At 45.9% G+C, this 142978-nt stretch overlaps 2 protein-coding genes across 5 annotated transcripts; one reads left to right on the forward strand and one right to left on the reverse strand.

The window, feature by feature from the left end:
• Positions 1-7869: 7869 nt before the first annotated feature.
• On the reverse strand, positions 7870-32196 carry GXYLT2 (glucoside xylosyltransferase 2). Its single transcript, XM_075432706.1, has 7 exons — positions 31994-32196; positions 24792-24981; positions 24469-24600; positions 17517-17768; positions 16366-16489; positions 12981-13153; positions 7870-12236 (listed from the first exon to the last, which is right to left on the reverse strand). Exons 1-7 carry the CDS (start codon positions 32179-32181, stop codon positions 12054-12056), a joined length of 1242 nt encoding a protein of 413 aa, XP_075288821.1. The 5' UTR covers positions 32182-32196; the 3' UTR covers positions 7870-12053.
• A 6781-nt stretch (positions 32197-38977) lies between these two features.
• SHQ1 (SHQ1, H/ACA ribonucleoprotein assembly factor) lies at positions 38978-93324 on the forward strand. 4 transcript variants are annotated; one of them, XM_075432620.1, is made up of 13 exons: positions 39118-39221; positions 39425-39488; positions 41927-42109; positions 43145-43209; positions 44084-44206; positions 44990-45138; positions 46724-46836; positions 48884-49011; positions 58194-58348; positions 59982-60035; positions 62585-62708; positions 69514-69634; positions 91704-93324. In XM_075432620.1, exons 3-13 carry the CDS (start codon positions 41967-41969, stop codon positions 92350-92352), a joined length of 1824 nt encoding a protein of 607 aa, XP_075288735.1. In that variant the 5' UTR covers positions 39118-39221; positions 39425-39488; positions 41927-41966; the 3' UTR covers positions 92353-93324. The 4 variants fall into 4 exon arrangements, with proteins under 4 accessions (XP_075288734.1, XP_075288735.1, XP_075288736.1 ...); XM_075432619.1 differs by lacking the exons at positions 39118-39221; positions 39425-39488 and adding an exon at positions 38978-39028; XM_075432621.1 differs by lacking the exon at positions 39425-39488 and having other exon boundaries at positions 39122-39221.
• The last annotated feature ends 49654 nt before the right edge of the window (positions 93325-142978 follow it).

Below are 142978 nucleotides of genomic sequence, written 5' to 3' on the forward strand. Positions count from 1 at the left end.
TTCCTGCGCCCTCAGGCTGAGGGCGACGGCTCTCCACCACCCCCCCCCTCCGCCTCAGATCTGTCGCCTCTCTGCGCACAGCTATGGCAGCCCCGCTTTGTCTCTCGGGGAGGAGCCGCCTTCCCGCTCCTCCGCTCTGCCCATCTCTCCCCCCCCAATCCGCGCCCCCCCAGCCCGGCAGAGGCTCCCCGCGCCCCGGGGACGCCCCGGCCCCTCAGCGCGGCTCTGCCGGGGGCCGGGAGGCCTCTGCGCACCCCCTTCCGGGCAGGGCCCCTGGTGGCTCCGGGAAAGAGAGGGAAGCGCTAATCCAACGCACAAAAAAAGTTGTAAATTAGGTAGCTATGCCGTGAAAAACCGTAACTGAAGACTCAATAGTCGGCAGACTTATGCAGGTATTCTTTATTATGGCGCCGGGCACGCGGGGGATCTCTCCTCCAAACGTGTGCACCGAAAGGACACCCTTACTAGGTAGTTATGCTATGTTAACGTACACATTCATTACATTTGCAAGAAATGCTTATCATAATTTTACCGAGAGCTCATTAGTATATGGTAATGTCCGTCGCGCATGTTTGATTGGCGTCTCTCAGTGATCAGCGGGGTCTTCAGATCATCCCGCAGCCTCCTTATCTCTGCGGTTTGTATACCTGTTCTCCCGAGGCCCAGCCGCCTCAAGGGATTACTCAGGAGTCCCTTATCTTGCAACCATCCGTCCCAGTTATTCACAAAGAACCAAGACTTTCTTGGTTGTACAGTGATTCTGACCACCTGAAGTGAGAACATCCCCTACACGTTACATTCACAGTTATCAGCAGCCAAAGATCAACGCCAAGTGTTACTCCAGGCATCTGCGAGCTGGCGAGTCTGCGGTGGTTTACTGCTACATAAAACCGCATCCGGAGAGTAGCGGTCAATGGCTCAACGTCCAGACGGAGACCGGTGACGAGCGGTGTCCCTCAGGGGTCCATACTGGTACCGGTACTGCTGAACACCTTCACCAAAGACGCAGACGGAGCGCACCCTCAGCACGGCTGCAGATGACACCGCACTGGGCGGCGCGGCCGGCAGGGCTGAGGGACGGGATGCTGGAGAGGTGGGCGCCCATCAGCCTCATGAGGTTCAGCAAGGCCAAGGGCAGGGTCCTGCGCCCGGGTCAGGGCTGCCCCCGTGATTGATGCGGGCTGGTGAGGAGGGGATGGAGAGTAGCCCTGCCGAGAAGGGCTTGGGGGTGCTGGGGGATGAATGGCTGGGCACGAGCCGACTTGGACTGGATAGAAGGAAGAAACGTTTTACACTGAGGGTGGTGAAACCCTGGCACAGGTTGCCCAGAGAGCTGGGAGATGCCCCATCGCTGGAAACATTTGAGGCCACACCTCTTCTATGAACATCAGCAATAGTTCAGAACGGGTACAGATACCTCAGATTTAGTATTTTGGGGCTCTCTCTGACCAAACATGAATAGCTGGAAGCTTGCTTAAGTGCAACTTCAGAGTGCTACTACTTCTGAGTGTTTTACAAGGGAATCATCTGGAGTTTTGGCCACAGATCGAGTCTCAGCTTCTTAACAGGAAGATGGCATTTCCCATGGGACATCCCTTACACGAGAAATCTCAACAGCAACACTTAGGACTTCGCGCTTTTACTATCTTGTACGTGTCTCCTGTGCTACACATTCCCTTGCAGCCAGCCCGCGTCATTAACTCTATTAACCAAATGACCAGAGAGACAAAGGAGATACAACTTGCCCAGACCTCCAGGGGAAAAAAAAACCCAAACCCAAACTCAGCAAACCCCAGTGCACGAGACGGCATTAAAACCGTAGCGAATTTAGCCACCATTTCTCTTCTGACCACTTTGTTCATCGTCAAGACACAGCCACCACTAACAGTTTTCATTACTGGCCATCTTCCCCTCCCATGACTCTCCCTGCCTCGAGCCCTCTGCAGCACACAGACCCTTGTAGCGTTAGAAATCTCTGTTAAGTGAAACAACGCTAGTTTGCTTTTCTAATTAGACAATAATATTCTCTCTACAGCATTAACAATATCCTCCCCCAGAACATCAGTGGGTACTCCACACAGTGAAGACGTGAAAGGTCTCTTCCGGGCGGCAAGAGTCGCGTTGAGAAAAGCATTGGCAGAGGACAGGGGAGGGTTTCAAAGCAAGCGGTGGGCACTGGGCTGCCAGCAGCCGTGCCAAGGCCTGCATGTGGATGCACCAACAGTAAACGCAGGCTACAGGCTACCTTCTGTCCTTTTCCTCGAGGTCCACTTCATTATTTTAAAAGAGGTATCAAAGTCCAGTTAAAGTGACAGAAATACCAGCTTACCTTTGCAACCCTCAGAAGAGCAGAGACCAGACCTTTCCTAGAGCAGAGCTGCCCTTAAGTAACGTCCACGTCCCAGCCAGCTGCGTGTCCCCCAGTACCGGCACAGCGTGCTCCTTGCAAGAATTCCTGGAGCTCCTCACATGCTCTCAATTTTCAGCTCATCCCGAGGAACTGCATTTCCCAGCATGCCTGCTCTTAAAGAATCCCACCAACCAAAACAAGCCTAGAGAGGCGTAAACGCGCATATTAATGTCTAGTAAAGTTACACAACCTACCTACAAAAACAACCTAGGAGAGCAAATTCAATCATCCAAAACAACACCTCATTCCATTTACAGGTGTCACCCAAACCAACAAAATACAGCCCATAATTGTCAATTTGAAAAGCGGTGCTGCTAGCCTGCTCTTTCAAAACAAACACACACACACAGTTGTTCCCAAGATACCTAGAATTACTGTTGAAAACCGGGACAACATAGCATTTCTTCACTAAAAAAGCAAGTCGCAGCCCCGTGAATTTCTGCACCTTGTTTATTCAGAAGCTCTGCATTGCATTGGCACCGCTGGGCAACACGGAGCCGGTTCCCAGGGTGGGTGCGGGCTCCTGCGGCACCGCTCCGGCCTGGCCTCTGAGAGGGAGATACAGGCCACCGGAACCACGTCAGCAGGGTTTAGCTGATAGGGGGAAACGCCTCTGGTTTCATTCCGGTCCCTTTATTTTCTATGTTGAAAACAGTGGAATGAAGTTTTTCAAATAATAGACTTCCAAAAACTTGTTGGTTTCTACAGGAAAGCCATTTCAAATAGGAACAATATTTTGGGGAGGAAAAAAAAAAAGACAAACATTGGACATCAAGAGGTCCTCCACATTCAACGACAGACATGTAGGATTAATGAAAACACTGTATTTTGTTTTGTTTCAGGGAAAATATTTAAAAATATGCAAATAGTATCTACCTGTTTCTGAGGAAACTAACACCGTACCCTCTGTAGCAGGAACAAAATAAAAGCCACAGTTATTTCTATGGAAATAAAGCAAAGAAGGCACACGAATGACTTGGGTCTTTGTGTGGTAACAAAGATTATTTGCAATGGATTTTAGGATGAAGCTCAGCTTTGGGGAGGTTTGCGTGCTTCGAAACCCACGTCCCTGCAACTCACTGAAACATTTCAATTCACAGCAAATCATCTTCTCCTTCCATGTTCAAAGGAGGAACATTTAAATCTAACCCTAGCGTACGAAAAAGCTGGTAGGTAGTTTCATCACTGATTTGTTGTGGGATCTCAAGCAAATAAGTTAAGCAATCATACCTGCACTTCTTCATTAATGAAACAGAAATGCTAATTACTCTTCTTTGTAAGGTATTTGGCACACCTTGTAATAGAAACGTATACACAGAGCGTATGATTTCACTTTGAGTCAGCTCTCAGAGCTGCTTGTGGAGTATGTACTGAGAATCAACAGTGAAAAAAATCACCTTGTTAGGAAAGGAGATGTGGTGGTGTTAAACCTCTGACAAAATAATGATGAGAAATTGTTTTAGATTCCCAATTTTGGTTTTCTTCTTGCACTAAATTTACACAAAGCCTAGTTTAGAATCACATTTTAGATTTCTTTTAAGCTTCTGCAAAACGTATTTTCTGAGAATTTTAAAGAGAGCAGGACCAGGCCCTGCCTATAATATGAGTCCAATTCTGCCTGATGCACTTGGACAAATCTCTGTTTTCTCACTTGATCTTACGCTTGATAAGCTGAGGTCGAGCATTGGGAATATGTTCATATTCATCAGCACTGAAGGAAGATACAGAAGCAACATCCAAGTTTTACATTGTGATTACATACTTTCACATTCTCATCTTTCTGAAACACCACAGAAATCACAACAAACTAGAAACCAAGTGACCGCAATGTAATGATGTCACACTCTTTCCAGACAAAACAAAGAAAAAAGGGCAGAAAATACCATATTGCCGATTCTGATGGATCTTTAAAATAAAGATCCACCCAGAAAGGGCATTCTGGCATTTCCTGTTCCTTCCTTCGTGTTGCTCCAGTTGAAAACTGTTATTTCTCCGAAGCTGGCTCTCACCACCAGCAGCGGCTCTGCACGGCCGGGCCAGCTAACATAGAGAAAAAGCAAAGGAACGAAGGATGCTGGTCTCGGCAGCGGTGGGGGCTCAGCTGGGCCGGTTTATCTCACTGCCCTGGGAGGTCTTTAACTCCACAACACACAACAGAACCTGATTCTTGAGGTTTAGAACTGTAAGACTTCTTGAGAGTTTCCACAGAATTAGAGACTGCCCCAGCCCTGGGCACAGACCAATGGGCCCGATGCTGATGAAAACCATGGAGGGTGCAGGACCAGCAGATACTTTTGCTTTCAGTAATGAAGCGTAGATTAGGTAGCTAGAGATCCCTGACCTGACTTACAGTGATTTCATTCATTGGTGTGTGACAGCAATTTGTGAGGTACTTTGATTCAAATTGATCAGTGTGCTTTGAAAGAATCTGTAGCAATTCAATACAATACCAAGCAAGCGAGATGCAGCAGAGTAAGAATAGCGAGAACAGTAAGAAAATGGGAAGAATCCTGTGTTTTGAGACCCCCTTAGATCTTCAGAAAATACTGTACATCAATGCACATCACAGGGTTTACAAAAGGAGGTTAGGGGTTTTGGTTGGTTGGTCTGAGTTTTGGTTTATAGCTGCAGAAATTTAAGTCTGGTACAATAAAATAACACCAAAAAAACCACACGTATCTCTGAACTATTCAGAATGGAAAAGTTTTTTGTTTTTTCTTTAAAGTACATCTTTAAAGTACACACTTTGAGACAAATTATGTCCCTCCTCCGAGAAAATGACTAAAAATCTTTAGTAGGCTTTTAACAGATCTGGAAGACGGGGGAGCATCAAAAGATCAGAATAGCTCCTGTGTAGTGCCTGAAATCCAGAAAAGGCCAAAAACAGAAAAATGGTATTTCTTGGAGTTGGTTTTTATTTTGAAAGAGAACTCAGAGGTGAGAGCAAAAAAAAACAAAAAAAAGAAGGAACAGTTAGATGTGATAAACATTCTAAGCTTCACCTAGGTTAGCCACTAACCCCCACACTGACACACTTCAAGTCCCCACGTATCTTCCCGTGTTAATCCGAGAGCCCACGGCAAACCAGTGCCAGCCCAGTTGTCTTTCCAAGCTGCTTTCTCACACCTTCCTCCCAGTATATCCCTAGGTCAGAAAGCTGCTCGTAGACTGCTCTGCAAGATACGAGATCCTCCACATTACAGCCAGACTTGTTTTTTCACCTGGAGCCTCAGGTGCGAGGAAGCCAGTACTCAAAAGAAGTTGCCCTTTGGAAGTGCTGAGCAGAAGAGGAAGGAGATCTTTTTTTAAAGGTGTGTACCCTGAGACGGCACCCACTTTGCACAGCTCTAACCCCCGCAGCCAGAAATTAACCCGTTTAAGAAGCATTTTCCCTTTTATGGAAAGACATTTCTGCAGGGACGGGTGAACTGACTACAATTTTTGCTTTAAAAAACAGGCAATGTCATTTCAGCATCATTATTTCAGCATGACCAAAATATTTCCATTCTAAGACGCTGTTACACACTTTTGGACTATACTGCCGTTTTCACACAATAGCATAAGCAATTACGGTACATTTATAGACATGTAAAAGTCAAAACAAAATATTTCACCTCCAAAGAAAACATTAACAAAGTGCTTTGTTAATCTCAAATACTGATTCTCATTTTAGTGTTTTGTCTCAATTTTCATTTTCATTTCAAAGGAAGTGTTGACAGTTTGTTTTTTATTCCGATCCAGAATGAAAGCAGAATTTCCAAACATTGCTATTTCTTTTGAAGCACAAATAGCAATTCCTCCTCTCGTGCCAGCGACGGTTCTTCGCGAGGCTGCAGTCTGCATGGATCGCGGTGTAGATACGTGCTTGCCTCAAGAGCACGGTGGGGGAACGTTCCCAGCCTCTGGAGGGGACAGCCCCTGGCCCTGGGCCATCCCAGCTCTGGATGGGTACTTTGGGTGTATTTATTAGCATCGTATTTGATGGATATGATGGATTGATATGGATTTGATTTTATATCTGCTGGAGAGGAGCAAAATATTCTCTGAAAGTTGGCTCCTTCATGGTTACACGTACCCGATCCTTAAGAGAGGAATCTCTTCTTGAAGCAGTGGGAAGGGAATTATTTGAAATTAAATGGTCAACAGCTTGTGTTAAAGCTGGTAGTGTCAAGATTTATCCCAGCACTAAAGTCTCCTATTCTTTTCGGTTAGTGGTGCTTTATTTCCAGCTCTAAACATCACAGAACATGCTTGGAAGTTATCTCTACTAGGATCACACTTCTGAGGATGAATGTAAGATCGCAGCTGAGCTCCACTTGGACGCAGCGCTCCATGATGTCTCCTGGAGTCACAGCCGTGGTCATCGATGTGCATATGGCAGGGAGGGCAGGCGAGGAAGAGACTCCTCCAGCAGCCGGGTCCCTCAGCCGTACGGAACCATGCTCCAAGGCCTGGCTTCAATGAAGTTTGTTCCAAACAGGAGAGCTGCAGCCAGCGAGATGCAGACTGAGGTAAGGAATCCAGCAGCACAGCAACAGGGATGTGGGAAATGGTGGTTCAGGTCCCTTCCTCGGAATCACCAGCGACGGGCAAACGCCCATCCTGTCAGCTGCCGTGCCCGTGTTCACTTCTGCCTCGCCTGTACCTTGGAAAACCGGTGTGCTCTCCCCACAACGGTGCTGCCGGAAGCCACGCTGGCGAGTGAAAAACCCTTGGATGGGGACACCACCGAGCAGTCTGATTATGGAACGTGTAACCAAACACCACACAGCTACAGACTGCCCAGGCCAGGGATGCAGCAGCGCTGCACAGAGTACTATTGTTTTACAGCTGGCCTCACCTTTTCTCATGAATATCAGTGGGAGTTTTGTTCTCGACATCAAAGAGAGCGTGACTGAGCCCAACATACCATACGGCTGAGCAAGTGAGAAAACAATTTCATCACCAGGCAGACAACTGGTTTGGCTGAATAGACAACTCGCAAACTGCCGTCACACTGAGATGCCGCAGCACAACCTAGGACATCACAGCAGTGACCATACAAGAATGTCAAAAAAATAAAATTAAAGACAAGAAGAAAAGGGAAATGATGCTAAGTGACCAAATCCCCTAAGCAGCAAAAGATAATGGAGAAACTGCAAAAAGTAAAAGGTAAAATTTCAGTTTCCTTTGAGACCAGGTTCTGATCTATGGTCGCCGTATCACAACTGGAGCTGCAGCATGACACATCAGCGCTTTGAGGAAAGTTAAATGTATGTATTTGTCTCTTTCAGTAACATATCCAATCTAATTCTCACTACAGTAAAACTGTAAAAGCAGAACATTTTTTGTGGCTCAATGCAGACATACCCTGTATACGTACAATAGAACGCCACTAATGCGAACTCCAGCCCCACCAGACCCAGTACACACACAGAGAAAAATCTTCTATTTAAAGGAAAACTACCAAAATACAGAGCTTGGTTAAAACTTCGTTTATTTGTACTCTAAGCCAAAGGATCTTAATCAACACAGAAATGCACTGCTAGGCCTCCTTGGGAGCTATAAACAATTGGTGCACTTGTCAAATAAAAATACACAAGCAATTAAATGATAGCGAAAAGGCACAGAATTCTTTACACACACGCTCTTGCTGTGTACACGCACGCACACACAGAGCAGTTTCCAGTTTCCACCAGTGAGCGAAATGACAGCGGAGCTATCCAAGCCCACTTTGTGCTCTGCAGGCAAACAGCCTAGAAAAACTCTCACATTATGTCAACGATGCAACCAAATGCTTCCCTTCCCACTCCGGCAGCTCTTTGTTGTGCAATGCACACTGGTAGCCTGACACCTTCGTAAATGGCTTTGGGCGAGAAGGAGGTGCTCAGCAGCTCTTAACATAAAGCCCCTATTTATCTATCTTCGGCAAGTTCAAGTATAATATAGCAAATTTGAAACCTGAATATTGGACGCTGATACAGCAAGGACTTGGTTACGTGCTTAACTTTACGCGCTGCGTATAAGCCTACTGACTACACAGGCCAAATCCAGAGCATCAAACGTTTGCTCATGCTCAGATAACCCGGGCACCGTTCTCTGGGCTGTACCTCACTGTTTCTTTCTCAGTGTGAAAGGCAATTCTTTTCCTTCGTTATCAATCCATTCCGTGTGCTGGAGTTTCTATTCATATAAAGAGAACTATTTTGGTTTCTCCCCTATGTTATGATGACACTGCTCAAGGTGGTACATTAGCAAAGGTGTTTTGGTTACATTATACCATTGGAAAGAACTAAAATATATGAGAGGAAGGGCAACTGAGGATATTAAGTCTATATAAGTATTTACACTTCCCATTATTAAAATAAATGAAGGCTAATTAACAAGGAATTAGCCACAAGTATGAAACACAAAATGAATTCAAACTGGTTTCTAAATAAGATTAATATTAGAATCAACTACTGTTAAAACCAAAATAGAACACGGTTTTGGAAGCTGTAATAAAATATAAATTAATAATTCTACCAACAACAACAAAAAGTTACATAATTGTTTTAAAACACTTTGGAGAGATCAAATTAGAGCTTCTTTTCTCAGAAAAAGCACAGCAGGGGGGAATGTCCCCTGCTCCTCCTGCAAGCTGATACTACATTAACACAAGTCTTCATGTTAAAGCATATACTTCATATATTTTAACAGCTGTTGAGAACATAATGCAGTTCTTTCGAAACATAACGTAGCACCTCCTGTAAACATAACAAGCACTGTTTTAATCTCTAATCTTTCTAGAAGCAATAATGCCTTTGTTTTGTAATGAATTCCATTCCTTCACTTTAACGTGCCCACAGCTGCAGGGTTCTGCTGAATCACAGCTTACGCAACCACAGCCTCCTGAACTTCAGCGGCTTAGCACCAGAGCTGCAACTGTCTGGGCAACAAGAGTTCTGCTCTGCAACTTTCTGTGGCTTGTAGATACCATAGAAATGAGGAACCCAGAGTGCCCAGCATGCGTCTCATCTATCCTCGTTTGACCTACAGTCAGCTTTACCCCGATACTTGAAAATCAGGACCAAAAAGCAAGCCAGTATTTTTTACAAGTTCTCAGTATTGCTACCTAAAAGGTTATTCTTCTTATAGTAAACTTTATATTTAAGAACATAAAGTTTATTATCTTAAACTTTTTAAAACAGCATGCTGAATTTCTCCTTTCACTGTCTTCTGATTCTGAAGTCTTCAAGGTTCATTTGGGTCACATTTTCAAACTTCTCTCTGTAGCTAGAAATGTACTGTTGTTTTTCAGTGGCAACTAAAACTTCAGTTAAAACAGAAAATACTAGGGCAAGTTGTGAGACAGGAACGTCTACACTTAAGTTTAAACGCCTTTCTGGGTCCCGAGCTTTCAATCAAAACAGACGCAGAGCTGTCTCTGTCTCTGCATGTCGATTTACACTTAGGTGGCAAAGGCTGCAAGATAACGGATCCGAGTCAGAAACACGCACAAGCTGCTGAGCAGAATTTGCCGCACGCAGAGGCGCAAACAACAGACATTTCTGTTTGTCATGCCTGCGAGCACAGACCAGCAGGGAAATTGCTAGGACCATGACCATATGCCCCTTACTCCAAGCCTCTATCTTAACACCTCCGCTACTCAGATGACTCTGTCGTGATGCCGTTTGCCACGCTGTGCCATTCACACAGCACGCTTGCGGAGGTGTCACAGACATTTTCACACGCTGGTGTTTGGAAAAACTTTGCTGGCACCTCCTCCTGTGTACAGGCTGTATATCTGGCAGCCCGAGATGCCAGCAAGGCATCATCCCTCCTCTCACGAGCTGCTGCACAAGGAGAGAGGAATGTGCAAGCTAAAAGGACTTTCCCTTCAAGACTCTTTTCTTATGAAACTGTGCATCAGTCCTGACTGGATAGGTAGAAAGCCCTAAAACAACAATTCTTCAGAAATCCTACTGTTTAACTTAGGAAACACATCCTTTCCCTCATCCACATGCCCCAGATATTCATCTCTAATAAATGTATGCTACATTACAAGATACTCAATCTGTATCAGTTTTACTTTCATTAGAGAAGAGCTTCATGTATCTCACCCTCCTCACTCCTCTCCTGCTTTGCCTGTTAGATAAAGAAGTGAGCAGTTCCAAGCAATGGCAATTTTTTTTTGGCTGAATGGACTTGAAAAGTATGATCATTTTTCCTGCTGTTTTCTTCAAGCACTCACCTACACACACCCCTCGGGGCTCACAGGTAGAAGAAAATGCCTCTGGGAGCCTGCTCTTGTATCACTGCTCTTTAAGAGTGTCCTCACTTTCCGTTCCCCAGTGACTTGTCCCAAGCACCTTTCAGCCACTGCGAGGTTTAATAAGCTCCTGTCTGTCCACATCCCAAAATGATCACAACACTTTCAAAACCTAAACTAAATGAAGTGTTTTAAATAAACATCAAAGCCATCATATATCCTCTTTCACTTTGAGGCTATTCGTCGTGATCCTAGCACAGAACTCTCGACTTCCAGGAACAAAAGTGCCAGGCAGAAATACATTTCTATGCCCCTGGCGAAGCAGGAAAGGGGGTCAGAGGCAGCATTCTCAGCCTCCCAGCACAGGGAGGGCAGAACGGTTCTCAGTGGCATACCATTGTTACTGTGCAGTAAATTGCAATCAAAGAGGATGAATTAAAGAGGAAAACAGATCCACAGTACCTGGTTTTGTACTCTTCATTCGCAATTATTCTTGGACTGTGCCTAATGTAATTAGCATTACCAAATTAGGGAATACATTCTTAAAAATGTAAGAGACTGGAGGGGAAGAACATGACCGCACTCCACGCAAGACAGTATTCTCTTTCTGTTCCCCATCAGCTGTGCAGGTGCCACAGCTTCCACTGCATCCCCTTCCCATTTCTTGTGCACTGTTTTCCTATATATGCTGTAATTATTTTCCTTCTAATTCCTTCATGAGAAGCCCTCACAAAACTACTGAAGAGCAGAGAGGAAAAATGACAATCACTAGACAAAAAGTGCTGTAAAATACAAAGCAAATAGGCACTTCTATTCCCCTAATCTTTTTAAGTAAGGGAAATCTTAGGTCCTACATGTGAAGAATAGCAGGTAATATACCTTCAGACAGAAGTGCAATTTGAAGCAAATACTTTCCCTTTACTATAGTAAATTTTAACTCATCCTATCACAAGAGTAATCTTTTCTGTAATTCAGCATCCTCATTACAGTCGAGAATATTTGCCCTATCATTTTCAGAGTTATAGTCCCTATATGTCACACAGCTCATACCGTAACTTCTGTGTTAAGCCTGAGATCAGTACAAGCTTTTGCACAACTTCCAAAAATGTTACAATGAATAAAACTGTTCTTACACAAATAACCAAACTAAGCTCATCAAATAAAAATGAGAATCATCAACTCTCCCCGTTGCAACCAAGATAAATGTAGGAAGAGAACAAAAGGTCCAAGAAACGACAGTTTAGGTAGACTTCTAGGATTTCTTCTGTTTTTGTAATTTCAGGGGTTATTAGGAAATTCGATAAGGAAAATATTTGAAATCTGAATTTCAGTAAAAGAGGTCATAGTGTTCATTTACATTCTTCATGAGATGGTGATGCGAGAATGAAAACCTGTGTAAAAATATAGCTACATTTAGTATCTGTGGTTGGCCCCCAAATAGACGATGACACGATTTTCATACACCTTCTTCATAGTTTTCTCAATTTGCTTCAAAAATACTTGTGGAATTCTCCCACATAAAGTGTGCACTGTATCCAGAAACTTAGACTGCAGAGGGTAGTACAAAGACTGGAAGAGATTGTCTTCAAATGGAAACTAAAGAAAAGAAAAAAGAGAATTATTAGTTTTCACTAGTTACAAAATGGCATTTCAGAAGTTTCTGTAAGATAAAACCTTATATAGGTAGGCAATGACTTGTCCCTCACCTTCCCAGAGTGCCATCAAAGTCTATCAACTTTAACCACCAGTCGGCTTGAGAGGGCTCGCTTGCAGAAAAGTTTGTCTGGGCATGTTACCCAAAACAGCCAGCTTCCCAGAAACTGTTCTAGAGTCTGTATTTAAAGGAGGTTTACTAACCTAGGGATACTGTAGCGACACAGGTATTTTAGAGAGTGGAGTTATACACACACAATATTCAAAGTGGAAATAAGGACCTGTGTCTGTATGCAAGCTTCTGCCTTCCATGGGCCCAGAGGCACCAGGTGCTCAGGGAGGACAAGTTTTCACTGGCTATTTATGGACCAGAGCTGCAGTACCAGCAGGAAGGACTCCATTCCAACAATTTTTTTTCCCCACCTCCAGTATTACAGAAAAGCAATTTATCAGCCTTTTTGATTAGAAATTTACTATACTATGGAGGATCATTCAAATCACCTCAAACAGATGCATGCAGTAAGGCAGGAGAGGCCAAAGCAATTTTGTTATTTTGTGTCTGATGGGTATACATCAAGCACAGCTATGCTCAGCCTGATCTGCTGGAACAGCCACCCGGGTGACCCCGTTAAAGCAGTAACCTACACTGAAATAAAAGGACTGCCTCTGTCGAGATAGGAGACTTACATCACGTATCACTTCGTAGAGTGCCTTGAACGTAGGCTGTTTGTCATCGTGGTAGACACCTCTATTTCCATGCAGAATGGAGACGCCTTCTTCTTCCGCGCCTTTACAGTTGCTTCCGTACATACAGTGGTCAGGCCGGTAGTTCCACTGACATGGGAACACATAGAGACACTCTGCCAGCGTCGGCCAGGGGAGACGGGGCGAGGGGGAAAAGACACATCAGACGAGTTACAACAAATTAAACCATGTTTCTGTGAAAAAGCTGGGACTGAGGAGCTTTACAAATTTCAGTTACTTCTTTTGCAAATATCCCAAGCAGCAGCTAGACATAGAAGCTTCCTTTCCTCAGGGCATGACTATACATATCTCAGCGCTGTTAGACCTGAACTACCAGAAAGAGAGGGCAACACAAAGACTGGGTGCAAACATAAGCCAAGAGAGCATTTCACAAAGCTAAAAGTGACAAAATCAACCCCGAAGTATGCACCAGGTGGCACTACCCAGGGTCCTCGGCCCTAGCAGGAAGTTTCGGAGTTACAGAAACTATTAGGGAAGCACACACAGCCCTGCGGGTTATACAAAATCCCGAATCCTTCTGGAGACAGCATGGGAAAACTTGCAAAGCATATCCAGTGCTTGCTGCTGAAGCTTTCATTGAGGCTATGACAATTTGTTATAATGAGATACAGCAGAGCATAAGAGGTAGTGTATTTTATCCACAGACCTTCTGACAGTCATTAGTCATTAATTTCACAGGTCTAGGTTATTTAAAGATGAGCCTAATTTCTCAAAACAGCTTATAACTTCCTTTCTCCTACTGATTCTTTCTTTTTTTAAAGCTTTCTCTATCCACCCACAGTATTTGCGATATGCTTATAATAAATCACGCCAGTCCCTGTGACCTTTTTGCTTCAGAAACCGAACACAAAGGATCACTGCATGATGCCAGCAGGTCATGTCTGAAGCACTGAAAACTGAGTTCTTCACTTGGCCTTTCCCAGCTTCCCAGGAAGTCTGCAGCTGGTCCTGTGCGGTTCTTGAAGAAGCAGAAGAAAAAGTTTCTGAAACATTTCTTCCCTTAAGGCCTCTCTAGCAGCAGACTTCTCCAGAAAGCGTAGATTGTAAACAGTTTCCGTTCGGTCCGAGTTATCACACACTCAGAATTGCTCCCCAGTGTTGCTGCAAGGGCAGGCAGAGCAGCAACGCCCGATCCAAACCCCGTTACAGCTAACGGGGATCCTTTCAGTAACCCTGAACAGATGTTTGCACGAACAGCTCATCAGCAGGTCACTCCGGGGAGAGGATGTCATCAGTGCTTACTGCCTTTCGTACGTCACTTGAGTATTCTTGATCTGCTCCTCACTGTGAGGCTTTGGTGCATTTTTTGCTGTCACAGCTGGACTCAAATTCCAGCTGCTCTGCGAGCCTTCAGATCCGCCAAACACCAGAACAGCCTTCGGAGTCGGGAAACAGGGTGCATCTCCTCAGGCCTCAGGTAACACGGTCCCGGGTGTTTTTAAGCCAATGCACTGCACCTATGAAAAGCCACCTGCAGCCGTCTTGACTGGTTCCTTCTCAGGACAGCCTCAACATTCCAGCAGTCTAAAACCTCGGGAAAGTCTAGTTCTCTGTTTTAATTGTATTCGGTTCTTTTGTTTTCTTTTCTTGTGCAGTCTGATGTTACGTAATCCACAAAAAATTATTTACCAGTTACAAGACAGACTATGGTGCAGAAAAGAGTCTCAACATGTGGATTTGATAGAGAATGCTCTCATACAAAATTAAAATATTTTTGCAATCTTTGTTTTTTCCTCCATGCTCAAGTTAGCAACTTGAGTGTGACTTGAGAACTAATCTGGCTTCACCTTTTTCCTCCTCCAGGAGACCCTATTCCCATAACATTAATTTCTTTTTGGAAATTAATTTCTGATTTCATAATGAAGATTTCTTCCACTTTATTTTTTCCCTAGGATTGAGGGCAATACGTGGTGTACCAGGGACACTGATGTTTGACATCTGTCTGCAGTAAACAGATGTTAGCTTATTGCTTTGCTTTTGCTCTCTCCCTTTATTTGCTTGGATTTGGGTATATCCAATTACCTACCCTATGACTCCTTAGAGAAAAAGAAAAGGGAACAGAATAAATAAAGATAAATCCAAACTTATTCTGTTCTTTACATCACTTGAGGGAATACAAGGTCACACAGGAAACAAGGAAAAGCAAATAAGAATGTATACTCAGCATATTCAGGAGCACCAAGTAAGGTTCTCAGCTTCTTTGGGAACCACGTACTATGCAACAGTTTTGAGATCCTTGAACTTCTCAGATGTTATTGGTTTTGGAAGTGCCTGAAGTTGTTTCTGTGTGATCACTGCGAAATACCTAAAAGAGGCTTAATTTCCAGAAGCTGTCTCAGCACTTGTGGAAAAAGCACACCCTTTTAAAATGAAGATGCCTGGACTTGCCAGTTCCTTGGATATACACACTCGCATGAGTACGACTCCAAGAGGAAAAGAAGGACAAACCAAAAAGCGTCACGAGTTGTTGATGGAGGCACTGTGGAAGAGGGACAGGCACGAATCAGACACGCTGTTTTGCTGGGCTGACAAGTACATACTTAGTGGTCACGCTGGTCCACACTAGGACAGGTGGGTTTTGCCATCTGTTCTCAAAGAACAAGGGTTTGCCAGATCTGAAGTCCTCCACAGCTCTCCATAGTCCCAGAGAGAGCAGAATACAGAAGAGTAGAAAATCCACAAATCTAAGCAGCAGAATATAGATGTCACTGTCCTGGTGCCTGCTGAGGCTGGATCATTCAGCTGAGAGGCTGGAAGCATCTTTCTCAAAAAGTAACTTTTAGTGAAGGAGTGAGAGTAGGGAGCACAACAGTTCCAGAGGAGATATTTCAATGGCTGTGTCCTTCTTCTGTTTATATTAGTTTTGTTACTCATTTGCATAAATATCAGAATTCATCTGAATTTCAGAACACCAGAGCATAGCTTTGGAGAAAGCTTGCCAATTTCACATTCAGATAAACATCTGAAACAAAAACATTTGTTGAGCTAGGCTCTGGTCCAGAGACGCTCTTAAGCACACATACAACTTGAACTTCATTCCTGCATTTGATCATTCATGTTACACCTCCTTATTTTCTCAGAATCTCCAGAAAACAAATTTATATATTCAATCGAAACAAGTCCAAGCCCTACCACCTGCACCACTTTTGGAAGTATTTTCATAGGTTGTAAGTCCTAGGTGCATTTACACATTAATTCATGCCAGAGTACACTATGCATATTATAAATAACAAATAGCACTTCAAAAAAAAATGTTCAAGAAAGTTTCTTAACACAGATAATTATGACTCCATGAATCATTACTTACCCGGGTTAAAGTAAAAAATTATATTTAGTAAATCCTGGTCTCCCCATGTAATGTAATTTTTGTACTTTTGGTATAACGGATATAACATTTCCTCCCAAGTCAAACCACTCGGTATCAAGCTGTTCTGCAGGGCAGAAAAACAGACGCAATGGGTTAATACCGTGAACAGTGACGTGAGACACGACTCAGAGTGTGGCACCTGCATGTCTGTAAGCCTGCTACGCCATGTCAGATACCCAGATGGCAAATGAAGAACTGCCAGGAAATGTTAGACCTGGATAGGGTCGGCACAGCAGAGCTGACTCTGCTCTTGTTTATCTAGACAGGAAGGCGGTGTCTCCCGAGTAGCTGTGATGTCCGCTCCTGCGAGTCACCATCCTCCTGTTCCGAACAACAGCAGGGAGAAAAAGTGGCAAGGTGGAAAAAAGCAAAAATGCAGGGACAAGGTGAAAACTGAGTTATAAAAGCGAGGAAAAATACAGACTAAAAATTATCTTCCCTGGGAAACAGGATGTCAAGAGCAAGGGCTTTTTTCACTCAAGCTGCTCCTGTAAGGGTATAGGAAACCCCCGGCCATGACTAAGGAACAGAACTACTCTGGGCAAATAACGTTTTTCAAGAGGTTAGAGAATATGTGCTCAATGAAACAAACTTTTACAAATCAGGCTTTTCACAAAAGAGCGGAGATGTCAAATGTCAGAAAAAATGTTTCCATCTCATTTATATCAAAATTCATGGAGTCACTTGATCTGCAGCAGGACACAAAATTCTGTTTACAGCAGACACAAAAAATTACCAATTTCTCCAGATATTTATATCAAGCTTCCCAATTTTAAAAACAGTACAGTGAGTGCACTGAAGATCCTTGAGTTTATTCTTTCATGTATCTTTCAAGGGAAAATGAGATCTTGAAGAAGCCATTTTTACTACTCCAAACAGACTGCTTCATCTGCAAGTTCTCAGTGCTCCAGCCTCTTGAGGAAGTTTCACTTGTTTTAATAATCATTTTCACTGCAATTGCTTTTAAACTGTATATGCTATATTTTTCAGATTCTTTATTTTACAAATTTTACATCATTTTATACCAAGTTTTACAAGATGTGAAAAACACATAAATCATTAATTTCTGCAACAGCTGTAACTCTTCTCACCTTGAACTGAGTGTTGCGTATCCGTGTTAAATTCATTAGCATCACTCCCGAATTGACTCCAGTTGTCCCATAATAGGGGTGACGGGCGAATCGACTATACCAGCCAATCTTTGGTATTTCGTGTTCTGGGGCCATAGCCGCTAGCTGTGTTGAGTTGAACTCTTTCAGGATGTGCCAGATGTCATCGATGGGCCTCAGGAAGAGAACATCAGTGTCCACATAAAGGAGAGAATCCACATCCTTTAAAATGACCTTTTGGGTTTGCACAGTGAGGAGAGGAAAAGGTGAAAAAGAAACCAAACAGACAACATAAAGGAAGATTAATGGCAAAAGGTACTTTTATTTTAAACTGATAATTTGAAAGATGTTATTGACTTATCAGCTAAATGTAATTACACACAGGAACAACAGTTATCAGATTATTGGCTTGCTGGTTGTTGTTTGTTTTGGGGTTTTTTGTTTGGGTTTTTGTTTTGTTTTGTTTTATTAAAACTGCACAGCAAAACAGCTAGCCGACCACAGAGGTTGGATTCTAACCTTCATATGAAAGTCATCCACTTAGCTCTCAAAAAAACCCTGCAAGGCCTATTTACTATCAGTTCAGAAATTAAATGCATAGAATACATATTTACATAGCTTTCTTAGTTCTTTTAAAGATGTGTCCATGCTATTGTACAAAAAACAATTAGCCATTTGTAGAAAACGCTGTATAGCAACAATTCTGAAAGGATTACTACTGAAAATGATGTACTATATAGTATCTTAGGAATCTGCTACTCTGTGTGAAGAACTTCTTCCCTCTGAGGGTGACGGAGCACTGGAACAGGCTGCCCAGGGAGGTTGTGGAGTCTCCTTCTCTGGAGATATTCAAGACCCGCCTAGACAAGGTCCTGTGCAGCCTGCTGTAGGTGACCCTACTTCGGCAGGGGGGTTGGACTAGATGACCCACAGAGGTCCCTTCCAACCCCTACTATTTTGTGATTCTGTGATTCACAATCTGCCACAAAAGTTAGTTTGGATCCTGATCCTGCAGTTGGATTGGCTAGCACATACCTTGATGAAACATATACCTTCCTCCACAGATAGAAAGGGTAAGCTAGTATAACAGAGAACTTTTCATCTCCATCTGGTATCATGTTTCCTTAGGCCTTTCCAATGACTGTTCCTCCTATTACAACTTTGTGCTCCTAGGAGATTTACATTCAGTATTAATATATACAAATGTTTCACATTAATTAAGAAAACCCTATCAATCGCAAAAATTTACACGCATCCTCCTGAAGAACAAAATTTGCTTGGTAAGTAGAAACGCCGTATTAAAACTGAACAGGTCAGATTCTGATCCCTGTTATCGGACTCTGTATCGGGAATAACCACAGTAAAGTTAGTCGACGGGTGTCAACTGTAAATCAGAGGCAGGATATTGAATCTGTTCTTGTTGACCAAGTTCCCCCTTGTGGCTATCCAAATCCTTACACGCTCATTCACTGACTTCAGTGGGACAAACTACATAGTGCTTCAGCAGTCCAAGAGAACTCCCGCAAGGTTTGCACCAGCTGTTTGTGGGGTTGTTTGTTAGGTAATAAATATCATTAGCTAAAGTTGACCACCGGTTCCAACTGCATTTTTGTTGCTCTTTTTCATTATTTGCTAAAACTGTCCAAAAATTCCTGAAGAACTGAAATTTTCTTACTTTGGTCTCACCCAAAAGCCCTGTTTTTCTCTTCTTCTTTGAAAAGCAAATCCAAAACGCTATTGATTTTCACTGTGCCATGGAACAGAACAATCACTCTATCATCCAATTACAATGATACTAATTACTACTAACTACTAAAGAGACAAACTCTCCTATTTGCAGGTAACTTAAATTGTACTAAAGAAATTGAATTATACAAGTGTATTGGCACTAAAGATTATCTGTGAAAGAGTGAACAACACAAAGATTTTGAACAAGTGGGGAGAAAAACTTACCTTTAAGCATGCTCAACAGGCATCCACTAAGATGCCAAATCTGCGAGTAGGGACTTAAATGAGATTTTCCACCTGACTGAACACTTTTGGATTCAGGCCGACATTTAGCCAAGTTTAACAAATCCCTGACCTGTATTTCTGACACGATAACTACATGTTCTTCTGACACAGCAGGACAAGCAGAAGAGGGCAAGTGTCTCTACATTTTAAACAAAAGTTATGCTTGCAAGAAACTCCATCACAATCCAGATCACTTTGCTGGATGGAATGTTATAGCAATACACGATTTTTCCACAAAAAAATACAGAACAGCACATGAAGATATCAATAAATAAGTGACACAAACAGTTCAATAACACATTAAGAGCTCAGAGGTAAATATTTGCAAACATTAAGTATCCTGGAGTCCAATACTAAAAAAAAAATCAACACAAAATAAGTTAAAAAAAAGAAAGAGCTACTTGAAGAGCAAATCAATAGAAGACAGACAGTTGAAAAGAAATGGGTTTTCAGCTTAAGGGTATCCTGGATATTGTATGTTATTCTGTAGCACCTAGAAACCCTAATTCATAGCAACCTACTATATGAAGTCATCTAAAATTAAAATATTAAAAAAAAAAAATCACCCCAAAGTTTAGTCTGAGATAGGAGACAACACATGAATACAAACAGAGTAGAAGTTATTGGACTTTGCCTGAGGGATCCATAGCACACTGTAAGATTTTTTCTAAGGGTGCCCTGGTAGACAGACAAGTTCAGGCATTTTCCAGCAGTGGGTTAAGGGGGAAGTTTAATGGGTGCATATAGACACTGCTCTCAAGCTTAGGTGACAGCCTGGGCACTGCTTCCTCCAGCAGCAAACTGTTCTTTCAGCAACCTTAAACATACACATAGATTTAATTCTGTGGAAGTCAATGGACTGTAATAACTTTCCCATATACAAATGGATTCAAGCAGGTTTTTCAGTTCTTTGTGAAGCAGGTGCCTACCAGCATTCGACCCCATGCTTCCCACCTTGTATCCCTCCACTCAGGATTCACACGCTCTCCTTTCTCGTTTGTCAAAAGCTTCTTCCCTCTCCTCTGTCTGAGGTGTTGCCGTGCAGTGACACCTAACAGGCTAAAAGAAAAGCTATGGTACTTGCTTTAAGCCCTTCACACTTTTCTCTTTCACGTGTGAAGTGTTCAGAGTTCTTTTAGAACCTACATATATCAGTTTGAATTGACCACTCCCCCTTCTGGCTGTGCATTTAACTTCGCCATGGGTAGGGGAATTTAATTTCAGAAACTGCGGCTGTAAGAGCTCCTTGCATAGCTCCCAGGATTTCAATTGAGTTACGCTAGGGATCAACATTTAAACAACTCCAGCATTCCCAGTGTCCCATAGCTTTCAGGTAGCTCTGTTCGCACACTAAACAGAGTTTTCAAAAAAATATTTTGGGCTTTACACAGCCCTTAAAGCAGTATTTAGCTTTTACTCATGCAAAAGCCTACAATAGGAGCCAGTGTATTTTTGACTCTGCTGATTTTCAGTGTCAAAAGCAGCTGAGCACCACAAGGCACCACGGCAGTACACGAGACCTGGCTCCAGCTTGCTCTGCCTGAACCAGACGCTGGACAGCTTGGGCCTGGAGGGGTAACCAGAGGGACATGAGTGCAGGTGAAAAATGACACGCATCTGACCTGCAGCATGCAACACGAGACCGCGTCTGGCAGTCTGAGTTCACGCTTGCTAGCACAAACCATGTAGACAGACCTGACAGACTGTGATTTCTGAAACGAATGGTCAGGAATATGGCTTGACTGTGCTCGTCTACAGGCACTCACAGCTTAAAAGAAGTGTGATCCTTTTGCAGCTATGTATTCTCAGTAAACCTGTCAAAGTTCTGCACAGAACTGGCTATATTTAGCCTGACACTTAAATACTCAATTATCTGTAATGTGATTTCACAACTTCTGTCTCCATAGACTCTCCCTGCGTTAGCAAGGTTGGCAAGTAATTAACACACTACTGTGTAAACACATATTGGTGTATTGTGGTGCTGTGCTACCTAATGGTTTGCAGTTTATCAGAGCTTTATCCAAAATTAGGGACAAACCACAAATCTTGATGCTAATGTAGCAGTACCACTAAGTTGAGTTACTAAACTTTATTGTGGTAAGCAATTAACTCAAGTTACAACAGAAATGGAGACTTTTTGTCTAGATAAGGTTCTGGCATCTATCCCCAGTGCTGCCACTGATCCACTGGGTTGGATACTTCAGCGTATTCAAGAGGACAGCCATAATACAGGGATACTGCTAATCTACCTTAAAAGCTCTTAAGTAGATTAAGTGTTTTGAGAAGGGTTCTAAATGTTAGTTACTATTAGAACTAAAATCATCCAAAAATCCCTTAAGCATTTGGAAGCTCCAGAACAGCAATACAGAGACAGCTGCCAGCCAGCTCTGTGGTATGCAACATTCGTGAGACCAGGACACAGTTTTTCACCTGGTGTCTTAACATCCATGTTAGTATTACAAAAGAGATTCAGGTGATTGCTGAGAGCATCAACTTCCCAGTTTATTTTTAAAGTTTCATTTTGTGCTCGTGTTAAGATCCACATCTTCCTTATTCTGCCTTTGCAAATCCCATTGATGGTTTTATTGCAGTAGACTGCAGCAAGAGGTTTAGACTTGTGAGATTACACGGACGCTCAGTCCACTTTCCTTGCGTGTAAGTAGCAAATGTGATAAGATGTCACAGAATGCTTCCACAAAATGCAGGATGCTGTATGATCGTCCTTAGTATTTTAGCAACCCGAGTAGATTCAACAAGTTGGGAATGCATACATCAACCTGCTACCCAGGACAAAACAGTTCATTACTACAAGCTGCAGGATCACATTCCAGAGCTCTAGTTTTACCAGTGAGTAAAACCACTGAAAGATTCAATTTTCCCTTAACACATTCCTCACACTCTCCTGTCCACTTTCACATGCCTGCTGCTGCTGCAGAAGAGAGATTTCTTTGGCAGGAGAGGCACTTGTGAATCAAAGACTCGCATTCTACTCGGGCTTAGCATTATCAGAAGCGAGACAATTTGCACAACTGAGAGCTAAACAGCTGATAAACTCAACTACTACTCTCCTGGGGGCCTCCCTAAATCCAATCACATTTTATGTCGCTGCAGGAGAAAATGCTTAGGACAGGGAAGGATAAGAAAAAAGGGATGCTGATATCCTGCTGGTATTTATTTAAAATACAAGTCAAAATAGTTCTCTAAACAGTAACACTAGAAACCCTCCGTTCCTGCTGTGTGCAGACTGGATTTCCACAGTGCTGTCTCATTCACAATGCGCATCAGAACCTAGTTATCAAGCACCGATAAAAATAACGGTGGCTGAAATTACCTAGAAACAGCCCAAGGTTCTGTCAGCCTGCGAACTTGAGTACCAAAAGTCCAGCTGGACGCTTGCCATCGCAGCTATTACAACTTACTGTCTTTACTATTTCCCTATCAACTCAGTGTCAGCTGCAGCTACTCTTGGAGCACCCTTCCTATTCAAACCCATAAACCTCAGCCTGACCACACACAACATTTCACAATTGCCCCAAGAGGAATAAACTTTTACAGTTCAGGCTGCCTCCTAGTCTTGCTAAGACAACACGCTAATATTCCTTACAAGAAGTTACTGGAAAACTTCAGCAACATGAGAGTGACAAAAAAGGAACCAAAAAAGCACTGCCCAGCCTAAAGGAATCAGCATGAATATGCAACCCTCTTCTGTCATCAGAAGGGTGACAACAAATAAAAGTGAAACCATTTCTGCGACAAGAGTCTACCAAAATGACAAAAAATACCACAGAAATAGGAAGAAGAAAGAATTGCATTTACCTAGTGAAAACAGCCCCATCTGAGCACATCCTTACAAACAATCTGGATTGAACAAGCTAACGCTTAGGGATTATTTTAAAGGTGATAGAAATATTTACTCAGGGAAGAGAGGATCCCTGCTGAAGCTGGAGTTACTTTCAGCCCATCTGGCCTTTGTGCATTTGATAGTCTGCCCCGAAATGGCAGATAAACAGAACTGCTGACAGCACATATTTTCTCACGTATGTATTCATAGTCTACGTATCTGGACGTGCAGCTGTCTCCTGATTGTTTCCATCTGAGACAGTAAGGATTTCTTTGTGCCCCCCCCCCCATTTCTCCTAAGACAGCAATGAAGAAATCTGGATCATGTGAACAGCATGTCACTTTACTGGAGTCACGTCAACCAACAGCAACGCACAAGATATTTTTGACTGATGTTCTCAATTCCACAGAAACCACCTTATGCAAAAGTTCTTTCAATTTCTGCTATTTCTGCATATGCAAAATTGTAATCGATGTCTTCTTTCTCTCCAGCAACCTTAAATATTTTCCAAGTTTATGACACTGCAAGTATTATACAGTAAAGAATACAAATTTTCAGCGAACCTGAAGATCCCAGAATACACAGGGCTCTTGCACGAAACCTGACTTTGAGCACACTGGAATTGTTACCCTATGGGCAAATCTGACACTCTTGGAAAAAGACATAAAACTCAAAGAAAAGGGATTGCTGAAAGCGTCAGTCTAAGGGCTAACATATGGAAATGGAGATAGTGGGTAAAAAGAATATGATGACTCCACGCTGAAAAGAATGTTATTTATGGAAGGCATGCAGCATCTACCCTGAAAGCATCTGCCCTGAAAGAGCTCTCGCACCGAGTCTTAAGAGCCTGAGAGGCTAATGGAGCTAGTGACAAATAAGAAACACACATTCTTTGTTAGAAGAAGAAAAAGAGAAGCTGGATTTCTGTTTTGTTTTTTTAAGTGACTAAAGCACGGATTCAAATATCTTTAAGCAGATGTTTCAGCCTGAAAATGGTTTTAATATTACACCAGCAAAGCTTCCTTTCTGTGGAATTGACCTTTTCCTGAAGCGACCTACTCAGAAATCCAGGTGCCTTACCGGAAGAAAAAGGCGCTGGGCAGCACATGGTTTGAATAACTTTTTCCATTCCTGAGCATTTCCTACCGAGAAGGTTATTGGGTAAATGTTGTATTCAAACTTCTTTGTATATGAGGAAGGCCATTCCTTTAACTGAAAGACATGGGGGGAGGAATTAGACCCTACATGTTATGTAGCTTTTTTGAGAAAAAATATGCACGAATAAGGAATTTATAAACCACATACAGTAAAAAAGGGCTACTTGTTGATTTCAACATAATTTTGCTCAGAGATGTACAGCTTATAAGTAACTTATTTATTTACCAAATGACAAAGAAACTCACCTTCTTCTCAAATTCAGGCTTAAGGGAATCCTCAGCAAAAATATGAAAACAGAGCCTCCTGTTACTAAAGAGAACTGCTGATTTCAGCATGATTAGTGTCTCTTCCAGCCGGTCCCCACATGCCACAACTGCCAGATGCATGCATTGCAAAGATGAAAGCTCTTTTGAATGTTTCTGTTCTCCAGGCTTCCTGAAAAATCATAAATAGGCATATAAAAAATATTGAGCTAAACACGAAGAGAACTCCACACTAATAGGTATCAGGGTTTTCCTCTTCCCCTTCCTTATGTAGGGGATCAGGAGGCTTTTTTTCTGATTAGCTATCCACAGAAGATGCAAGTGGCATGCCAATTTTGTCAACAGTACTAATCAAGAGAGTTCAGATCACAACACAGAGAAATATGCTATTTTCAGAAATTTTTTGGTTATTCCTACACTTCTGGATTTGCATAAATCACTGCACTACATACACAGATGAAACTAATCCAATAGCACCTCAAACCAGACAACAACTTGCTCTGTGCAAATGATAGCGCGCTTTTTTTCCCAACTTACAGGTTATGAAGCCAGAATGGACTTATTTCTACTTAGCCAACTTTCTAACACAATGTGGATTACTACTACATCTAATAACTTCATTACCAGGCCCGTAACTTCTGGCTAGACTGGAAGAAGACATCTATTCCTTAAAAAAATCCACTCCATCCATATGTAAATTATTCTAACAGTTAATTAATTTTGCTGTTAAAAATGCATGCCTTAATCCTGGCCTGAAGGTACTGGCATGTTTCAAAGGACTGCTCTCCATTTCCCCCGATGGAATCCCTGAGATTTTAAAAATCGCTATTTTAGCAGAAACACACACATTCACATATCCCAGATGAATCGGACGATATTCCACAAGGAGTCAAGGGCCAAACTATGGGTTTTTCACTTAGCACCCATCTGTGGGGCTTTAAATAAATTTCAGCTAGACTACAGGGGAATCTGCATGTAAATGGCACACTGAAGCTACTCGGGTTCAGGGTTCTTATGAGGAGTTGAAGGCACTTTGAAAATATGGCCTTTAGGTTTTGTGTGTCCCTCCCTCCCCATCAGTATGGAGGTAAAATCACATCCTCCACGGATGCTTCCACCACACTGTATCCACATTCCAACATGGACTGCATTTATACTCCATTAGATGGATGTGTGCTGACAAAGCGTCTAAATCACAGGCATCCTAATCATTATAGGAGAGTTCAAAAGGCTAATCATAGATCACTACCAGTTCTTGACATATCACTGAACAGAGGACATCAATCCCTGCCTCTTCTCAGCACACGCAATTACATGCATACAATTAATGAGTAAAGTTAATACTAGAAACAAAAGTTCTAAATAAAGAGAAAAATGACAGTTAATAAAACTGTCATTATCTTTTCCCAGACATTAAAATGCTGCTTTGTGTAACAGCAGCGCTCTATACTACAGAGTAACCCACTTCTGTGTTAAGGGATACCAGCCAGTGGTACTTCACTGACTATACAAAGCAACATGTTTCATTAAGGGTTTAAAGTCTCGGGCTTTAGTCTTAATTAAACCCCAATTTCATCAGTGTATAAATAATGGAACACTACATCTATGTGAAGTGGTATTTACTTTCCAACCTATTAGTGTAAAAACCACTGAATTATTGAAGTGAATAATTAGCTGCTCACACAGATCCTCTTTTCCCCCCCTTCTCCCTATCTCTTTAATGTTTCCTCTTAATTGAGTCTCTAAATCAAGCCATATGCAGGATGAGAACTGCTTTGATACAGCTTGTGGCAATGGAATTCACTGGGAGAGGGACTAAACTCTCAGCTTTTATTGCCACATTTCAAAACCCAACACCAAAGCACTAAGCTTTTCTTTGCAAATTTTAGCCACAGCGAACTCTCCGTTATGCAGCTATTTTTGCAATGAAAAATCCAGTATATGCAGACAAGCGCTTCCAACGAACAGACTCGGCAGAGGCAACCCTTGATGAAAGCAGAATGTCAGCCTTTGGGAGCTACAGATGAACAAAAGACATCCCGCCTGCCAACCCTCCCCACCCCTGAGAGTGGAGGAGAAAGCTGAGCCTTGGAGAAGAGTAATTAGGAGTCATGAAGGCCTGGGCTGAAGGGGTTCAGGAGACTGCAATGGCCTAAGTAGGAATAAAAATCCCCAAGAAAAGGAGCACAAGGTAGTATTCGAACTACCTCCATAGTAGCCCGGGACACTGAGGGCAACAGCGAGAAAAGTAGCAACGAGGTACAGCAGAGTGTTGGGACACAACATTTCACATCTTTTTTATACGTACTTAAGGAAACCAAGAGAACTGTGAGAACAAAGGTGTGCTGGAAAGGGAGATAAAAGAGGGCCATAGCAGGAGGCATTTAACTGCAGTTTTAGCTTAGCCTTTACAAAATCACGGTTGTTATCCACAAGTCTGAGAAGAGGCAGGCGTAAAGGCAAAGTCAAACTGCTAGGAAGGCAAACAAGCAGATTAAAGCAAAGAACATCACAACTCCCCTTCTCTCCTCTGTTTATAGATGCACATACACACAGCGCCGGGAGGAAGCGAAGGGACAGGGAGAAACAACATCTGGATGAAAGGATCTTCCTTAAAGACCTGCAGGAGACAGCCAACGTCTTCAAACCAAAACGGTTCCAGTTTGACCAACAGCATCTAGGCTGCTTCTGCCTCACACGGAATAAATGGCTACGCCGCCTTATCCGGATCCCCTCTGGAAGACCCGAAGGCCTCCACCATGTACTGTCAGGAGAGAAATTGGAGGTCAGAACTTGGCTAATCCCAGCGGAGCAGCTACTTTGTTTCCACCAGGGTTAGGTCAGGCTGGGCACCGGGAGCCTTCCCATTCCAACAGACTTACTGCTTCGTGAAAGGCCTTCATTAAGCTGCGGTTTCACCAAATCCTGATTCCATACGGTATATCTCCTCCGATGGTTAATGTTTGTTTATCATGCAGTTACCAGTGGCTGACGCAAACACACTGGGAAGCTAAGTGTTTTCTGAAACGCTACCTGCACAGATGTTCCTAGACAATACAACAAATGGAATAGATGAAAGAGACATATTTTGTTTTAAAGGATAAAGTACATTAATACTGCAATAAATTGTACTAAGGATAAAATTTGTTACATAGAATAAAAACAGCTGGCAAGTAAGAAAGTATATATTGCTAGGCTATCAACCTCAGACATTCACAGGCTTCTGACATAGAAAAGTACTCAGGTAGCGGTCGAAGGGTAAGGGAGCACCAGTTTTGGCTCTATTTCACTAAGCCAGCTGCAAAGCTCTGGGCGAGTCATTAATTCGTTATGCGTTAGTTGTCCTACCTGTCAAATGGGAACAGCTGTCACTGTAGTAATAGTTACCCACCTCAAGAGACTTCTGAGCACGTTAAAAAGCAGATAGATCCAGAGTACTACAATTATTATTACAGGCCTGTTCTTCCTAACATTTATATGTGCATTCACTCATTTACAGTCCAACTGATCGGTTATGGATAGAGTCTATAACTGGATTTTATGACCTAAATTCAGTGTTTAAACGCATCTAAAACTATAGAGACCAGGGCCTTAAAGCTTAATGTTTGACAAGAACAAATGAAGAAACTGTATACACAAGGTCTTTGTTGCCTTGATATCTCTCTTCTAATTTCAGTAGATAAATGTAGCTTGTCGATACAGTATAAATCTAACTAATACAACACCATGTCAAGCTCTTTGCTCTGTTCCCCGTTTCACCCATCCGTTCAGAGAAAATTGCTTTCTGCTCTCCCTTTCCTCCTCTTCTCCTATTCTATTATTGTATGGCTTTAAAATGAAGCACCGTTGCCTAAGACTAAGCACTACAGAAAACATCACAAAATACGCACAGAATACCTCCCTAGGAAACAGCTGAAGACTGACTTGATAAGACATAGCACGATAATAGGTTCATACCAAAGGCCTTCCAACAGTACAGACCAACTCCTATCCAGTTGCCCAACGGTATTTTATTTACCGCATGCATTTTTTTCTGACAGGCATGGGTACTGACATCGCAGAAGAAGCCTGAGTGCTCAAGCACAACAGTGTGTATTTCTAGGTCTCAAAGTTTAGATTACATCCAATTTTCTTATTAGTCACAGCTGAAGTGTCTCAAACATAATTAACCCAAAACCTGTCTAAATCAATCCAGATCCATTCAAAATAATGCATTCCCATCTCATTACAGAGTCTGCTAATCTATTCAAGCCTTCAAATTTATTCCTGAGAGACAGATAATGCATGCAGATTCTTACAAAATGCAATATAGTTGTTAGTTTTTGAAACCTTCTTTGCATTATGATCTCATTTACTCTTGCAGCATAAACAAGGTTAGATTTAGGCAATGTATCAAAACTGGTGATTCACTGAACGGGCTCCTTTCCTGACAGTCAACACTGAGTCAATGTCCCAACAGTGGCTCCATTATACAAAACACATTCTCTCACACACTTAAAAATATAAAATAGAAAGGCTCTAAACGTCTGAAATGAAGTTTTCTCACTTTTGTGCAGTCACACGAAACCGACTGTAGCTGCTGACAATCAAAAAATTGTTGATGTTTAAGCCTCCTTCTACTGCTCAGAGAAAGGGGAGAAAAACACTCAAAACCAGAATGGATGTTTATATCTTCTTCTTTTATCAAGTGGGTTCTTTGTTGGCCAAGTATGAGGTATTTGGGCCTTCAGCATGCCATTGTAGGCTACCAAACTCAAGCCAAACTTGCATGTGTGTGCACGCAGGCTGCAAAGAAAGAGAGAGGATCTTGACAGGTTGCCATGTAAGAGATGTTTTGCTTTGGAAAAGTTACTTCCAGGGAACTAAATGTGCTGGCAGAGGTTCACTTCCCAAGCCTTGCCACGCTGGTTTAATAGAAACTGTGGTCACATCTGCCCTTCAAATGTAAAATAACCCTTTTGCTTTTTGATGCTTTGCACACGTTGGTTTGGCACGCTTATAATTCTTCGTATGAAAAAAATCTTACTGAAAGCATAGGACTTGCTACTTCCAAGAGAAAGAATCAGTAAAACCACCACCAAAATCAGTTTTCAAAGCTAACCAGAAACCTAAATGCAATGCTCATCTAGATTCGCCAAAATTATCTAGCGACCAAAGCAGGACACATGAACGTGGTCAGTAACCTTTGCTAGGTACCAGCCAGCTACTGATACGGGACATAGTTAAGCTTTTATCATGTATGACTACGTACTTTAGAAGAAACCTGCAATTCTTAAAACTTAGAAACTAATGTCTTCTATTATTATCATGTGACTACAGAAAGCGGTATTACAAAATCCCAATTAAACTACAATTCACCTTGGAACATGACTGATTCCAACAAAGCGAACGCACATCCTAGGTAATACCTTTGATTATTTCTGAGTTCAGACCAAAACCTGCATTCTTCTGACACAACTACACAAATCAACTTGGCAAAACTGAATTAAAACAGCTTCTTACATTCACACAGGCAAAACTTCACTAAGGTTATTTGAATCAATCACGCAGTCTACATATAAACACAGACACCATGATCAGTTCACAAGACCTCACACAGTCATAATCAGATTTTTTCATTATCCCAAAGGAATCAGTTAGGTCCTATAAGACCTCTCACACCAAATTAAAAAAAAAAATCTTCCTTTGCTCATAAGAAGTAACTGAAATAACAATGATTTATATTCTAGGAATGAATAGGCAGTAATGACCCTGATTCAGCATGTGACATCAGATGCGCTTTACTATAAGCACATGTATAAGCAAAGCCTGTTAAATCAATGGGAATACTCACTCCTGAAGTCAGTAACTAGTTAAAGCATTGTCTGTTTTTTCCACTCCAAATCCAAGCCCCCTGGAAACAGCCTCATACTGCTTTCAGCGAATCTGGGATCAAGCTTAAGCCAAGCAGATCCCTCCACCTGATGCCTTCACTGTGCTAGCGTGGATGTGATCTGCTCCAGAACGGCACGCGTTGGCAGACATTTCCGCCTTTCCGAGAAGGCAGGCATCTCCTCGTCTCGGACCACACTACGTCACCCATCCCCCCAAAAGAATTCTTTTTTATGGGTACCCTCACTTAAATAAATATCATTTTGTAGTAACTAACAGAATACAGACTCTTCCAGCAAGGGGCAGAACTGGACCCACAGAATTGTGCTTCTCAGTTACAGAAGCCCCTGCTCATGCCAGTGGTGCGGGATCATGCCCTGCCAGCAGAGGTGAGGGGGAAAAAACTCAACAACCAACCCCCACCGAAAAACCAAAAACAAACTGAAGGCAAGGTTTAAATAACAGCATTTCTCTCTTTTTTTGTTGTTGTGTTGCAGGCTTTGTAAAAAGTGCTTGCAAAGTCAATAAATAATAGAAGAGTTAGATAATGTCAAACTGTGGAACATGACGAGGCTCACTGAGCAGCTCATTGAAATGGGCCAGTTGTTTACACTCTGTAGCAGTTTCATGCTTTCTGGGCTCCCTCCTCCAGTGTTCTTCTTGATTTCCATGACAATCGCAGAGATATGCCTTAAAGAAAAACGACTTCAGGAGGTACAGTTGCTAGTGGAAATAATCCCGCTTTAATACACGTATTTGAATTCTGCCCGTGCCCCATCCTCAGCCGCAGCGAACACCTCTTGCATTGGGCAGGGTACCAACGCGTGTCAGACACCAACCGCTTTAACAAGTTAAGGAGCAAGAGCTCAAAAACCAGCGACGGCCTTTCCGTGAAACCACGAACCAACGAGACAAAGACATACCAAGCTAATTAGCTATATGAGGGCGAGCTGACCATAACCCAGTCGGAATGCGAAGGGGCAACCCGCCCTCCGCCCGCACTCTGCCCGCAGCGGTGACAGTTTCTTAGCAAACGCTCTGCCCGCCCGGCGCTGAGGGCGGGAACGCCGCACGCCACGGTGTCAAACTCTTCTTGAAAGTTCTGCTAAGTTCATCGACAGATCAAAACCAAGCAGCTCCGCAGCTGAACACCCGCGGAGAGGTCCGGGAGGACCCGGGGAGGGGAAGCGCGCGGAGGACCGGGCGGCGCGGGGCCGCCGGCGAGCGGCCGCAGCAGCGGGGACGCGCGGGGCGGGAGGGCGCCGGCGGTCTCCCCCCCGCGGGCAGGGAGCGGGGCCCGGCGGGGCCGTTACCTGGCGCCGGCGAGCTCGGCGGCGGCGGCGGGGCCCCTCCGCGGCGGGCTGCGGCCGAGGCGCGGCTGGCGGCGGGCGGGCGGCGCGGAGGGCGGCGGGCGCGGGGGGGCGCGGCCCGCCAGCAGATAGAGCAGCAGCAGGCTGCCCAGGCACAGCAGCGCCGCCGCCGCCTTGCACGGCGGCCGCATGGCGCCGAGATCAGGGCGAGCGCCGCGCCGCCCGCCCCAGCGCCGCCATCGCCCGCCGCCCGGCGCGGCCCGGCCCGCTCCGCCGCGGGGACGTGGCCGCCGAGCCCGGCCTCCGGCAGCCGGGGGCGGGGCGCGCCCTACCGTACTCTCTGGAGTAGCCGCCCCCGCTGCGGGGCCCAGCCCGGGGGCCCCCGGCCGCGGGGAGAGGCAGCGGGATGGGAGACGCTTCGCGCAGCTCTGCACCGCCGGGGCTAGGAGCGTCACCGTCCCTGTGAGGCACCGGCAGACGAAGCCACAAAGGAGGAGCGGGCGGTCCTTCGGGCACCGCTGCGTCGAGGAGTGCAGACAGGAGTGCTTGGTGCTGGGCACGGAAGAGCAGCCTTGGCGGTGGACACCACAGCAAGACATGAGAGTAATGCCACAGCCCTGGCAGATGTGGTGGCAGAAGAAGCGAGAAGATAGCAACACCTCAAGGACCGGGCTCCAGAACTGACAAACGCCACCAACGCCAAATCTAGGGGATTCCTGCCGGGTGCATGCAGAAAATGGTATTGAGGCAGTTGGGAGTTATTAACGGATTGGGGTCTCTCTTCTTCCTGACGTGGAAAGGTTGCTCGTCGTCTGTCAAATCGAGCTCTGTCTACCTCTGTGGACATCATACATTTGTTAGCCAAACTTGGGCTGTTTTAAGAACTTCATGAATTACTGCTTTGTAATTGTACTGTGACCATGAATTGTAAATAAACTGAGTCCATTTTCTCTACTGGGCAGGACCCAGACCATGTTCTGGGTCTGGGCTGATGGATGTAGTGGTGCCTCACCGACGGCCAGGACGGCGATGGCATGTGGGGATAACATCAGGCTCGTCATCGTGACGCGTTATGCAACCTGCCAAAGACAATAATTACCAGTCATTACTATCGGCAGATGGGCCACCTTAACTCGGAAAAGGAACGTGTATAACTTATATTTGTTTGATAAATAGTAACGCAGTCAGCAAGTAGCATTTCCTCACTACAGGAAGAAAGGCCGGGCGGGGCTCGGGACCCTCATGCACTCCAAGGCGCCGTTGACCTCCACGCCCCACCAAGCCCCCTGCTCGTGCAGGTGTGTGGTGCCGGCAGAGCGCAAGCGTGCACAGAAACATGAGCAGGGGAAGAAGGTGAGCGAGGAGACCGGTCTTTGCAGCACGTCTCATCTGCCCGTGCTAGCAGGCTAACGGGTGCTGAGCTTCCCTCCGCCCCACGGCCCCCATTTTTCGCCTGCCCGTCCCACCTGCCCCAAAGGCGGGTTGTACCCGGATAAACTGCAATACCTGCAGGAATATAGGCGTTCACTTACTTTTGGGTGGCTTTGAACTTGTCCTCGTGTGACCGATCTTAGCCAGTCTTCTGTGCAACGTCAGCAGAGATTGCAACACTGTGAATTTCACAGAAATAAATCCTCCTTGGGTTCGTAACATGATTTATCACCTTTAAATGCAGAGTAGAACAGAAATACAAGTATTCCTGCTGCCCCACAGAGCTGGAGTACAAGGCACTGACCTTGGAAGGGGAGAGCAGGGAAAGCGGAGCCTCCCACGTCCCTCATGGTGTTAGCACTGGAGGTGAACGCGACTCTGTGGGGCCGGCTCCAGCTCCCAGCACTGCCACACAGGGCAGTGAGCACACGCTGCTGAGCTGCACCGCAGGAGGGCTGCGGGGCTGACGCCCGGTGCAGCTCTCGCCACGTCTCTCACCCCTGCGGAGGTGTGTGCTCCGCATGGCTATCCGATCTGTCCATTTTAAAACACATGCTCAGTGCTACAGCTGCCCTGTGAAGACCACCACCGAAGCCACAGCGCTGCCTGTGCTACGCTTCGGGCAGGTAACGACGCCGGCTGCGAGGACAAAGTCTCTCCGACGTGCAGATCAGGACCTTGCCGAAGTCGGGGATCAGCACGTCACAAAAGATGCATCTCGTGCAAAAGGGTGAACCTCCTGCTGCACAGCCCTACTCTGTAGAGCCAGGTTTACTTCCAGGATAAATCTTCCAAGAGCTGGTCCTTCACTACTCCAGTGGCATTTACTTGGCAGGGAAGCTATGCAGCCTGGCCATTTCATACTGCTGCCACAACAACCCTTCACTAACGGCACCCCAAAATGTACTTTACCCTAGCACCAATGCAAACGCAATGAAAGATTACCGTTTCAGAATTTCATCCAACTCAGATTCTGAGCAGATGTAAAAATACAAATTACTTCATGCTAAGAGAAAATAGCAATGCTAAATGAGAAACTACAGAAAAACCACGATGCATAAACATATGCTTGTTTCTGAGAGTATACATACTACAACAAAACCCTACAAAACTTTATACTTAAGAAAACATGGGTATCAGTAGCAACTCCCTGACATCCTCAACCTCGACAAATGTGTCATTTCATGCTATCAGTAAAATCTCTTTCATATATAGGAGACGTGCTAGCAACATCTGTATAAAAATACCAAGGTAAACATTATGAAATCTGAAACACATTCTAAGGGATGTTTAGAGACTTTTCCCCTTGTTTCTGTGACACGCTGTAGTGTACCACTTTCCTGCCTATTTGCACCATTTTCTTTCAAACTGAGTTGTGCAAATATCAAGTCTTCCATGCCAACAGCATGCATATTCAAATAAGATTGATTCCACTGCTGGACTCAAACAGAATTACGTTGCACAGCTCCATACCAGCGCTGCTGAATCCACTGCACTCTCCAAAGTGTTCAGCTGTGGCAGCAATGGTCTGGCCATGATGTGCAGTCTTGATACGTGACAGTGGCTACTGAGATACTCAGCCAAATTGATGGCTGACAGCTAAAACCATAGTGAGAGCCAGCTTAAGTAAAACCTTACATATTTTCAACTTGAAGAAATTTATTAATACCAAGTGTCTCTGGTACATTTTGTATTGCTGAAACAGTATCATGGCATTGTCATATATATTAAAAGGCAAATCATTCAAAGGCCTGTACTACAAAATAAGATCTTTTATGTAGCTCTGTAAGGAACTAATTTAAAGCACAGTTACATTTTGAGAAAGACTTAAAAATGAAGCTCTCTTAGTCATTTTTTTTGATATTACAACTGCTAGGGTTGTGTAACAGGTGCTATTTTCCACAGCAGCCAAAGATGCAAGCAACTCAATGTGAGCGTGTTACTAGAGCCAGGCTCCCACAAACAGGGCTGGAACAGAACTACACCCTCTACAGATCAGGCATAGAAAGAAGAATGTGCCACACACTATGTAGTGAGTAATAAATTTCAAAAATTCACTGGCCTACATCTAAAATAATCCAGACTAGTAAACAAAGGTGTTTGTATGCTACTTCTGGAATACAAGTTGAACAGCTCCAAGGGCTCTTAATACACAAGAGACCACAACAGATCCATAGGAAGCTGTTTAAAAACCTGAAAGTTGCTTCGGTACAATAACCCCACATGTGCCACAAATACATGCCATACCCCATGTGCCTGCCCCTGCACTACTCCATGGGCCACTGATCCAAGAAGTCGTGTGGCAGTGGCACGTCAGGCCCTCACAGAGGTTCATTAGGGCCTCTGTGTTACAGTTACTAATATTAAAGTTTATGTCCTTCAGTTACTAAGAAGCTAAACCATAACTAGATCTCTCACATGCAAACTTTATATGCACCAACTCCAAAGCAGGTCTGACATCTGTCTAGCAGGTAACACCACAAAATGTAACACCAAGAAACACATTACATATTTACATCCCCAGCTGTTACAATTTCATTCTTGTAAAGACTACTGCGAGCTTGATCCTAAACTTAGGAAAACCACCATCCTGCCTCTGGAGACCCTTGTTGTTATCCTTACCTGAAAAAGCACAGGTGTTTGTGATCCGGGATCCTTCCCTTCTCTGGAGAAATAAAATGAGAAGCTTCATCATCTTTGGATAATGGAAACTGCAAGAGGAAAAGGCAAAATTAAAGCTATGAAGATATCATGGTATTATGAACACAGTACTTCTGTAAGTGAACTTGTTAAGGACTATAAACTCCTGGAAAATAAAATCTATGGGGAAAGGAAACTCAGATTAAAACGCATTAGATTCCGAGGAATGCTTCAGGCCACTTAGACAAAATAAATAAAATTATTTATTTTTCCCTTGTTTTCAAAGTTAAAGGGAAGAATAATATGAATTGTACTTGTGTGCAGTGATATCTTCTATTTCCACCTCAGGAAAAGCCCTCAATTATCATTTACATTGTTCATGTACATTGAATTTTTGCAAAGTGTAAGTCTGATAATTACAGAACTATTTCTTGTTGTTTATAAAAGTTATAGCACTGATAATTTAGATACTGGACATAGTTATGTATTATATTGTATTTCACAGAGAAATATGTTTCTGATTGAAACATATACCGACTTTTTTTCCATTTGTTTCCTGGGTAGCGAAACAGTTTTATTCCTCTTTTTACTTGTTAAACTAAATGTGTATTTTGTATCTGATTACCATGTTTATGTACATGCCAATTATATATCTAGAATAAATTATGTATCGTATCTGCGGGATTATGCCAGATTTACTTGTTATTATTATCCACCTAGAGTCAGTTGTGCTCGTCAATTGCAAAGCTTCATGTTGCTGTTTTTCAAAGGGACATCAAGTTTTACTAATTACTTGCCCAAAACTTTGTAGATAATGCATTTCCATTCTTCATTGCCCCATTAAATATATAGCAGCCAAATTTACTTCTTCATCAGAAAAATGCACCAAAAGATGTAGTCTTTCTACATTTCTAAATAAAACTTTTTCATCATGATTCTAAGAAAATCAATATGCTTTTTAAAGAAGAAAGCAATACAGATTTCTTCGGGATGCTCCTTTGTACCTGGATGGAAAAGCAGAACAGCTGGTGCACCAACTCCTTCACTGAAATCAGCATAGAAATTTTTCTTTTACAAGGAAAGTATTACTAGACAAAAAAAGGCTGGGAGTTCTTAGACTGTAAGAAAAATAATTCTGAGGCAGTCTTGGAAAGCATCAGCTCGACAAGAATAAACTATCTGATGAAACTTATCTTTCCTAGACTTGTCTTCTGCAAATTTGAATTTATCCAGAGAAGATGGTGCCTGCTGGTTCATAATTCAGCTTCCAGTCCAACTTTCTCACCACAGATTACATTGGTAAGGACCAGAAGTTAATTAGGGCTGAAGTTCTCTAGAAATGCATCAAAGGTTTCTGAGGACTTGATTGAGGCTTTGGTCCAAGTCAAATCAGCATCTCAAATTAGATGCCATTAACTTCTTAATATAAAAAAATGCATTTTATATGGCATGTATCTTCAATTTCTGCATGTAAAAAGCTAGGGCACAAGAAAGTTTAGGCCAAAACATTTAAACCATCCATCAATTTTAGATCAATGGGGAGAATTATCTGTTTTGAAGCAAGTATTTTTTTTTTGGTGCAGTATTTAAACGTCTGGTTCAGTTCTGTAGAAGAGTGAAGATGTTTTCTCATGAAGGGATGTCATGTTCAGTGGATTTACAGCAGGAAAAATCAATCTTTATCAGCCTAGAAGGTGGTTTGTCTATTTTTAAAAAACCCACTTCATTAGCAGAAGTTATGTAATGATGCTTTTTTCCCTCTGGAAAAACCTTTGAATACATTTCAGAGGGGGAAGGGAGAGAGTCAGTAGCATTTAAAAATGTAGAGAATTATCTGGAACCAGAATACCTGTCATGGTCTAATGACAGAAAAATCAAATTCTACATTAGGTGCTATATTTAAAGATAAGTAAATTATGGCTTTTAAACCAACTTTTCCGCTCTTAGCAATTTTCCGGGCTTCTTGTTGCATTTTCTCCTTAATGCTGTATTTCTTTCGATTCCTCAAGCTCTGCCTCTGCTCACACTGCCAATCTTGTTCGCATTTATCTGCTGTCTTAGGGCAGACTTACGGAATTGGGAACTCCTGTTCTGGGAGTGCTCATGGGGTCATTCAGTTTACTCTGTTTCTGCAGCCCTCCACTTCTATGTATTTCCATTCTTGAAATAATTTTGTCCGTACAGCCTAAATTTAAATTACATTGTGTCCAAACCTTCCATTCCTATCAATTCTTAACTTCATTCTGCCCAGAGGTACTTGTTCTCACTGCAGGCTTTACTTACACATACAAGCATTTCACATATCCTGAGCCGCGAGATGCACAATTTACTTCCAGCAGCCTATTATGTTTAAGAAACAGTATGTGACCGTGTCAGATGCCTACAGTGTTAGCTACGGCTGCGATTATCGCAAAGGGGGAAGAGCTGAGGTTACGCAGGCAATCTTCGAGCCGCAGCACCCCCTCCTCTGCCCAGCACTGCGATAGAGGTATCGGGGTGACAGCAGTTGGGGGTTAGGATCTTCTCTCATGCTGCTTTCATCTCTTGAAAACTCTTGAACCAGGACATCTGGCCCATCACATCACCACTTTTGTTATAAAATCAGCGGGGAGGAACCTGAGGGCAGGACCCCGTCCGCCGGCGGGGCCCGGGCCGCCCCGACCACCACCGGCCCGTGAGGTACCGTGAGGGAAGGCCGGGCCCGAGGGGTGGCGGAGGCTCGCTTGGCCTTGCCCCGGGCCGCAGACCGCTCGCTTGCCGGCACTGCGCTCCCACGCCTCTCCCGTTCTCACTCCCTGCCGGGGGCGGGCAGCGCGGAGCTGGGCGGGCAGCGCCGAGCGGGGCGGCCCAGGAGGGAGGCGCCCGGGCGGCACCGGTCCCGCTTCCCGCCCCGCCGGCGCCGCCTGCGCATGCGCGCCGTCCCCTCAGCGCCACGCGCGCGCAGTGCGGGCCGGCGGCGCGGCGGCGGTGAGTGGCGGCGCGGGGCCGGGCGGGCGCGGCCTGAGGGGAGCGGCGCGGCAACGGGCTCTCCCTCGCTCCCTCCCTCCTTCTCGGCTGGGCTCTCTCCCCTCGGGGTGGCGGCGGTCGGCGGCCCTCGGCCGCGCTGCGGGTCTGCAGGTGGCAGCCAGGCTCGTCCCTTCGCTTCCCGCGCCGGGCAGGGGTACGGCCGACCGGCGTCGTTCGTTGGGCCCCGCGGTGCGGGCTGGAAGCCGGCCTTTGAGCCGGTTTAACGGGCAGCGGGGGGAAATCCTGTCCTCCTGAAGCGCCTACGAGGGAAGGGAGGCGAAGCGAAGCGTTTGGCCGTTTCCCTGCCTTGCTGCGGCAGAAACGCGTTAATTCTGCTGCCTGTTTATTTTTCTTCAGCTCACCGCTCTCTTTTTACGGAGGAGGCTGAGAAGCTGAGTTCTTTCGGGCTGCCTGATTTTAGGTGGGAGCAAGGGCTGCTGGGGGTGGAGTAGTGCGTTGCTGTGGGCGTGCGGGTCCTGGGCTGGGGTCTGTGGGACACCTGGGGTTGGCGCGGGAGCCGCTGCCTTAGCTTGGGCTCATTGGTTTCCTCAGGGATACCAAAACTGTGGCAGCGCGGAGAAGCTCAGAGGAGCAACAGTAGGGCCTGGCTTTGGGGCTGCTGTTAAACGTTCCAAACCTCTGATTCAGGAAAATCAGAAAGCAGGCTGGCATAGCACAGAATCAGAATCACAGAATGGTCGGGGTTGGCAGGGACCTCTGTGGGTCATCCAGTCCAACCCCCCTGCTGAAGTAGGGTCACCCAGAGCAGGCTGCACAGGACCTTGTCCAGGCGGGTCTTGAATATCTCCAGAGAAGGAGACTCCACAACCTCCCTGGGCAGCCTGTGCCAGGGCTCCGTCACCCTCAGAGGGAAGAAGTTCTTCCTCATGTTCAGCTGGAACTTCCTCTGCTTCAGTTTGTGCCCATTGCCCCTTGTCCTGTCGCTGGGCACCACTGAAAAGAGTCTGACGCCATCCTCCTGACACACGCCCTTAAGATATTTGTAGGCATTTCTAAGGTCCCCTCTCAGCCTTGTCTTCTTCAGGCTGAACAAGCCCAGCTCCCTCAGCCTTTCCTCATAGGAGAGATGCTCCAGTCCCCTCACCATCCTCGTAGCCCTGCGCTGCACTCTCTCCAGTAGCTCCTCATCTTTCTTGAACTGGGGAGCCCAGAACTGAACGCAGCACTCCAGATGGGTCCTCACTAGGGCAGAGCAGCAGGGGAGGAGAACCTCCCTCGACCTGCTGGCCACACTCCTACTGCATCCCAGGATCCCATTGGCCTTCTTGGTAGCCAGGGCACGCTGCTGGCTCATGATCAATATCATCCTTGAAGGGTCTGACTGAGCTAGTGGGCTTTTGTCGTCTCTTATCCCATGTTGTTAGACAGCGTGTCGTGTTTAAACAGGAAAGAAGAAAGGCCACAGAAATGTACCTGGCCTGAAGAACACCTGTAAAACAATGTGTTTCCTATCTAGTTACAACACGATAAGCACACGGCAGCTTCTCAGTCTGCAAAAGGGTGGCAATGTTGCCCTGAAATTAACTGATACGGTGAAATGGGGAGTTGAATTTTTTTCATACCTGTCAAACGAGGTAGATTACCTGTATGAATTACAAAAAAAGTGTAATCTGTTAATTTAACCATGTTTATGTTCAATGTTTGCTCATGAAGGTGTAAGAAGATATGTTTAATAAAGGTAACTGTGAAAGTCAGTGAAAAGTAGCTCTTTCCCAGATAATAGTTCTGGTTTATGTTTTTTAGTAAAAATATTTTTGTCTTAAAAAGTTATTTTTCAGTAGTGTTTGTCCTGTTCCCCCTTGCCCTCCCTCCCCCCCTCCCCGTTAAAACTGGATTCTGAGTTAAACCTGAGGAATTACCTTGCGTTTCAAAGCTACTGAAGAGTCAGCCAAGTTGTGTATCAGGTGAATGGTACTATGTATATCCATTTTTATGCTAAATATATATATGCATGCCCATGTACATACATACATGCGATTGTGATGGATGTTGACCTAAAGCGTCCTCAAAAACATTTGGTAAAGAAGATCCCAGACATCCTCTAGATAATGTAATTCAGTTACAAATACTGTATTATTTATGTCTTCTTTGACTGAATTTTCAGAAAGAATGTGAGGTTTTTAGGATGCTGCTTCAAGATCTGTGAAAACCGTGCAAAGCGATCAAAATAGTAAACACGTTTGCATTGGACATCCCGAGTGTGTTAGCTGCTCATGTTTGAACTGTGCAGACAGCTGTTGTGTCGTGAGCCCACTGCAGAGGCACGTGTTTGACTTGCTGTGCGTGGACTGGCCCAGTGGCTTGTGCCATAAATTTGACCGTATGCGTAGTGTGTATGCTCAGATCATGTTTGGGGTGTACTGAATCTGTTGCTTGTATTGTGGCTAGTATGTGTATGAATGACAAAATACAGCCCTAATTTTTTGGAAGTATTGCTATTTTTCAACATTTTCTAACAGTGATTTGTGATCGGTTCACTAATGAACTGTAGAGATCTAACATCTGCTATGTGCGAAATTATAAACAATTACAAAAAGCTGCCAAAAGCTAGGACTGAATTTAGTGTGTTTTTTATGTGGAATATAATAGGTGCTTTCTTGTGCTCCAAATGTTTACATCCATTTACGTTCAGTTATTGGATTAAGGTGCAGAGGCGGTACCTTCAAATTCTTGATAATGCTTTGGTTTGTTGCTGTCCTCATGAGTGTTTTCCTCTTGAGCATGTGGAAGATAATTTTGTGAGAATCTGAAATGTTCTTACAGAATATTGAAGAGACACTATTTGGTCTCATAAATTGGAAACCACAATAATCTTTTCTTGTTTTCCTGTTTTGATAGGGCTACACAGCCAGCGGTTGCTTTTCCTGCTGGATTCATCATGATAACTCCAGCTTTTGAACTGACCCAGGATCCGGATTTTCTTACAATAATAATCAAAGTACCTTATGCCAGAGCTTCAGAGTTTGACGTGTATTTTGAAGGAGAAGATTTTAAGTTTTATGCTAAGCCATACTTTCTCAGGCAAGTAGTGGAAGGATTTTAAAAAAATTGAACTTGATAGTAAAAGTCAGTAGAGAATGAACTTCATTTTGGTACCCTCAGAACATTCCTCATCTGCAGCTCTTACACTGTAGACTGCAGACAGCGCATTTTGTGCAAAGAATTGTTTTTATGGATCTGGCCTTTTTGTTTCTAGGCATTAAATCATACTAAAGGGAGTTTAAAGAAATACTTTTCTAAATCTACTTTGCAATAGATTTTTAAGTGTAGAATGGCGAGACAATTCTCTGGATGTATGCAGGTTGTGTAGAGTAAGTGTGTGTTTTTCCTGTTGAGAGCCAGATACGGTGTATTTGGTGGAGAATGCCTTTTGATGTCCTCCTAATAACATAGAGGGAGAAAACTAATCTGAGAGAAGGCAGTAGGAAGTGAGGTGCCTGGCTATATCGTTTCTCTCGGTAGCAAGTTCCCCACTATGCCATAGGAAAGGAACAAGAGGCAATCTCAGTGTGAAACCGTTAAGAAAACCTGTGGCATGTAAGAGCTGACGAGCTATTAACCTTTCTCATTTTCTGTTTCCTGTATTCTTGGACGTGCTTCCCCTATATGCATTAGTATACCACAAGGGATTTGAGTGGACTGGTAGAATGTGGTGGGTTGGTTATTCTGAATAAGCAGTACAAGAGCTCTGGGTGAGTTCTCATATCCTGTCACTGTGGGTTAGCTTAGAGGTTTTTAAACTGCAGAATCTTCCGAGTGTTGCATACAGTGCCAAGGACGTCATCTCTGTGGTGGCTGTGACCTCACCCGAGCTGGGAAGGCAGGAGTCACAAATTTTCTCTATCTCAGATGCTGATCTCTTGTACCAATAGTTAGGGAAAAAGATTTTTAAGTACCTGGGGATTTAACTGCATGACTTCCATTAGTATCAACAGGAGTCATGTCGTTAAGTCATTTGTGCTGCTTTTGGAATGTGCCTTACGTTTTTACAGGAGGAGACATTAAATTCCAGAATTAGTCAGGCATTCAATGACGTATCTTATTTTTTGCCTGCAGATTGACACTTCCTGGAAGAATTGTTGAAGATGGCAGAGAAAAAGCATCTTATGATACAGACAAAGGTATTAGTTAATGTTCTTAGTATATGTGTCATTAAAAGTGCTACTAACTCTCCAATAATTTATACCTCGCTGCACTGGGATTGCATAGAACTGTAGTGAAGTAGAAGATACTGTAAATAAATGTAGAGTTTCGCATATGTTATGTAGTATAAAAAAAATCTTGCTCATGATCTGTTGTACTTATTTAGGCCATCCTTAGACACAAAGGATGTGTTCAGAACTGTTCTAATAATGAAAAAATTATGTACAAGTCACCTTCAAGCCCTGTGGGGACTAGGCGTGTCATTGTACCAAGGCCATTAGTCTAGTAAATCTGCAAAGAAGTCAGGTGGTGCTGAGTAGAAATGAGATAATCCTGAGGCAGTCTCTTGGCTACGTCTTGAGAGACCACATTAGCCTTTCTCCACACCTTAAGGTGGAAGGTATTTCTGGAATAAAATGTGTACCGTCTGGAATTAATGTATTAATTTAAAAAAACAGCAATAAAACCTATAATTTGCTGCCTGCAAAGCCTTTATTAAATGCTTGACTTTTTTGCTGAATTGCTGAATGTGGTTTCCTATGATCTGTTGATTGCTTGATTGGTGGAAGGCTTTGAAATAAAATAGACCTCATATTCTGTTGGCTTGTGCTTATACAATGTGAGTCAAGAGACCAGGACTGGATAAATAATCTCTTTCATGCTTTATCACTAACATCAAAGATATTTTGTGAGACTTGTAAGGTTAAAAACACGCACAGAGATTGATGCATAATAAAATCGTACCTGCATGTGTCCCAGTTTCTGTGTGTCTTTTTCGTTAGAGGAGAAATGCACATTTTTGTTTGTCTTGGATATTTTAATGCAATTACTGTATTCTGACTTTCTTTTAAGGAACTTTGACAATTCAGTTACCTAAGGAGATTCCTGGCCAACATTTTGAGGGACTGGACATGCTCACATCTCTTTTAGCACCGAAGAAATCAAGATCAGCGAAATCTTTAGTAGAAGAGATAGGTATGACAAAAAAAAAATATATTTATACTAGTCATGCATGTACATAATGAAATACTTACAGATCTGCATAGTGGTATATGTAGAAAAATACAGTATTTCTATTATTGTCTAGTCCAAGGCACGAGAAGGGTGTGAATGAATCTGAAAGTATGGATGAGTATAAAAATGAATGTTGGAGGTGATGTACATGTCATCTTGTAGGCTTAGTTATGTATGTTTTTCCAAAATGTGCTTAGTGTATGCTAGCCCTCTGTAGATCTTTGTACCCCTCTAGTGGCTGTATAATACACATTTGAGTCTTCTGCTTCCTTCAAGGTAGCACAGCTGGGCTTTTAGCTCAAATGGTAGAAGCTAATGAAAACCACAGGTTCTAGTGGATGATTTGCTTCACATCAGTATTTAACAGGCAAGAAGTTTTGACTACCTGTGTTTAATTTTTCAATACCTACTTTAAATTATTGATAACATCACTTTGCTCCTGTCAGGGTTCTCTTAGCATCAAATCCTGATCTTGTTGAAATCAGTGAAAGGATTAAGTCTTGGAGTGAGTATACTTAAAAACTTTGGTGTTCCTGGTCTTCGTTTTTGGAAGTTGGAGAATTTGGAGCAGGACCTATGGATTACTGATGTACGCATTTGTCTGTATGACCCAGTGTCATATAAGGTTTCTTAAAAGATGTAAAATGAGAAAGGCTTATTGTGTTACCAGTGTTTGCCTTTCTATTAAATCATATATATTTTCCATGTAATAATTTTCTTTCTTTGACCATGTAATGCATGCAGCTGCCTCTGCTGAGCTGTCTGAGGAGGAAGAAGAGTTTGACTGGGAAATAGAACAGACCCTTTATGAAGAAAGTGCAGAAGGCACTTTACCACTACAGTACCATTATGGATTTGGGAATTTGCGGTCAGGGGTGTTCCAGCGGCTGCAGGTATATGAGTTTGTGTCTTCTCCTCTCATAAAAGTTCTGGGTGACTGGTCTTCCTGGCTCATTCCATAGTCAGGAGGGGATCGTTAGCTAACTGTTCTCTGTTAACCCATTCTGTGACTGAGAACATTCTGCTTTTGCATGTAGTAGTACAGACAAATCCTTGTTCCTGCAGCAGTAGGGTGTGGTTGAGACTGAGTTAATTGTATAGCAGAGTCAACAGGCCGATCTGTTTCTTGGTGTTACAGGAAAGGGCTGAACGGGGTCCTTGGTAAAAATGGCCTCTGGAGGTGGGCTGCTGTCCCCAAGATGGTTCAGCTAGCCTGTAAAGGCATGGAGAGGGAGGCCAGCATGAAGTAAGCCACATGCCACGTGAATAGTTCTGGCAAGCTGCAAATAGTCTACAGGCTGTTAACACTTTTGCTTTATATTTGGTATTGTCTTCTATTCTGACTTCAAACATACTTAATATCAATGTACAGTAGATTTCAGATGCCATGACTTTTAATTTATTTTTAAATTAGAAAGAAATTACGCAATTAAGCAAATACAAAATAAAGCGGGCTAATCTATAGGTCTTGTTAGGAGTGTTGCCTTAAGATTTTTGCATTGTGAAATTCATGGTATTTTTCCCTTTGTACTTTTTATTTTAGACGTGATTTTCTCACAAGGCAGTAACTTTTGAAATGTGCACTCTTCGAGGTGTTTGCTCACCTGGTGTCTGTGGAATTTACTAGGGTTATGCTGATGCACTGAAAATTGCTTTTGTGGATTAATTGGTAGGATAGGAGCTTTCAAATGTGGTTACTTCGCTCTTGTACGTTCAGCGGCTTCTTTAATTCATTAATAGATTGAAGCTAATCTATAATCTGTACCATGCTAGGTAGTACAATAATATTCATAGTATACAGAGCTTTTATTAAAATAGTAGATGACAGTTTAATTTTTTGTAGTGTTCTTTAAGCAATTTAAGCTGTTTAAAGCAACTTAATTATGTAACTCTGTAACTCTTTGCATGAATTGTAGTATTTTCACAGTTCGGAGCAGAAGGATTGCTATTTATGGAGAAAGTATTTACATCCTGTTAGGATATAGACACTGGTTTATAACCATGAAATTCATGAAGTACATTTCCCATCAGCATTAATGTACCACTACTTAATGAAGCTTAAAAGGGCACTGCAATTGCTCACTAATTAATGTATGGCCACTTCAGAGTGTGAGAGTAATCTCAAAAGTTGCAAGAACAGTGTCTATGATTTTTATCTTATCTTTGTTGTGGTTGTATGCTTTTGTTAAACGTTGCAAATTTTATCCTAATGCAAAATAACTTGCCTGCCTTATGATAAAACGGCCTGAATAGACTTCATATCATCATGAATTCCGAGGAGCTTCGAATAATTGAATTTCCTTGGAATTTTGATGTTCTATTTGCACAATGGAGCCTGAATTTGGAAGATTTGAAAGGGAGGTTGAAGAGCATCTGGGGATTTCAGTGTAATGCTGAAAAGCATCCTTCCTACTCTTACTAAATAGATCTTGCATATCATACCTGTGGCTTGGTCATATAATTTTTTTCCTTTTTCAGGATGAACTCAGTGATGTAATTGACATTAAGGATCCAGACCAAACTCCTGTAGATGAACGTAGGAGGAAACGCCTGGCAGCTGAGGCTGCCAAGTTTGATCCTGATCATTACTTGTGAGTACTGATCTACTTCAGCTGGTCAAGTAGAAGTGCCTCAGTTAAAGTATATTTGCTTTTTCTTTTCATGAATGATTGGATCACTTTTGGAAATAATAGCTTTACTTTTTGTTTGTCTGTTTCTTTGTCTCATCACAGCAGGCCCTAGAGGGTATTCTTAGGTGTGACACTGACACAAGACCTTGCTTATCTGTTTTGGGGTTACCCTGCTGTTGAATTACTGCTTAAGTCTGCATGAAAGCAGGGGCTGCTGTGAGCTGTTGCAGAACATTGTTGCATGGTTCACCTCTTCAGCAGCTGAGTAGCCATTCCCTGCCAGCATTTTGGTTTGTAGATGTCAGAAGATGTCAGAACTCTTTTTTTTTTTTCTCTTTTTTTTCTTTTTTCACTTTGTGAAACAAGGATTGCTGAACTATCCTGGTTTATGAGGAAGTAAATTTGGAGTTTTGAAGTTACGAAGATTTTGTCTGGGCCACTTTGTTTTTAGCCTTCATCACATGAGGACTTTTTTACAGCAGAATGACGAAAAGTTCCAAACCAAGACTTTGTGTTTCTTTGTGCTTCATCCCATGTGATGATGGTGAAAGTGATTCTTCGTACTTTTCAAATTGGAGTATTTCAGGTCAAGTTAGGTTCAGAAACTTCCAGATAAGTAAAATAAATTGAGGCCATGAGATCTATGAGTACAGTGATTCCTGCAAGATTGATTGGGTGGGAGAAGAGTGTAGTCCCCAGGAGCAAGAATTAGTACTTGCGGTGTGTTTTGGCAGGGAGAGGTGGGCTTAACCCATTTTGAGTTGTTCCCAAAGATATCTTTGCAAACTTGGAATTTTTCCTCAGTCAGGTGTTTCAGGGGCAGCTGCATGTCTTTCTGGAGCACACAGAGATCAGAAAAGCTTTCTTGAAAGATCACTTGGAAGTACATTTCACTGGAACTGAAGTCGTTGCTAACCTATAATGCGATGCAAATTACAGTAATTCCAAGTTTCCATCTTAGACCCTGTGTTCTGGCCTGGTGGATCAGCTACAACCATTTAGTTTAATGGCTGTGTTTTGGTTGCTTCAGAACAGATGATACCAGCCTTTCTTCAACAGAAATTGTTTTGCTCTGTACCCTGATGAGAAGGACAGCTCTGGGAAAAACAGTGGCAAACAAGTGTTGTGTTGCCTTTGAGGAAAATGTACTCTGGCTGATATCTTTAAGTTACTTCATAAAAACACTGAAGAAGGGCAACAAAAAATCTGTCGGTGTGGGAGTAAAGCAAATTGCATTCTGTGTTCAGTAGACTGGGCAGGTTTTCTATGATGATTAAGAAGGTATTAAGAAATTTCCTGCATTTTTTCAGTTCTCAGTATTTATGCTATTGTTTGGCTTGAAGAAAAAACTAAAATGGTAAGAGGAGGCTTAGAACTTGCATCCTTTAGTATAAATCCTCCCAGAATTACTCTATAGAGATTTTTACTACAATGGCTTTGTGCTGAGATGGAGGCAATCTCTTCCAGAATTCATGTACAATTCTTCTTTTTCTACCTTGCACCAGCATGCCCTTGTTTACCTAAAAGTCCGTCCCCATCCCTACTTTCTCTTTGCCCCTCAGCTGCCTACAGTTCCTCCCAAAAGTATAGGCAGTTTTAAAGTGGGAGAGCTTCCCAGAGAAACGAAGTTTGCTGCCAGTGACGTGCTCTGAGAAGTCTTCTCTTTGGAATGTTTTCCTTTAGATTCATCTAGAACAAATCAGGTTTGTTTGCCTTCATGTCGTGCTGCAAGCTCATCAGTTGCCTAGGCTTCTGGGTGGCTCAGGAACGGTGGAGGAAGTGAGGAAGGGGTACTGCAAGAGAAGAGAATATTGTTTATGCTTTTAATAGTGATTATTTTCGGATTTGATGTCAAAGTACAGATACTGATCAGGTTTGTTGTGTTTCGAATGTATGGAAAATAGCCTGGAGCCAAGTCAGGTGTATTCTAGGTATGCATTAAAATATACCCACATACACTATAAACTCAAATAAATAGCATGTGACGTGGTTGTTTTTTTTTTCCTAGAGCTGATTTTTTTGAAGACGAAGCTATTCAGCATGTCTTAAAGTACAAACCATGGTGGGTTGATGCTCATAAAAAAATGATGGCCTTGCAGGGAAAAAGTCATCAGGAACATGACACTCCTACATTTGGTGAGAACATGGGTATACGCACACCTGTTGCTTGAGTGATAATTGCTGTGATGCCATGTTATGTTCTAGGTTCTTAATGGAAAAAGTATGGTTTTACCCTACAATTTTCAGTCTTAACTGTTCTTTTTAGAGGAGTATTCTGTTACTTCTCCTGTCTGCAAAGAAAAATTTTTTTCTCTGGTGGACAGTTACATACTGAAATCTTTGAGACAGTTGTGTGTGGAGCAGTTGACAGTATATTATGAAGTGGTTATTTCCTCTTAAGCATTTACCTGTTAATTATGTAGTGTGGTGCGTGACCTCTTTTTCATTCATAACAAATTTTGGAGTTAGGCTATTCTGGAATTTCAGGTATCTATGAAGAAAAACTTCCCTTTTAAGGATATGCTGTAGTCTTTAAGATTTCAAAGGAGCTGCCAGTGTCAGTAGGTCCTGGCATCTGAAATCAAATCAAACCTGTCCTGGTGTAGTGTTTGTAATAGCTAGAAGATGGGTCCTTAGTTGCTTGTGCTTATCTCCTCTTTTTTTCATATTTTTCAAGTAACTGTTTTCCCTTTCCTATGTATTTTCAGTGGAAAAAATAGTCAAAACTGGTTTTTGTGCCTGCTTCCAAATATGGTGCAGACACTTCACAGCAGGTTTTCCTAGAATCAGCTGTGGAAGATTGTATTAATATCAGCCGGTATCTCTGTTTGATGCACACATCTTCTGTAGGATGTTTTATTTTATTTACACAGTACCACTGAAGTTCACGGCTTTTATTACTCTGTTGCTGTTTCTGTGTGTCTCGGAGACTTTTTTCAAAGGAAAATCCTCGTGTGCTTTTAGAAACTAAAAGGGGTGGTTTCAGGTTTAGTAGATGACCTTGTAACAGTACTATTAACAGATAACTGAGATTACCTTTCTGTACACAGTGATTATAGAGAGCAATACCAGTTACTATTACGCATATTCTTTTGTTGTCCTTTGTTCATTTCCTATGTAGTACGAAAATCTAATATTACTAAAGTAGATAATGATAATCCCTTCACCAGAGGTTCTTAACAAATATTAGTGCACTAATAATACCTGCGCTTTCACATTTGCTGAAGGAGAGCAACAATGGAATTTGGGTAAATGTTGTGTATTTTACTGTGAATGTAATCTGATCTTCATTACTGGTCTTTTTTCAGCCTCTGAAGCCAGAAATTGTTAATTATATAAGCATTTGATTTAAAAAGCACTGGACAAAGGTACAAGAGGCTTGAAAATAGAATAATGAGGGGTTCTTTTGTTTGTGCTTATCCATTCATGCCTTAGTAAATGCAACACTGCTAATGTTTGCCTGTGTTAAGGAATATAATGAAAATGAAGAGCTGCTGGATGATTTTAGTGATAAAGAATATTTTTACTTCAAATTGAGATTCTGAAGAAAAACACATACTTGTGTTGCTGGATTTTAGGGGCAACAGCAACAGGAAAACTACTTGAAAGCCTGGCAAGCCCACTAATGAAAGTTATGCAGAAAATGGGGCTACATAAAGGACTGTCTTTTCTCTAAACTATTTGTTATAGCAGATAGGTATTTAATAAGGATGATAAAAATAACTTCGTTTGACCGTTGTATGGCTGAGTGAAGTGGTGGTGGTGATGTGGATCTTGAGGAAATTTGAGTAACATCAGAGGCCGTCTGGTGTTTGGGTTCTGTCCATGACAACAACCCCCCTTTTCCCTCAGAAAGACCTCAGTTTTGATAACATTGTCACTGCTGTTTGAATGGCAGCGGCGGCTGGGGAAGGCAAGCGGCTGAGTGACGATCTGAGAGTTGGAGGTTCCCAAGCCGGAGTGAGCTGTGGTGAAAGAAACCACCATGAGAGGGAGTACAGGTTCCACTCGAGGGTCGCTTACGAGTGAATGGAAATACAGAAGGGCAGGAGGTGGGTCCAGACTGTCGGACCTGGAATCTGATCATCTGTAGGATGAGTTCCCTGTGGTTTTGAATTGCTTTGATGTTATATCGAATCGAAGGGCTGGTCTGGCTAGTCCCAGTTACAGATTCAGGTTTTCTTACAAGCTCAGTGCAATTTGACTGCGTATCTGCATTAATGTGTGTTCCAGTATGCATGTGCAGTAAGTGGAAGTGACATAGAAAGGGCACGTAAGAGAAACAAGGACTCTGCTAAGTGAAGGGCCTTCTTTACTACTTGAGAAATTTTATGTTATTTCCACTGGAACTGGGGAGAAGTCTGACTGATTAAGCCAAGGTGTGCTGTACAGCTAGAAGGGTAAGGAGGCTGTCGCTGGTGCTGGAGTGGGCTTGTAGGAAGGAGCCTTTGAACACCAGTGCTCAGCTAGAAAAAGCCAGGGGGTCCTCAAGCACAGAAGCTCTAGGGGCACAAATGTTGTATGGATCGCAGTATGTTTTAAGGTGTTTTATGAAGTGGAGTGTGGTGAGCCTTTGAGCTTGCATGTATCTCCCTGTGTGAGGTCAAAGTTTTTTTTTTTTTAATATAAAAATCAGATACAAACATCCTTTGTTTACTTTTGAACCTGATCAGGGGCATAAAGGAAGTCCACTACCCTCCGACATAAAATGGTGACTCTTTTAGGAATGATAATGTTAAAATTGACAGGTGATTACAGTACAGGCTACTACAGTATTACGGTAGTGGCACTAGAATTTGTCACCCGGTATCTTTAGTCTCCCTGTATTTTGTGCACTGTTACAGCTGCTGTTAGGACAGTTCCCGCCTAACACAGTGGCTATGGAATCAGGAATATTATTGGGAACTGACTCCTCAAGTTACTACGTGAAAAAGTGAGTTTAGTGTGCCATAAAAATTAGTAAGTTTTTTAGAAGTATATTTGCTTAGTCAAAAAGCAGTAAACATTTTTGTTTGTTTCTTTCTTCCTTTGCTCATTTATATTGATGTCTTTTTATCTTCATTGGTTTCTTGGAACCAAAGACTTGATTACTTTTGTCTTTATAATGTCTTTGGCTACAAGGAGTAATTAGAAATACAGATCGCTGCCTTTTTTTTTTTTTTTTCATGGCATTACAATTAACTGAAGATTTTGTTTAGTTGATTACTGCTCTTACTTTCATCCCTGGTTATTCTCTTTTGTTTTTACACCATCAGGTTTTTTTTTCATGTCTCGTTACCTGATTTTTTTCTTTTTGGATCAGCTCTTAGCATTTAAATTCTTCAGCTCTCTTCTGTCTTTACCTTGAATCTATTTTTATTTAACCTTTTAACTTTTTCTTCAGATTGTATGTATGGTGTGTGTATTTTGTCTTTTTTTAATTTCTTCTTTTATTGTCCTAAGTGCCTTTTCGTTTGTACTTTTTTACATTTTACTGTGCATTGCAATGATTCTCTTCTTGCCCTTTGTGGGATTTTTGTTTATTTTCCCCCTAGGCTTGTTAGCCACCAGGCAGCTGAGGTTATTGCCTTTGCAGTACGGCTGAGGAACAAGAAGTACTAGAGAGCAGGTTTCACCATGATGTTTGTAGCAAAGTATCATTTTCGGAGTGGACATTTCTAAAGCTGAAAGGCCCAGATTTTGTTCACGCTTACAATGTCTAATGCAAGTCAACTAATACTCAATAAAGCATGACTAATTACACAGCTTTTCCCATGAGGGAATAAAACTTTGGAAAGCTTGCTTTCAGTTGCTGCTGAAGTTTGCATTAGTCTTGCTTCTACAGATTCCAGATGAAAGGTTTTATATTTTGTAACAGTCACATTTAACTTATTAAAAATATAATTTTTATTCTACTTCAAATTGCACAACTTTAAAAACTCCTTTTTAGGTGAAACAATAATCTTCAAAGGCTCAGGCTGACATACATATTTAATATACAGCATTTATATGATCCAGTGTTAACTTTGTGTATGGTAACCTATCAAGCTTACCAGTGACCATTCTCTCTTTCTGATCTCTTTATAGAATAAGAAGCAACTTCTTTTTAAAGATTCACCTTTCAGTAGGGCTCTGCTCAAATATATAGCATTATGGGTAGATTCATAAGTTGACGATTAATCACTTTTTTATCAGATAATTGTTCTGTCTACCTGTTTTACTCTGTCTTCTGGGCCTTTGCAGCGTGTGTACCTTCCTGGTGCTGTTCTGCTGCAGAGCAAAAGTTCTTCGTGTGAGGAAAGATTGCTGTTTATTCATAAAAAATTCTTAACTGATAAATAGTAGGTCTCTGTTGTATAGTATCTCAGTTTTTAAAAGGCAAGTACGGTAAGACATGGAAGAAAGAATGCTGTATGGTTTTGATCCGGTTTATAGGAATTGCAGATTTTTTAAAGAATAATGACAAAAATTAGTATAAAGGAATTTGCAAGATTCAGAACAGACTGTCGGAGTCCAGTGACTTCATGGAGAGTGCCTGGAGGAAGCAGGTCAGAAGGGATATGGAAGTAGTGTGCTGTAAATGTTGAGTTGAGAATTGGAAGGGCAGAAGCTTGACATGGAAGAAAATGTGTTTGTGAAGGAGCTAAAATGTGAATGGAAGAATTGTAAAGAAAGGGGAGTGATGAACAAACCAGACTTGACTGATCATAGCTTAGAGCAAATATAGGTGTGCAGAGGAAGACAGCTTTGTGATTTTAGGACTTTTAGATCACTTCCTGAAGAACTGAGGCTTGTCTGCTTGCAGTCTCCTTGACAGAGCTTTAGGGGATCTCAAGATGGCCACTTCCTAGAAGTTCTGCAAAAATGGCCCTGTGTACAAGGGGAAGAGTGCTTTTGTTGAATCTTCGGTGCCATCTTCTTAGATGTTGTTGAGTCCATACAGGAAAGAGATGTTATCAGCATGTCAGCACTGTGGAAAGTTTCAGTCACCACCTAAGATAGCAACAAATCCAAGCACAAGAGACAAATCAATAGAAAATCAGCTTCATTAGTTCAGTTGCTTGTTTAAGGTTACAGTATTATTATCAAGTATTTTTAAGGCAGTATCCAGCACTGGGGGAAATGCTGGTCCTGAGTGCAGCCTTTGGGCATCTTTCTAGCCATAGCAGTGCTGCCTTTCCTCTGTTCATGTCTTAGGAAGAGCTTAAAAAGAAGAGAGACTTGTTTGCTACCAATTAAAATTGAAGCTAACTTTATTCCTGACAGATTTGCTGTGTACTGAGTAGTCTCCTTTGTCGGGTGTTGCTGGTTCCGTAACTTACAGGGATAGAAGTGTGCAGTTAAGAAACTTCATAGTTTAGCATAATATTTTAGTTAACGTAAAAAAAAAAAAAAAAAAGGATCCATTCTGCTGAGTTCTTTTCCTTCGAGATAGATGTGGAATTCAAGACGTTGCTTGACAGGGCCATAAGCCAGGGCTCTACTTTCACCAGCATAGACCACCTGATTATCAGAGCTGCTCGCTGACCTGTACTTCTCTGTCAGTCTCTTGAGTCTGACCAGCGAGTTGGCTATCTGTCTAGATAGCACATTTTCTCAAAGTACCCCTAACACGCTTAGAACAAGGAGTGTTAACTGTAGTCTCGAGATACAGATCTTACACTGGCGCGATTTAAGTGATGTGATCGGCAGCATAAAATATCAGCAAGACCCTAACAAAACACCCTCTTGCTGTGAGACCTCATCCTCCCCTTTGCAGATTGAACTGTACTTCATTGACAGCTGGGTCCTGAAGAGCAATTTGAAATATGTTTATTTTAACATGAAGAATGGCCAGTTTAAAATAAGTAAAGGAGATGATAGAGAAGTAATGGCAATCTCTGTGGTATCGTCTAACAGTGACTTTGTATGTGAGATAATTTGTCTGATTCCTTTAGACATGCATATATTAATACACGGTTATACTGTGGCTAGAAGCAGCAGCATTTTGGCACAGACAAACGTACAAAGCATTTAAAAATCAAACCTAAGGAAAGCTTGCAAATTTAGTACTTGATAAGTAGCAGCAGGTGCTGTTTTGCATTAGATTAATGTTGTTGTACAGATAAAACATTGGTAACGCAAGTGTACAAAACACAGGCTTAATATAGCAAAAAATGTAATTACAATTTTACTTGTTCTGTTAATCATAAACTATGTACTTGTATTTTTGAATTAGGAAAACAAAGTAGGTGGTGGTTTTGATGTATTAATAATGAGTTTCTGGCCTGCAGAATTTATTATTCAAAAACTTTAAGGAATGGATAGATACTTATTTGTAAAATTGAAGTATTTTCTCCAGAGAGAGAAATTATATTTAGAACATCTGGCACTTTGCAGTGAGTTAATGAACATCTTGTTACATTTTCCTTTGGGAATTGTCTAGCCTAGGTCTTGTTTGCTGTTGTCTGGTACACTTGCATTTTGTGTGTTTGCGGTCCAGTTGTATATGTTGTGATGCTTCAGAGTTTGCCTTTTAGAGGAAGAAAACTTTTATGTCCTGTTTCAGGAAATTCACTGGGAGTTTCTTTGCTTTTTACTTAGAAGGGAAGTATGGTTCATGTTTACGTGTTCCTCTAGAGTGTGGATTTTAGGGAATCCACCGAATACTTGTTAGTAAAACTTTACAAAGTCAGTTTGTTTGCTTTCAGTGTTGGACTGTTTCTTATCCCAGGTAAGTATCTCATCAGTTAATTTTGATCAGCTACGAGACAAAAACAAACTTCAGGTTGTAGTCGCCGATTAAGAAGAGTGGCTTCTCAGTAGAGGATCCACTACTGAATATAATGACTTTTTGAAGGAGAACAGTTGCATTCCTGATCTGTGTGTGCATCTTGACTGCTAACTGTAGCAAGCACACTGAGGTGGGCCTGGAAATAGGAGAGCGCTGGCGTAACTGTTTTGCATCCTTCAGAACAGGTATTCTGTCTGGGATAGATTCTCAGATGCTTTAAAGGAATTATTTGGCTTCTTTATTACTGTAGCCATCAAAAGTGATTTTAAGCTTTATGATTCTGATCTGCTGTTGTAGTCTTTGCTAGCAAGCTTTTGGCTGTTTGCTTTTCAGAATTTCTTATTCTTCTCTAGCTTCAATTTCACCTTTCCTCTGTTGTGCTTCTTTTCAGGGTGAAAGTGCCACTTGCGTATGATTTAATAATAAATTGTTTTGTACTCCAGGAGAGGGTTTTCTGGTGAAAGCTAGCTAAAATTGGAAATGCCTTTTTTTTCTTTCCAATTGGACTTTCTTCTAACTGTAAACACCCTGTTGTGATACCTCGTTAAATCCACCCTACTGTAGCAACTTACAAAGTGGTTTTATGTTGTGTTTTTCAGAAACTAGTTTTTTTTCAAATGTGCTACGACATTGCACATAGGGTTTTATGTATTTTAATAGGACTGATGGAGGTGACTCACAGAAGAATCAATGCAATTTAGGAACTTACAAAGAAATTTGCTCATAGAATATAGATACATCATCTATATTTGTGATTTAAGGAGTAATGCTGAACTGCATTGCATTAACAGAAAAACAGAGTTAGAACTGCCATAGCCTTGCTAAATTGTCACTTTATACTAGATCATAGCAAGTGGAAGAGATTGGCTTTCTGAAGATGATATAAAAGCTGAGATTTCTTTTTGTGGGAGCTTTTACATAAATGGAGACTGGCTTGACTCCAGAGAAATGTTTAGCTCATCAAGAAATTTCCACAGGAATTTAAATCAAGTATTTCATGGTTATGAAGCTGATAGAAACATTAAAAAAGTTCATAAAGAAGAAACATTCAAAAATGTTTTTCTTAATTCGTAATTTTATGCCTCAAGATGAGGTGTGTGCATATGTACGTGCCTTTGGCATCGCAAACATTTGTTGCAAAACATGTCATAAAATTAGAAAGCTTGTAGAAACCTCCTGGGATAAAGACAACCACGTGTCTTATAGATGTATCGTATCTTTGCAAATGTGAATTGTGTAAAATGATGATGAGCAGTGTCTGAGGAGAAACATCTATAAGTATATTTGCAATCATCATCCTTATGGTAGAACTATGGGCAAGGAATGTAAAAAGGACCTTGGTTTACTGGGAGCTGTAACCTTTTCTTTTTGTAACCCATGCTGTAAGCTCCTCCTGAGGAAGTTGGCTGCCTGCGCCCCAAGGGTTCAGGGTCATGGGTTATGCCCAGCTGCGTAACCTTGGCTCATGCAGCTGAGGAAGAACTGTGAGAAAGTCTGCAGAAAAATAAGAACGCTAAAATTGCAGGTGGGGTTGTTGAGACAGGATCATTAGTAGCTCAAGGATTCCAGAGGTAAATACAAACAGGGAAGATACAAAATCCTAAACTGGGAAAACAGGGAATCAAGTTGGCGCCAGAATTGTTGGGTTATCAGGTCAAGTCTTTAGGGCTGATGAAGCTGGTGGAAGATGGCGGCTCAGCAATATTCAAGGATCTGTCTCGGGGAGCCACAAAGGCTGGCCCTTCCTAGGTGCCTGCCTCATCTCGGTGTATTAATCATTAATTGTTTGACACTTTCAAGTTTGTACGTCTTGCCTACAGCTTTTCTCTGCCACTAGTGAAGTATGCCAGAACACGGTGGCTCAAAAAAGGGGTGGTAAAAGAATAGTTGAAGAGACATTTCAATATTACTTGTAAGGTTTTGGTTTTGGTGGTGCATACCATAACCCTTTGGAAGGAAATGCAGCTTTCATCAGTGGGGATAGGATTTTGGTCTTTCTTTGATCTTCCTCACACACTGGACGGGTGTTATCAGGCAGTATAAAGGAAGCTCCTAAATCATGCCTAGGTCGTGAATTAAAATTGATGAGGCATAGGAGTATGGAATTGTACCTTTCCTTTTTTTTTCTTCCCTATTTCTGTAGTTCTTACCCTTTTCTACAATAATAAAATACATTTGGTTTTGTTATCCTGTTTTCTTATTTTTATCCCATACAACGTGGTCATAAGAAACTTCAATTTAGTCGGATCCTGATTGTGCATTTAGCTCTGTGTAAGATACCCAGGTATCCACAAAAATCCTTGGCACTTTCAGAGAGGTTCAAAATTGCCAGTGTGTACATGCAGTACTTTGCAGGTTTGGAACTTGACTTTGAAAGGACTATATTGGAGTTTAATAAAAGTTAAAAATGGAAGTAAGAATGATTAAGGCTTTTTCTTGAGTGATGAGTGACTTGTGATTAGTGGCACGCTACTTTTTAAAGAGGCTGTTGAAGTAGTATTACCACCTATTAAAATGAATGTGCCAGCTTTAAATTCATAACCAATTATGCTTTTGCTTTTTATAGTTGTCTTCTCTGAAGAAGAGAGAGAACAGCTGAGAAAGTTCACAAATAAATCTTATCTTCTGGATAAAAGAAGCCGTCATCATGTATATCTTGGCTTAATCGATATCCTTCTGGCATATTGCTATGAAATCTGTGTCAATGAAGGAGACAAGAATGTAAGTAAAAAAAAAAAATAAAAATTTACTGGTTTAGGAACCTACTGCTGGACCTTGTACTGTCATTTAGGAGTCTTACCTTTTACAGTGAACTTACTTCCAAGCATTAAAAAATATATAATGAAGTTAAAATGAAAGACTTTAGATAGAGCTGTTTTCTGATTTGTTTTGTGGTGTGATATGTCTTGATTTATGTAAATACAAATTTCACAAAATAATTATATGTTTGTCTGTTATAATACCGCTACTGATTCGGATTCTGAAAAAGCATGGGAAATCATTAAGTCTGTAGGGCTAAACTATGTGGTTAGTGTTTGATACAGGCTACCAGTATATGCTCATAACAAAACTGAAGTGTGTGAGGTTTTGTTTGTTTGGTTTTTGTTTAAGCTTGTGCACTGAGTATGGAAGGTGTTTCCTGAGGCATTCTGCAAAGTAGAGTGAGGCATTTAATTTTTTTTTAAATTCACACACATATAAGAAAAAATCCTAATGCAGAGTTTTGTTTTTCTAGTATTCGAACACTGGAGGGAATTAGGAAGGCATGTTTCCATTTTCAGGATTCTGGTGTCTGCCCATCTCTTACACAAGCAGCAGCCAGCTTTATTTTCTATTCTGTATCCTAGGCTTTTTACAGGATGTAGAAAATTAAGAAAATAGCAGAAGTTTAGAATGGATTCCATGCTGTTCTGTAGAAAGCTTGCCTTTTTGAAATGGACTTGCTTCCCAGGTACAGTTTTGGGCCTAGCATCTCCTCTGCTGATATGAACCAACAAGATGTTTTCTTAATGCTTTTAATCAAAGTATTGGAACATATAATCTAAACTATTCTGTCTTAATCAGACTGACTTGCAGGGTATGGATTGTAGAATGGCAGGCAGAATTGTCCAGGCTTGTTTATTCAACAGAATCATACAGGATGGTTGTTGTATTGCGTGTTAGTGTTGCACAAAATTGCAACTATGTGAGAAAAACAAGTGTACAAATCTTTACTGAGCTTTGCGATAGCCATTTGGTATATGTGGAAAACACACTGTGGTGTGTCCCCCGGCCTCCCCCCCTTTTTTTTTTCCTTTTTTAATAGGAAAACCAAGACATTCAGGCCACACAAATCTTTACTAGAGCCAGGATTATAGATCAAGGCTTCCTGGCTTTTTGCCCTAATCATCCCAATAGACCTCACTACTACACAAACACTATGAATCTGTCACATTTTAAGAATAATGACATTTTACGCGTACTGCTGGCTTTAGGACCTTCTCTGAAAGCCAAAAGTCTTGAGCTGTTCTCAGCCTTTTAGCCTGAGCTTTGTTGATTCAAGTTTCTGTTGCTCGGTGAAAAGGGACAGAATTCCACTGAAATACCATTTTTCTGTGATTGCTGTTGTATGTTAAAGGCTTTGTGGATGGGCTAGATATTCCCAATACAGAAACCAATTCAGTTATTTAACATCTGCATAGCAATATAATTTTTAATGCTGTCCTGTGGCCATTTCAATACACATAATGTAATTACTGCTTCATATTCACAAAGGTTCTTAAATTGCTGCCAGAATGTTGTCTTAAATAGTTTGCCAGCAGTATCGAATGTTGAACTGGATAATACTTCTTTTACGGTCTCCCCTTAAAATCAGGTTGAATCATCTTGGAATGTCCGGAAACTGAGTGCAACATTGTGCTGGCTGGAGGTAAGATAAAGTTTTAAGTTTTGTGTTATGTGTTTGCTGTATTATTTGGTTTTGGTATTATATGTTGCTTTTGTGGAAAGTTTAGTCTTTCAGTATTGAGGGTGAATGAAGTGTATGTCATCTTGTTATTAAAGTTACAAGAAATTGATCGTGACTTGTGGGCTCTCAGCTACTACTAGCCTGAAGAGGCTGGAGTATGACCTCTCGTCTGTCTGGGTGCTTGGCCTTCTTCTGGCCCATTCTGGAAAAGCTAAGGATAGGCACTATGAAAAAGCTGCTCGTCTACACACTGTCCCTAGCTGCTGGGCTTGATTCACAAGTCCTGATCTTTATTGAGAAAGCGACTGTAATTACTCCTCACGTATGGCCACAGTATGTGTGTGCAACTCCATGCTTAGGGCCAGAAAATACAGCCTGCTAGCTCCTTGATCAGAAGTTGCAGATATCTTCCAGTTTAACTGGCTAAAGCATGTTAAAATACAAAGGGCATGAAGGGCATAAAAAGCAGGGAATGTGATTTCTGAGTGTTCTTGTGTCTACTAAGTCCTACCTCAGATGTCTGTTTTGATAAGCTTTGAAGATGGCAGGCCTTAATAAAGCAGCTTCTTGTTCACTTCTGGGGGGTTTGACTGCAGAGCCTTTCTTCAGCCTGCCTAGTTCATCGTTCAGCACTTCTAGGTTGCTCTTCTTGGTGGCTTCTGGCCTCTCCTCCATTCCGCTGTGTGGCTTCAGAGTACGTTGGAGAGTGGAACGGGGAAGCCCAGAAGTAAATCTGAACCCAATGATAGGAAAAGCTCTTAAAACTCAGTCAAATGGTTGGAGTTTCTTGGGTTTTCCCCCGACTTGTCATGGAGAAGCTGAATTCCATATTCTAGCAAAAAGACCTCAGTTCTGTAGTTGTAAAACTGTTGTCTCATTAAGGCTTTAATAATTGTATGATTTTTCAGACAAGTGCTGAATACCTGTTTCAGGTTTCTTGCAGAGTTAGTCAGTGGATGTGTGTTGCTTTACGTGACCCCCATAGACAAGAGGAAACAAACTGAATTCTGTTCTTCGCACTTTCAGATTGTTTACTGAAATCACACAGGCTGATGTTATTAAGTTGTTACAGAGCTGGAAGTGGAGGGGACTTAACCTGGCCTGCAGTCCATTATTTCTTACGCTGGTGGCTGGCTAGAAAGAACTGTCCCGGCCTCGCTCCTGAAATTACTGAGCCAAGTCTCGGTTTTCAGGATCAAAAATGAGATTTCTGACAGGATTTTTGGGTTCAGTCCTTCAAATGTTTCTAGCAGTGGCGAGTGTTATATTCAGTAACAACTTGTTCTGTGACAACTGGTTTTATAGATCTGTTAGTTTTGATTTGTTTCCAGTTGAATGTGCTGCGGTAGCAAGTTACAAAGGAGTGCAGTTAAAATGCAGTGATTGCCTTAACTTTTGAATTTTTTCAAATCCATATCATAACATAGTGAAGAAGTTTCCTGCATGTGCTTACCCTATAATATAGCAGCTCTTGGCGCAGCCTGTGCCAACAGTATATTTCACACCCAGAAAATTCAGTCTCCTGGCACCAAGCTGTTAATAACTATATCTGTTATACAAACCATGTAGAGGCGGGTGTTTTCATCATTCTGTAAACAAAAATGCCTCAGCTATGGTTTGTTTGAACTGACTGCCATTTTGCTGTGCGTGACATGTACACACCTTAGACTCTAAATATTAAATAACAGAACATAAATTATTTAAATGCTTACCAGCGATCCATTAAAATGAAAAATGGGTTGAGATAGTCATATAATGCAAAAAAGTGCTGGCTGTCAGCAAAGCGTTTTTATTAATTTTAATAAATTGAGAGTTCAAGATGAAATAGGTATTTGTATTTAAATTCGTAGATGGAATATTTTGTCTTGAAAAGTGAAAGCTGGAAAGGAAATCACTCTCTGAAGAAAGTCTGTAATAACTCATTAATGCCTCTGGCCTGAGTAAATCAGAGGTCTTCCTCACTCGTGAAGGAGGACAATGAACTGCTTTCCCTAGGCAGATATATTTATCCCTGTCTTGCATAGCTATAATTTTCATGAAAGGCAGTCATGTATCATTTTTAAAGATCTTATATGTACACATGTATTTTGTTAATATCATGTGGTTTTAATTTTTCTTTAGTTTTAAAAGGTTTTTTATAGCTTCCCTTTAATATATGTAATAATGTGGGACAGATGTAATTTATTGCTTTAATCTAAAGAATGGCAAAGTCTGGAGTTGGATGTTTTATTCTAATGTTCTCTACATTCTTTTTTTAATTCAAAACCACTAAAATGTATGGGACGTATGTTCTTCATCCATGCAAACTAAATGTACAGTGTCTTGTTTCTAACATGTTGATTTCCTTATCTATTAAAATATGTATTTTTAGATGCATAATATATGATGAAATTGTGCTTTTTTTTTCCTATTCAGCTATGAGTTTTTTCCTTAAAAGAAAACAAACAAATAAAAACTATTTCTTTATATTGAAAAACAGACTAATTCAGATTTTTCACTGATATACACAGAATTTCACTAGCATTCATGACGTCCTGGTAGCTTTTGGAAGAAGAGTGCTATGCTATCCCCTGCACAGGCATTTTGGATTAGTGACACGTGCCTTCAGTGATACAGTCATGATACTGCAACTAGGTAAGTTTTTTAGGGATTGGGAGTGGTGCCTGGATAGCCACATTGTTTGTACATCTGTTTTTTTCAATAACTTCTGAATCCTTTGAGAGTTCCACCCAAACTTGATAAATATTGACATTTCTGGACATGTGGTTTTGTAAAAATGGTGTTGGGGGGAGAACAGAACAAAATTAGTGTCCTTACCAGGAAAAAGCCCCTGAAGCAACTCATTTATTAGCCAGCGGATAATACATACATTTGTGGTGTAAGTTCAGCTGTATTCTTCACACCAGAAAATCCACACAGAGAAATATTATGAATGTCTCGTCTTTAGAAAAATCTTTGATCGGATCTTGTATCTTGATAAATCAGGAGTCTAACGCTGGTTTGTAAAGTTGAGGGAAAAAGGTCTTTGAAGTATTTTTCTCTGTGCTGTATTTGTCCGTGAAGAGATTTTTCTTTTGGAGAAGAATATTTTAATGAAGCTTTTGTTATGGTAGGTTAGATACTATAATTTTTTTAGACCCTATTCTAAAGGTGTGCAAGTGGTGGGTTTTTTTTTTTTTCAAAACAACGCGACTTATTGTTGCAAGTATAGCGGCAGTCCTGTTGTTTTCTGTTCTTTGTGTTCTTTAATTACCTGACTGAAACCCTGTTAAAAAGATTGGAAGGATTTCGTTAAACTTCCATGATTTGTCTCCATCTAAGGGAAGTTTTGAAAGCATCATCATCTTCAGTTGTTCCAGCTGTTCTGTTCGATGAAGTTCTGCTCATCCTGGTTTTGCAGTTGCAAATCTGGACAGCTTCCCTGTGTGATTTACTGTTTAGAAGAACTATTGTCAGTGATGTTAGGATTTTGACAGAAAGGAAGCTGTTGAATGTTGAATTCCTGCTCTCCTTGCCAGTTTCTTTTTCTAGAATCTGTTGTTTTGGTTGTTTGTATTTTTTTTTTTCTTTTTTAAACTGAGCCAGTCCATTAATGACTTTCTTTTTTCCTGTACAAAATAGCTGTATTTAACATCTAGCTGTGTCAATTCCCAAACTGTTCCATTGTGTGTGCCAGTTTAGTACTGCCATACAGAACCACACATTTGAGGGCAAGGGGTATTTTTGTGGTTCAGTGTTACAGTTCTTTGTAGGATTAAGGCAAAATGGTTGAGATGACGCTGTGCTAAGTCCAGTGGTAGTCTGGGAAGAACAGAAATCCTGAATTTGTATCAGCATCAAAACTTGTTTTGCATAGATGTTCTTTATAATTTTATAATTTTCATATATAAGCTTTTCTTTTAATGTTCTGATGGAAGATGATATTAGGAGTGAACATTTAGTGATCCAATAAAATACTTTCAGTAGCTGGGTAAGGGAGGTGGCATCTACAGTAACTGTTTGTCAGGTTTCCTACTCCATCCTCCTACGCTGGACGTGTGGCTGCTGTTGCCTCCTTACCCTCTGCGTCCAAAACACAGTGGCCCCAGTAGTGCTTATCGTCATGGTCTCCCTGTGTCACCCGTGGTGGTCTTGCTCCAACAGCAAAGTCCCCGTCTTCTCTGGAGGAGCAGTTTGGGTGTGCTAACTCTTTCTCTGCTGGGATGGCAGATAGGCTAGCCTTGTTTTTTCTGACCTCAGTGATTTGCATAAAAATTACTGCCATAAGCTTTAAAAGAAATTCAACTTTAGTTGATGGTTAGAATGGTTTAGAAGCAGTGGAGGAAGTTAAGAAATGCAGCAGGTCTGGCGTCACTCCGTGCATGCCTGTGCTGTGCTGGTTGCCTGGGAAACGGTGCAGGATGGGGCGACCGGCTGCCTCCGCAGAGCTGGCCATGGATCTTCCAGATGCTGAAGAGGCACGTGCACGCCTCAAGAAAAGAGAACGCGTGCCCATTTCAACTGGAGTTCTTAACAGTGGAGAAGAGGACGCTATCTGGAGTGTGAGCCATGATAAGCTCCAGGTGCTGCCTGGGAAGCAGACACAAATATATTACTTCTTTCATGTGGACATAAATCTGTTGTGAGTGGCATTAGCAAGTTGGCAGTGTAATGATAAAAATAAGGGTGATCACTGTTAACTTCTGACAGTTCTGGGGTTTTGTGTAGCAAATTAGTATTTACTATTATGGTACATGTATGGTGTCAAAAGCACAAAGATTTTAAAGTAGCCAACTGCCAAAAAACTGGGAAGGGTACAGAATGGATGTATTGCCTGTCTATAATCGGGGGGGTGGGGAGGGAGAGAAGGGGGAAAGTGTGTGCTGATGTATTCTTAAATAGTTTTGTAGATAATGCTTATGCTGCCAAGGCACATTTGTTCAGTCAAGATGTTTTCTCCTTCAGACTTCAGTGGAAGCTGAGCAGTGCTTTTGAGAAATTTCTGGTTTTACAGAATACTTAGCAAACCATGCAGTGTGCGAGGCACAGTAGTTACAGGTAGCATTAAATGCTCTGTTACCCTCTTTGTTTACTGGAAACGATGCCTCACCAGTTTGGCACTGTATTGCAATATATGTGTGATGAACATAGGTAAAAATGACTGTCAAATAACGGATAATGGATTCAATTAAATAGTGCCACGAAGCTGTTCGTTTTCGTGTAGATGCAGGAGGACTGGTATTTAACTTAAAGGAAGAATTGGTTTGAGTTGACCTCATCCTGGCTTGCGGTTTCTTTCAGGATGCTGGTAACGGAAGCTGGGACATAGTATAATACAATGTTTCGATAATGGTAGTAATAATAAAGACAGTAAACTATTTTAAAATAGTGATGAATTCTGATGGGACTGAATTGTTACACCTCAAGTTATGTAACTTGACTTTAAAAATATTCGTGCTGTGTTGGTGGATCACTTCCCAGGTGCAGGATGCCATATTTTTAAGCTATTAAGGATCCTTGTGTGTGGTTGAAACACCAGTTATTTCGAATTAAGACTTCCTGCCAAAGTGTTAATTGTAAGACAAATGCTTTAAGCGGATCAATGTTGAGGTCTTCAGCGGATTTTTTTCTTATGCTGTTTTAGTGATCTGTAACACTTAAAATACTTCAGCAGAATTGTTGAAAATTCAGCATAGTTATCTAGGATTATCTACTGTGTTAATCTATTCTTTGGATAGGATTAAAAAAAGGGAATGAAATGTAGTGGTACATCCAGCTACAATGCTATTTCCAACAAAATGTATATACTGCATTTGACAGTTGAGTAACAAAAATCCATCAAGTGTGTTTTTTATGTAAATATATGGAGCCCTTTTCAGTAGACCTTTAAGAAGTCAATGATGTGGGCTGGTTTTGCCGTTGCATAATACTGATTTGGAACTTATCATTTATGACCCAATAATAAAGAGAAAACTCATTTTTGCTCTTTTCTGTAACATAAAATATGCTTTGCTTCTTTCCATACAGCAGATAACGCTAATAGATTTAGGATTATATAATTATCCATTAAAAACAGATAGTACTGTCGCTTAGCTGGGTAAGTTATTACCAGGACATTTTCATTTAAAACTCTGTAAGAGTTCTCTTTTTGTTTTTAAGAATGCTGCTGTTCTCACTTTTTAATGAGACAGCAAAGTTCAGTTTATCTGTTTAGATGAATGCTTCTTCATGCAGATGTGGAAAAACATATAGAAGTCTGCAGGAAAAATAGCTTAATGTAAAATAGAACAATGGGACTACTAATTTCCTTTGCTACCAAATATTCAATATGAAAGCTGGTAGAATTTCATGATGATATAAAATCAGTAGGGAGTTACATCAAATGGCAGATAGAGAGCTGGGGTTAAATTGTATCCTTTCTTGAGCTAATCTGTGGAAAGAGGACTGGGTTTCTGAAACTGCAGAGTTAAAGTTGTGGGCTGTCATCTGCCAGCTGTCATAGCACTAAACTCCAGAAGAGTCCAGTGATCTGGCAGCACATAGCTCTGGCTTTTTTGATTTTTGCCTTGTCTGCTCAGTCCCTCTGCTGCTTTTCCTCTGAAGTTGCAACTCATCCTCTCCCCAGCAGCAGTGTAATGAGTTTTAATGGCAGGAAAAGAAAACCACCTTTGTCTCAGAAAAACAATGGATTAGTACTTAGGTTTCGTATCCATCATGCAATATATCACAATTTCAAGTTGTTTGTTATCCTCCTTTCCCTCTAACACAGATCTTCATGCCAAAAAATAGAGGGCATTAGGGTCTGTCTTAAGTCTATGAGTCTTAAGTTTCATGTTCTATATCTTACATTCTAATAGCTTAGAAGATCAAATATTTTTTGTACAGAATTAGGAATCTTCTTATTTGTACTTTTAAATAGAACTAGTTCGGTTTTTTGAATAATCAGGAAATAGTATCTGTACATAAGCAGTGTATTTATTGATCCAGTATAATGCAGAGCTATAACTTTACACAGAAGATATGCAAAAACTGACTTAAAAATGAATCATTCGTATTTTCCTGAGATTATCATCAAAAGTTCTTATGCCTGCTTGTAACCATTTATTGCTGTTTTTCTAAATAGGCAAATTTTCTTCTTCACCCTTGAACTTAAATGTGCTTGGCTCTAAGCTGCGTGAAAAAAATGAAATTGGTTATCCTTGGCATGTCTTCATCTTCTGTTCCATGGCTTTCTGAACTCCAGTATTCAGTGAATTTTAAAAAATGTCAATCCTAGGGCTACAAAATAAGTAAGACTTTTAAAACTAGCACATTTTAGGTTTGCTTTGAGTGCACGAGTGAGCCTTTCGGTGAGTTGGACTGATGTAACTGCCAAAAAAGCCCCTAGACTGTTCGTCTTGTGGCTTCATCGGTTCTCTGATCCAGTTCGCTGTGTGGTTTCACGGGTACTTGCACTGGCACATCACAAGGAGCTGCGGAAAAGAGGGAGGCAAAGGAGTGCAACAAAGAGTACGTAAACCTGTGTAAGTGATAATACGGCTGAATATAGAACCTCAGCCTGAAAGTAAAGACCAAGTGTCTGCTGAGGACTGAAGCAGATATCCAGAGACACAACCTGCGGTGTGGAATTTCACAGAAATAGGCCAAGAATCATCTGTGTTATGGAATATCCTACATTAAGGCTTGAAAGGTGTTTGCTCTTTGGCTCTTACTTTTTATGCTGCTTGTGGGCAGGAGTTAAATGCAGTTTTGTATAATGACTTCTTGTTTGTAAGGTGCATGTATAAAATGCATATTCTGAAAGCAGAATTTTGATTGCTGTGTTCCATGTGTTTACCTGTTTGTAGGGTTCCCAATTTTAGAAAGTCTGGCTAGACCTTCAACCTCTCCGATTAGAGGCCCGCTAAGCTACTGTAATTTATGAAGAAAGACTGCTTTCTATTGAGCATTAGCGTTATAGTCACTAATTTACATGGCAGATGAGTAGCAGTAGTGGATGTTGTAAATGGTTCAGGCTGGCAGCTTGACATCTAAAACCTAAAAAATTAGCAAAATCTTAATTCCACATATCATTTCTTTTTAAAAAAGCACACTTCTTTTTAGTCAAAATACTGAAATTTGACAAGCTTGGCTTGACGAGCATTGGTGGTGATACAGTCTAAAAGTTCATCAGTTAATATTTGGGATTTTATGTTTTCTTGCCTGACTTTTCTTCAGTTGGTCTCTTCCAAACCAGTGGATTTTTTCAGTTCTGTTTGCCATGGCTTCTTACTCTCCAGGTTCTTTCTCCTTATTGCCATCTTTCACATCCTTTGACTTACATTCTCTGTCTATATTTTTTCAGCATGGAATTACTTAAAAACAAACAAACAGATTTTGTGCTTGAACAGCAGGGGGAGTTCTGATCTTTTTTTTTTTTTTCCTTTAAAAATCTGTAAAATGTGATTTAATCCATGTTCTGGTTTCATGGCCTAGGAGGAGCCAGCCTCTTGAGAGAGGGTATTAGATTCCATTTGCAGTAGTGGCTGTTTTCGTTTGAATGTGGGTTTTCCCCCCATTAAACAGTGAAAACAAATTTTTTTTCTAGTGTTCCAGCACTTAACCCTTTAGCAACTTTCATCAGAAAACTGAGGAGATTCCAGCTAATTGGAAGTTACATTAATCGATTCTCCATAAACAGTGGTTGCATATGAAGAAAATTAAACTGACTACAGAAGGATTTCTGGTCATGGAATGAGAAAGCATTGAAGTTTTTAATCTTTTACTGCATTTATCAACTGTACATCAAATGGCACATTCGTTAGCCCAAAGGGAGTTTTTCTTTCTGGGGGCTCAGTTTTCGAAATGACTCGGTAACTAACAGAAGTAGGCAAAGTTGTGCTTAACTTAAGGCAGTGGTTAGACATCAGGTGGTCGTATCACTTACACTGGCTTGCACAGTTGCTGTGGCTCCTTTGGACTGTGTGTTCCCAGCCTTAGTAGTTTCCAACACAGGTAATTGTGTAGGCGTGCAGGGAAATAGGTTTTCTTCAGATAAACGATGGGGCATAACTTTTTGTTACTTGTGAGTAACTTTTCAGCTTGCCTTTTTTTTTTTTTTTTTTTTTTTTTTTAATATGGTGCACCGTATGCCTGTGCTAAAGTTTGGGCCAGCACAGCTCAGAGAAGTGGAAAAGCTGGGGGAGGGGGCTGCTTCAGCTGTAGGGAATTACACGGATGACTATGGCTTAAGGCTTTAGTCTTGCAAAGAGATTCCTGCTGAATTCAGAGGCTCCACATCCACGGAGATGGGGATATTGAAGGGCATAGTCATGTTACTGCCATTGTGAGACTGTGAATCAACTTAAAGTTACAAGATGGTTGTGGAGAGCATGGTTATTAAAGCCTCAAAGGTAAGAAGATGGTAAAGATTATCTATTATTATTTCTAGTGAATTACAAAAATAAAAATCTATTTGCAGGAAAAGCTGCAGTTTTGAAGTGTCTGCTGGACATTCACAAGATTTTTATGGAGAATGACCCTGCCTACATCCTTAATGATCTCTTCATCACAGACTATTGTATCTGGATTCAAAAAACCAAGTAAGTTCTTAAGTAGTGACTCATGTGGGAAATGTTTTTAGGATACTTCATCTATGAACAAGTATCAGTAAAATCAAAAGAAATGCCATCTCCTATAAATGGAAGTGTGATCAGTCTTTTTCACTTGGTAACCTTGGCTGTCCAATTGTTGTTACTACAGAAGCGAAGACATTCAGTGCAGTTTTTTAATGTAGTGACATCATTGGAGAAGGGAGGGAGGAATTGCATTGTAAACAGAAATGTGAATTTTCATTAATATATTGATGTTTGTGGGGAAAAACAGCTTCTGGGGAATTTTCATTCTATTGTGAGCTTTCTTGGGAACAAAAATGTTTATATAGCACTTACAGAACATTAGGAAAAAGGTTGGAAAACTCCTAGTTCACGATTGAATTTATAACTTCCAGTAGAATTGGCAACTTTCAGTTCTGGTCAGGCGCACGTGCAAACCATTTACATCTGTATGAAACAGTTGATTTATGGACTGTAGCGGTTGCACCAATTGATTATTAACGCCAGAATAAGTGTCACAAATCTCCGTGCGCTGTGTCCTCTTGCCCCTGCAGTTGCTCGCCAGCTCTCTCTCCCTGGCGATACGCTTTGGCTTCCAGTCTGCTTGGGAGGAAGCAGCGGCTCTGCTGCTTCCAGGCAAAGTCCCTACACTTCGCCACTTCTCTGTCTCACCCGTGTTCTTTCAGTGGAGTCAGCGTGGCTTGACTTATTTCCAGAGCCTTGGGAACTCTGCGACCAGACTGGTCAGAAGTACCAGCATGCTTTAATGGCTTAAAACCCAAAGTATTGGCAGGGAAACAGTGAGAAATGGATTCATGAACAAAGCTAGCTGCGTGCTTAAGTCTTAGTAAGCTTTATATTGTTCTTGTAAAATTTATTCTATTTTTCATACAGCTTTTTTCTCCCTCACTTTTTATGTCTTTGCAGCCTTCTCTGAAGGCCCACAAAAGTCCACGTATGAATTGCAAGTAATACTTCTCTGAAAAGAAAGGCCTTACTAATATAAACACAGAAAATGCCATTGTCGCGTTTGTTAATACAGCAACATACAGACTCGTAAAACAATGATTAAAACTGATCTTTGCATTCCAGCTCACAATTTAATGAGAGACTGTGGGAGAAAAAATAACTTCATAAGTGTGAAAGACCAAAGAAGCAGTGAGGGGATATAGAGGGAACTTGGCAATAATCGTGATCAGAAAGGGGGACGTGAAAGAGAATTGAGCCAGCTTGTGTAGGCTGTACGTTGTGGTGTGGCCTTACCAGTGCTTCGAAGAGAATTACAGGCCTTCAGTTCGTAGCTGCTTGTTGCATGTTGTGTAGACATTGTTGATTCTTATTCTTCTCTATACGCTTTCAATGACTACGTTACTACAGGAGAACAATGCACAAAATGTCCTAAAGCAACTGCTGGTGTTTCCAAATGTTTTGACTCATCAATCCTGATTAATTACAGGAACAGCCAGTTCATTCTACACAGTCATTTTTGAGGAGGCCTTTTTGGCCACTCCTTCAATAGAAGTATGGGGAAATCAATGTTCAGGTTGAAGTTGAGTTGAAAAAGTGCAGTGAATGAAGAAGAGGAAAGTTATTTCGTGCATCTTTCACAAAGAGATGAGTCGTAAGACAGTAATATCACTGCTGCCCATATCATTGAATATAATGTCTAGCAAGTCAGTCATAAAACCCAAGGCTTTCTTTAAATACAGCAGAGGAAAATGTATGGTAGATAGAAGTGACTGATACATTAACACATTTACTCCCAGACGCATACATTATGTACTGGTTATGCAGAACTGACAGCTTCTGGAAAGAGGGCAATTAAGCTATCTTATTGGTATAATGACATGGCACAATAGTTGTCTGTCATTAGGAGAACAAGAGAAGGAGGAACTGCAGAAACTATTCCTATTTTTAGGGTCTGAATCAGGAAAGCATTTAAGCATATGCTTAAGTAATTCCTGTTCAGTTTAGCAGTGAAGCATGTGCTTGAAGTTGAGCATGTGTGAAGTGAACGGGAACACTTTGATTTTTGCCTTATGTTGAAGGGAACAACAAAGTTCACTTGTCATTCAGAGAAATACCCGAACAGATACAGAAATGGGTGGCGACTTGTAAGAACAAGGGTTCCCAGCTCCCCAAGGTGACTAAGGCATCTGGAGAGGGGGGTGGTACATCTTCCATTCCAGGGCAAGAAGGTTATGACATCCCTCTGGTAATTGACCTTGTGGTGAAACAGTTTTGGGAGGGAAAGGTATCTGTGGGTATTTTTGTGGTGGTCTTTCAGTGAAGTTATTTGCATGTCTGATCAGTCTGGATACTTTCTCTGTTTTGTTTCTTAGCTATTCTGTACTTCATGCAAGATTTACTAACTTTCTTCGTCTCCATTTTCTCCTCTTTTCATAGCTGTAGTCCCAGGGTGTTCTCAAAATCTGTGAAGCATTTCTCTTTTCTTTCCCTCTTTCCCTGGTATGTAACCAAGCCCTAGTGGAGGCTGGGGCCTCTTTGTTTCAACAGTTAAAACAGATGGTAGATTCTTTTTAGTGAAGAATCTGGGCATTTGAGGAACAGCTGGAAGCAAGCTTTTTAGCTCACCTGTGCTGGCTGAGAGAAGTCTTGAGAGCGGTAGGTTTAGAAAAACGTTTGGCACGGACAAAAATGTAATGGGTGTATCAGGTGGTGGTAAGCATGCAGTCCTATTCCAGATCAAGCCTCCAGGAGGGGAATGCCACTGGTAGGTACTAGCTTTTAGGTATTCAGTGTGGAAACAAAAACCTTGTAGCTAACGGTGTGTCAGTAGCTGATTACAAATTTGGTTTGAGATCATAGTTTGGGTGTGACTAAATTAGATGAATAAGTGAATGTGTCACTGGGCTGGCAAAAGATGGTTTATTTTAAGCACAGTATATCTGGAATTGGAAATTATTAAGCTGCTGAATAAAACACATGCAGGTGGCTAATAGTCAATTGGGTATGGTGGGTAGAAGCCAGTTCTTTAATTATAAATAATTTTTTTCCAGAAAAATTATTTCATTCAGAGAAAAGTGGATTCCTAGACGTCTTAGACGATGCAAGATATTAACAAGTGTAGCTAAAATTTCATCCTCCTGTGTGCAATCATAAAGCTACTTTTTTACCTGCTTTCTAGGTTTCTAGTAACTCTCTTTGAGCTGCTTGTGAAGTTGCTGTTAATAATTTGATCTACTGTATAAAGTGGCACGTAAAATCCTTTTAACTGTTCATTGGGTTTTGAAGAAAGGGAGCATGTTCCTCAGCAACACTTATCAGCAAAGAGGGAAAAGTAAATGTTAACCTGGGTAACAAAAGCTAGACAAAGATCTACGGAGGCAGCTTGTAGTAAATCTCGGCAGGTGGTGTCAACGTTTATGTTGAAAAGCCAGATGCAGCCAGATGGAAAATTGCATCTTTAACCCCTGAGGTCATAATGACATGTCATCACTTCATTTGATCCCCCTGCTAAGTGAGCTTATCATCCACCCTGCTGTCACTTCTGTTATTACTTTCATTTCCATAATAAAATTAAATTTAATTTGTCTGGTTTGCATACTCTTTTTTTTCTTTAGGTCAGAGCTTTTACAAACCGCAGTGATACATACAGCAGCCTCTTTAATGTGAAGTTGTAACTGAATTTCCATTAGAAGTGTGAGCTTTTCTCCATCTTTCACGCCTTACTCTGAGCAGAAAGAGCTTTGGGGAAACCACTGGTTATCTGATGGCTGCTAAGACCAGGGGAATCTAGAGGTGTGGGTTTGTTGCAAGAGAACTTCTTCCCTGCTGCCGGAGGGGAGTTGTGTGTCTGTGACCCCACAGGAGTTGTCGTGTATAGAAGTCCAAGCAGTTTACCCACTGCCTCTTGCTGTGCTGAGGTTCCTTTGTGTAGCCTGACAGCTTTCGCCAGTGCTTTGTATTCCCCTTTGTGCCAGTCTCTGTTCACATTGCTTTTTGTTGTCCGCTCTTGTACGTGTGTGCCTGCTGGTAGCTGGGCAGTCTGGTGCCTGCTGGCCATGACATGAGTGGCCAGGTGAAGGGCTGAACGACTTCTGTGACTCCTTGTCGAGGCAGGCAGTGAAGTGCATCCTGTTCTGCATCCCTACATAACAGAACAATTCAGCCCATGCTGATTTAAAATATTTTTACCTAAAATTTAAATACATATTTAGTTTTAAACATGTACCACTGCAGTATTAGTAAATGTATCTTTTCTGTTCTCCTGGATTGGAGGTGAAGTCGTGAGTGTTCCCAGCAGTTTTCCAAGGGTTGGTACACTTGCTTATGCAGAGTTATATAGCTGTGTACTTCTCAAAGTCTTATGGGTATGAGGAATGCAGGAGAATAAGGTGTTTGATTCTATGTAATTTGCATTATATTTTTCATTATCTCTATTTTTCTACTTCTTAACTTACCATCTCACATTTTATTCATGATCTGTTCTACTGTAAAAAATTACAGAATCATTTTGTGTTGCGTGTTGCAGTAGCTCTAACTTGCACAGTGAAAGTAAGAGTAATGTTGAGATGAGCTGTGTGTCCTGTGGAACTGCATCTGCAGCTTGATTTGCTATAGTGCTGTATAGGCCGCTGTAAGGTATGCGTGCTCTGTAGTCGCACCTTCACGTGTAAATATCTGTGCTCCGCAACCTAAGACAAATGTAATCTTGCTAATTTTGGTGACTGTAGGTGTAACCTGCCAGTTCAAGCACGGACTGTTTGCTTTAGAGTAAAAACCGGGATTCCCGGTGGCATTTATCCAGTCTCTGTAGAAGCTGCTATCTTTGCTGCAGCTAACTAAATTAAAGCTAAGTCAGATATTGTTGTATTTGCTTCTTTTGATTTGCAGGTGACACATACCCTAAAAGATAGGCTGGCTCATAGGTCTGTTTTCCTTTTCATCTCTTTGTTTTAATCGAAACCTAGTCCTTGTTACAACATAATTACCTGCTCTGAAGCCAGCAGGGAGCTGCTGCTTTATGTGTAGGGTGTGAAGTTCTCTAAATAAATGTAGGTTTAATTACGTTCACAGCATGTCATTGAGGTGAGGAGATTGACTCCGATTGTTCAGCCCCCCCTTTTCTTTTCTCCAGGTTTTCTGAATTACTGTTTTAATCAATGTAGTGTAATGTGGGCCTGAAGTGTTAAGGTCTGATGTTGCAAAGGCATTAAGGAGCCCAGGTCTTTCAGGAGGGGGAAAAAAAAATCCGTGAGATTTAGGATTTTTACTGCCTGTCTCGCATCAGATCTTAAAGTGCACAAGGAAGTAAGGAGCTCAACCTTCAGCATCATGGTTTCAGTCCATTGCATTGGTTAAAGTTTGGTAGAGGGAAGATCACTAGATGTTCATTCTGACCTCTTTCTTGGCTTTAACTGACTTTAAATATTTATTTTACGAGTCATCATGTCTTTATGTTTGCAGAAAAGAACGGGTTTGAATGTGTAAGACAGCTTACTAACATTTTTTGAAAACATGCATTTGGTAATCAGAGTAGTGCTGATAGTTTGACTGCTGTTGTGCCCATTTAGACACACTGTACCATGCAATCCAGCAGCCTCTCTTCAGTTCATGTAAGTATTTGCATAGCTGTATAGGTCTGTTATTAATTTACATGAAGTCCTCTCTTGTATAGAGCATCTTATTTATTTTCCCTGTATCTTGTTACACATACCAACTCCCCTATATCCTATGCTATGCTTGCTTTGTAGGGCAAAAAGCATTTGAGAACAGGTCATGTATGACAGCCTTCCAGAAAGAATTGCCCTAAGCTTTTGCTAGATTTGGGAAAATAATTTGTAATGTACAACATCTATATGATCTTTAAATGAATGTAAATAGAATTTTAATGTATATTTCAACTGTATGCTAAAATTATTTGTGAAACTGATCATCCATCTGCAAACTCAGATAATTTTACCTGGTTATTGTTTGCTAAGATCTGGAGAACTTTTCAAAGTGTTTCAAAGTATGTGGAAACTATTTTCGTTGTGCCATTTTTGCAGCTGTTTCTTCTTGGCGTTTTTGTTTTCTTTAGTGGTTTTGTAAAGCTCAAAATAATTGACTAGAGGAAAAACAGGATTTTAAAAAATCTTTTGGTCTTTGCTTTTTTGCTGCTTGTAGGGTTGATGTTCATTGAAGGCCAGTTCACTCTTTGTGGCATTGCCATGTCGCTAGGAATAACCCAGCTGTACCGTCTGAAACTCAGGACTGTGCTGCTAAATGAAGGGCGAATAGAGTAACTCTTGTTGACTGTGCATCTCTGCTCTGAAAATATTAGGTACAGACAGGGAGGATTCAGGAATGGAACTATCCTAAAAGGTTTTCACATAGTGTACTACTAACATGCTAGTTTATTATAAATTTTCGAGCTGTAATGAGGGGGGGGGTTGTTAACAGATAAGCAAAATTAATCAGTGCTTTAAAGTGTTCTCAAATGTTAGAGCAATATGCTAATTTTCAGCTGTTAACCTCCTGAATTCAGCAGCCATGGTTCAGAAGAATAAAGGCATAAGCAGTAATATATTACAGAATCACAGAATAGTAGGGGTTGGAAGGGACCTCTGTGGGTCACCCAGTCCAACCCTCCTGCCAAAGCAGAGTCACCTACAGCAAGCTGCACAGGACCTTGTCCAGGCGGGTCTTGAACATCTCCAGAGAAGGAGACTCCACAACCTCCCTGGGCAGCCTGTGCCAGGGCTCCGTCACCCTCAGAGGGAAGAAGTTCTTCCTCGGGTTCAGCTGGAGCTTCCTCTGCTTCAGTTTGTGCCCGTTGCCCCTTGTCCTGTCACTGAGCACCACTGAAAAGAGCCTGGCCCCGTCCTCCTGACACCCACCCTGAAGATATTTGTGAGCATTTATAAGGTCCCCTCGCAGCCTTCTCTTCTTCAGGCTGAACAAGCCCAGTTCCCTCAACCTCTCCTCGTAGGGGAGATGTTCCAGTCCCCTCATCATCCTTGTAGCCCTCCACTGGACTCTCTCCAGTCACTCCTCATCTTTCTTGAACTGGGGAGCCCAGAACTGGACACAGTACTCTAGATGAGGCCTCACCAGGGCAGTGTAGAGGGGAAGGAGAACCTCCCTCGTCCTGCTGGCCACACTCTTCTTGATGCATATTCTAGATGAAAATCCTGCTTCTTGGCTCCATGGGATTAAACTGGTTTGTACAGTATGTTTAAAGCACTTAATTTCAGTTAAGAATTTAGGAAGAATACACCTCGTAGTATAGTATGTTGTGTGCATTACAGTTTCATGGTCAACTGTATTCTGCTTTGGCTGCAGTTTAGGTTTTACTTCACCTTCTTTGCTGCCCATGTTAACCTTAGCTTAGCGAAGGCTGTGGTAATTTCAGATTTGATAAAAACTCAAGTATTCAAAGTAGGTGGTGCAGAGAAAAGCCAAATTGCTTTCGCATTGCTGCTTTGAAAGCAGTCTTGCTATTAGCATATGCTTTTGGCATATGTTCTGATGTAGCCAGTTATGTTATTTATCAGGTAGTGTAACAACTCCGTCGCCACCATCGCAAAATCTCTTCTTTTGATCTAGCTTGTAGTTAGAGGATTATTATTTTCACTCTCCTTTTTTAATGGTATTGTCATTGTGGGTGCACTGAAGCCACTTCATTCCCTGCCCCCACCCCTTCCATCAACAACTTGTTGATTTTGGAGATGGAGATTTATAATTTTAAGGCTATTCTTTCCTTTGCTGTTTTGCCTTAAGAGCCATACAGGTAAAAGATGTAAACAAAAAAAAATATCTTGGTGCTGCTTATGATGACACTTTCTCGCTGAACCAAGAAAGCTGTGTTTTATCTGGTTACGTAGGCTGGCTTCACCCCTATGGTCCTGTGATGACTTGCTGTAGTAGCTCATGACTGCAATCCCCAGTTATTGTAATTCCTTCTTAGCAGACTTTACAAGCTGGCATGAGTACTGCTGGCAGCCTGTTCAGCATGCAGCAGTGCATTTGCTTACTGCTTCGAGTAGTCATGCTGCATTAGGTTTGCTTTTCATTCACTACTTTGGTGGCCTGTAGTGGCATATTAACTTTCAGATGTCCCAGCTGGTTTTCAAGCTTTTACCAATAATGGGAGTGGCCACTTCACATGGTCTCTTTGCAGGCTTTTTGAGGTTCAGTTTATGTATATTTCACTTTGCCTACCACCAACTGTAGGAGTTACCTATGTCCATGTTCTAAGAAATATTGAAAATGGAAAAAAAAAAGGGAAAAGACAGGTAGGTTTTTGTTGCTTTGTAAAGTTAAGATTATCCATTGTTTGCAGAGTTTTTGTCGAGGTACTGTCCAGGATCTTTAACAACCTGCAAGAAAATACAGTATATGTCTTTTTAGATAAAAATTTTTGGTGACGTTAAAAGTTATTTATTTAAAGGTAGAAAATGAATTGCAGACTAACCCAGATTGGCAATATGTGCTTATCTGAACAGCACGCATTTTGATACAATCAAGTATAAGATGGCACATTCACAATAAAAGATTGTAGATCGTAGTTATGAATTGGAGAATATAAGGCTGTTGAGGGCAGCAGCTCCAGAAAAATAGGCTGGGTCATGCTTGAGAATAGTTTCAGACTGAGCACGCACTTATGTCTGAGCAGGTATAAGAGCATGAGTACAGTCTTCAGCTGAAGAAGCAGAATAGTGTCATTTGGGAGAAGGAAGTGGCATGACCTTAGAACGCATCATTTGTGAGACTGTGCTAAAACACAGACTGATTCTAATGTCTATTCAAAAAGATGATGAAAAATAGAAAGAGTTGGGAATAAAAGGGTTCCGTGAACATACATGTCTGAATGAACTATGTTATCGCGAGAGACTGAATAAACTCAGGAGTTCATTGATAAGAAAGTTAAAGGTTGATTTGGACTTGTCTGCAAGTATGATGGGACAGAGGTTTCGCTTTTTAGCCATTGCATAGTATAACAAAAAAGAATTACAAATAAAATCCATCTAGTTGAACAGAAAGAGGAAAAATTCAGACAGCAATAAGTTTTCATGTTTTCCTAGTGAAGGGTAATTATGGGTTGGCTCATTCTCCCTTGGTTGTTGGGTAACTCCATACTGTCTTACTTGTTTCCAACAAGATAGCATAGCTCAAAAAAATACCGAAAGGTTCAAACACTGGCTATGGGTCTGGTACAGAAAGGGTTTGAGATTCTGAGCAGTTTATTATGCTACTAATTGAGCCTTTTCTAGGCTTACGAGAGGAGATGCTATCATTTTGCTTGAAACTTATAGAAGAGTTTACCAATTTATCAAAGAGTACGTTGACTGTTGGTGCATGAGTTTGGTAGAGAACCCAGATTTATTTATTTTCATCCCAAGTCATCTGCTCTTAATCTTCAGATCACAGTTCTTTGATTTAAAAATAGTAACTAATAATTTGCAAGCACATTATATATGTCTCCACTGTCACTGCTTTGATCCATGTTTTTAATACAGTTTCTTTTTGTTTACTGTCATCTTGAGCTGCCGTGCCTCTCATTAAAAGTTGCATCTTATTTAAGGCCCGAGCTGTCACTTCAATTGTCTGTAAAGCAATAGGTGCACAGAGAGCACTTTGTAAATAACAATACCCAACTAATGTAATATACTGACTTAAGAGGCTTAAAGCAAAACACTGTTTGCCCTGAAGGCTGAAAAATGTGGTAGACAGGTGGATAGAATACCAGAAATTCCCCTTTATATATGTTTGAGCAAGCCCTGTAAAACACGGATTTTTAACAAGGGATTTAATGTCTCCTCCCAGCTGCTAGTGGCAGCTTCCTTTGATGTTTTTCCTCTCCTTTCCTCTGTTGTTTTTTTTCGATTTATTCCATCACTTTGCTATAGCTCATATTCCTTCAGGCTGTGCCTGAATGCACCTTGCTGTGGGTAGAGAAGGCAAAGAAGAAAGCCATTCTTTTTCCCCCTCAGGCTACTGCTTTGATTTTCCAAAGTTGTTGGGAGGCAGTTCCTATCTGCCTACAGAAGGGTCAGCGATCTGTGTCATGTCTTTTTCAGTCAGCACATCTCAGCTGACTCTTGTTCTGTTCTGACGCGGGGAAGGATGAGCTCGTGTAGTTGTTGCCTTGCTGAGCAGGTGGGGTGTGCAGCGTGATCAAAGCCGAGAGCCGATCTGCAGGCTGCTGACGTCTCCCTGTTGTGTTCCCAACCCCGTCAGTCGCTGGCTTGGGCTCTTCCACCTGCCTCTTGCAGTGGTGGCCCCATAAATCTCAAGACAGAACAGAGGTAGAATGAGAGAGCAGAAGTGATGAGTAAGATGATGATTTAGGCTGTGGCCTGACGCCCACTCCCCACCATTCCCTGGGGACTCCTTGTAAGAACAGGGCAGCGTGGGCCAGCTACGTGACGCTGTGTGCACGGCCTGCGAGTTTCCCCATCGCGGTCAGGAAGCCAGATCTGCAGCCAGTTCAGGGGTAGTTACGACTACTCATAAGAGGCACGATCACGCTCCAGAGCATCTGATACTAGGTGCCCCATGAACACAACAGGGTGAGGGGGGGAGAAGATGGGAGCAGGCTGTTCAGTTTAGGCCCTTGCAAAAATCTGATTTCCTGCCAGGAATTTGCAGGATGCTCAGATTTGGTGTCTTCCTGTGTTCAGATTGTGTGAGTTGAGGATGGACTGCGAGTGGGAAGGCTACAGGTGGTGTTTTCCCTTCAAGCGTGAAGAGTGTCAGAGTTAAAATTCTGATCAACCTCGCTAGGACTTTTGGTGTTCAGTGGATAAACTCCATTGTGAAGAGGTAGGATTGTGTTGGAGCAGTTGTGTTTGTCATTTACCTTTAAGCTTGTCCGTTGTCATGGTTGTTATTTTTGTAATGCATTACTAGCATTGTCCTAACACTAAAAGTCACATCATCTGCACTGCTTTACGTCAGTACCGTTCATTCCCATCTTGTAATACAAGTTGTGTCATTTACAGTGGTAGGAGTGCTATCTTCTAGATCACCAGCAGTGATGGTGAAGACCAAGTTCTAGGTAACGGCTGTTCAGAAATTCGAGGGAGACGGGGCTAATGTAGAACAATTGTCAGCATTCCATTTCTGTAATGCAGCCAGTACTTACTATCACGTTATAAAATCTGTTGCTTTCTCTGTGCCTGTTCCGTGGTGAGTTATCTATTCATCTTTCGTTATTTGTGTTTATCATATATAACTTTGGAAGCTGTGCCATTGTTAGATGCTTGGACTGGCTGCAACTTACTGAAGCTATTTTGGCAACACTGAGCTGCTTCTAAGCTCAGTTAGAGTGTTCTTAAAACATATAAATACTGTGCAGTTTCTTTTTATAGTCCAATATTAATTCTAAGTCTGTTTTCCCTTATGAATATTTTCATAGTATCATCTGCATAAGTAAGCTGTGCTTGATTTCTTTTATAATCCATGGTATGTTTGGTTTCGACTTACCAAGAAGACCAAGTAATGAAAGTAAGATGTTGTATTGGAAAGCTTCATCTTTTTTTTTAAATATTTATAAATGTGAAGTTCAGCTCATGCAGTATTTAGATTCATTATGAAAGAAGCACTGTGGAGTTTCAGAATAAATATGGAGGGAAAGTCACTTGAAATATTCAGACTTATTAACATAAAAGAAGTCACTTAAATTGAAACGATGGTGCTATGTTTTATATTTGATTTATGGTTAAACTGTAATACTTTAAGTGATGTAGATAGCAGTTCATGTTTACAAGACTGCAAGCTGGATTGTAGTGTATGTATATCATTCTCTTAGTTTTAGGATTCGCATAATGCCCTTTGAAAGCCAGAATTTCAAGATGAAAGCATTTTATGTTCCCCTTAAACCCATTGGATTCTTCCCCATCAGCCATTGTTTTATGGTCCAGGGCTGCTTTCTGTCACTTGAAGATAAGCGGTGGGTTTCTCTTGTCAAAAGTAGTCTCATTATGCTGGATTTCTGCTCTTCTAATCCTGGCAATTTAAAGTGGTGGCATCTTGCTTACAGGGAGATGTATTTTCCAGACTGCTTTTTGAACCCGGTGCTCCCTTTTTTCCAGTGTGGTTTTCCTGTATTTAAGATACAGATATGGTGTGCAGCGAATGCTTTTCCAGTGTCCACTTTGTCTGATGTCTGCAAGGAAGGGAGGAAAGAAAAGATTCTGTAAACTTCCTACAAACCCAAGCCTCGTGCCCTGATCTCTTCCCCACGTCCTTTGACAGCTCCGGCGGGCGCGAGGCAGCGCGGGCGATGCCTGGGCTTGGCTCTGCCCAGCTGGTTGGTCTGCGCGTCCCGTGGCCTCGCACCGAGCCGCCGCGCGCTGCCTGTGTTCTGCCGGCCTCTTCTCATGAGGGACATTATTTTTGATCTACCTCTGCTTATTTTCATGAAGTGTGTAGGGATTTAAAGATTTCTTTTGTTTTTAACCTCTAATTTGCTCTTAAATTTGATTGAAGTTGCCTGGTATTTCCAAGAGTTGTTAGAAAGGAAAGAATTAACCATAAATACAGACAGGGACAGTAAAACTGTGTAAACCTAAGCTAATTAGGCTAAAAATTGAACTCTATCCTCCTGAGAAATGGAAAGAATGATTTCTTACCTGCAGTTGCATAAAATAGCTTGAATAGATTGAGCACATCTTATTTTAGCAGCTGGCTTTTCATGAGGAAGTGTAGAAATTAAGCGGTTCTGGTGCTGTGTTGTGGAGATGGTTTCTTTCCTTCCTACGAAGACAGTGGTTAATCTAGTCCTAAATCATGTGAAAAAATGTTGTGTTGTTTCTGTTGTGTTTACACTCATCTGTCTTTCTTTAGCTGCAGATAATGTAGAAGATTAGTTAAAGTTTAGGTCAATTTTTACCTGAATCCTGAAGAAAATGGTCCTGTTTCTCCTTCACTAACACATTAAATTCAGCTTTGCTCTTGTATTATCTTCCATACTCATTGATCAGGGCTAATGAGATTTTAATGGGAGCTATTTATTGGTTCTACCTCTTACTATAAAAATGTATAATAAACTAAGCACACGAAACTGTTGAATGGTGCTGTTTGTGTTTATCTCGCTGGCTGTTGATTGTGCTGCCTATTCTGTGATTCTTTCAGATCTCCTGAGCCAGGTGGGGTTATGATGAGCTAACCAGCTACTAAAGGCTGCAAAGAGTGATTTAGTGAATGTTGCTGTCCTGGTTTTGGCTGGGACAGAGTTCATTTTCCTCCCAGGAGCTGCTGTGTTTTGGATTTAATACAAGAAGAATGTTGATAACCCTGATGTTTTCAGTTGTTGCTGTGAAATCAAGGACTTTTTCCAGTTTCTCATACTCAGCTAATGAGCAGGTGTGCAGGAAATGGGAGAGAGCATGGCCGGACAGACAGCTGAGCTGGAAATACTCTGCACCGTGGACGTCGTGCTCAGTTTATGAGTGGAGGTTGGCCGGGGCACAGGGAGCTCTGCTCTTCTTGTTTCCCTGAGTTCGAATCCTTTCTTGTCCAGGAGTTCAGACTTCTCCGGGAATTCGTTTATTTCAGGAGTTCTGCAAAATTCTCAAAAATTCATGAGTCTGGTGTTCCGCGATCACTGCTCAGGGACTGGCTGCAGATTGGTTGTCGAGGAGTGAGAAAAACTGTATTGTGTGTAGTTTCTTTTGCATATTCATCATTATCATCATTAGAAGTATTATTAGTATTAGTATTTCCTTTGTTGTGTTATGACTGTCTTTCGCTCAACCCAGGAGTTTCCCCTTTTGTCCATTTCTCCTCCCCATGCTATTGAGGAGAACGGGGCAGGGGTGGGCGAGCGGCTGTCAGGTGCCAGTTAAACTCCGACATTTGCACGGTCATCTTTCGGTTTAACTGAGACAGTAAGGAATTTTGTGGGTAGAGGTGCCATTTTTTGAAGAAGGGCTGTAAGCTAGGTTTTAGACTTTTCTGTTCATTAGGAACCGGTCATATGAGAATAAAAGAATATTATCTGTGCTCTTCTGAATGAGTGCCTTTTTGTTTCCGTGGAAGGGTCGCCCCTTGGTTCAAGCGCTGTGTGTAGTTTCTTTCCCACTTCATGCCTCGAACTTCAGGATAGTATTGTTATGCTTGAACTTTTAGCCACGTTTCACTGTAGAGAATGGTGGTGTTCCCAGAGCTCAATGAAATAAAATCTGTGCGTAGTTTCCCCAAGCCTGTGGGGAAGTGGGGTAAAGGGTTTATAAGGTTCTTTGCAATAAAGCCAGTGTAAAGTTAGGTTCATTGCTGCAGTCTGTAATACAGCAGTGTGTGTACAGATGGGCAAAGTGGTTGTCACTGTCTGCTAGAAGTTACCAAGACTCTGGGCTTTCTGCTATGAATTTCTTTCAGAACTTGGAGTATTTTTGTTCACTGATTCTGAGCCTGCTTTTTCCAAACTATTTCACTATGGTTGGAGGTCATCGACTGGTGTATAACTTCAAGCACTCATTAGCATTCACCTTGAAAGTGAAATAAAAAATGGTGAAATATGGCATCTCATATAAAACACATGCTAAAAGGAGTAATTGAGTCTTAGTCTCTTATCTCCAGGCAGATTTTGAGACTTGTGTTCTTTTGTAACCCATGACTTTTTAAGGAGTAGCTGCAGCAAATGGCTGGTGTGTTTAGTGTGATGAGTTTCTTATTGTTGCAGCTAAATAGCCATTTGTAAGGATTCTTCTCCTGGAGGATTTTTTTGTTATCTAATCTCATTGTTTGACCATTTATGCTGTTTTGTGTGTGTTAACTTTACATGTTTCTACATTAACGAAGTCTGCTTTTGCATTCAATGCCATCATCGTTGTCACTTCTGTGTTTTACCAGTCCGGGTTGATCAAACATAGGCTCTTTTGTGTCCTGAATATTTTATTAAAACCATTTGTTTTTCAATTCTGCATCATAATAATTAAATCATTGTATTCTTTTTTTCCTTCTAGCTGTGTGAAATTGTATGTCAGATGTGGAGGGGTGTTTGACTTTGTTAGTTGCCTTTCCGAAGGAAGCATGCTACTATTGGTCTAAAGCCCTGAAGTTTAAGTTATGTTAGGGTAATGCAAGAGTATGTGTCTCCCTCCCACTTTATCCTCCACGCCTGGGTGTCAGAATATGCTGTTCCAGTGGTTAACGGTGTTGCTTAATAGGGTGTGCTCAATTGCCAGCTTCAAGAGCCTTTTCCCAAAGGTCAGCAGTTTGGTTGCTCAAGCAGCTGTGCAGGTCTATATAGAAGCTGCCATCTGAATTTTAGATTGAAGAACAATTCATTTTCTTCCCAGGTATATATAAGAATAGTTGGATGCTTTCTCATCTGTGTCATTCTTGTATGAGCGTTCTTGTCTTTTGATACCATGTTTGGCTGTCACTTGTCAAGCTCCCTTGAAGCAGAAGGCTCAAGCAGTAGACTTACTGCCACAGGGATATTAATTTTCATCAAAATCATGACAGGGTTCATGTGGGAAGTTAATGTTGGCATTGTCAAGGGACTGAACGTTGAACAATATGTCTTCGTACCCATTGTGTCTGGACAGATAAGGCTTGGGCTGAAAGACAGTGATCTGTGGAGTCCAGCAAGAACCACTCTGGGCAGAGCAAAAGGAAGATGGTCTGAAGGGTGCAGAGGGTCCGTCCCTTTTGCAGGTGCCGTTTTGTTCACCAGCAACAGTCCATGCAGAAACGTCAGAGTCTGTCTTCAGCCAGTCTTGTGGCAAGGCAGATAATGTCATTATCCCTTACATTTCAACTGACATTTCAGTCTCTTGCAGATACTAAATTTACACATCCTCTGTATCTGAACTGCTGAGGCTCTGCTTTGGGATATCTGGTGATGTCTGCGATAATATGAACTCTAGAATTGTCTTAATACTTGTGCTGCCTCTGGCTAAAAGAATAATTGTGGGAAATTGTAAGCAATGCTGCCAAATATGTAACGTGGAACGCATTTGAAGTGGTTATGCTCTTGGGTGGTTGTATTGCTTGTTATCTTACCTGAGAGGGTGTCTATGAAACTTGCTCTCATAAGTCTGGGTTTTGCCAGGCCCTATTGAGAGAGGTAGTTTTAATATAGACTGACGCTTTCTTTTTAAACTCAGTAGCTTCTTATAATGTATTAAATGAAGGCAGTTGGGAATACCTTGTGATCCAGCAGGCAAGGCCTTTTGCTTAAAGCAACAGCTTTACTATTACATGGATCTTCGGTGTCCAGAGCTCCTGTTGAGCAGAGATAAGTTAAATAACTGCTCTTTTTATATTTGTCAGCCCTGCTGACTGGCACAGCGTGCTGCTAGTTTGTATTTGAATGCATCTGAAGGAATTATAGGCCTACCAGGGGGTGGCAGCTTGGCAATGAGACAGGCCTATTTTCATATTTGGTGGAACATATGACGCTGCAAAGGCACGTCTGCACTTGAAGTATCTACTGTTTCTTTGAGACTTGTTTATCTTGCCTGTAGAACTTAAAGATAATTAATGTAATGTGTTCTACATTTAAAACAGGGCTCGTCAGCCCTGTAGAGCCAAGTTAGAGCACTGCTAGCATGGAGGACTGATTGCCATCGTAACACAGTGAATAGGCCTAACCGTGTAATATATGTAATATAACAAGACTTTCCTTGGTTCCAAGATTAGTTAGGTTCCAGCTTGGTTCCAAGACCAGTTAGATCACATTCAAACACCAGGCTGGTAACCAAAGCTATTGCCAATGTTTTTGATATACAGGTTCCCATGATTTGTGGCTTTTCTGTTGTGCTTGGGCAAGAACAGCTCAATCTGCCATGACAGCACTTGTGCAGTGTACACGGATTTGATTGATTGAGCAGGGGTCGGGAAGAAGAAAATTCTGTTTCCTTATAGTTGTGTTTTGCCACATCTTACACCTAGTTTGCACTGTGCACTGTGGAAAAGTGTGTGCTTGTGTACGTCTGTGAAATGCAAAGCCAGACTTTTATGAGGCAGTAGAAGTAATCCTACTGAATAGTTTACAAAACCAAAAGCAAGCTAGAGCTTGGGCTTGTACAAGAAAAGTCCCTTTTCATTCCAGGAAACGTTACTGACTCCTGCCTTGAAAGGCTGTGCTGCCAATTTGACTGTGGACTCCCATGTTTGCAAACACCGCGCAGTGTTTCAGATACACAACTCCTGTGCCATGATGGAATATGCAGTGCCACCCATCATACAGAATGAGGAGCAGAATGCTGATTTTCATATTTTCAAGTTCTCTTTGAGTTGTTTGTTTGGTTTTTTGTGAGGGTTTTTTTTTTTAACATAACTAAACTGCTAAAGCAAGAGAATTGGATGTAAGGCAAGTATGGGGCAGATGGAAAGGCCTGGCCCATTAACTTTTTCTTTGAACGTTTTCCTTTTGTAGCGCTATTTCTGGTTGATGGACACAGTATACAGAAGCGTAATTACTTATTTTTGTTTTAACATTTGGGAAAAATTAGGGGTGTTTGTGCCTGGATGTATCCCCCAAGTCCTGCATTTTTTCTTTTTTTAACTTTCTGTGGCTAGATTGACTTCTGTCTTTCCTTCCAGTTTATGTTAAATCTTCCTTGGAAACAATCCCTAATGTATGTCTATGAGACCATGTTCTAGTAGCTTCTGGAGATAACAGCTATCTTGATTCATCGGATCCTAGTGCCCTCTTTACTGCTTGGAACAGAAGGTAGAACTGGAGCTTGCAGGAGCATTGGTCTTTAACTGAAAAAGTTGTATCCTGCTTCCCTTGGCACTGCAGTCAGTCCCCGTCACCATCACTCCTCTTTGTGCTGCCACAGGCGGGCTTTGCTGTAAACCTGTAATGATTTTTCTTTCCTGTTGCCATAATCCTCTTTCCCCCTCTGCCTTGTTTTATCCATTTCCCTGTATTTGCTCAATCTCCTTGGATGTTCTTTGTTCTTTTCACCCCCGTTTTACTTTTTTAAAATCTGAGACCTGTGGAACCAGTTTCTTTTCTTCTAGTGCGTGGAGAAACTCTCCTGCTGCCTAGACAAGGATTACAGTAGTGCTGTCTTGAAATTTTAATTCCAGACTACGTGGACAAGACCTGAGATGCCTCTGTTGTTACCTGTTCCTCAAAGCTATGCGTTAAACAAAACATGCATCTGATCAGTTTAACCTGTAATTAAACATTTTCCTTAAGCAACTGACATCTTGATAACTAATAATTATCATGTGTAGCACCTTTAAAGCCTATTATGCATGTTTATGTACGAACACTATTACCATAATAATAAGATATCATTACCGCAAATGTGCATACTGAATGAGCATGTCTTAAAGTAATCATGCAATTCCATTAATCATACTTGAAAAATTAAAGTATTTGCTGTCTAATCTCTAAAACACTACTCAAAAGATTTTGGAAACAGCAGGACCTGTTTACTACAAGTCTCTAATACATGATATCTCATTTCTGGTGTCTCATTTTTGTTTCCTGAATTGTTACTTATCTTTCAGCTAGGGAAATCCTTAGCTCAGAGACCCGCAGTCTCCTGCTGAAAGCATTTCCATACTCAGATTTTTATGCCGTTTGCCTTGGTTTTGTCCAAGGAGTGCTGCCACCATTTCTTAAGGCTGATGTGAAATGCACTCCGTTCTCCTTGAAATAATTGCCTTAATCAAGGTCTCTTTTTTTTTTTTTTTTCTTTTAATAGAAGATTGGAAAGCTGGTGAGTGGAGTTTTTGTGTATAAATTTGTCAAGAGCGTGACAGTTGGGAGTTTGTTTAGTTTCTAATGTTGAAATGTCGAGCTCTGTAAACTGTCCATTTTTTTTCTGGAGGAGACTTGATGACCGGAGTGAAAGTTGGGAGGAAACATTTAGCCTACTAAGAAATGTGAGTAACTGAAAACATAGTTTTTCATGCTGTTTAAATCCAGTTTAAATCAAATACCTGATGTGGCTAAGAGCTAAAAAAAAAGTAATCTTCTAGGTTTTTTAATGATTCATTAGAAGATTCTTGTTGTAGTTGGCCTGGCGTGATCTTTGGGGCGCGGATGGTGCAGAGAGAAAGAAGGTTGTGCAGGTCTGCGTGAAGTCCGCAGCCCTTCCCCTTCCCTGAAGGGTGCTGGTGGGTGGCTGTGGGCTGTGTCCTCGAGCGTGGTGCGGGCGGTCACACCACTCCCTGGGACCCCTGCCTGGCACAGCTGAAGGAAGGCAGTTGTAGAGGTTAAGAGGAGAGATGGGATTGTGGCCTGCTGCAGGCACTTACTCATCCAAGCAGAGTATCCATTTGCACTGTTACTGGTAGAAGGGAAGAGCGGGCTCTTTAATCGATGGCTTTTTTCCCCTTAATCCCTTGTAAAGATAAAAAGCATGTCCTCTCTCAGTAGTTCTATCAAAACTTTTGGGAAAAAGGACTAAACAGGAAACTCGAAGCCACAGTTGTTTTATGAAATCAGTTTTTGTCATTATTTTGTGGTGTATTTTGGTCACTCAGAAGGAATTAGCCCAAGGTTTTTGGACTCGGAATGCCTTCTGCAGTTTTACAGTTGTCCAGTCAGGCACCAGCCTTTTCATTCATTCTCTTTGAACTCACTGATAAAAATGTGTTTGTGTGTAGAGTGATTGAATGCTTGCTGCTTTAGAGAGGCTGGTTTTTATCTGTCAGCAGCACCGCATCTAATTTGGTAACGTGGTGCGTGTTGAGTCAAATGAGTATATCGCTGTGTATTCTCCTGCTTAACACTTGGCATGGAGTAATCTGGAGCACAGTGAAGTATTATTAATGCCAAAAAGTACATGATACCATACAACTCTGTAATACTTGATTCAGTTGCGTGACGTGTTTCTATATCTAACGTACTAACTGCATTGTGAGAAAACAGTAAAAGAGGAGGAGAGGATTTTAAGGGAGTGATTTCAAGGACTGAGATTATCTAGCAGGAGAAATATGCATGAAAAATCAGAACAGCAGAAATAGGGAAAAGCCAGAAAATACCTACAGGATTGGGAAACAATGTGACAGACATTACAGAAGAGATGTGAGGACCAACAGGACTTTCAGAATTGATTTTCTGTCTATAATGGCAATAGTAAAACAGGTAGGTGAGGCTGAGGTAGCTGGAGCTGAAGATGTATCACCGGAGGAAATCGTTGTGCCTGCAGTTAGTTGTTCATGGCTGTCAATGAAATTAAAAGGAACTACATATAAAATGGGTACAGAACAGTGTTCTCTGTCATAGTGCACATTTAGCTTTCGGAGCTGGTTGTGTTCTTGTGGACAGTCAGGCAGTAGGAGAGGAAGAAGGATTGTACCTTCCTGTTATTAACTGCCCTTCCAGGGGAAGGGGGCACATGCACACCCATGCGGATAGTTGGAAGGAAGGAAAGAGGCTGTTTTAAAATCTAGGCAGAATGCTTTCTGGAGGGGATATAAACTCCTGTGACTCGGGGTGTAAACCAACTTCCCACCAATGTGCTCAGGAAACAGATTCCCCTGCACGGCAGTTACTGTGTTACCACCTACCTGCAGGGCTTCATGGACCTGTCGGTGTGTCGCTTGGCTTCTTGTTCTTTTGGCTTCTGGAGCAGGGAGAATGCTTTCTTTGTTCCCAGTTAGGTTGCTACTTTCTCAAATCCTCCATAACTTTTCAAGAAAAATTGAGGTTCTTGACAAAAATAAAATGGAAATACATCACCACAAAGAACAAATTAGAATAGTGTGAAGTAAACAGCTTTTTAAAATTTGGTACTCTTGTTTATGTTGAAGGCCACTAGGATAATGTTGTGATTTAATTCTTAACTTTCGATTTAAAAATCCTAGAAATTTGTTCTCTGTTGCTTCAGTTACTTCCGGGAAACACTTATTTCTTAGTTTTTGAGTATATTGGTTGAACTAAGGAAGTTTAATGTTTTATTCCAAGTTCAGCTTTTAAATGTTGCACTGTCTCTGTAAAATGTGTAAGAAGCTGCACTGAATTTCCCTTCCCCCACTTTTAAATGCAATTCCTTTAGGAGCAAAAAAAAAAAATTGAAGTGTCTATGTTATACTGAGTAATTATGCCCCCTGGGAAATAGAATATAAAGATCTTTAAAATCATTCAACTGAGAGAACAAGCACTTTAACTTTTGCCTCGCAGGAGTCATGTATTACATTATCAGCTCCTTGCTCCCGTGTCAGCGTGTCATGCCTTGCAGGTTAGCAGGTTTGGCAGAGGAAATGAAACCCAGTCAGTTACTGCAGGATTTATAGTAGACCTGCTGGTGCAGGAAGTGGTGAAAAGTTGATTGATGGTCTGAGGCGAAACTCTACAACAAGAAACAGGATGTATGTTTGTTATTTCATACCCTTTTTCCCCTCTGCCCCCGTTCCCCCCTCCATTTCAAGGCACTCTCTTACTTTTTGTTTTCTCTGTTTGTAAATCCATGATGCGCTTTTCTGGTAAAGCATGTGCTGACTTCAGAACACTTGAGGAAATGGAGATGGCTGTACCAAAGATCTGAAGCTGACTTAGCGCGTCTGCTTGATTAGAGGCGTTTACCTAAGCGGTCCTGATAGTTTTGTTGAATTCCGTTTGAGCCGAGTTAGGAGTGAAAGGTAAAGCACATCTACAGACAGAGTATTGAACGTCTCCTGCTATCGTAGGGGAGCAGGAAACTGTATCCCTGAGGTGGACCTGGTCAGCTATGCTCTATCACTTCATCTGCGCTTAACAGACGTACCTGGAAGGGTAGTAAAACAAAATGACTGTGCTGTATATAAACTTAATCCAGCAAGCCACGTACTGCAGAGTTCGCTGTTGAAGACAGCAATCCTGAACAGGTTTGTTCCAAAATGCGTTTTCCCTTGCTGTGCACTGCTGAAACGTCAAAGGGGCAGTGTTTTTCCTGAAAGTGTCACCAAAGACTTGCAGTGAGATACTGTGTAGCCTTGTGGGAAAAGTTACTTGAAAGAATAGTAATTATGAATAGTTTTTTGTGTTTTTTTTTACCCTGTAGCATCTACTTTTACAATCATAATTGAAGAAGAAGAAGGTTGTTTGCAAACCAAGCAAATAGTAGAAATGTTATGATTTGTGTTCCCGTTATCAAGTGGGAAAGTTCTGTTTGTGAAGTTAAATATTATATCTTGTTCTTTGTTAAAGGTCGAAAAAGTTGGCTGCACTCTCTGAATCCTTGCAGAAAACCACACTCACCAAGTCCCACATAGGATTTGAACTAGAAGAGCTGGAAGCAGCAGCGGTGCTGGTACAAGAGGAAGAGAGCGCGTTAAAAGCTGCTGGCACAGTTTCCAGGCAACAGCTGCCTTCCTCTGCGTCGGAGACAAGTGACTCTGAAGAATCAAGCAGTACTTCATCATCTGAGACAGAAGGCTCTGATTCAGATGAGCGAGAGTCCTCAACCAGAGAAGATGGGGAAATAAATTCTTTACAAGGCACGCTTCGAGAGGAGAGGACAGCTCCACTTATTGACTGTAATGGATTAAGGCAGGGCACAAACACTTCGACGTTCGAGGTTGGTGATGAAAAATCAAAGGTTTCTTCGCAATCTACATCTGTTCCTGGAAAACTGATAGAAGAATTAGAAAAGCAAATGCAGACTGCAATTAGACTTTCAGAACAGCCTGAAGGATTGGCTACTGCAAGCTGCATTTTACAGGAACAAGAAGAAAACCGTGTATCTGAACCTGACAGATTTTCAAAAGATACTACTGGGAAGGGAAATTTCTTGGAGGTGTCTTCAAAGCCAAACCCATTGCTTTTTCTTCGCAGCGCAAATGAAGATGGAGACTAAAGGGCCGTGTTAGGAGGCAGCGTGACCCGCTAGCAGCACAGCTCATTGCTGTAATGAGGTGTTCCCAAGGCTATCCCGAGCTGCAGAAGGAAGTTGATATTTTTCTTCTTTGTTGTGTTGACAGTTTGGAGGACAAGACTGCTTTGGAAAAGAATTTATATGACTGTATGATAGATAGCCTCGTAGTCAGGTTGTTATTGTTCTTCTCGGATTCAACAGAGTCTCAGATTTAATCTGTGCGTGTGGGAATGTGTAGTTTCAGTAAACTTCTAGAAACCATTTTCATTAAGCTTATTTGGTAGTAGAATGATATCCTAATCAAATACAACTGAAATGAGTTGTAGCATCATTTGAGTTATTTTTAGCTGTCAGGATTTGCTTGAAAAATATCCTCATTATGTTTGTATAAACTTGTTTATGACATTTTGCTGGGGTATTTTTTTTAATTTTAAAATGCTTTATAGCTAACCACTTCAAAAATAATGTTTATAACTTTAAAAGTCTAAATAGTGCTGACAGACTATTTTAAAATATATATAAATATTTTCTATTTTTTGTACAAAAAGGAAATTCTTTATCATCAGTGAAGACAGGAGGATTGTAGCTTCTATTTCTACAAGATGGATAGAAGGATTATAGCTTATGTTTCTGCAGTGCTTGTGTAAGTTAGTTCAGCAGTTTTGTCATGTGTTTATTCTTTTGTGCTGTTTTTGAAATGCGTCCACATGTGGACACTGCTGTTGCTGAAGAACAGAAATCCTAATAGTTATTTCTTATTTCTTTCTGCATATGCTGTTCATATCACTACAGTAATGTTAACCAAAATGGAGAAACAAGATGGTACAGTGGTCTTGAGTATAGGACTGAAAGCAAACCTGTGCTGTCTCGACCTGACTTTGTTACTGGTAGCTTGGGCCAACTTGTTTGCTCCTTTTTGGCTTTGTAACATTAAAATAATCCAATCAGTCAATATATTTTGTGCTAATTTCTGTTAACTGTAGAGAGGTTCTTGAATATATGCTGCTGCTCAATCTCTGCAGAAGGATTAGGGAGGGAGGCAGCACGGGGCATGGACCACCAGGTTTGGTTCAGCAGTCTGACAAAACAGCGGCACCTGATTGATGCCTCTGGAGAAGCAAGCCGTGATTGCTTTTCAACCTTTTTACTGTTAAAAAGTGTATAAAAATCCTAAGCTTAAAGACTTATTCTTCACCAGTGCTACACCCTGCTGGAAATCAGCAGGCTAGCTCTGTTCCCGTGCTGACTCCTGTTCAGTGTGAACCGCAACCCTGATCTGCCAATATTTTTTATGTTCTTAAATACCTACCAGTCGCTTAATCAGTCTCTATGTTCTGTTCCCCTGGGGAGGAACCTTTCCCATCGTGCATGTCAGTGAGCACTTACTCTTCTAAATGCTAGCAATAAAATCTACACTGTAGCTGCAATTACGCAGCATATGTCTGAGAGAGGGGGGAAAAAATGTGCTTAAAAAAAAAAGTAACTCTCCTTCACTCTCCCTAAATTACAGGTATGAACTCTGAAACTTCCTTCAGCTGAGCATGGGCTGGAGAAGGCTAAATTAGCATGAGTTAGGAAATACACATGGTGGAAATTGTTAGGTATTTGTAATACCCCTTGTCTTCAGCACTCTCTCCCCCCTCTCCCCGTTCTCCCATTTTGTGGCAGACTGGCAGACTGTTGAGAGTGTTCTTTTTCCAGCAACCCTGCTTGGTACGAGGGGCTGGCTGCCTCTGCCGGAGTGAGGATAACATCTTTGGTTAATCTTTTTGTTCTTTCCTCTGCGTGCCTAAAAGCATATTTTATTTATACCATTCATGAGCCTTTTCCATCCTGTCTCTGTGAATCCAGTTTGGGCGTGAATATCTCCAGTATCCGTCCAGTGTGATGCTGCAGTGAATGTCCAATGAGAACATGGCACACAGGCAGATCTTACCACCCAGATAACTTCGATGTCATTGATGTCCTCACCTTTCAGACCCTGCATAGTGGAGCTCTGCTTCTGCCTCCAAAAACATACTGGTGCCTGCTCACTGCCTGCAGGTCCCCAGCAATCTGTCCTCCTGCCTCTGCCCTGCCGTTCTGCTGCGTGTTGCAGCGTGGGGAAGGTGCTGCGGGTGCTGCGCCCCGAGTCCCCATTCCCAGGTTTCGTCCTCTTTTTCTCCGATGTTGGTGTTCATCATTGCCTTTTTGCAAAACTCTGTGTTTAGTGGTTGGGGAGCTGATAATGTTACTGTATCTATTGACTAATAGCAATTTTATGTGACCTTTGTGGTGGGGGGGTGGGAAGTTTTTACGTGTTTGGTGATAAGAATTTCACGTGTGGCTGTGTTATCCAGCACACCCAGAGTGGTCAGGGCGAGCGACGTCTGTAGGAAAGAGGAGCCTTGCTGCTCTAAAAAGAACACCCAAAGACACTTTTAAAAGAGCAGAGCTCTGTAACCTTGTTTAGCCACAACTGAGGCTTGCTGAATCCGTGAACCACAAACACCTGAGGAAACCAAAACAGCCCCCAAATTCCACACCACCCCACCAACCCCTCAATCCCGTAGGTTGCTGCGGGTTCTGCCAGAAGTGAGTGAACTCCAGTGAGGAGTCAATTTTATGTAGAGGAGCCGTTTGGATGAATCCATAGGAACGGTTCTTGTGCAAGGTTTCCAGGCTGGAGATGGGTTGATGCATGAGGAATGCAGTACATGAGTAGTCTGTTTGGCTGGTTTCAAAACCCTCCTTGTTTCTAGTGCCTCTCCTCACCCCGTCCACCCCAGCTCATTTGTAGCACAGCCAATACTTTGTGTTAAGGCATTTGGTGCTCATCATTGTAATCTGTCCAAAGGAAACAGAATTGCAGTGTCTGGACAAAATTCCTACTGAAAACGAGTTTGAATATGAGCTGAGCCTGAGAGGGGAAGACCTGTGGGATTTTGCTAGAGGAGGGGAAAGCGGGTTGTCTGAGGTCTACGGAGCTCGCCAGGGGAGCGATTAGATGGAGCTGGAAATGTAGCTTGCTTAATGTCTTATTAATCACTTGGTATTGGAGATCTAGGCTGTCTAAATAGAGCATTTTGTCCCGACCTTGTGTTGTGGCTGTGGTGCAGAGCTCCCCTGAAGCCAGCGAAGGTGGCCGTGGGAAGATGGCTCCCGTTAACGTCCCAACGCTTCTCTGCCGCAGCAGAGTCCCTGGGACAGCACCGACCTCCGCTCTCACCCGGAGCCAGGCGAAGGCACGGTCTCATCCCCAGCCCCACATCCCCGCAGAGATGTCCGGCTGGAAAGCTGATCTCCCTGGGTAAGTGAACGGCAGCAGCCTGGACCCCTGCCTGGGGCGGCGGGGAGCCTGTTCTCCATCCTCCCTGCCAAGCAGAGCCGGAGAGAGCCGGGTCTGAGGGCTCTGCCCTGCCCGTGGGCCCTGCTCTGCCTGCGGGCTTGCCCGGCTGTCTGGAGCTGCCCCAGCGGAGCAGAGCCCGGTCGATGAGAGCGAAGCCTGGCAAGGCTGAGGGGTGGCACGAAGTGCATGTGGAGGGAGAACAGAGATGGGCTTGTGTCAGACAGTAGCTCATGTAGTGCTTTAAGAATAAGGTGTTAAAAACAAGAAGTGAAATACTGGAAACAATCAGTAGATAAACCATTTGTTTTTTCCCTCCTATATTTCAGCTGGGATTGCCACCCACAGAACATTATCACCTTTTCATTTCTTTCCACAAAGAAGAAAATCAGTGCTGAATTCATTAAAGAATTTCTTTTTTCTTCCCCCCCCCCCCCGGCTTTTTTCAATTCCAGCCAGCTTTCTGAGAAGTTTGTGAAGGGTTTGCTTTAAATCAAAAGAAGAAAGCATCGATTAGACTTGACTTAGTACAGTAAAATTATAAAGATGGCAAAGAAATTGATTCACAGCACTGGAGTGCAGGGGCCAGGCAACCCTCTGCCGTTGACACAGCTGAGTATTGTCAAAGCCTGAGCCGACTGTCTCAAGGCTGGAGAAAACAAACAGGGAAACACATGTCAAGCAGATAAATAGCTCTGCTGTTTAGAGCTCTCCGTGGAGGCCATTTGTCTCCAAGATAAGGAAGAATGCACTCCAGAGCTGCGAGAAGATAAACTGGGAGAACAAACTGAATATGGAATTGCTGTGGTTGTGCACAGAGCCAATACGGTGCCCCCACCCCAGGGCTCCCTGCTGTGAGCAGGGTGCAGCACCCAGGGAAATGTCTAACATGGACTTGCAAACATATTTTCTTAAATGTTTCAGCAGTGGATGATATTTACACCGTTACAACATATAAACAAATGGCAGAAGTGTCGGTCGTCTTAGCGAGTCACTGATTTAGAGTATTTTCTGAGCCTGTCGTGGATCTATTTCTCTCCTTTTTAGTGGCAAGTGGGCTGCAGCCTGTGGTTATGTGGGCACGTGTGAGGCAAGATTTTGCATTGACACAATAAAGATGGGTTTGCAGTGTTGTGGTACCCGTAAATCATACTATTTTTATATTCTTCACTTTTGGAGAAGTGACAGAACCATTTCCACAAATGCTGCATTTGGAGACCTGACTTAGATCGTATCTGAAAGGCGTTTGGTAATGTTGGTTTGCATTTCGTTGAAAGTTTTCTCATGCTCAGAAGCCGCAGAGCAATCCGGCACAGTTGGCGGCATTTTGGAGGATGCTGGAGCACAAGAACAAAAGCTGTGTCGCTTAGGTGAGCACTAAGATGTTGGCAGAGCCCCGTGAAGCAGGACAGCTCCGACCCGACAGTCGGTTACGTGGGAGAAGCTTCCTCTAGTCGGGTAGTGCTGGTTAGTGATCGGCATGGGAAAGAACTGAAAGTTTCAGGTTTGTAAACGAGCAAGGTCAGCCAGGTGGTACCCTCACGAACCAGTAACCCCGGGAGCTCAGCGGCCAGGCCCTCTCTTCGCTGTTGCTGTTCTGAGTGACTTTGCAAATCGTTTTCCCTGGTTTCACAGGGGTACTGGGCCTGACTCTGGAAGGTCCAGACTTTGGAAAGAGAACACAGAAATGCAGTAAAAAGGAATAAAGCTCAAATCTGGTAGCGGAGATTTTTGTTTCTCTGCTACTGACTTGTGCTGAGTGAGGGCAAGAGGCTAAAATCTAGAATTCCTGACGTATTCTAAAATATCTTTCTGTGTATCAGTATCTGGGTGTCTGACTGGAGGCCGTCGGTGCCTTGGGAGCTGCGGTTCTCCCCCACTCCAGCTCCTCCGAACCCCTGAAGATCAGACAGACCTGGCCAAAATTAATGCCAGAAACCTCATAAAAAACAAAAATGACTAAAGGGTGTGTCGGACGGCTTGGCTCTCCGTTCCGCCGTGTATCGATACGTCTGTAAAACAGACCGAGGGATCTGTGAGGCCTCATCGCCACTTGACCAGTGCCTTGGTGCCTGGCTTCTGGGAAGGTCCTGTTCCTGGGCAGTCCCTGGGCACAGCCTTGCTTCGAGTCTGTCGGCCGGGATCAAACCCACTGTGCGTGTGCAGGACTGTGTCTAGCGCTGGGAGCAGATCCCTGGTGCTTCCTCTAGGCAGGCAGATCACCTCCTTTGGGAAGCTCAGAATTTTAATAGCTGCTCTCATTCTCATCCCTGGTTTGCCTTGCAGCGCTCTTCTCCGTGCGTGACCCCACTTCCCGTGCAGAACCTCCCAGCTCACGGGCTCAGCTGCTCCTGGAGGTCCCGTCTCTGTGCATCGCTCCCCTTGCCTGTCGCAGGGCCCTTCTCCGCAGCTTGCCTGCTCTTCACGTCGATGCATTTTACTTCTCACACCTCTGTTCTGCCGCGGGGATACGGTGAGACCGCACCGTCCCCTGCCTTCCCTGGGGTGGGAGCTGCAAGGGGTGGAAGGGGAGAGGAGCAGGGAGCACGGAGCCGGCGTTAACCTCAAACAAAGCTGTGCCTGGGGAGGAGAGAGCTCAGGAGCTGGCAGCTGCGTGCGCTTGGCCTCTGCTGTGCAAGCTGTGGCTTTCGAGGGAGCGCGGGGAGGGCTGCCGCTTGCAGCGAGGGCTTCGCAGCCTTCGGGTGTGCCTTTCGGTCTGGAGTCAGTGGTAGGGTGAGCGGCAGTGAACATCGTTCTCTCTAATTATGGATGCGTGAGAGGTTTGGGAGTATAACGCATAAATGGCAATGAGATGTTGAAGATGTAAGTTGACTGCTCGTCAAGATGAGAGCAGCCCCCCCTCAGCCGTTCTCCAGCCACCCCAGGCAGTGACCCGATCATGGCACCCTACCTGCCAGGGCTGGGAGGACTTTTTGTCTCGTCTCCGCAATTTTGGGCAATTACGCAGAAATATCCCATTTTCTGCGGTAAATAAATTGGGACTTGTGTTTTGCCTTGATGTAACTCCTCCTCCTCTAATATGCTGCATTGTCCATTGATTTGCCTAATTATGTGTATTACAACTGCAGAAGGCGCAGGGTAGCAGCAGGGGTCCGTGCTGTGGAGAGGAGGAGGGTGATTGCTCCATCTGTTCCTCCGAGCTGCCGGGAGAAGCGTCAGGGAGTGGAGTGGGAAATGGAGGGAAGGAATTACCATTTAGTGCAGGTGCCTCTGGAAGGGGAATCCCACTGCCAGGTGCTGGCAGGCAGCTCTCCTGAGCTCCTCGCGTGCTTAATTACCCTATAGCGAGACTTCCCATCTCCAATTAGAGCAGGCAATTGCAGCTGAAGTCTTGAAAGAAAATGGGGAGTGTAGCAATGCTTAATCTATTTCACCATGGAGACCTGTATTTCTCATTCAGCAAGATTCATGTCCCACTCGGCCAAATTTAAAAGCAGTTACCTGGAATTAGATGATTAATTTTAAAATCTGAACGTAGGAGTGTAAAGGCAGGCAAGGTCACAGCACCTGAGCCTGTGAATCGGGGTGTCAGCGATGATGCTCTAAACACCAAGTGCAATGTACTTTGTGCTGTGGACTGAGGAGTTGCTCCGGGCTGTCGGAGCCAGAGCGGGGAGCACCAGGGAGAGCACGGGGACGAGCTGGCGTTGCTTTTTGGTATTTGCTGTCCTGGACAAGTTGCTTGATGCCTGCGCAGCCGCTTCTCCCTTCCACGCTTTCAGGATCGCTGATGGATCAATAGTGGCGATAGGATGAGGTGTTGCTCGCTCCCCTGCTGGTTCCTGCCAGGCTGCTGACAGCTGGAAGCAGGTAACTCGTCAGATCGGTCCGACTGGAAAATACCTGAGGAATAACAAATGGCCGGCCCGTGGGGAGTGCCGTCGTAACCAGCAACGCACAGGACTGCAGCGCCCTGGGAATAGAGCCCTTGGAAGGGGGAAGGCTGTCAAAGTCGCCGTGCGGCTCCTTTTGTGTTTTAAATTGCCCCGGCGCTTTTCCGTGTGTTTCTGCAGCTTGAGGCAGCGCTGCGAGGAGGTACACGCCCTGTGCATCTGGGCAGGTTCGGCTGCGTCCGCGCGGGATATCCGGACGGTGCTGTACCTGGCGGATTACTCAGGAGCCGTTAGCCTTGTCATTAATCTAGGAATTAAATTGTCTGAAATGATCACATAACCAAGAGTGCAATAGGAAGTTGAGATTTCTGGTCCATCCTTCCAGTCACAGAATCACAGGATGGTCGGGGTTGGAAGGGACCTCTGTGGGTCACCCAGTCCAACCCCCTTGCTGAAGCAGGGTCACCCAGAGCAGGCTGCACAGACCTTGTCCAGGTGGGTCTGGAATATCTCCGGAGAAGGAGACTGCACCACCTCCCTGGGCAGCCTGTGCCAGGGCTCCATCACCCTCAGAGGGAAGAAGTTCTTGTTCAGTCGCCTTCCCACACTGCTTTATGCCTGTCCTGAGTGACCGATCTGGTTGTGCCTGGTCCTTGTAGCTGGGGGTAAAGGAGTGAGCTGAAATTGCCCCTCGTGAGTTCTGGGCTACCTTGGAACACTCCATCTGCTTTTCTTCTGAGCTCTGCGGTACATGTACCCCGCTCAGGCTTGCAAAGCAAGGCCGTGTCGCTGCTTGGGGACGCAGCAGAGGCGAAGGCACAGCAGCGTTGGCTCGCCGGTGAGATTGCCGTGGCACCACGTGGGATGGATCACGGCCTCACCTGCCCTGACCTGTGCCAGAGTCGTGAGGATCATCTACAAGAGCTGTGAAACTGTACCGAGGTGCTTGGTAGCGCTCTGGTCGCTCATCTGGAGCGTGAGGCGGGGATTTGGTGCAGGGCAGCGGCGGGAAGGTCCCTTTTTCCTGCAGATGTCCGACAGCAAACTTCATCAGTCACAGCAGTGGGGGATACAGAGGGGCTCTGAGAGCGAGTGGAATAGTGCTGTGTAAAAATCAGGAAAAATATTTATTCCAAGAAGATACTGATGCTAATGTGATTGTGCTCCCAAATCCTCAGGGATCTGAGTTATGAATAATTGCAGTCTTTCCTGAACCTGTTCTGTGCTGCGGAAACAATATTCTTGTGGAGCCTTAATACCACGCTCTTAATGACCCTGATGAAAAGTCCTAAATCTCGCTTTCCTTGCTAACTGCAAAGCTGGGTGGGTGCCACGGAATCCCCGAGCAGCACAGGCGGCAAAGGAAGCCTGCACACACACGAGTGTGTGTGTGTGCTAATCAATTTGCTTCTCAAAGTGGCTGAAAACAGGAGCCTGAGGAGCTCCCCCTGCGAGGTGATTTCCCTGGGTGCTGCTCAGTTCGCCGCCTCGCTGCTAACTGCTCCTCGCGCTAATGGTGTCCTCTCACCGCAGAAAACACGGTGCTTCAGAGCTGGAGTGGCTGGCAGAAGCTGTAATTGAGGTGTGAAGTGACTTTCCACATGAGAACCTGCCTTCTAGTGTTGGGCTCCTCGCTCCTCTTGCCGCCGAACGCTGTTAACCGAGACTCTTCGGCAATTAGCTGCTTATAAACGGGCTTGGAAGCCTATTTGCGTTCCTGCTATTCTGTATGGATTGCTAACCCTCCCATTTGCACCTTACAATAAAACAAATGTGGAAATGTTATTGTGCCGATTGCAGTAATAAATGTAAGGGAACAAAATATTTATAATGTAAATAAATATTTTTGGCCCCAACTTTATCAAAACCAAACTGCAATTAGTATTTTCTTTTAAATAATGATCGTTACTAGAACAGGAATTCTCAGGCTTGGAAATGGGGTTTAAGATCATTTCTGCTTAACGAATCATCAGCTTTATTAATTTAGTTTAGATTTATATGGGACAAAGAGAAACGAAAGAAAATAATGATGGGTACGGTCGGTAGGAGGCGTGACTCTAATTAATCCGAGGAAGTGGATGAAGTCCCACACCAGTCCTCGGAAAGAACCGGTTGGATTTCGGCAAGCCCTGGGCGGATGTTTGCATGGATAAGGTGATGCAGACCCCGCCGCGCGTGTCCCCGTGCCTGGGAGTGCGGGAGGCTGGGAGCACCGAGGCGTCAGCGCGCTGCCTGCTGCCTCGGCTCGGGGATCGCTGCCTGTCCTGGGGGCCTCGGACCTAACCGGGCCCTGCAAAAAGCTCCAGGGTCGCAGTGCCGGGTTTCCCTGGCTGCTGATGTTATTTTAATACAGCCCTGAGTTTTCTGAAAGTGGCCGAGTATTTCTACTGGGCCCAGCCCCAGGCACGCAAGAAGGAAAAAGGGGTTGGGGGGGGAGGAGGAGGAGGATGCGGGATGGGGGACAGGTGATTGCGGCTCGTTACTCTGCTGCCGCTTTCTCGAGTGACCACGGGCACCTCCCTGCACCTCGCTTCCCTGGAAGTGGAAACGGGAACGCTGCCCCGCTGTGCAGCAGAGCTCCCCTGCTAAAAGCACGAACGAAGTGAAATCTGCGTTCGTATTCTAGTTTCATCTTAAACTTCTGTTTTACTTACAAATTCCTTAAATTAGAGGTTAATCGATGGTGTGGAGTAACTGGATGATCTTGTGTAACTAGGTCTGAACGTCGGAGAAGAACCGTGACAGCTACAAGCTGCAGCTGTCAAAGCCGCACTGCGATGTAAATATCACATGGATGCTTTGTAGGTTAGGGAAGATGGGCTGGACGACGGGCAGCGGTGGGGAAAGCGTAAGGACCTGCAGGCATGCGACGCTGGGGATGCGGTCTGAGCGCTGAGCTGACCGCTGCATTACGCGAGCCGTTACAAGCCGGGCAGTGAGCAGATGTGAGCCCGGGGAGGTTCTAAGCTGCTGCAACGCCCGTGTCAGGTGAGGCAGGAGGGGATACGCAGAACTGCCCTGGAGAGCACGAGCCGTGCGCCCTGGGGTCCCGGCTGGGCTTGGTCCGTGAGCGTGATGGTGTGATGGTGTGAGATGGATGCTGCTCTGCTGCCTGCTTGCACCCAGCCCTGCTGCCTGTACCCAGCCCTGCACCCAGCCCTGATGCCTGCACCTAGTCCTGCCTACACCCATCTCTGCTGCCTGCCTGCCTGTACCCAGCCCTGCTGCCTGTACCCGGCACTGCTGCCTACACCCTGCACCCAGCCCCACTGCCTGCACCCAGTCCTGCCTCTTACCTGCCTGCACCCACTCCTGCCTGCACGCAGCCCTGCCTCCTGCCTGCACCCAGTCCTGCCTACACCCATCTCTGCTTCCTGCCTGCCTGCCTGTACCCAGCCCTGCTACCTGCGCCCGGTCCTGCCTGCCTGCTGCCTGTATCCAGCCTTGCTGCCTGCACCCAGCCCTGCCTGCACCCTGCACCCAGTGCTGCCGCCTGCACCCAGTCGTGCCTGCCTGTACCCAGTCCTGCTGCCTGCACCCAGCCCTGCTGCCTGCACCCAGCTGTGCCTGCCTGTACCCAGCCCTGCCGCCTGCACCCAGCCCTGCTGCCTGCCCGCTGCCGGTCCGGAGACACGCTGGTTCTTGGGGCAGCAGCCCAGCTGCGGGGCTGGGCGAGCGGGCATGGCCGCAGGCACGCTGCGCGTTTGCTGCCTGCCGTGGAGCACAGGGGCTGTGTCTGATCCATCCGAAAGATGAAAAAAAAGGTGTTGGAGTGTCTGTGGAGGCCGGCTGTGTGCTCAGCCCCGGGCGACGCTGCGCTCCCGCTCTCCGCAGCATGCCCTGAGCTCCAGGTCTTCAGGCTTTGATGAGACTTTCTGGCACTGCCGGGTGCGGGAGGAGAGCGACCTGTGAGGACAAGGGCATCGCGCTCAGGTGAGGGACGGGACAGCCCTTTGCTTTTCAAACTCCGCTGTGGCTCCTGGTGTTTGGTCCCCGAGCTCGACCCTGTGTCCTGACAGCAGCCTGGCACGGCAGGTCCCGGAGCGAGAGGCTGGGAGTTCTGCCAGAGGTGAGACCGCAGCTTTCCTGGCCTCTTCCCTCGCTGTTACGTTTGCGCCTTGCTTTGGGGAACGTAGACAGGAAAAAACAGTCACACAGGGCTTCAGCTTCAACACAAGGCTGCTGAACTGCCAATTCCATCAGCTCCCAGAGATGCCGAGGTGCCCGGCCTCCTGGGGTGGGAAATGGAAGCCTGGAGATTTCACAGGCAACGAGACCTCGAGGCCTGAAGAGCTATGCAAAGCGAACAGGAGAACTCGATGAAAAACTTTTCCAAGTCACCAGCCTGAGTTTTGACTCCACCCTAGTCCAAAACTGGCCCCTGGCAGTTATTTGCTGGCTGAGATTAGCACGTGGGCGTCTTTAATCTCCAACGCTAAATGGGAGAAGCAGTTTCAGTTTGTGCAAACCCGCCAGGTGTCCGCTGCGAGTTCTCTTTTTCAGTTGCTTTTTCCCTATTGCTACGACAATTAATTAAGAATGGTTCTGCTGAACCCTGTTGATTCATTTGGTACTCGGAAGCTTAATGAGGTGTAAACCTGCAGACTGCAGCAAGGGTGTAGCTGACATGGTAATTTATATCAATTGGCGTGATTAGTCCAGGTCCTCAATCACCGCGTTGTTTGTCCCTGCAATCTGTCATAGCCCTAACGGGGGGACCTGAATGCTGGATTTCTGTGACACTGGCAGTCATGCTCTCGAGGTGCTGCTAACAAGGAAAGTGCAACTCATGTGATGCGTTGAGAATAGCAACATACAAAATGCTTTTGCAGCACCGTGTGCTTTTCACTCCAGAGATGACGGGGACCCGGCCCCCAGACCTGCCTGCTGTCTCATTTGCCTTTGCAGTTACAGCAGCTGCGGCTCTGGGGTGCAGATACCTGCTGGAGCTGCTGCTGCCCGCCTGGCCTGGCCATCTTTCGAGAGATGCAAAGCACCTGGTCGCTTCGGGCTGTTGGGAGCCTGCCGTGACGGGGCTGTGAAGATCACTTTGTGGGCTGCCGTGTTCGCCGTCCCTTGGCGGCATCACGCATCGGTGGCTTCTTCGTTCTGCAAACCCAGTCCAGGGGCGTCGGAGCCACCCTAGATGTCTTCTCCCTCGTATCACCCATAGCAGAGGGATCGAGCAGAGCGCAGCGAGGGTTGTGTGACCTCTCTGCAACCGCACGCACCCCAGTTGTGTCCTTAGTGATGCCACCGCATCCTATTAACTTCCATATTCTAACGAAAATGCAGCTGTTCAGAGCTTTGGAAACAATTTTGTTTCCAATCTTGCCATACCTCAGCAATTTTCTTGGTGAGGTATGGCAAGAAATAGAAGGCAACGCTCCCTTTTGGCAGCCTAGGCTCAGCAAAGCCAACAGCAATGAAACCATAAATCAACAGCTACACCTCTGCTGTTCAAAAATAATTGGAAAAACAAACACACTGATGCCCCCCCAACTGAAACCAGAAAGATGAGAAATTGAGCTATACCACAATAAACCCACCCTGAAGTATTGCCCGAAAATGGTCTCTGAACAGGTGAAACGGATACATTAATAGATCTAAAAAGCAGCACAATTAAGGTAAAGATCTTCTTAACGTTCGCAGAACCAGCAGGACATTTTCAAGTTGATTCTTACGGAGAAGAAGAGATGTCATAAACTGGGCGTATGCGATATTGTGCTTTTAAGCTGCACAACGAGGCACGGGCAGAGCCATTTCTGTACCAGGACCCTTCTGTACCACTGCAGTTGTGTAAACTAATTTTAACACCCCTTCCATTTTCAGTGCAAAGAGTCCTTAGACTAAATGAGTGTTTGACCTGTAACCACCGAGAGTACTATTGACTTTGGGGCCTGTCTAGGCCCTGTGTGGAGAAAAATGATTTATTTTAACGATATTTAAACTAATGAGCTTAGCTAATAGATATTTTTGAAGCCTTTTATAGGGGTTCAGTCATGGGACAACATGCCACCGGGCACAAATGCTCATTTACTCCGCGAAATGCCAGAGAATGGCCCATCTATTAGTAAAATGCATTTTGTTTGATTTTTAAGAATGTATTTCCGTAAATTACCAGCCCGAGAAATAAAATAAATCAGCCAGCTATTCAGTGAAATCTTAAATGTTAATTGAGAGCCGCGGGAGTGACTCGAGCCAAGGGAGAGAAGGGCTGTCGGGGCGGCTCCGCGGGGTGGTGGCTCCGAGGCCGCCTCGCATGCGTCGTGTGCTTCGCCGACGGCTCTCCCACCGCTGCGTTCACCCCAGGTCTGTACTGATGTCTGCTGATGGGGACCCTGGCAAGGAACCTCACCGTGGCTGGGCAAAGGTCCATGTGCCCCAGCCGCTGAGCCAGAGGATGTTAGCTGGCTCTGCTGGGGCTGCTCCTCAGAGGGGTTCGGACAACCTGGGAGTTGGTGAGCCCCGGGGGGGAGGAGGAGGACGGAGAAACTGTCTCACGACCAGAAAGGTGACAGTCAAATGAGTCACCGTGGCCCCAACCGAAGTGTCTCATTTTTTGCATCATGGATAGGCTGGTGTCTATCAGCTTAGCTGTCTTCCACGCAGACCTGGTCAAATTGTGTGTGTCATGATTGTTCCTTCCATGTTCCTTTCTGCCTCTGTATTTTCCTTTCTGCCTCTGTATTTTCCTTTCTGCCTCTGTATTCTGCTCAACGCCAGCTAACCAAGGCTGCGCTTTGAGGGAAGATGGTTTCTACTACTGGCACACCAGTGACTGAGCTGGTCGCATTTTCAGCATCCCCAGAGCCTTCCAGGACCGGAGAGGAAAACTGTACCCATAAAGCCAATGCATCAGGGAACAGAGCTTGCAAGGTCCGTTTTCCTGCCCTCAGGCAGGTAGAGCTGTGTCAGGATCCTTCCCAGCAGCTGTTTCTTTAACCCATTCTTCAGCTCTGCCGACACTGGAGATCCCACAGCGTCTCGCTGCCATCACCACTGCAGTTTCGGTCACAGCCCACGACATGGATATGTTGTTATACCAGTGCTTGGTAACAAGGACAGCGGGTTTTTCTTCCTCCTGTTGTGAGCAGTAGTGGTGTGAAGCTCCTTTATGCCACAGAACAGCAACAGCAGCGGGAGGGGGCAAGGGCAGCCGTTCAATCCGTGCGAATCCTGTCTGTGGGCAAGCCCTGGGGGTGCTCAGCGCCGGAGCGGGGCCTCAGATCTGAACCCCCCTCATCTCCTTTCCTCCTCCTTCCATCACGTGAAGTGGTTTGGGTTCGTGCCGTCCATCCTCCTCCCAGGTCTCAGCCCGGGGAAGGAGCGAGCGGCAGCGGCAGCTCCGCAGGCAGAGCCGCGGCACCTCCCGACGCCAGCAGCCCGGGTCTGCGCCGAGCAGATGAAAGATTACAGCGATCAGTTTGGCAAGAAGGGAGATTTTTCTCCATCTGTCCACCCTCAAGGCTCTATTTCCTCATAAACCATTCCCCGAGACATCAAGAAAATTGAAGCTGTTCAGAAATGGAAATGATAGTTAGCCCGAAATGAATGAACCTCCGATGCACTGGCTGGCTCTCGGGAAGCGGACGGGAAGCAGCCAGCCGAGCCGATGGCTTTCCTGCAGCATGCTGATTTTTTTTTTCAAATAGGAAAGCGCCTTTGTCGCCCGTTGTTTTCACCCAGCACCGCTCATCTCCCAGCCGCACCGCTCAGCGGAGCGCTTTGCCAGCTCTCCTTCCCCACCGCTCAAAGATGCCTCTTCCCCAAACCATGCAAGATGGGGGGGGGCTAAGCTCCAGCCCCGAAACTCAGCTGCTGTTTTATCCCCTGGCCCTGTTATTAGTGCTCATTAGGAAAGCCTGGGGCTAACGGACTGGTCCTGGCTGGCCTCGGCGGCTGTGATTTCCTCATTTGGAGTACAGGCTCCCAGGCCCCGAGGCTTTCTGCTCATTTAGTTTATCTAATGTGTAATGTATTTCGATTTTTGGTTTTTTTTTTGTAACGGACCAGCAAAAGATGAAGAGAAGTCATTTGAAGGGGTGTATGTTTGTGAAGCTTTCATATTCCCTGCCTCAAATCCTCTCGGCTCCATTAACCCCCGGTACCAGTTTTTTGCAGCAGGAAGGTCACCACTGGAGGACTGGTGCGGGTTTCCAGGTGGGACCTCGGGATACGTGGGGACACCTGCCTCGGGTTCCCCTCGGAGCTGGAGGAAGGGAAGCGATGCGATCCTGTGTCCTTATCCAAGCGTGCACCCTCCCCACCCTGGTTCTTGCAAGGAATTTAACTGTCTCTTCTTTTTCCATCACTTTGCAGGTTTTTTTGGTACTGCTAGGGTGGAGAACATTTCTTTCAGCCCCACGCAGGCTTCTTGCCATACACACCTCTAATATGCTCATGCATTTGCAGCCTTTTCTCACTGCATGTTCTCTCCAACAGTTTTCAAGCCACCTGCCAGTGTTTTTTCTTTCCCATCACATTTTCAAACTCCTGAAGACCACTGGGTGCCCATCTGACGAGCTGCGGTTAGGGGAGAGGTCCCGACGCAGAAGCGCTGCTCCCGTTCCGTGGCACTCTCCGCAGAGCAGCTTCGCTGCATGTGCAGAGACCTCCAGGAGCTGGAGTGTCTTCTGCTGCTCCACGCAGGAGATGCCCAGCCACCCGGTGCTCATCATCTCTCCTCCTTGCTTGCTGACGGCTTCTGTAACGCACAAAAATCTCAGAATTAATAGGGCAAAATCGTATGTCCTTAATCTCTGCTTCATCATCTTTTTTTGGGGGAGAGGGGAGGGCAGGCAGTTCATCTTCTGTAAGGTGCTCTGTGTGGCTTGGTTTGGCAGTTTTTAATTTTGTGCTGCTTATTGTTCTCACAGAGTTAATTTCTTCTTTCATGGGGAAATGAGTGGGTCAGCACACGTCTATCACTTCGTGTCTGGCTGAGGTACCCGACATTTGCAGGGGCAGTGGGGTGGGGATGCTAAGGCGGGTTGAATGGGAAACCCAAGACTGGGCAAGGCTACGTGGGCCAGAGCAGGAGAAAGCGGCCATTCCCCTGACAGGCCAGAAGAAAGAGGTGAGACGCTGGGTTTGGAAAGAACCTGCGAAGAGAGTGCTGTGGATGGATTTGCAGATGAGCCTGGTGAAGGAAAAATCCGAGGGTTTTTTGTAGGTGCATGGGGGTGGCTTTGCTGAGGGCCAGGCATGGCCAGGGAGCGTGAGCTGGAAGGTGCTGTTGCTCCTTGGAGAAGTTGGGAGCTGCAGAGCAACCCTCAGCCTCCCTCTTGGCCCTGCCCAGCCTACAGATGCTCCAAAGCTCTGCGGAAACGAAGGCACTACGTGATTTTATTTTTGCCTAAAGCCAGGAAAACTTCTCCCACGCATCCTGATCTGAGTCTGCGTGGGCAGCCCCCAGCAGCTGGTGCTGTCTCCCACCAAAGTCCGGTGGCAGCGAGGCCAGAGCTGCATCCCAAAATGGTTGGAGTCCTCACGAGATGGAGGCTGATGACCTCAGCCTGAGGGAATGAGAACCACTTGTCCTACAAAAATAACCCAGGCATGATCCGTAGGCAATGCTGGAGAGGCAAGGCAGAAGGACGTGGGACAACCTCGCCGTCACTCCGGCCCGTTGATGCTGCAGGTCAGGGCTCAGCTCTCCCCGCAGGCACCGTCCCTGTCCCCCTGCCACCCCCGGCCCCGTCCCTGTCCCCTGCCAGCCCCAACCCATGCCTCCCTCGGGGCTTTCAGACAATTCTACAATGGAAGCAAGGGTATGGAGCAGCGTGCTGCTGTAAGCACGACTGCAGAACCAGTCCTTTTCGTCCCCGCTGTCAAGAAGTCTTCTTCAATCTCAAATAGCTCTCAGTAGCATTTTTTGTTGTTGCTTCCTCTAGTTTGTTTTAAGAAGGTTGTTGAGTGTGAGAAAGCAGGAAGCAGCGTCAATAACGCAGTGGGTCTTTTCTCTTCACAGACACCCTTTGAACTCCCTTGACTCTGCCTCCCCTCCAGTTGCATTTACACACCCTATAAATAACCTTCTAGTGCTTTGAAATGCTTTTATTAAAGCTAAAAAGGATTTTTTTTTCCAAATCCAGTGTTATTTTCTGCATTATCTGTAGACAACCTTCAGAATAATTATTATAAATGGCTTTAGGTTTTAACCCATTCCATTGTGTATGCTAAACGAGAAGGAAAGCTGTGCATAAAAGTGGCAGAAGCTTGCAAAGGCGGTGATGGATGCAGTGGGACCCCACCGGCCCTGGGTCTCCTCCTCGGGGACAGCTGCCAGGGATGCTTGACGGTTCCTGGCTCTGGAGCCCCCAAAGTAAGAAGGACATGGATGTGTTGGAGCAGGTCCAGAGGAGGGCCATGAAGATGATCCGAGGGCTGGAGCACTGAGGGAGTTGGGGCTGTTCAGCCTGGAGAAGAGAAGGCTTCGGGGTGACCTTAGAGCAGCTGCCAGTGCCTGAAGCGGCCGACAGGAAGGATGGAGAGGAGCTTTTCACAAGGGTGTGCAGTGATAGGACAAGAGAGAATGGCTCTAAACTAAAAGAGGGCAGATTTAGATCAGATATTAGGAAGAAATTCTTCCCTATGAGGATGGTGAAACCCTGGCCCAGGCTGCCCAGAGCAGCTGTGGCTGCCCCCTCCCTGGCAGGGTTCAAGGCCAGGTTGGACGGAGCTCTGAGCAACCTGGTCTGGTGGAAGATGTCCCTGCTGATGGCAGGGGGGTTGGAACCAGATGATCTTTAAGGTCCCTTCCAACCCAAACCATTCTATGATTCTATGATTCCTACATGAGCGCTGGATGTCTGAAGCCTCCAGTCCCAGCACACAATGGGTCTGCTGGAGGGCACTGGGAGTGGTAGAAGCACTGCAGAGCTCGCAGCAAGGCTTTGGGACACCTCTGCTCCAGGTCACCTGCCTTCCTACTGCTATCTGTCCTCTGCAGCCCAGCAAATTGGTGACAGAACCACCCTTACAGCTTTTACTGACGTGCATTTCTCTATTTTCCCAGTTTTTTGATATTCTTCATCACCAAGGCTGTGGCTTAAAGAAGTGCTTGGTGTAAGTTTTGCTCAGTCTCCTGCAGTCAAGTCGTTGGAAAACCACCCAGTCCCATTAGCACTTAATGACAGCAGATGAAGCTTTCTGGAAACTTAATGAACCGTGAGGCGAGACCACTCCTACCAGCCTTGCAGCCTACAGCAGTGTTTATCTCTGCCTCTTATTATCTCACTGAATGAAGAAACTCTCCTTCACCATCGTTGGTCTTTGACTTTCCGTATCCACACTTCGATCCCCGTAGGTAACTCCCCAGCTCACGTGGGTGTGGGGCAGGGGCTATGGGGTTTCTCTGCAGGGCTCCTCCATGAGTCCCTTGCAGACACCTCCGCGTTACCTTGAGATAAAGTGCGTCTGCCCTCATACCAGATAGCAGATACTCTGCTACAGTGTTTAACCCACTTTTAGTGAAAGATGAAGGTTTGGTCTGGGGACATTCCTTACCAAGTATCTGAGGATGTTAAGGTGATTGTCACCAGTTGGCTGATCTTGTCACCAGTTTAAGCCTGGCCAGGCAGTCACTCACATTTTCTGGAGCAAAAGAAGTCTTTGACCTGCAGTGAAAAAAAAGACAATACAAACAGCTAATTTATTTTGAACCAAAGAAACAACAAAAAAAAAAAGGAAAGAAAAGAAATCAGCAAGGGGTCACACTGTGTTGTAGGTCAGGCCATGTGGTCTTTCCTAAGTTGGCTTCACTGGCAAAAGTGTATTCTTTTGGGGGAGGAGGATTTAGAAAGGTGTAACTAGCTTGCAATAGTTAAACTATATTTATATTTATATTTAAGCAGGAACAAGGGATGTCACGTTGCCTACAGGAGGTAGGATGGATGCGCCTCGTTCTTGTGGCCGAAGCTCTGTAATACCCAGCATGGATATGCATCAGCATTTCGGAGCGGGCTGGCCCTGCATCTTCTCTTGTCTTTGAAGACCAAGGAGGTGGCCAGGTGCTTGTGGGTGATTTAGAGGAGCAAAGAAGTCATCACTTCTCTCCTGCACTCGGCTAATTGATCGCAGTAATAGCCCATAGCAAGGTGATGTGCGAGCTCTGCTCAAACCGTTTTCTGCAGGGATTTACTGGAGGCATTTCCTCCTGGGTCTGTGAATGCAGAGTAACATTGCTAAAGGAGTTTCTTCGCATTACTTCTAACAAAATAACCGTTTTTTTCTCAACTGCTTCCCCCTCAATCTATTAATTTCTGAGTTACCGGTAGCTCGAATTCCTTGGCTGCAAAACTCACAATTTATGATGTTGACCTGAAAGTGGGAGAAAGATGAATCTGAAAGTCAGGAGATGGCAAAACCCCCATATTATTTTGAAGTGATTGAAATACTTCTATTTATGAGCCTTTTTTCCCATGCTTTTTTAATACCTACAGATGCACAGTTAAAAAAACTTCTTAATATGTACCACGAGAATAGACAGTTAAGAAGTCTTTATCATAATTTTAAATAGAATAAAATATTATAGCAGCAGCAGTAGGGGATTAGATCTTCTTTAATGCATTTACACACATTCCTTTGCAATTGATTTAACTGTTTTGAGCTGGACACTTTTGGTGGGGTGCGTGAAAACACACAAACAAGACTCTTGGGAAAACGTTATTATTGCCTAAGAATAAGCCCACTAGTCCTGAAATATTTATAAACACATTGTTGGTATTACTGGGACGGTGCATTTTGGAGGAGCTGAACGAAGGAGGAATTTTTCAGACCGTGTGCTGTAAGCCTGGCAGGTCATTTTCTATTCTATGTGTGGCTTTTGCAAGAGAGTGCGAGCGATGAAGGGCATTAGCTAAATAAGAGATGATTTAGTGGTGATGGCACTGTTGGTCCACGTTTCCCACAGCTGCTAAATTTCAATCTAAACTCCATAACTCTGGATGCGGAAAGACGTGAACATGCACAAGAGACTGTTTCTGAATATATTTCCCCCCCTCTCTCCAATAAAAGGCACAAATAATAGCGTATTTTTCAAAGTGCAAAGCACTTTACATTGCAAATAGTTAACATTAAATTTACATTTCACGGGTGAGCGGCCGTAGCAGCCGCTTGCCACATCCTGGCTGGTGACACTCGGGCAGCGGCACATGATCTACGGCTCGCTGGCCACACGTGCCTGGACCGGCTGGGGCGCGAGGCAGCTGGGGACCGAGCGCTGCCCAGCTCCGGAGCATCTGCCGCAGCCTTGCCTCCAAAGTCGGAAGGGGAAGGAGAGCAGGCGCTGGGAGAAGGCCTCGTGCAGCTCCGCAGCGATTTGTCCTCTACAGCCTACAGTAGGTGACCCTGCTTCAGCAGAGGGGTTGGACTAGATGACCCACAGAGGTCCCTTCCAACCCCTGCCATTCTGTGATTCTGTGATTCTGTGATTTCTGGGCAAAGCCAAGGGCGTACGGGTCCTGGCAGGATGCGATTCCTGGCCCCTCGAGGCAGGGGCACCTCTTTTTTTTCCTGATAAGAGGAAAGCCGTGCACTTCTGCTCTGCGGCGGAAAGCCTGCCGATACTTGGTGCTTTCCCTGTAAAGGTCAATACTCTCGCCGTCCCCGTTTTCCCCAGAGATAATCGATGCGATGCAAACGCTGTGTTGACAGCTATGCCTGCCGCGGAAAACTCATTTTCTGCCGCTCCTCACTGGGATGTGCAGAAGGGCGGCTGCTACCCCGATAACAGCTGGATGCCCTCCTGCCGTGGGTTCTATGTTGGTAGAGACCTTTTCAGCGCACGCCCTTGGGGAGCTCCCAGGTCCGAGCCACCCTGGCAGCTGTAGGCTCCCCGGTTCTTCAACCTGACCAGACACAGTCTCCCTCCCCTCCTTGTCCCCACAGGTGATTTCTGCTGTGCCTGAGGCCACCGAGCACAGCCTGGGTGCTCCCCAGGGCTGGGGGGGCTGTAGGAAGGAGCATGCAACCCCCCGCCACAGCCGTGTCCCTCTGCGAAGTCCCTCTGCCAGCAGCGCGTCGCAGGGAGGGTGGCCGGAGAAACCATGGGGAATTCTCCTCCTTTCTTCGCTTATCTACAACAGCCTCGGTGACTTTTCTGGTCAGTCCCTAGCGTGACCTTTCCACTCCGTGCATTGTTTTATTCCTGGTCCCAAGGTTCCTTGTTTGTCCTTGATCTGTGTTGGCTTTGGCACCCACTAGCCCGGGGTGTGCACCTGAGTCACTCGTTACCTGGCAGGGATGCTTCCTCGTTAGTGGCTGCGCTGGCGTTTACCACCCCGGCAGCCTTGAGATCACAGAATCACAGAATGTCAGGGGCTGGAAGGGACCTCTGTGGGTCACCCAGTCCAACCCCCTTGCCGAAGCAGGGTCACCCAGAGCAGGCTGCACAGGACCTTGTCCAGGCGGGTCTGGAATATCTCCAGAGAAGGAGACTCCACAGCCTCCCTGGGCAGCCTGGGCCAGGGCTCCGTCACCCTCAGAGTGAAGAAGTTCTTCCTCATGTTCAGACGGAACTTCCTCTGCTTCAGTTTGTGCCCATTACCCCTTGTCCTGTCACTGGGCACCACTGGAAAGAGTCTGGCCCCATCCTCCTGACACCCACCCTGCAGATATTTATAGGCATTTCTGAGGTCCCCTCGCAGCCTTCTCTTCTCCAGGCTGAACAAGCCCAGCTCCCTCAGCCTTTCCTCGTAGGAGAGATGCTCCAGTCCCCTCCTCATCCTCGTAGCCCTCCGCTGGACTCTCTCCAGTAGCTCCTCATCTTTCTTGAAGTGGGGAGCCCAGAACTGGACAGAGTACTCCAGATGGGGAGTCACAGCGCGGGACAAGGGTCTATTCCCCGTGGGATTTATCCTGCCCAGCGGTGCCCACGCTCTCGCAGGTTAAAAACCCACGTGGGTCTGCCAGCCCGTGCTGCAGCCGTGACTTTGCCGGTGTGCGGCCCCAGCTCACACCTGCCTAGTGGGATTGGCTCTTTTACATATGTTTGCGGGCTCCTGGGAGAGATCTCCCGGTTTATGGCTCTTTTTCCTGTGCGCTGAGCTCCTGTTCCCCACGAGCGGTGACGCAGTGGCACCGTGCCACCGAGCCACGCACCGCGACACCGAGCTGTGCCGCACCGCGGGGCCGCTCCTGCTCACAGCATCGTGATTTCCAGAATGGTCCCCCTCTAAAAAATCTCCTTAATAAACTGGCTCAATGTAGAAAGTATTTAACTGCTGTGTAATTTCCTGGGAAGCCAGCGGGTCCCCTATTAAACGCAGGAGCGTTGTGCTGGCTCGGGCATCCCTGGCGAGTTGCCCTACGCCGGCTCGTAAAGCCCTCCCTCGCCAGCTCCCATCCCGCTCCCCACATGGGGCTTGAGACCCCAGCGGCAGCACAGCCGGGTAGAGGGGGTCCCCGGCAGCCCCCCGAGCCCCATTCGAGGCAGAAGTTAGCCCGTGCTCTGCAGGGAGGTGGCTGGGGCTGGGTGGTGTCACCCGGCCACCAAGTCCCCACGGCTTTTCTGACAGAACCGGTTTTTCTCCTCCAGGTTTACTCACTGACGGAGCCCCTTCCACAGGGTTCGGGCAGTTGCTGGCAACACAAAATATCACCAACTTCTGGGGTTCCTCTCGGTGTTAGCGGAGTTTCTCACCTTTCCAGGTAGGCGGGAAAGCGTGGAAGACTGATTCATCCCACCCCTGGCAACCAAACCAAAGCCCTCCAGGGAACCAGCCGAGCCTTGGGCAGTGAATCAAACCTCCCTGTGCTCTAAACCAGGGTCATGATTCTGGGGGGTCCTGACTCAGATACCGGAACCGTTGGGGTCTGAGCCTGGGGGCCTGATGGCTCACCTCAAAGGCTCATCCTTTCTCCCTGCTTCTTCATTCCCTGTGAGAACACTCCCAGCTGGTGCCTTCCCCGAGCACCTCCCTCGAGACACGGTGCCCAGCTGAGGGCACCGCAGCCACTCCGAGATGCTGCTGGGGTCCTGGTGGGTCTGCCAGGTGCTGGTGGGTCTGATGGGTCTGCTGGGATGCCAGTGGGTCTGCCAGGTGCCGGTGGGTCTGCTGGTTGCCAGTGGGTCTGCTGGGTGCTGGTGGGTCTGCCGGGTCTGCTGGGATGACAGTGGGTCTGCGGGGTGCCAGTGGATCTGCAGGGTGCCGGTGGGTCTGCGGGGTGCTGGTGGGTCTGCTGGGTGCTGGTGGGTCTGCTGGGTGCTGGTGGGTCCGCTGGGTCTGCTGGGATGCCAGTGAGTCTGCCGGGTGCCAGTGGATCTGCTGGGATGCCAGTGGATCTGCAGGGTCCCAGTGGGTCTGCCGGGTGCTGGTGGGTCTGCCGGGTGCCGGTGGGTCTGCCGGGTGCCTTGGTGCCCATCCCGCAGTCACGTGGCCGTGTGCTGCCGCCAACATGCTGGCCAGCTGATGGAGGCACGCCGCTTTTGAACTGGGAGGGAGGTGGGACTGGGATGCAGCTTCAAAGGCTCTGAACCAGTTGCCAAGAAGTTCAAAGTGGCAGCGCGAGGCTGAAGCGATCCAGATTTGGGTTTTATTTCAAGCCTCACGAGTGCCTTGACACCTTATTTCCTGAGCCATCGGGGAGTCGTTACGGGGTTTGGAAGGCTCTCCTGGCCTCGCCGGCTGCTTGGCTCTGAACCAGGTCCTGTGGTTGCTGCAGATGCGGGGTGCTGATGGCCGACCCAGCGCAGCAGCCCCCGGCAAGCCTGGAGGGGGGGATGGATGCCGTTAGGTGTGAAGTGAAACCATCTGGTGACAGACGGACAGACAGGCATCCCACACCGAGCTGTGGATTGTCTCTCGTTTAACTGGGCAGACTGGGCGCGCCATCCAGCCTGGGTGCCTGCGGCAGGTCCACCATGGAGGGTGAGACCTGACCTCGGCTGCAACCCCACCAGCCCAGCGGGTCTGCGGGACGGGCTGCCCTCTGCCCATCATCGGTTAGGATTCCTCCTCGTCCCATTCCACATTTCATATTGTTTTACTTCAGACCCTCCGCATCTTTGACCCGACATCCAGTGGGGTGTGAGCAAAGGTTAAGCTACAAAAGCAGTGTGTGGCCATCCGGGGTTTATTTAAATAGCAAAGGAGATATCCTGCGTGCGCTGGGCCCGGTGCAAAGTCTGCTGAAGCTGGTGAGTTTTGCTGCTAACTTGGTGGACTTCGGACCCTGCCCTTTGGCACGCACGTCCGAGTGCTGCGGAAGCGATCAGTGCCCCGGCTGTAAGAGAGGGAACTGCTGGGAAGCCCCTGGCATTTTCACATCCATTTTTTTTTTTTTAAGTACTGGACACTTTGTTGTTTTAAAGTGTATTTATTGGGTCGGTTGGATAAAAGCACGTGCAAAATTGTTATCCATATTTCTGAAGTAGAATCTGTTGTAGGATCTTTCACAGCATTCGAAACAGCTGGCCTGAATCTGCCCAAGAAATGCCATCATGCTGGGGGTGATTTTGATCTGTTTCTGCCAAGCCCAAGCAGAAGCAAGCTCATCACGCTCCTTCCGCAGATCGAATGCTCGTTGGAAGGATTTAGTTCCCTTGGGACTTTTGTTAATGAAAATTGGCTTAGCAGGGGCGGGCGCTTTTGAATTTGGCAATTCCCACACTAAACACACAAGAAGGTAAAACCTACTGGCAGACCTTCCCCTAGAAATGCTCCCAAGCCCCCAGCTCCAACTCACTCAGCAGTCAGACACTACGGTGCGCGTTTCAGTCCTGGTCCCGGTGGTGGGACACGCACCGGCCCCGCCAGGCGAGCCCCTGCCTATACATTCACCAGGTAGGAAAGTGCCCGAGCAGCTGCTCAGCCGCTCTGCTGAAGGAGATTTGCAGAGCACAGCTTGTGGCTGTGGCACAATTTCGGATTTATTCACTCTTTTCTGCGAGACGGGTACGTACCTTGTCGCACAGTGTGGTTTTTTTCTCTTTCCAGGCAAACTGCAAATCAATTCCTTCGCCGCGCTTGTCCTGCAGATGTTTGTTAAAACCAGCTTCTACGTTTGGAGGTTTCCTTTGGACGCACCATCTCATGAAGAAATCGATTGTGTTTTTGTTTGAATTCACACAGAAGGCAACTGGTTGCCCACACTGCCTTATTTTTGGTTAAGTGGCCATCACCTCCTAATTATAGTTTCTCTTTTTTCAACTCCTGTACTCAATTTACAGCCTAATTGCCCTTACCTTGTTTGTTTAATGAAGCTTACATAATGATTCCTGTGATCTGCGTGAAACATTGCACTGGGATTTTATTTTTCACTTTATAAACGGTGATTTTATATTAATGTTTCATAACCTCAGGTTTCCAATCACAGAGTCATAAGGAGTTTAATTGATTTGAAACTGGCCATGCCCTGAAGTGTGTACATGTCAGATTGATTCAAATTGATCCAATGTGTTTAAATAAAGCTCGTGCCAAAAGCACGTCGCACCTTATGCTACCAGATATTTTTGCCCAAAGCCCTCGGGTAACTTCATTATGCTGCCATCTCAGTATAATAAATTATTGACCGGGACACATTTCTGTTTGTCATAGTCTGACAAGCAGGACAGCGCAGGCACGTCGTGTCGGAGGCAACCGGTGCAAATCCTTTCGGGGCCGTGACCGTCAGCAGAGCTGCGAGAGCAGAGGCTCCGGTCCCCGCTCGCCGCGGCACTTCACAAGTGTCTGGTCACATCCTGGCGCCTGCTCACGGTTTGCGTTTGTTTTGGTGCTCTGAGGAGCTGCTTTTGCCGTTTGAAGAAAGGAATGGGGGGTCAGAGAAGAGAATACGAGCGTTTGATTTCAGAAATGGGCCCACGAGGTGCTAGATTTGGTGTCTGCGGCTGAGGGGTGCAGCAGCTATTGCCGCTGTTGAAAACAGCCAAGAAATGCCAAAAAATCATTGCTGGGTCAACCCTCATGGGGAAAACCCTTCTGACTGGTGTGAAGCAAAAGGGTACGGTCGTCGGCAGCCATGGGAAATGCCTTTCGGAAAGTCCGACGTGATCCACCCCAAGACGCAGTGGGCAAAATCAAATGCTTGTTAACCTGAACCTGCCCGAGCGGGGCTGGGGTCGTATCGCCCGGGGTGTTTTGCCGGGATCCCGTCCCTCCGTCGGAGTCGTTTACGTGCCCGTAAAACCCTGATGGGCTGGTGTACATGGGTACAAATTTGTGATGTATAATGAAGACAGCTTAATCTAGAAAGATGGCAAAAGGTGTTTGTCTTTAATTAGACCTCGGTATTACAAACGGGTTTTTATTTATTCTGTAGTTGGGTTACGATTTAATAAAACAGTTACATATGTTAGAGCAGAGACAAAACTGCTGAATAGGCTAAAACACGGCAAAGTTGATTACGGTGACTAGTACTGTGTCAGCTAGAAGTTGATCTGCTCAGCAGTTTCATAGAATGGTTTGGGTTGGAAGGGACCTTAAAGATCATCTGGTTCCAACGCCCCTGCCATCAGCAGGGACATCTTCCACCAGCCCAGGTTGCTCAGAGCTCCATCCAACCTGGCCTTGAGCACTGCCAGGGAGGGGGCAGCCACAGCTTCTCTGGGCAGCCTGGGCCAGTGTTTCACCACCCTCATGGGGAAGAATTTCTTCCTAATGTCTAATCTAAATCTGCCCTCTTTGAGTTTAGAGCCGTTCTCCCTTGTCCTGTCACTGCACACCCTTGTGAAAAGCCCCTCTCCATCCTTCCTGTAGCCCCTCCAGGCACTGGCAGCTGCTCTAAGGTCACCCCGAAGCCTGCTCTTCTCCAGGCTGAACAGCCCCAACTCCCTCAGCCTGTCCTCATAGGAGAGGTGCTCCAGCCCTCTGATCATCTTCGTGGCCTCCTCTGGACCCGCTCCAGCACATCCATGTCCTTCTTATGTTGGGGGCTCCAGAGCTGGATGCAGCACTCCAGGTCCTGTGAGACTCGTCCTGGTCCTGTTTCTCACGGCACTGCCGGCCGGGTGCCTCTGTCGCGCCGGAGCGAAGCTGTCGGGATCCGGGCCGCGCTGACGAGAGCATGACCGCGGCGGTGGGGGTTTGCGATGGACTCGCAAGGCACGGCTTGGACACGCTGTCGGAACTGGGCTCCTCCTGCAGCCCACAAAACTCCCCGTGACTGAAGAAAACACTTATGTGCTCTTGGCACGGGAGAAATAAAACCCTCAGGTTCTTGTTTTTAACCCTCTTGGATTATGCTATTATGAATTTATGCAAAAAGAAATGGCTGAGCTGTGATATGCTATGATGCAAAGATGTGTAAATAAATAAGAAGAACAGCGGAACGCTGAGCTCCAGTAAATCTTTCCTGCCACAGCCCTCCCCTCGCAGCCTCCACTGCCCGAAGAGCCGAGGGACGTCTCTCCTTCATCGTCGCGGGGACGAGAGGCTGTGCCCGCAGACCCCTCCGTGCCCGCGGTGCAGAGCCCCACTGCGGTGCACGGCCAGGCAAATCCCGCAGGAGAAGCGTCCTCGGAGCCACGGGGATCTGCGCTTTGCCCGAGCCAGGGGGGAAGGGGCAAGGCAGCACGGGTGTAGGAAAACGCGAAAACGCTGTTCTCGTGTCAGCGCTGGATTTCCATGTTCCAGGGTAAATTCCCTGCACTGCCTCAGGTTTGGTTTTTAATGTGCATTTCTAGGTAAACGATACTAATTAACTAAATGAGCCCCCTTCCACACAGACAGGACTTGTGAATCCAAAGAAATCAGCAACCGCCCCTGCCGGGTGAGCTCCCACGGCCGGTGCTGCTTTTCTGCTATTGAAATTCACGGGAGCGCGGGAGGGCTTTGCGCACGCAGCGAGGGCGCGGGAGGTGCTGCGGGGCCACGGCCGCATCTCTCGCCTGCACTGGCATCACTGGGAGCCCTGCCACCTTGGCCGGCAGCGGGCAGAGCCACAGGCTTCGCAGCTGAAATTTTTAACCCTGAACTCCATGAGACAGAATCACGGGATCACAGAATGTCAGGGGTTGGAAGGGACCTCTGTGGGTCACCCAGCCCAACCCCCTTGCCAAAGCAGGGTCACCCAGAGCAGGCTGCACAGGACCTTGTCCAGGTGGGTCTTGAAAGTCTCCAGAGAAGGAGACTCCACAACCTCCCTGGGCAACCTGTTCCAGTGCTCCGTCATCCTCAGAGGGAAGAAGTTCTTCCTCATGTTCGGGTGGAACTTCCTCTGTGTCAGTTTGTGCCCATTGCCCCTTGTCCTGTTGCTGGGCACCACTGGAAAGAGTTCGGCCCCGTCCTCCTGACACCCGCCCTTAAGACATTTATAAACATTTAGTAAGTCCCCTCTCAGCCTTCTCTTCTCCAGGCTGAATAAGCCCAGCTGCCTCAGCCTCTCCTCATAGGAGAGATGCTCCAGTCCCCTCACCATCCTCGTAGCCCTGCGCTGCACTCTCTCCAATAGCTCCTCATCCTTCTTGAACTGGGGAGCCCAGAACGGGATGCCCAGATGGGGCCTCACCAGGGCAGAGTAGAGGGGGAGGAGAACCTCCCTCCACCTGCTGGCCACACTCCTCTTGATGCACCCCAGGATCCCATTGACCAAAACAGAGAATGTAATTCTCATCTGAAACAGCTCAAATGCCATCTGTTTTCCATAAGCAAACCCTACGATGATCTACGGGGCGTCTGAACCAGCATCCTCTCCCCCACGAGAAACCTTTGCGATTGATTTCCAGGAGAGCTACAGCCAGCGCAGGGCAAGGAGCTGGCACTTCCCTGCGATTCAGAGAGTGCTTTGAGATCTTCAGGTGGCTGTCCCCAGGCAGCACGGACCGGCTGGCCACGGCTCTGCGCCGGGCCAGGACCAACAGCACGCTCGACAAACAGCGCTGGCCGGATCGCAGCCACCTGTGTCGTCTCAAGGGTTTGACCTGGAGCCACCACAGAAGACGCAGATGAATGCATTTGATCTGGATTTTCACCTTCGGTTTTGTGAACACGTGGAGAGCTGCAGGCAATTGCTCCGCTCCGCTGAAGGCGTTGAAGGCAATAGTAAGAAAAGATGCAGGACTGCTGTGGATTTTGTGGATTTTGCTTTTTTTCGTCGCGCTGGATTTTGTCCTGCTTGGGAACGTTGCTGTTAGAAGCGTCTGCTGTTCTTCCAGTGGGAGAGATCGATGTAAATCTTGATGGTCGCCTCCCCGCAGGCCGAGCAGAGATGTTGTGCGTTGATTCCAGGGGAATATTCCCCACGGAGCACTCGTGCTGGAGCTACCCGTGTCGAGGTAGCCCTCTGTGTTTGCTGTGTAAATCACACATCTCTGCACCGACTCGCTAGTAAAATACTGGCGCTCTAGAAATAATGTGCATTGCTCTCAGGAGAATATTTTTTATCAATTGCCCCATAAAAGTTCACCAAGGAATTATGCGAGTACCGATATATCTCTAACATCCTCCCACTGACGATCGCGTCTATTCGGTATAGGTGAAATTGAATTTTAATTTGTTCTTTTCCATACACAGAGTTTTATTTTCCAGGTGTATACACGGTGCTTGCATCAAGCAATGAGTGTTCTGGGATTTTGCTTGTATGCATCGCTACTTCTCATGACTTGGTGGCGTTGGCCGACAGCAAGTACCGCAGCCCTTACGCTATATACCTACGCCCAGCCGGCTCCCTTTGCAGCCTCGTGAACACTGCGTGCCTCGTAATTATTGCTGAATCAACTGGAAGGGACAGACCTCCCTGGGCGGCCATCCCTTAGCACCGTCCGCTGCCCACGCTCTGGACTCACAAACGCCGCAGGCAGTGGCTGTCTTGCTCTTTACACATAACCTGGAATCCGCACTGACTTCTTGCACCCGAGGACAGAATCACAGAATGGTAGGGGTTGGAAGGGACCTTTGTGGGTCACCCAGTCCAACCTCCTGCTGAAGCAGGGTCACCCAGAGCAGGCTGCACAGGACCTTGTCCAGGCAGGTCTTGAATATCTCCAGAGCAGGAGACTCCACAGCCTCCCTGGGCAGCCTGTGCCAGGGCTCCGTCACCCTCAGAGGGAAGAAGTTCTTCCTCGTGTTCAGCTGGAGCTTCCTCTGCTTCGGTTTGTGCCCATTGCCCCTTGCCCTGTTGCTGGGCACCACTGCAAAGAGTCTGGCCCCGTCCTCCTGACACCCACCTGCTGTGTCCCATGGAGGGTCTGGGGCTGTTGGAGGTCTCGGGGGGGCAACGGGTGTCCTGGAGAGAGCCATTCCTGTGGGATCTGTGCTGGCAGTGCAGCGGGGAAGCAGCACCCACCGACCTCCCATGGGACCTGCCAGGCAGCTGGGGCTGAGGGCACAGAGGGATGGGGACACCCGTGAAGCTGGTGAGCGTTGTCTGCAGAAAAAGGGACATTGCCCAGCCAGCACCGCATCCCTGGCTGCCCCTCAGCCTCCAGCCATGGCATCCAGCCTAAAAACAGCTGGATCCAAACCCTCTTTTTCCCGGTGCCCAGCTAGGCGTGTGCGTGAGCCGCAGCCTCGACAGGCTACCTACAACAGGGCGTTGAGAGCCGAAGTGTAAACCAAGCACTCCCTTCTTTCCCATGCTGTGGGGAGAGCGCTCGAGGAAGACCCAGCCACGCTCCTCCGTCCCCGCTGGCTCTCGCAGCTGAGCGTGTGAGGGTGGGAAGGGGCCGAGCAGAGGTGAGGCGTAACGGCAGCGCGGGGACAGGGTGATTTATGCCAGGTCGCTGCCGGGCACGGGGATGTCTTCATCTCCGCCGAGCCCCACAGCCGGCTGATGGAGCACGGCGCTCGCTCCCTTGATAAGCGTGCGGGCAGCATGTATAATTCTTGCAGAGGTTTCCTGCTAACCTAAACAGAGATTCACAAACTTTATGTGCTCGGAAGATAAAAGGTAACCAGACTCCATACATTTCCTGGCTGAGCTCCTTTACCAACCTTTCGATTGCTTCCCAAATGCCCTCTCGTAACCTCTCCGTTAGAAACAGATTGGAGGTCTTAATTCTCCTCTTATCACAGACAGCACCCAGGGGAAAGAGTCATGTCCTTGCCCTGCTGCTCTCCGGGAGGGATTTTCTTCCCGGGCAGGCTGTAACCCAGAGCAGGTCCTGTGCCTCGGGCCGCATCGCACGCAGGCGGGGAGGTGGCAGGGATCGGTGGCAGCGCGTATATCTGCGCCGACGGAGGAGAACGAAGGAAACCGGAGTGCGCTGAAAGCAGACGACTGTATTCCTGAGGTCGGGCTATTACATTTTATTTATCATTTAAACATCGTATGCCTGCTGCCCTTTGAAACCTGCTGAAATCCAGCCCTGCTGGTGCCATCCTTAATTCACAGAAAAGAGCAATTTCTGTTCTTCATTAAACATTGGCTATTATTTTTGTGGCTCCAAGTTGGTCAGATCTATTTTCAGCTTCCTGCTTGCTGTGACCCGGCGCTCGGCGTGCCCACCGTCCCTCGCCCCCTGCTCCCCGGCCAGGCCAGGGGACAGCAGCACATCGCTTCCGCCTGCTCCGGTGCCGGCTCAGGGCTGTTCCCAGCCCTGAAGCAGCAGCCCTGTTTCTGGCGCTGAGTTCTGTGACTCCTGCTCTCTCCCTTGCTGTGGGTAGATAAGCGAAGTTAAGGTAGATAAGCTAAGGTAAGGTAGATAAGCTAAGGTAAACAAGCTGGTACCCACCCTTGGTGCCTTGTAGCCTTGCTGGAGCAGCTGGGGACAGGTCTGTGTGCTCCAGGTCCGGCCCCGGGGAGCTCTCTGCCCGCTCCCCTGCCCGAGATGCTCCGGGTACCCGCGCTCCACACTGGGACCAGCTGGCGATACCTGTTGCTGGCGTGGGCTGGGATCTGTTTCATACAAATCCGACACATGGACCTGTCCGGGCTGCAGTGGGGCTGACGTGAGGTGTGCGCCCCGTTTTCAGGACTGGGTGACCCACAGAGGCCCCTTCCAACCCCAAACATTCTGTGATTCTGTGACTCGTGGGCTGAGCCGGCGGGCAGCGGCGAAGTGAACACCGCGCTGCCGGGGCGAGGACGTGGGGACCCAAGGGACATTTCCCGCTGCGGCAGCCCCTTGGATGGGCATGAAATGAGGCTCCTGAAGTTTTGGATGGATTTATCAGGCTGTGCTGCTGAAACGGTCCAAGGCCAGTCCGGCCCTTACTGGGTTTTCCCTACTCTGGAGACTGGCGAATCGGAGCTGCTCCTCCCGCGGCGTTGCAATACAGTGAGCCAAGTGCCGGAATATCACCAAATGGCTATCGATTTTCTAGCGGGGTGTCTGAGCTGCAGGCATGAGAACTGCTCTTTAGCCTGGCTGCGTGTTGTGAAGATGTGGAAATCGGCCAAGCGTCGCTTAAAGACACCGGCGAGCCTCGCTGACCCCGCGCGCTCCGGGTACCGAAGAGATCTTCGCTTCCACGGGCAGCGGCGCGCGTCCGTGTCGTTTCTGCCTAACGTCGACGGAGCGCTTTGGGGGCTGTGCGAGCAGAGGAGGCACACGGGGCTTGCTTCTTGATGGGTCTGTGCCCACGGGTGAGGGTGCAAAGGTGGCTGGGGAGCTCGCAGGGCGCCCGGGGCCAGCGCGTTGCAGCCAGGGGCTCGTGCCATGCCCGCGAGCCGCCCTCCTCGCCCGTGCCCGCGGGGTTTTCGGTCGCCGCTGCCGCTCGGAGGCTTTGCGCAGCCGGGAGTTGCATAACTGCAGCCGGTAAACGGCAGCGCCCGTTGCTATAACTACAGCGCTCGGAAACCCAGCGTCCCGCGGGCAGCGCTCCCGGCGTGGCGGGGCACAGAAGGGTTGGTTTGGTTTGAGATTTATGATATCAGTTACGGTGAAATTGCGTCTCGAAAGCAAATTCTGCCGGGTTTGCTTCTGCGTTTCGGAGTCCGCAGGAGAGAGCGGAGCTCCAGCGTTCGGGCTGCCAGCGGGCAGAGCAGGAGGGTGTCCCGCTCCCCGAGCCGCAGGGCTGGCCTCCAGCAACCGGCGGGTTCATTCCCTGGGGCTGTCACTGAGAGGGACACACATCTGGGCCAGGGCATCAAAGCGATGCTCCTCCAGCACCTTGAGAGCCATTTGGGTTGCGGAAAGTGTTGCCTCAGTTTCCCCAACGTCTCTGCAATAAGCATTTACCCATGGCACAAACACAGCTCCTCTCCCTGTCTGTTAGGAAGGTGCGGTAGGAGCAGACCTGACCTCAGTGCACAGACCCGACCCTGCTCCTGCCTCACCCCCTGCCCCTGAGTCCTGCCCATCCCTACTGGAACCCCCTGCCCACCCCTGCTGGAATCCCCTGCCCACCCATGCTGGAACCCCCTGCCCATCCCTGCTGGAACCCTCGTCCACCCCTGCCGTGGCTGCTGCCTCTCTTCCAGGGAAGAAGCCCGCACAGTCGCTCCCAGGGCTGCTGCATCCCAAGGTGGCCGCTCCGCAGAGCCGACTGCTTGCGGCTGCTTTTGGTTTGGGAGACTGAAGGATTCCTGGGCTAAACCAATGCTCCGAACTGCCCAGCTCTGTGGCTCGAGGAGACGCGTGTCCTCTCGCTGCCTTGCAGTGAAGAGCTGCAGTGGGTCATCACTCTGCTTGGCTAATTTAGCCGCTGCCCAACTCTAAATAATTACAAACCCTTTCACCTTTGTTCCTGCACTTTGAGCGTTTCCTTTGGAGGAGGCTTTGCTCGCTCTAAACGCGGAGTCTGTGAGCTTCTCGGAGCCTGTCCAGGACAGCATCAAGCGCGGGCTGCCAAGAAACCAGGCTGCAACACGTGCGGAGGTCTGCCAGGTCCGGCACGGAGTGCCCTGGGCAGGGAAGGTGCCGGCAGCAGCCAGCAGCTTGACTTTGCTCCTCTCCTTTACAAGGAGGGAGGAGGAGGAAAGCACAGCCGCCTTGGATGACATCTTTCAACCGCACCTTGAACTGAGTAATAAAGCTGTGCTGAAAGATTCATCTTTGGAGCCTCAGGGCGCTGCTCGCAGCGGAGCTCTGGGACATAAATCCCTCTGTCAGGTCGGGCTCGGGGGGAAGCACGGGGCAGGCTGCTGCCCCGGGCCAGCGCGCCCGTCCCGCATCTGCAGGGTGACCTTGTGCCCGGGGTGGCTGTGTGTCGGGGGTCCAGGCTGGGGACTCGCCTGCAGCCCGCTGCCTTTTATCCTCCAGCTGTGCTCATCTAGGGCTGCTCCTTCCCGCAGAGGCAGGCGTTGCGGATGCGCACCCGCGCGCCGGGCGCTGTTCGGTGAACTGGAGGTCACCTCGATGCATTTTATAGCTGCAGCGCCCTGGAGATGGCAGCTGGAAAGGGTCTCCCTGGGGGATGCTCCCCGCTGGAGCTGGGCACCTCGGGGCTGTGGGCCCTTGTGCAGCCTGGGAAGGGGTGATATCAACCTAAAGTCAATTTGTGCGGCATGGGCGAAGGTGGCTTATGGCAATCAGCAGCTACCAGACTTCTGAAATGGGTCCGGCAATGACTTGGTGTAACATACCGCAAGCCGGGGGAGAGCATGGCAGAGTTCTCCAGGGATCAGCAACCCCTTCAGAATTTATTGATGGCAAAGGTTCTGTATTTGAGTGTTAATCGCCTGCTAGACCCAATGCCATGGTGTGTGCCGGGCTGGAGGTGGGCAGGTGCCCACCCAGCCGCTCCGTCCCTCCCCTCCACAGCCAGGCAGGGCAGAGAAAATGTGACGAAAGGTTGGTGGGTGGAGATAAGGACAGGGGGAGATCACTCGCCAGTTACCATCATGGGCAAAACAGACTCGACTTGGGGAAATTAGTTTCATTTATTACCAATCAAATCAGAGTAGGGTAATGAGAAATTAAACTAAATCTTAAAACACCTTCCCTCTGAGGGTGACGGAGCCCTGGCCCAGGCTGCCCAGGGAGGCTGTGAAGTCTCCTTCTCTGGAGATATTCCAGACCCGCCTGGACAAGGTCCTGTGCAGCCTGCTCTGGGTGACCCTGCTTCGGCAGGGGGCTGGGCTGGATGATCCACAGAGGTCCCTTCCAACCCCCACCATGCTGTGATTCTGTGATTCTGCGATTCCCCCTCCCTTCTTCCTGGGATCAACTTCACTCCTGATTTTCTCCACCTCCTCCCCGCCAGTGGCACAGGGGGTTGGGGAATGGGGGCTGCGGTTGGTTCATCACACGTTGTCTCTGCCGCTTCTTCCTCCTCACGCTCCTCCCCTGCTCCAGCCTGGATCCCTTCCACGGGATGCAGCCCTTCAGGAACTGCTCTGGCGTCCACGGGGTCACAAGCCCTGCCAGCAAACCTGCTCAGGCGTGGGCTCCTCTCTGCACAGGTCTGCAGGTCCTGGCAGGAGCCTGCTCCAGCGTGGGCTCCCCATGGGGTCACAGCCTCCTCCGAGCATCCCCCTGCTCTGGTGTGGGGTCATCCCCAGGCTGAGGGTGGGGATCTGCTCCCCCATGGAGCTCCATGGCTGCAGGGACAGCCTGTCCCACCATGGTCTGCTCCATGGCTGGTGGGAACCTCTGCTCCGGGGCCTGGAGCACCTCCTGCCCTCCTTCTGCACTGACCGTGGGGTCTGCAGGGCTGTTGCTCTCACATCGTCTCACTCCTCTATCCCACTGCAATATTCCCCCCCCCCTTCCTAACTATGTTATCCCAGAGGCGCTACCACCGTCGCTGATGGGCTCAGCCTTGGCCAGCACTGGGTCCTCCTTGGAGACGCTGGCACTGGCTCCATCAGACATGGGGGAAGCTTCCAGCAGCTTCTCACAGAAGCCACGCCAAAACCTGGCGACGCAAACCCAACACACACAGACAGCAAATGTCTTCTGTTCGCTCCTTGGCTCTAAAACACGGATGATGATCTCTCCGCCGCTATAAGCAGGGACACAGCACTGCCAGAAACCGCTGGGGTATTGTAAAACGCCGGCGTCCAGCCTGGTGGGACGGGGAGGGACCGGCGTGTGTTTTCAGCATCGCTACTTCACTTCTCCGCCAGCACCGCCGCACAGCCGGCGTCACGCGGCGCTCCGCCGAAGCGGGGAGGTGCGTGCGAGCGTGGCTGTGACGCTGAGATGTGTTTATGAATGTGAAATAGTTATTTAGCAAAGCGCCAGAACGGGAGGCTAACTGATGTTAAATGGAGCAGCTGCTGGCTTCTATTTTCCTCCAGCAGCTTATCAGAGATCATCTCTTCAATCAAAGACACTTAAAAAATCTTTGACAATCAATTCATATTCTACTCTGTGCCGGGGAGAGAAGAAATACTAATAAAAGACCTCCCATGATTGCCTCTGCAATTTCCTTTGTACAAGACAAGTTTAGGTCCCAGTTCGTAAAGTACAACACGTAGGACATTAAGTTGTTGTTTTATTCAGAAAAATGCTGCCAGCCCCTAAAGAATTCAATTTTGTGATTCATTAAACCTTTATTCCACGTCTCTATATCACGCTCTTTGAATACGTAATCCTAGACAGGCTTGATTGGTAAAAAGATAATCCTATTTTTAGCTTGGAAAAACATCTATACAACAGCAAGGAAAACTTTCACAGCAGAGCAAGGAAAAGATATAAGATCCTGCGACATCAGGGTAACAACAGAACCCTCATTAAAACTGATGGCTTTACAGAAGCTAACTGGAGCCAGGGAAAAGACTGTACATCAATACACGAATGGCACTTTGTTGTGTCGTTATCCCGTATTGCTCTTGTCCTTGAAGCATCTCCTGCAGAAAATAAAGGCGCACGTCGGGGTCCTACGGAGAGGAGCGGGACTCGTGCGGCGGACGCAGGGGCAGCCGGCCGGGAGGACGGCCTGGGCGTCCCACTGGGCTGGAGGAGGAGAGGGAGGGTCTGCTGCTTGCCTGGGGGGCCCAAAGGAACGCAGCGGGGACAGCCCCGGGGGTTTTGAGGGCGAGATGTGACTCCGCGCTGCTGTGGCTCGTTGCACCCTTTGCACCGCAGCGAGACAGGTTTGCAGTCTTTCTGCTGCTTGGATCTGGGCTCTTCTCCTGAAAAACGAACCAGGGTCTGCAGCTTTATCGCCTTTTCGTCTTGGTTAGGGTTGGACAAGCAGACTGGTTTGTGGCTGACTGCCCCAGCGAGCCGGCAGCGGGCTGCTCGGGGTGCTGCGGAAAGCAGCTCCCATCCGCTGGCGAAGGAGCCTGTTAGGAAAATGCAAATTCACCGGAGAGCAGGTATCAGGTGAGAGATGTTCTCTCTGCCCAGGTGTTTGTGCTTAGGATACAGTCATTTGGATGCGCTGGCTTGGGTTTGGCTCTTCCTCCTAATTGTAAGTAATGGGAAAGCAGATGTTTAGGGCCATATTCAGATGTTTAGGGCCACATTCAGCCAGGCACTTAGGTATCTAACTACTGCTGTAGGGTTTGAAAGCCCCAAACACACATCTTCAACTCCCTCCAAAATCTCTACAAGGAGGATTGGTTTGTTTTTTCTCCTCACATGATGCTCATTTATCAATTAGAGATCAAAGAGGCGAGCGGGGACCTAGTGCTGCGATGCCTTTGCTGCGGGCAGGCTGCTGCCAGCCCCCGCCCCGGCTCCCGAAACCTCCCCGGCTCCTCGGGCAGGTTTGGGGTTTTATCCTGCGATTTTGAATTTTCGAACCAGGCAGCACTGCGCACACGGGTAGAAAGTCCAGGAGCCCCCAGCCTTGGAGCTGCTGGCCTTGTCGGCGCTTCGTCAGATTAAACACGAGTGGCTTCGTGAAGACCGGTGGCAGCCCAGCAGCCGGGACACCGCGGCCACAGCCATCGCCTCCGCCCCGTCCCTTCCCAGGTGCCCAAAGGGAGTCGCTACCACATCCCCAGCACCACGATGATTTACGCTGCGGGGGCACCGGGGCCAGGGGGTACCAAGGTGCCCAGCCCTCCCACTCTGGCCGGGACCCCCCCCCTGTAAATCCCTAGGATCCCCGTGCACCCATTCCTGCCTTGCTTTCTGCCAGTCCTGCTGGGAACAGAGCTGTTTGTCTCTCTTGATTGATGGTGGGCATAAAACCCTCCTGCTGAGACCAGCGTGGTTTATTGCTCCATAATTCATCCCCGGGGGAGGCGGCTGCCCTGCGCCCCGGCCGTGCTACCCGGCTGCGGTGACATACGGCTCGCAGGCCACCGCCTGCCCTGCGGGCCCCGGCCGTGCCCCACGGCGGGACGGGGCTGGCGGCGGGCACGGAACTGCAGAAGGGGTTTGGTTCGGGCCGCTCAGTCTGGAGCTCTGCCAGGCACACTGCCAGGATGGGTGTATATAGATATATATATATATATTTGTGTGTGTATGCGTCTGAAGATCCTGTCCCCAGCACCCTGCTCGAGGTGGGGTGGTCCAAAATCTCCCAATTAGCCGGAAATCAGCCTCCGGGCCACGCACGGAGCTGCAGCCCCTGGGCATCCTCAGTCGTCTCAGGGCAACAAGTAGCAGAGTGAGCCACTGCGCAGCGAGCGTCGCCTCGTGCCTGACCTTTCTCTGCCCGAGGAAGGAGAGCGATAACTCACCGGCGGCGTTGCCACCACCGACTTAATTGGTCTCATCTCACGAGCAAAGATAAAGGTCGCTTCGTAGCTGAGTTCAGCCAAGATGTTCTCCATATGGACAAGAAATGTTGCTTTTGTGTTAGCCATGTGCTGAAGTAGGGCTTTATTTTTTTTTTTTTCCACGGGGTTTTAAACTTCAATGTAGCTAAGCACCAGTCATTAAAAAATAGCTCCAGCTATGCGAAGAAGTTATGGTATTTATAGGCAGTTAAAAGAAATCGCTGCTTCCCATTTAACGCTCCGGTTCAGCAAATCACTTAAGTGCACGGTTAAATTGCAGCGTGTGATGGATCCTCCCCGCATTCAGCAGAGCGTCCCAGCACGTGCACACCTTCCTTTGCCATCGGAGGGGCTTCAGCGTGCTCTTGAGAAGGGAAAAACAATATTCACGGGCTTTACTTGGGGCTGGGCTGAATCAAGGCCATTTTACTAGCAGAAAATGTAGAGATCTCACAGCAAAGCAAATGTCATTTATAAAGAGCCACATTCTTTTTTCTGATGACAATTGTGGGAAGTGATCAAAGAAGGCTTGAAAGTTAAGGCGAAGGTGACACTTGCGTGGCACATGGGACAGGACGACCTCACCCACTCCAGCTTCTCTGCTCGCTGCTGCTCACAAGCTAATATTGACATGGGCTCCCAACCACCATGTTTAAGGGCACTGCTTGTTTAAATAGTGGTATTTAACACAACACACAGAGTAATCATTGTATCAACACTCATGGCTGGGAGATCTTGCGTATCTGAGGAGGGTCTCAGCCCCCGAGGGCTGGATGCAGGGTCAGTGGTCTCAGCACGGCGATGCTTTGTCACAGGGAAAGTGGTGGCAGGGACTGGGGGAGCGTCCCCTCCTGACCCCACTCTTGCAGAGCAAGGAGGGGTGGGGTCGGAGATGCCCAACAAATCTCCGTCCTCCACCGCGCTTCTTCAGCAAGCCCTGGGTGAGCGGCCACGGAGGTGTCGAGGGGGACACAGGGTTTGGGAGCTGGTGGCTGATCCCTGCCTGGTGCCTGCCCACCTCAGGGGCATCTCCGCTCCCAGCTGGGCCCAGCTGGAGGGGACTGGGGGTCCCGTGATGCTCACACCCAGGGCAAGCAGCAGATCCTGGTACCTCTGGGCAAAGGTGAAGCCTGGATTAGAAAGCTGAATTCAAAAGCCAGCCTTGGAGTGAGGAGGCAGGGGACAGGGATGGGGTGAGGCATGGAGGTGGCACAGGGAAGTGGGAACCCTCCATGGCAGGGACATTGTCCAGGGAGCCCCCACCACATGGGACAAACCCCGGGCCCAGGTAAGGGGCTCCTTTACCTCCTAGGAGGAGGTCGGGGCATGCTGGTTGGGTGTTCTCTAATCACGCTTGCTCTGCTAATTACCGGTCAGGGTGCCAGGGCCAGGTGGGACAGCAGGCGGGCAGGGGTGGGAGAAGGCGAGGAGGGAAGCCAGCGTGTCCCCGCGCCAAGGAGCTCCCCTTCAGCAGCCCTGCCTGTGCCCGCAGGGGTGGCAAAGCATGTTTTCAAAGGCAGAGTGTTGCAAGCCCACTCTGACTTTGTCAATCCTTTGCAGCAGGGATGACAAAAAATGGAGCATTTCTTCTGCAAGGTCACTCCCGGCGAGTGCTGGCTCTCATCAAAACGTAAATGCCTGAATAATCTCAGCCGATCATTTCTCTCCCCCTCTCGGGACTGAGGTGTGGAGAATCAAATTCCTCTCCCTCCTTCCTGGAAACACAGCTTATCCAAAGAAACCCCACTGTTCTCTCAAGAAGTGGTGTTCACGGGAACTTGGCACTGACGCCCAGGCCGGCGTCCGTCCCGAGGAGCCGGGAGCGCGGCAGCCGCTCGGCACTCGCCGCTTTCCTGCCGCGGCGGGACGGCCGCTGGCGCCGGCCTGGGATTCACGGGGGTTGAGGTGAAATTTGATTGCTTCCTTTGCAGATGGTGGTCGGGCTGTGACCCAAAGGCTCGGGGACATCTCCGGTTCCTGAATTTGCTTCCCTTCGAATGCGCGATGCCAAAAAAAAAGAGGAGGAAAAAAAAAATGAAAGAAGTAGCGAGATCCCAAGACGTTTTGGTTTGGCGACGCTGGCGTCACTGCTGCCTGAGCTGGAAATGGTTTGTGCTGGAGGCGGCGAGGGCAGCCCTGCCCCAGAGCGGCCGGCGGCTGGGCAGAGCCGCTGTGGGCTGCCGGGGAGGGGACGGCGGCATCCAGGAGCACTCCTCCTCCAGACGTCTGCTCAGGCTTTGAGCCCTTGAAATCCATTATTGAAAACTCTCTTTGACTTCAGTGGGAGCAGGATTTCATCTTTAGGCCGGGTTTTGAGCAGAGGAGGGATTTCAGCTTGGGGGAGCTGGGCTGGATTAGTCTTTTGTGTATGGGCTTCAAACATCTTTCATATTCACTTTAGCTTTACCTGTGTTGAACCAGGAAATAAATAATGTATATGGGAAGTAGGGTAATGCATCGTGGCACCGAAACCCTGGAGACAGCTGAATAATAAATAAAAGCCTCTCTCCTTTTATCAGTGGCTTATGTCCTCGCTGGCTGAGTATCAAGCTGGGCAGCCAGAAGAACGGTGTAAGGGTGAAGCGAGAGGAGAGGGAAAGGCAGCGGGAGCACAGCGGCGGAATGACCCAGGGAACGGCACTTCCAGCCCGGATCCAGCCCCTGGGAGCCACGGAAAGCAGCCGCCCCCTTCCCAAACCCTCCCACCCAGCACTGTTCTGGGATGCAGCCAGAGAGAGCGGCACTTACCTGCACAGTGGTTTCACATAAGGGTTGCTCATCATTTCACGTGGCTGTCTCACACGTGGGCTCAGCGCGTACATCGGTTCTGGCAAGGATGGGATTTTGTCCTACAAAGCAAGGGGCTGTGAGCTGTTCACAGCCAAGCGCCGACGCAGGATTTGGGGAGTTTTGCTCGTTGCCTGGCCAGGGCGGTCCCACCAAGCCATGCCAGGGGAATGTCAGCACCTCCAAAATTTAGAGGACAATTCAATTCAGAGTGACCAGTTTAGAAAGAAGTGTTAAATCCTGACCTCCATCAAGTACGGAGTCACGAATTGCTGAAAACGCTCGGAGGGACTGCGGGGAAGGGGAGAGTGGGGGGGAGAGTCTGAGCCTGACCTGAACCCTGGGAGGAGAATGTATGTGTAAAGACCCCTGCAGCAAGCCCATTTCCATGAAAGCAGCCCCCAGCCTACAGTCCCAGACCCCAACCACGCAAGCTGTGCGTGTATCCCCACAGCCACCCAGCCTCTTCGAACAGAGGATGCTTCGGAGCTGAAAAGAAGCGTTGGCAGCTACGGGCACGGATCGCTTCTCTTTCTGCACCCCTGTCTCCAAACCTTGTCATTGCGTCGCTCATATTTAGGATGCGGTGAAGAAACATGTTTTCTACTTAATGTTTGTCTCCTCCAAGGAGTGATCCTGGGAGGCTGGCAGGTTTCTGAGTCCTCTGGCCCCTGTGTGTGCTCCTGGAGGGTTTGACTTTGGACATCAGAGAGATGGAGAAAATGTGGGCTCTCGCCACGGCTCTCCTTGGGGAAGGAGGCACAGGGGAGATGCCGAACCATCTCCCTAAGGAGAGAAACACGTGGAGGAGTTTGGGGCGAACCTGCTGGAGAGCAGCTCTGTGGAGAGGGACCTGCGTGTCCTGGTGGATGACAGGTTGACCATGAGCCAGCAGTGTGCCCTGGCTGCCAAGAAGGCCAACGGGATCCTGGGGTGCATTAGGAGGAGTGTGGCCAGCAGGTCGAGGGAGGTTCTTCTCTCCCTCTGCTCTGCCCTAGTGAGGCCCCATCTGGAGTACTCTGTCCACTTCTGGGCTCCCCACTTCAAGAAATATGAGGAGCTGTTAGAGAGAGTCCAGCAGAGGGCTATGAGGATGATGAGGGGACAGGAGCATCTCTTCTATGAGGAGAGGCTGAGGGAGCTGGGCTTGTTCAGCCTGGAGAAGAGAAGGCTGCGAGGGGACCTTAGAAATGCCTATAAATATCTGCAGGCTGGGTGTCAGGAGGACGGGGCCAGACTCTTTTCAGTGGTGCCCAGCGACAGGACAAGGGGCAATGGGCACAAACTGAAGCAGAGGAAGTCCTGTCTGAACATGAGGAAGAACTTTTTCACTCTGAGGGTGACGGAGCCCTGGCCCAGGCTGCCCAGGGAGGTTGTGGAGTCTCCTTCTCTAGGAGATATTCCAGACCCGCCTGGATGAGTTCCTGTGCAGCCTGCTCTGGGTGACCCTGCTTGGGCAGGGGGTTGGACTGGGAAACCCACAGAGTTCCCTTCCAATCCCAACCATTCTGTGATTCTATGATTCTGTCTCCATGGGACCTGCTGAAACCCAGACCATTTCTGCAAGTCCCCGTGGCCACTGGAGTTAATCGATGCAGTTTGTTTGCCTTCGGGGCAGAGGGTATCGATCCCCTTGGTCTCCCTCCCTCCTTGCGTGATGCCAGGTGTCTGAAACGTGTCCAAGTTGTGCTGGTGCCAGGATGAGTGGCAGCTGAATTATCACCTGGGTCACCCCGTTGCTGCTGGAAATGCACAATAAGCTCCCAGCTAAGAGAGAGAGAGGAAAAAAAAAGCCAAACAAAACCCCCCAGCAGCTGCTCAGGCAGGCAGGCCCTCTCTGTGCATTCTGGCCAGCAAAAAGCACACGGCAGGAACAATGCCCCGACCCATGCGCTGCCGACTGCTTGGAGCGGGTGTCCCCATTTCTTCAGCACGGGGACCCCCCTCCCTGAGGGCCGTTTGAAGAGTCTGGCTCTGGTGGGTGCTGCACCCACGGGAGCTGGCCATGGCTGTCCGGCTGCCGGGCTGGGAGGGTTGCTTCTGGGGCGGCTGCAGCATGGCTCTCCTCCTCCCAGCAGCTTCGCTCTCATCACTGAGGAGCTCAATGCAAGTCCCCTCCAGCATGGCTCTGCAACGGAGGGGTTCCGTGACCCACCTTGCACGCATCTGTTCTCACCAGCCCACCCTGTCCAGCCAGAGAGGGGAGCAGGATGCCACTGGTGCTGTCTCTGTTTGTGTGGGTGCCGAGTGCCTGTCTGCTATCTATGTGGCCAGCCATGTACACGTATGGATATATACATATATATATATGTACTGCATGTCTGTACTCCTGTGCCTGCCGGGGGCACAGAGCTGCAGCAGCCTCCCCTCTCTCAGGCTGTCGGACCCAGCATGGTATATTTTCCTCTAACAGTTCGGACTGTGCCCAGTGCTTAAAAACATATAGTGGGTGCTAGAAATAGTGGTAGTGATCTAAGAACTGGGATTCTAAAATAATGATTATTTGCTGCTTTGTTTCTTTTGCGCTGTGGTCATTGAGGCTATGTGTGGACCAGGGTTTTCGGGGCAATCTGGAGAAGCAAGAGAGGACTCTGTACATGACAGTGACAGCCACATGACTGACAGTTGGAGCTTTTGTACAAGTTGATTATCAGTAATTTCCCAAGCAGCTAATGAGAGATAGTGTTGCTAGAGCGATTTCAATGCTAGCAGCGTTGGTAAGAGAAAGGTCTGGCGGTCACTCCGATGCCAGTCAAGCCTGAGTGACCAGAAGGGCTCAGCCCACATGAACTAGAGCTGGAGTTTCCCTCCTGTTTGAGCACAGGGATGATTTGGCAGCATCCCAAAGCCTTTGGATGCTGTGCACCTCTCAAAACTGGCTAAGGCACCCACAAAGTTGCTCGGAAACCCATCCCTTGACCAGGTCAGATCCAATGGAAGTTGTTCTTACACCTGCAGGAGCACAAATGAGTACTGACGCAGCAAAGTGTCTTCTTCTAGCGCAGCCGAAACCATCAGGAGTGCCCCTGCTAAGGCTGGGGAGCCAGGTTCAATGCCTCTTCTGAAGCACAGCAGCAGCGTTCATAGAAAGCAAGGAACATTTATCAAACACCTGGAGCACGTGCTTCTGCGTGGCTGATGGGAGCCAGCTCCAAATGTTTCTACTCGTGCCCTTGCCGGGCAGCAGAGAGGGGTTTCCCCTGCTGCAAGGGAGTGCTGTGTAAGCTGCATGTACGCGCGTTTGGACTGGGGCTGCGGGGCTCTGCCCTGTGTCACTCGGGCTGAACGGTGGGGATGGGGCATGACAGCGAGCCAGTGCCGGGCCGTGATCAACGGCCAAAGGAAGCTCAGCGCAGGCCGGCTCCTGAGCCCCGGCCGGCAGGGAGCAGCTCCCCGCAGAGCTTACACCAGGCTGGCTCCGTCGGTCTGGGTAGCGAGGGAAATCCCAAGCCAGGAATGAATTGTCTGTGTAGCAGCTGGCCTGCTTGGGCACTTCGCTGTAGCCAGCGCTCACACGCCTTGAGCGCTCCTTTTCATTTTCCTGCGGGAAATGGCAGAAGAAGGTCTTCTCCTGTGCCACCGGGGAACTGACAATTTCCCTGTGCAGCTGGGAACTCCTCTTAGCAGCGCCAGGCATCTCACCCCGACAGCGTGGCCCTGGGGTACCCGTGCTGCGGTTGACGGGAGATGAGGCACAGCCCTCGGGAGCAGCCTCTCGCAGACGTAGCGATGCCGGCCTGATCTGCGCTGCCAGCTTCATCGTCTCCCCAGGTGCCTTCGCTGTCAGAGGGCACGAGGGGACGAGTGCCACAGGACCAGTGGCACCCACGTGTGCCGGGGCCGGTCACCACGTCGATCTGCTTGCTGCTCGGCCAGGCATCAAGTTACACGGCTGCTCTCTAGATGGGATTTAAAATCCTGTGCACACATTATTGCCATTCACCAAAGGGTATTCTGACAGGGCTTTGTGGTACAATAATTAGAAACAGTCACTTAAAATCCACATCTGAAACACGTTGTGGAATTGAGGTTCAAGGAGTGTAGGTTTGCTACAGACACTGGGTTCCCAAAGAACAATTTCCCACACCTAAATAATGATGTTTTCCATCATGTTACATCCATTAGCTATAGCTTGGCAGTTGCATCCATCATAATATGCTATTTCGGGGAAATAAATGAGCGTATTTTTCTCTGTGAGAACCAAGGCAAAAATATCTTGCTGCTGAAATATTGAGCAGGTTTATACAGCTAGACCAAGTGCAGATTATTGCTCTAATATGTTGATTCAGGCATTAACATACAGCAGAGACTAGTCTGCTTTCTTACAATCCTGTAAATTCAGAACTAACATTTTCATAGTTACTACTTATTAAGTTTGGTTTTAAGCTATGCAATTAGCCTTCCAGCAATGTTATTAAACGATATCATGACTCTGCCAGAACCAGCCTGGCTGTATTTATAGCTGTTCCCAATAGCCAAGGCACTTTTTAGTCTCGTTGTCTTGGGAGGGTGTCTGCTTTCCCTACGCTTTTTAAAAGCATTTCAGTTGAATTCCCTAAGTTCTTCCCCACCATACGTATGTGCCAGCAGGTCCCTGATTTTCTATTTCCAGAACGGAGACTCGGGTAGTGCATTTCAGAAAGCAGAGTGACATAGCTCCAGACACATATGCCTTCCCTGGTTTCCGTGTGCCATTGATGGGAAGACCCTTGACATTCCCGTCGTACTCCGTCAGCGTCACTTCTGCTCTGTGTCGGAGCGGGATGTGCTGCTCCGGTGGGATGAGCCAGGGAGGAGGAGCGGAGCAGCGTTTCACTGCGCCCTGAGCAGCACCCCTCACGTGCGGTCCCTGGGTGCCTGTCGTCTCTCTTTTCTCCATCTGTAGATTGGAAATGCATGCGGTTCATCGTCCATCTTGTGAGGATTAACAAGCAGTTTGCAAGGCTCACGGCACGCAGAGCACCAGGTAAGAGCTACATCTTACCAGTCTGAGGGGCCTTGCCCAGCATCTCCAAAGCCAGCGAGACTCCAAGCAGACTCACCACCCCCCGGGAGAAGGAGATGGCCCATCTGGGGTTGATTTAAAACCGGCCCAGGCTGCAGCTGAACTGCATCCGTGAGGCTGCTGATGTGAAACCGCTCCTTGCCTGGGAGGAGGAAGACTGAGGAAGCAGCGGCTGCCAGATGCTCCCTGCAACCCCGTGGGTGCTGCCCAGCCCCTGCGAGCCCCCAGCCCTCCGAGAATCAGTGCATCATCTGCTGGGGTGCAACCGTGTCACCGCTTAGGGGGACAACACCGCGTGGGAATGAGCAACCAAACAAACCACTTCTTCTGTGCTCTGGCCACAGTATTCGACAGCTGGGAATCCTTTTCCTGCTCAGCAGTGGAGGAAATAATACTTTGGGGATTGTAGCGGGGTGTCACTCTGCCTTCCTCTGGGACTGACACCCAGGTGATGCTGTATGCCAGCGGGTGCACTGTGGGTGAAGAACCCCAGGCTGATTGATAAATGTCACGCAAACAGCAGAGAGTTGGGAAAACGCGCCAGTTAGACATTCTCGGTGATATAATCACAGGATATTTAAAAAGCTTGATTCTCAACGAGCCTAATCAAAGGGAAGTTCCTGAACCTCAGCTACAAAATGAGACCCCGTGCTGTAACAACACGAGCGCTAATCTCCGAGGATTTAATAGAGTACAAGAGCAAAAAATGCTCCTGGGACAGTGACAGCAGACGCTGCATAGAGCGAGTGAGCAGCAGGGAGAAGCACGCTCTGGAACCAGCTCCTTCCTCTCGCACGCCGGCTGCTGATACAGGAGACGGGAAACACCAGCCGGATCTTCTGCCCCCAACAGTGCTGCTCCCACTGATTTCTAAAGCAATAACATTGGCCTTTAGTCAACCACTGCAAAGTTGCATAAAGCATATTTGATGGATTACACCTATCAAAACTTTTAGCGAGAGGAACAGGTACAATTAACAGGCTGCGTACAGAATCTTCTCTGCAATTTTTTCCTTGACATCATCAGTAATTACCCGCACTAAACATGCTGCTGCTGTGTGCGGGCTTGTCAGTCAAGAGGCAGCTCAGTCCCAGAACGTCATAAATTCACTGTCATAAATTTTGCTGCCAGATCGAGGGAGGAGGGCTGTCAGAAAGGTACCTAGCATCCGCAGGGCTTCACATCCCTCCTCGTGCCCTTGCGCCAGAGGCCGGGGAGAGCAGTCACCACGGAGCTGTGCCACACACACTGGCTGAAAACGTCGGTACTTCCAGCTCTCCAGAAGAGCCATCCCACAATTACCTTATGTGAGCCTGGCAGTTCCCTCCGCTGGAGAGATACAAGGTTATTAAGCAAATATGATTAATGAATAAAAGAACCTCTGGCACGCTGGAACGATGCTCTGAGGCCCGCTGGGCTCCAGGAGGATTCGTCGCTCACACTTTGGGAACTGCGTCAGGTTTCTGCAGTAATGTGATTAACACGCTGTGTAATGGGCTAAATCCATCCCAAGCGTCCCTCCAGTTAAGCCTCTGCATGGACACCTGGGATGAATTTGGCCTTTTTACAGCGGATGCGCTTGACAGAGCCGCACTGCTAAGCTGGAAGAAAGGAGGGTACTGAGTTACTGCTACAGCTGGGGAGGAGGTGGCAAAAAGGACGGGGAAGAGGGATGGATCTGGAAGGGAGCAGAGAGATCCAGACCAGCTCCCGCCCTCACCACCCTCCCGGAGCGTGGGGAGGGCTGCGGGGCTGTCAGACGTGTGCTGAGCCCGTGTGCCTGTGCCGTGCCCTCCGTCCCCGTGGCTGGCTGCCACACCACGGCACCTCCCGGCCAAAGCCACAGCCCTTGGCCACGTGCTCGTCTGCCGTGGGCACTGCTGTCCCCGGCTCCAGAAAGCGCGGAGCTGCCAGACCTCGCCGGCTGGAGGAACGGGCAGGATGCGGAGCGCTGCCTGCCTTATCTGCGGGGCCAGATTGCGAGCAGCTGCGGGCAGATAAAGAGCGATGGAGATCGGCTGGAGGAAGGCGTTTGCTTCCCCTGCAAAGCAAACTCTCGCTCCCTCTTCCCAGCGTACTCTGGCAGTGGCAGGGCTGCCTGTGTTCAAGAAACTTGTAGCTGGGGCACTTCGGGATATGGTTTAGCAGGCACGGTGGTGTTGGGGTGATGGCTGGACTTGATGGTCTTAGAGCTCTTTTCCAACCTCTGATTCTATGGTTCTGGGCAGGGAATCTTCTCTGCCACAGGGGTAAAAGCAAGAGGATGGATGATGTAAGAGCAGGAACTTGAGTGGGCGACATCAGTTTATTTGCAGACTTCTGCTTTATCCCCCCGCGTCGGGGCTGCCGCTGCTTCCTACCTCCCGGTGTCCGGGATGGGAGTCCCCCCGCACGGCAGCGTGGCCAGGAGCAGCCCAGCACAAGCTGCACCACAGCAGCCAGGCTCAGTTGTGGGTTTTGCTTTGGTGTTAAAATGCTCTTTCATAGGTAGACTCCATCCTGCGGTAGCGTCCTGTATGGTACTAATTGCAATACAATTTTTCTTACCCATTCCAATATACCTTCCATTTCAGGCAAGTTCCATGCTTTTGTGCTGTTTTCATAACTCCCAGCAATAACTTTGTTTTCCAGACTTGTGCAGTTTCATAGGCGTGTTCCTCGTGGTCCATTACAGTTTGCTTTAGTCCTGTTTTTACTAAGTGATCACAAGGAATTGAGTTGTGTAGAGGAACTGCCTAGAAAGGGATTAATCGCAACCAGACCTCGTTAAAATCCCGTTGCCACACCAATTCCCCACACTTATAGAACCTGACCACAGTGTGAAAATTGATATTTATGCTGAGGAGTGTCAATGCGCTGCCTCTGCACCGCTCCCTGATTTACAGTCCGCTGGGGTTTGGATTCTGGGGCTGCAGTGAGACCCGCTGCTTGATTTCCAAGCCCTGAAAATGAAATAACTGCCTGCCCGGGCCCTTCAGCACCAATGTGAGCAGCACATTTATGCCGCTAGATTCTGCCGCTGATCTGCCTCCAGCTTTAAGCCACCTGATTTCTTGCAGCCCTATTCCTGAAAACTTGTTGAAACAGATGAAAACAGTAGCAGAACAGCCAGATTTTGCGATAGGGAATAAAAGTTTGCTAGTGGGCATGATTTAAATTAATTCCTCTTGGCCTGCGGTCTCCCTCTGTCCTGCTGGTTAACTGGGGACAGTCTTGGCACACCGTTGACAGATTTCCAAGGCGGCCAAAACTGTTGAGGGAAGTTTTTTTGGAGTCAAGGTGACTGCCTGGGGCTGCTGGGGACTGGTCTTCTCCCTCCTGGGCAGCGTGTCCTGTGGCTGGCTGAAGAGAGCTCCTTCCCCAAGGCCTGGGATGGATTTCAGAAGTTGTTGAAAACGATAAAAATCTCTCTTAGTTACCAGTATTATGACACAACAAAATAGAATATTTTTTTGTGATATTCTCTACAGTGGAAAAACTCTGCGAAAAAGTATCTGTTGGCTTTGAAAGTCACTTGCTCCAATACTCTTAACAGATGGACGGCTGCTCGCAGCGATGTGGCTGCTCTGCGCTTGCAACCCTTTAGCTCCCACAGAGACATAAACGTTTTTTTAAGAAAGAGCAAGCTCTGCCTGAGATCGCGGCTGTGGCCTCTGGGGCATGGAGGCAGCGGGCAGGAGAGCAGGAACCCGATGCCCCATGCCCAGCAGGGCACAGCCTGCCCAGCCCCAGGCAGGACCCAAGGCACCGGCGTGACATTTGTACTCTGCAGCTCTTCCGTGGGATGCTGCTAAGGCCCGGCTGGAGCATCTTGCTGGAAAGGATGCCACGGCACACTCACTGGAGCAGGGGATGCTAATAGTTGTAATGATTCTGGTTTGACCAATAATGGATCTGTTAACGTAGTCTATGCCACTAGGAAGGACAGGTTTATTTCTGTACCTCTCAGGAGAGAGGCTGGAGCTATTACAAAATTGTTAAGCTATTATTACACGCAGGTATTAAGGCTGAAAGAAGTCAAGTGTTATGAGGGTGCATGAAAGAGGTGCACAGGAAAGGTTGGGGGAAGTGATGGTGAGGCCTTGGTAGCGGCAAGGGGCTGGTTTAGCTGTGGGACCAACCAAAGCCAGGGAAGAGAAACCAAAAGTCACCTGGGAGCTCTTGACAAGGTGTGTAAACCATTCTCTCCTG

The sequence above is a fragment of the Opisthocomus hoazin genome, chromosome 11 (assembly GCF_030867145.1).
Source record: "Opisthocomus hoazin isolate bOpiHoa1 chromosome 11, bOpiHoa1.hap1, whole genome shotgun sequence".
Taxonomy (NCBI): Eukaryota; Metazoa; Chordata; class Aves; order Opisthocomiformes; family Opisthocomidae; genus Opisthocomus; species Opisthocomus hoazin.

What these genes read in the sequence shown, in the direction of transcription:
- GXYLT2 (XM_075432706.1), bottom strand. Translation starts at nt 32,181, where the DNA reads ATGCGGCCGCCGTGCAAGGCGGCGGCGGCGCTGCTGTGCCTGGGCAGC. An exon ending in CCCAGCGCCTTTTTCTTCCG is followed by an intron (nt 17,769 to 24,468) that starts GTAAGGCACCTG and finishes CAAACCCAAAAG; the next exon opens with GTCATTTTAAAGGATGTGGA. An exon ending in TCTACGAAGTGATACGTGAT is followed by an intron (nt 12,237 to 12,980) that starts GTAAGTCTCCTA and finishes TCTTTTCTTTAG; the next exon opens with TTTCCATTTGAAGACAATCT.
- SHQ1 (XM_075432619.1), top strand. Translation starts at nt 41,967, where the DNA reads ATGATAACTCCAGCTTTTGAACTGACCCAGGATCCGGATTTTCTTACA. An exon ending in GGGTGTTCCAGCGGCTGCAG is followed by an intron (nt 45,139 to 46,723) that starts GTATATGAGTTT and finishes TTCCTTTTTCAG; the next exon opens with GATGAACTCAGTGATGTAAT. An exon ending in TTTGATCCTGATCATTACTT is followed by an intron (nt 46,837 to 48,883) that starts GTGAGTACTGAT and finishes TTTTTTTCCTAG; the next exon opens with AGCTGATTTTTTTGAAGACG.